The following is a 121,896-nucleotide window of genomic DNA, read 5'->3' as shown; positions in this document are numbered from 1 at the left end:
AGAATGGTCAGCACCTTTCACAACGTGGTTTACTTTGCATCATGCCAGCTCACCAGGAGACTGGACTGGATTTTGCATGAGCATGAAACAGAAGAGAAATGAGTAATAGTAGTATTTTAATTGTGTTTTTGCATGTATAAAATATAATTCCATACACACTATGCTGCTTAGTTTAAGTGGCGTTGTGTAATTACTGATAGCTGTAATAAACAGTTGGACTTCCCAGGTTCCTTCTTCATACTGCAGTGAATTAATATCAGCTGTTATCGCCTCAGTTTCCAACATCACATCACACCGCTTCACACAAAGGGCTTTGTCTTGCACAAACACAAGGTTCCCACAGCCTCAAGAGCAAACAAGAAAAATTAGACTGATAAAGCAAATGTCTCCCCTTCGTCTCCTGATACAAACAGCCAACAAAGTCCCAGCCGGTCTTTTCAGACTCAGGCGCTCAGCAGGAAAGTCGGACAAAGGTTTCTGGACTCCGCATAAAGACAAGTGATGGATGAGGAAGATGAAAATACCAAGCAGGTGCCGAGTCCTGAACCTAAAAAGATCGTCGAAAGACCAGAATGGGACAATAAAGTTCAATATTTGTTAACATGCATTGGTTTTGCTGTTGGACTTGGCAACGTGTGGAGATTTCCATATTTGTGTCAAATCTATGGCGGAGGTAAGAGACTGTCACTTCCACTGCACTTTGCAATGTTGAAACAACAGAAGTCTATGTTCAAATCTCAAAAAATATGTAGATTTAAATGCTCTTAACCGCTGCTATTAAAATGTCTCCTGAACCATGGTTGTTATATTCCATGTGTGTCATGAGACATGGTTTTACTTTTTCTGTTTCACTCTTCAATTATCTTTTATTATATGGCTTTTCAAAATTAAACAATTAACTATCCTGATGAATTCAAACAACACTTTCACATATATTAAAAATAAAATTGACTGCCAACATTTTTAGTGACATACCTTATTTACAAGTTCTTGGTTTTTTTGCTTTTTTTACAAAAAGATGAAACACTTCAGTCTTCATATTTAATAAATTCAGAATTATGTCCAATTGGAAAGAAGCATTTCACCCATTTTTTTGTGGCATGCAATTACTTACATTTTCTTCATAGCTGTCATTGGTTTCCTTAAGATTATTCCAACTTAGATAATTCACTATAGTATATAATGGGCAATTTATTAAACCCTAAAAAACAGGACTGTTTTGTTACTACATACAACGGTGCACAAATTGCCAAGTAGATAATACAATTTACACTCTGTCTGGTGCTTAGATATTTTCTATGATACGTATGATAAGCTCTGCATGTTGTTTATACAATGTCCAAGAAACAGAACGTAGGTGACCTTCAGCCATGATGGGAATTCAACTGAAGTTAAATGCTTGCTAAAAAGAAAGCCAGGTTAATTGTGTGATTCTCTTAATTACAAGTTATCATTTATTATGTCACTTATAAATGTGCTTCATTTCAAGGTGCATTCTTGATTCCTTATGCCATTGCCTTCGTTTTTGAGGGCCTTCCTCTGCTGTACATGGAACTGGCGATCGGACAGCGGCTTCGCACGGGGAGCGTCGGCGTGTGGAATTCTATTTCCCCATATCTGGGAGGTCTAGGTGAGAAAGTCTGGGACCAATGAGGGAGTTTTGCAATTCACTCCGGAGAAAAAGATGCCAAAATTAAATCAGAATCCACATATTAACATATGGCTGCGTAAATGATAATAGATTTCCAATTACAGAATTAAATTCTGAATGACGTGTATACACAGGTGTGGCGTCTATGGCCGTGTCCTTTCTAGTTGGTCTTTTCTACAACATGATCTTGGCATGGATCCTCTGGTACTTCTTCCACTCTTTTCAAAACCCACTTCCCTGGAGGAACTGTCCAGTGAACTTAAACCGTACAGATAACTTGTACGTAATGACATGCAACAACGGTAAAAAAAAAAAAAAGACTAATAACCGAAGCAGAAGAGAGAAGGTCCCATTAATGACTCACAATGTGACCCCTCTCTTTGATGCAGGCTATGTGACTGAATGTGAAAAGAGCTCACCGGTAAACTATTTTTGGTATCGTGAGACGCTCAACATAACGGCAAGCATCGAGACCAGCGGTTCCTTCCAGTGGTGGCTTGTGCTCTGTCTTGCATGTGCCTGGTGCATCGTGTACGTCTGCTTCATACGTGGAATTGAGACGATAGGAAAGGTATGCAAGAGGAGATAGCGATAGTCTTACAGCGTTGGCTATGTGGAGAAGAGAGGGAGAAAAGCATGGTGCTGTACCCCTAAAAACAATGTTTGTCTCCAAACCTTTTCAACAGGCGGTTTATGTCACAGTCATCTTTCCCTACATTGTTTTGACCATTTTCTTGGTCAGAGCTTTGACTCTGTCTGGGGCCACTGATGGGTTAATATATCTCTTCACGCCGAATGTAAGTTTTTCATTTGTTTCTTGATGGAAATGTAATCGTGCAAAATCTGAATCTAACGAAAACATAATTTGATAATCACAGTGGGAAACCTTGAAAAATCCTACAGTCTGGTTGGATGCCTCCACTCAGATCTTTTTCTCTTTGTCTCTGGCCTTTGGGGGACTTATTGCTTTTTCCAGTTACAATGCTCAGAAGTAAGCCGACACCATGTTTTGACCACATTTCCAAGAATTAAGGACTGTAACTTTAGCGTAAAATGTAAACACCGAACTAAAATGAGGCTGAATGTCATCTTTGCAGGAATAACTGTGAGAGAGATGCCCTAATTGTTGGATTTGTGAACAGTCTAACATCACTTTATGCATCAATACCTATATTTGCCATTCTTGGATTTAAAGCGAATGAAGACTACATTGACTGCAAAAACTGGTATGTACATGTGAGGTAACCATGGTGAGTAGTAGTGCAGTATACCATCTAATTATTCAGCGTTAATACTATATGCACAACTGACTATGTTATTGCAAGTTGTTGGAACCGAATGCAATTTCAAACAAGGCAATCAAGTGAGTAAAGTTAAAATGTATATATTGGAAAGAAAATGATATGTGAAAGAGTCTGGTGATTCAGGGAGATGATGATCAACTCTGAGTCCAGACACTGAGTCAAAATCAAGTAATTCCATGAACTAACATCCATCTGATTTCAGGAACATACTCAGATTGACGAATGCATTCAACATTGCGGATGAAAACATCACTCTTGAAAACTACGACAAATGGTTAAATTACCTCAACAGAACAGATCCCTCAGAGGTAGAGAGTCTCAGCTTACACACCTGTGATCTGCAGACCTTTCTGGATCAGGTAGTACGATCACATGTTGGAATTGATGGAATTTTGTAAGGTGGTTGCGTATGTGCTAATGCATCACGTCCTACTTTCAGAGTGCCTCTGGGACAGGACTGGCCTTCATTGTGTTTACTGAGGCGGTGATAAAAATGCCAGGCTCTCAGGTGTGGTCGGTGCTTTTCTTTGTCATGCTCTTCAGTCTGGGCCTCTCCTCCATGTTTGGGACTCTGGAGGGGGTCCTGACTCCTCTTCTGGACATGCACGTGATTCCACACTGGATTCCGAAAGAAATTTTCACGGGTGGGAAAAAAAGATCAATTAGTTTTAATTCCGGAACCTTGAACCTTGTTTCATGTGTAAATGTTCTTACTTTCATTCTTTTCCTATTTATAAAAATGTAATGTTTGCATGTGTCCATTTTAATGTAGGATTCAAATAGTATACAGTCTCTATTACCTAGTTGAGCAATGAATAAGTGAATGTACCATGGAATACACATAATATTACATCTAATTACACATTCCCTATGTTTTTCCTGTCTCTCATAGGATTTATGTGCCTGACCTTCTTTATTGTGGGCCTGATCTTCACTTTGGGCTCTGGAAACTACTGGCTTGGGATTTTCAACAGCTATGTGGGATCCCTCCCTCTGCTCATCATAGCCTTCTTTGAGATCATCAGTGTGGTGTACATCTACGGAATGAACAAGTAATGTCATAATTCAAATCATCACTGCAGTCATGTTTCAGTATGTTTGAACGATTTGACGGCCCTTCCATTTTCCCCCAGGTTTAATGACGACATTGAATGGATGACAGGTCGGCGGCCCAACTTCTACTGGCAGAGCTGTTGGCGCTTCATCAGTCCTCTAATGCTCCTGGTGGTATTTGTAGCATATGTCGTAGTGGAGGCTGAAACGCGACCAACATATCAAACCTGGAACCCAGACTATGTGAGAATATTTTTCTAACTATCTACATCACAGCATAAAATATCTTGAATATGGCAAACAAGAAAAAAAAAAGGTTCTGACTTTACACTCCATTACCCCCGCAGGTGCACTTCCCCCTTGCTGACACCCAGCAGTATCCTGAATGGGTTTTTGCTATCTGTGTGGTCCTATCTCTCATTCCTATTTTCTCTATTCCTATTGTGGCTATTTACAAATTCACGGGCTTCCTGAAGAAGTACATTATGAACAGGCACATCCAAAATCCATATGCAAATGAACTCTAAATGTACATTTGTTATGTTGTTTGCAGTTTTATCTAATCATTCATCACAACTATGAGTAGATTATGTGTTTTGTTTGATGCCTAACCCTTGACCGCTCACTTTTTGTTTTGTTTTTTTAAATCTTGGCTGTGGTAATGCATTTGGCAACAATTTTGGCATGGGTATGTAACCTGGGATCTTAAAATATGTGAATAATTCTATGAATAATAATTCTTCATTGCATGTTAGCAGAAAAAACCAGATAATAAAATCATGCATTTAATATTGTTAGACATTTATTCTGTCAAAATTGCAGATTGGGTTATACAACTATAATTCTTCTCTTCTGTCACATCACATGTTTAAGATAATGCATTTTTCTGCTTCTATTTCAAGCTTGACTGTATGTACAGTTTCAGTCATTGTACAATGTTTCATGCATAGATCCGCAGACACACATGCATGCAGCCTTCAAATAAAAAACCTTCATCATCCTGCCGTGCTCCCAAGATGTATCTCTGGTGAAAACAAAGCTATCGCTGGCTGTGAGATTATGTTGCTGTTGTCACTGCCAAAAAAACGCATGCATACATTTAGCTCGGTAGATGAGCCATATTATACCTAGCACAATGGAGAAAGCATCATTCGTATTGGGCAGCTGGATGACCGACGGTTGACACTTCCTGTGTGCAGCAGAGCAGACAAAGTGTTGGACCTCAGCAGCAGCTGGGAAATGTGGATGCACATTTTCACTTCCAATTTTCCACAGCCAAAATGAAAATATTGCCAACAACTACACCAAGTGTGGCAAGATCTGCATGGAAAACATCTGATCCTCATCTTGTTCTTGTTAAAATATTTTTTTCTTTATTTTTAGACACCCCCTCCCCAGGATTATAATTTACATTTTTTAGACAGAAATATTTAATATTATATTGAAGACTGACACAACAAGTAAACATGCATCAAAATCAATACACTCTGCCTGTAGATAATAGGAGCTAACTATGTTTGGAATTGATTCATAAAAAAATGGCATTACTTAAACATAGTGGCATTTAAAGGGTTAAAATTCTAAATTCATCTGGATTCTTGAAGGTTATTGTCTGATATTCTGAACTGATTTAGGCTCAGCTTAAAGTGGAGAATAAGTTTAAGATATTTTAGGGCACTTTAGAGACGCATTTATGTCCTCTTAAAGCTCAAGGAGTTGTAGGTAATAAGTTTTGACACAAGACCCAATTAACATCGTCTCGCCGTGTGGATTACTTTTGAAAGAAGAACAGTCATCCATAAATATATTGACAGCCGTACTTGTAATTTCAGTGCCTTTTCTAAATGAAACATTTTCCAAGTTGTAGCTTTATATTGGTGAAAAACATTGAAATGCTCTCATCCAGATCACATTTTTACCTAAATGTTTTAACTGGAGACTAACAGGATCAGGATGTGATGGAGAACGTCTCTGATCGGCAAGTAAAAGATATATTATTGATTCTTAAAAAGCAAAATCACAAATATTGCAGGACTGTGCTTGTGTGCATGAGGTTGCATGTCTGTGATCACAGATGTTGTACATGTGTGTGAGAATGTTGTATTTTGAGTCATACGGAGTTACACGGTTGTCTTTTTTGTGGTGTGGGTGGTCACCCTGGACCCTAACGCCCCCCCCCCCCCCCCCAGTGTCACGTGCTTTGGAATATGCTGGCTGCCTTTGTTGACCCTCTGCCTGTTCTGCTTTTCTGGCACTTTCATACAATGGTGCACTTGCACACTGATGTTATTAAGCCTTTCAAACTACTACAGTTTGAATTCCAGCTGTCTGGAAAGGTGAGTATCCCAAATAGGATACATGGAAAAAGATACATCATCGAAGAGCAACGGCAAGCATTGGGTGTGACATCAGAACAAAGGTGATGGACCCTGCATTGACGTATGAATATTTTAAAACTGCATTAATGGATTCATGCTAGGTAATAACTAATGCACAAACTTTTATTACTATTAATAATAATCTTGTTAGTTGACATTCATTGTTCACTTCTCAAATTGGATTTAACTGTCATTATTTAAACTATTTAAAACACAAAAAAGAGATTTAAACATTTGTTAATTACTGTATGACTGATGTGAAGCAAATTAGATATAGTTTTCCTACGAGTCAACTATTTTGCTTATGCAGTTAAAAAAAAACTTGTAAGTAAAGAACAAAACATCTTTAAAGATAAAAAGGATTAAACTGTACTGTCAACAATGGGACAGGGGTGCGACAAGTTCACAAGTTTTTTAACCTATGATCCTGCTCTAGACCATGTCCCAGCGCGCAGATGCCGCCCAGTGTGGCGGAGTTGTCGTCGAGTTTGAGTCAGAAGAAATCAGGGATGCAAGAGCCAAAAAAGCCAAGAGTGTAACAGGTGAACCCCTCTTTTATTCAATTTAGAGTTTGTGTAAAAAGTTTGTTTAAATACCTGATGTGTGCTTCTTTCATTTTCACGCATTTTCTCAAGGTTCAGCTCTCATCTACCTCAAGGGTCCCAAGTTTCTCATCTATGTCAGTGGAGCATTATCAATGTGGGTAAGAATCAGTTCCCGTAGAAAGATTCTCGGAGAAATAAATTGGACCTGGAATCTTAAATGACTGCAAGGTAGCCTACAAACTGTACATGTGTGACAGCAATGAAAACAGCACCCCGCGCAAACGACACGTAAAGATGCTTTGTTTTGAACAGGGTGACCGCATGTGGCACTTTGCAATTTCTGTGTTCCTGATTGAGCTTTATGGTCACAACCTGCTGCTGACTGCGGTTTTTGGATTGGTAGTAGCTGGGTCAGTGCTCCTCCTCGGGGCGTTGATCGGAGACTGGGTCGACCGCAATCCCAGGAACAAAGGTATCTACCACCATTCCACACCCGTTTCAAAATGTTAGCATGCAGTGAGCCACACAGAAGTGATGGAGATCAGTGGGACTCAAGGTTGGGCCCAGGCTTGTTTTCCAGTCCTCAGGTGGTGAAATCCATTCCCCAAATGTCTGAAGCGTAAATCAAGCTCTGAGTGAACAGCTATCAGAAATAGCAAGACGCATCCAATGACTGATGTCAGGTTTCTGTAGAATATACTTGTGATCTGAGAATCTGAAAATATGTTTTTGTTCTTTATTTTAGTTGCACATGGATCTCTTTTCATTCAGAACGTCTCCGTGACAGTATGTAGCTTTGTGCTCATGTTGGTGTTCCTATATAAGCAAAGGATTGAGCAGATCTGGGATGGCTGGCTTACTGTGAGTAGACGCGACATGTTTGTTGACAACTTGGTCTCTTGTTGATGTGCAGACTCAAAAACTCACCATGATTGTTGCACAGAGAAGTTACTTGCTGCTGTTGTCTCCTCTGTGTCGCTGTTATCTCTTCTTCTGAGCTTGTGGTCACTCTGTGCTGTCATAGTAACATGTTGCATCGCAAAACTTACACAAGGTGGTTTGTTATACCGTGGTGATCATCCTGGCAGATGTGGCAAACCTTGCGAGCACAGCGTTGACCATTGCAATTCAGAGGGACTGGATTGTGGTTATCACAGGCTACAACCGAGGTCACTTAGCTGGTGAGGAATTCATCCTCTGCAGAGACTAGCTTGAGTCTGCAAGATACTCATTGGACCCATTTCTGTGACTCCCGAAAGTCCTCTGATGGAACCGCATTAATCTAATGTGTCTCTGACCCTAACTAAAGGGATGAATGCAACCATGAGGCGAATAGATCAGGTGACTAACATCCTGGCACCACTGGCAGTAGGGCAGGTCATGACCCTGGCCTCCAATGTCATTGGCTGTGGTTTCATCCTTGGCTGGAACCTTGTGTCGCTCATCGTGGAGTTCTTCTTCTTGTCTCGGGTGTACCGAATCGTCCCTGCTCTGTCCGCCAAACCATCTGTGGAGGAGGAGGATTTGGTGTATCAGCAGGGAACGGAGAGAGCAAGGTCACAAGGTATGTTCTGATCAATGCTTTGTCTGTCTGACACCCACTGTTTATTTTATTTTTTGTATGTTGAAGGCAGCAGTATAAAAGTGATTTTTAAACCATGCACTACTTAAGACAGACTCTTTAGTTTGTGTACAGGACCTTCAGTCTGTGTTCCACAGGCAGCCCATATAGATTAGTGTGGATGTACTTTGCAGAAGCTGTTGATGTGATTAATGTGACGTGGAGCAGATTGGTAGTTTTGGGTCTTTCAAACTGATGAACAGAAGTAACGAATGCGATTCCTCCTTATATTCAGATGATGATAATGAGGCACAACCCCAGCCCCTGACAGGAAGTAACTGCCACACAAGACTGCACCTAAAAGAAATCACCAGGTTGCCACTGTGCTTCCGGAGGTTTCGCTGGCTGGTGAGCACCTGTAAGGACGGCTGGAGGGCTTACTACCGCCAGCCCATCTTCCTGGCAGGAATGGGTCTGGCTTTCCTCTACACCACGGTCCTGGGCTTTGACTGCATCACCACAGGCTATGCCTATACTCAGGGCATAAGTGGCTCTCTCCTCAGTCTGCTGATGGGCGTGTCAGCTATCACCGGGCTGATGGGCACTGTGATGTTCACCAAACTCAGGAAGTCCTATGGCCTGGTTAACACAGGAATTATCTCAAGCTGCCTTCACCTGGGGTGCTTGCTGCTGTGTGTGTGCTCTGTTTTTGCCCCAGGCAGCCCAATGGATCTGAGCTTGTTGATGCCCTACATCGGCAACTCCTCTGCTGAGCTCGGGGAAATGGCAAGCCAAAGGCAAAAACATAGTTATCCTCTGAGGGGGGGTAGCAATCAGCCACTGCTGCCTGATCGGTCCTCCATCCACTGGACCAACAACACTGTGCTTTTTGAAAACGTGCCCTCTGACACAGCACCAGAATCTTATGCTTCCATAATCCTGCTGTTCTTGGGCGTCATCACAGCGCGCATTGGTGAGTAGATGGACATATAAAGCTGACTGTCTTCAATAAATACAAAAACTGTTTGAATCCATTTATTCACAAGGCATCAATATTAGACAAGTTATTCCATGTTCCCAACTAGGATGGTCAATATATTATAAAAACTTGCAGTACAGTACAGCAATACCAAAGGCATGTAATGATAAGTGTTATCGTTATATATATGATTTGTCCACTAGAGGACGCTGTGCACAAATACTGAAAAGCCCAAGTAAGTGCATAGTATATAATGGTTAATTTTATGTATTTATTTTTGGTTAGTTTGTTTCCATGGAGAGTTTAAAGAGTTTGTGCATTAAGGAAGCTTAAGGAAATGTTCATGCTTTTATCAACAGAACATAAATACGTTGAGCCCCATTTCAATCTTGCTTTAATGTTATACAATATGTAACAATATTGTGTAAAGCGTAGCTGTTACGATAAATGGCTTTAAAGAGCAGGTCAACTTTTAAAATGTAACGGCTTCTCTGTTTTAGGTCTCTGGTCTTTCGACCTGACAGTGACCCAGCTCCTGCAGGAGAACATCTGTGAGTCAGAGAGGGGTGTGGTTAACGGGGTTCAGAGCTCTATGAATTACCTGATGGATCTCCTCCACTTCATCATGGTGATCTCCGCTCCACAGCCACAGCATTTCGGTGTCCTAGTTATCACTTCGGTATTCTTTATCACCACCGGTCACACTATGTATTTCCTGTATGCACACAAAGCCAAGAGAAAATGGCACCTTGACACATAAAGAGGGAGACGTGACGCATACGTCGAAGGTATGAGACGCTTACCGGCACAGATTCCCCTCTGCACCTATGAAATGAATGTCTCCCACTGTTCTCTCAGCAGTTTTATTGCAGCACTTCTCTCCCAGCTTAGCCATTGGTTTCATGACAACAAAGTAAGCGCCTGTCCCCAAATCGGTTACTTTCTTCGAGCAGGGCCATGTGCCATAGCAGCAAACAACAACTCAGGTGAAACAGCGTAGGAGACACGCTCCCTCTGAGGTGGACGCACTAAGTGCAGCAATGGCACCTCCAGGGGGAAATGTCCTTATCCATGTACAACAGGACACAAAGGTAATGGCTAAGGCGGCATGTGTCTTTCCAAAAACCTGGCAGATCACTGCACTTTGGTCTCACAAGCCTGTCAGTTTACAAAGCTTCATTGGATGGGAGGGGTGATGGATGGTGAGATTCCTCTAAGCATCACTCAGTAAACAATGAGTGTTGGGAGGAAAACTTTAAAGTGAAAATTACAAGCAAGATGAGACTCTTCTTCAACAAGTGCCATGAAAGTTGCTGATCCGTCCACTTTGAAATACTCCGGGCGGCCCAAAAAGGAGCACAAAGCGAACTGGGTGTGAGATGATCTGATCAAGAATTCAAAAAGACAGCGCCCATTTCCTTTCCCTGGTTTGTTTCTCTGCGGATGAATCAAGTCCTTCTTTCATGCATGTAAACCTGGCTTATGTTACAACAACTACAACATCACATCACTCCATGTACTTAAGGTACACTTATAATAATACATTTTGATCTAATTGCTTGTGTACTTAATAAATATCATTTTAAAGAGTGAAATGAAATGTTTCAATCCAAAAAGGAACCAGTTTTCATTTTGACATTACATGTTATGCTAATCAGACAGCTATACCTTATGTAAGCCGATGACAATCAGTGCTTTTGGCTTTGTTAGACTTTGTTCCCTTCTTTTGTATTTTTGATGAACTTAGCATCGCCTTACCTCAGCTGAGAACAAGAATACTTTGGGAATATAACTTGGCAATTACTCTCAGCTACTGAATGTTTATATATTTCCTTCAGGTACAATGGAAATAACACAATGTCACACAACCAGCAACACTCAATATATTTGTATTATTTTCCTGTGAAATTGTATGTTGTCCTCATTTTCAGACTGATAATTACAATATTAAAGACAACTGAATATAATCTTTGGTCTCAAGTCTTCTGATTAGAATAATCATCACCAAGTGGCAGTAAAATAAATTGCCACATACATCAGATTAAAGTCTCAAATATCATTTAAATATGATAAATCTGGGTCGGGTCATCGGCAATTCATTTGGCTCAACCTCCCACCTGTAAGCGCCTGTCCCCAAATCGGTTACTTTCTTCGAGCAGGGCCATGTGCCATAGCAGCAAACAACAACTCAGGTGAAACAGCGTAGGAGACACGCTCCCTCTTAATAAGTTGGAATCATTCCAATAAAAAAAGGGCAACTGCATGGTCTGCTGTAGCACTGACTAAACTTTGGTTGTTGGCAGAGGAGGGACAATGTTAGTTTCCTGTGCAATTTGAAATAACGCAGCTAGAAAATGTTTTTCCTCGACTGGGTGAGATGACCTACTGTAACAGGCTCAGAGGAGTTTCGTCACTTCTTCACTCTTCACATCCGCGGGTCTACACTTTATTGCACCTCCCATGTCTGTAGTGGCAGCACTATTAGTGTGAGCTTGCTAACAAGGATGACTTTAGGCTATCTCATTTTCTCGGTTAAATTGCTTGAGAAACTGGGTCAGTGGTGGCACAGAGCTTGAATCTTCCCCCGGGCTTTGTCTCACACAGGAAGATTCACTAGAAGAAGCAGGAAGGTTAGTTTTTTTTATATAGATCGTCACAATTTTCCTTCCTGTTGTGAAATGATTAATAAAAATGCTGAAATGTGGTAACATATCTAAGTGGATATGGTTCATGTGATCATTTAAAAAAAAATGTATTGCTTGTTTAATTAAGCTAATGATAAACATTATGAGACCCAGCTGAAATGAACAAGACCCAAAAAAACCAGGGGAAGAAATGTTCACTTGAATTGTGAAGAAATCGCCTGGCATCCACTTTAAATAATCAGAATCAGAATAAGAATCAAAATACTTTAATAATCCCATAGGGAAATTATATATATATATATATATATCAGCAACAATGCTCCACTCAACACCTGTACTGAATGGGAGGTTGTGTTTCTACTAATAACGTTACTTTAATAAAGGAGTGTTGAAGAACAAAGGGGTTTTAATCTCTACACCAAGAGAAGAGAGCCATTTCTCATTCTGCAGTTTGCTGTCTCAGCAGTTTGACACAGAAACACAATTAAATGACATTGCAAGAACCCAGTCAAGCATTACACTGCTGACAGAGGAGCAAAAGACATAACACTAAAAGATGAAGTGTTCACCGGAGGAACTGACACCTTGGTCGGTAGAGCCTCACATGAGCCCCACTGTACTATAGTGCATTAAACAACTGACAAACGATCGTCAAATAAATTGGTCAGCTTTAATATACATTTTATAGAAACAGGTCAAGGAATAGCATTTGACAATCCATTATTATTTCTTCAACCAAAAGCACGTCAACAAATATCACAACAACCACTTTGTTGCCTTTCTTTGTGGAGAGTGAACAAATACGTACTTAGTTTGTTTAACTATTGGTGAGAGGGATAAGCAGTTTACATCATTTTAGAGATCAAATGAAATGAATGGATTAGTTAATTGCAGATTAATCAATAGATTATACCTATTAATACCATACCACTAGTTAATGCCCTCAGAGTTGCTGTTTCGCCTTGGACCAACAGTCCAAAGTAAATGAAGAGATAAACTAGGCTAAATTAGGATGCGATGAGATTAGATTAGATGAGATTAGATGAGATGGCACATCCAAATCCAAGGCCATGGTTTACATTGGGGAGTCTTTGTGCCAACTGGAGCAGTTCATATATTAACCTGTTATACATAAACACGAGTCATGGCATTATTGAGTGTTGAGTTCACATTGTGTGTTCCCTGTTGTGTTTGTTCTGGCTGAAAACAGTGAAGGATATTTTCAGTGCTTATTCTCAATGAACTTGACTCTCCTCATTCGTGTAAAACATTGCCATCCTAATGAGTGTCGGACCCTTCTGTGCAAAGCCCTGCCCATTCCTGAATCTGGACGCCCTCTTGCTCTTGGGAGGTTTTGAAAGTTTCCTTTTTGGGTCAGTCTGGCTCACCAGATGTTTCCTGAAACCTCAGTGTTCCCAACTCACTCCCCTCCCTGGTGTTGAAAGGCGAGGGAAGGACAGGGAGAGGGAATTTGTGTCTCAATCCCAGTAAAGCCATGCACAGAGAGATACCTGGAGTCCAACCAACGAAGCCTTGTCCTAATGTGCCTCTCTTCTACAAAGCTGGCGTTTACTTCAGGTGGTGGGACTGAAGACTGAATCTGGACTGCATACCCTGAAACATTCTGTGCAAGGTTGTTATTTTGAGTTGCTCACCTCCTCCTCCTCCTTTCTTCAGTAGTGTGAGCTCACAGGCAGGAATCCTGCTGTTTTTCCCGGTAGACAGCCGGTAGTCAGAGATGTCGTGGGGCTGTGGCCTCAGATACATGTTCTCCATGTCCCCTGCGTTGCAGCAGGGGGACATGTGCATACTGCATGACAAGGAAGAGCTGTCCAGACTGGAGATGGTACAGAGACTGGCCAAGGATGGCTGTCGCTTCCTGCAGAACCACAGCAAGGGCCCCGAAAGGACAAGCGAGGTGAGATCCATCAATCGACACCGCTGCTCTCACAGCTGAATTTGTTGTTTTTGTTGTTACCACATTTTAAATTCTGGTTGCTGCCTTGATGTAAAATCCATTATTTCTTGGTGCAATTCCCTGAACAGCTTTCATCAGTCAGATAGTAGTTATGGCACCGTAGCTCCTACTCAATTAGCATATTTCATCAATGAATAATCAGGTTGGAGAACATTAGTGTGTGTTGGTCTTGGCTGCACTGTTGTGTTTTATGCTGTGTTGGGACCATTGTGCCCACGCTTCTCTTCTTGCGCTCCAAGCAGACTTCCATCCATCAGCTGGTAATAATTTGTTGTCTGTTTTTATTGGTCTCCGTACGTTTGGTAACACATCTGCTATTTTCTGAAGATAAATTTTACTGCTTAGATTGTCTGGATAAATAATTCCAAACAGTCTCCAGATAGCTTTAAAGGAGATGGAAGAGTTATATTCAGTTCATTTTGATCATTTGCATTGAATTGTATTATATAGATCCACTGCATTAACCTAACCCATTAAATTCAGAGCTGGAAGGTCAATTTACAGTCGCTTTCTGCAGAATGTGACACACATTTATGGCATAGTTCATCTCTGTCAGTATGGCAGCATCCCCAGGCACAATCCCATCTATATATCATTGTTGAAAACATACCTACATGTCATCTATGTTCAGTTCAATGCCCACTCTTAAAAAAAAACATTACATCACCATCCACTGGATAAAACAGACATCTGATTGGTTGACCTGCTTGTGGGCTCAGCTTCCCTCTTCCTGCCAGGTGGGTCTGTGTGCTGAACTGAATAACAATGGCAGGAAAAGTTGACGCAATCCGCCATGCCAGGACTTTGTGTGACTGGAGGGTGGATCCCACAGCATCAGGTCGCTGACCTTTTGAAATGCAAGGCTGGATTATATTATAGAATGGTTTCAAGTAATCCAATGATGCTACAATGCACATCCGTAATTGCATGTGCCTGACAAATCAGTTAAAATCCCAGATGGATACCAGAATGTAGACAGTCGACTTCATTTTTGAGCAAATGTGAGATATTCCTGTGCAGGAGATGAAGAATGTTCAGTAATCTTCTTCTTCTTAAATATTTCTTTAGATAATTTCGACTAATTTCACTGTAAAAACCTGTTGTTTCTGAATGTAATAGTTAATAATTTTTTCACAATCTCTCTTCCTTTTCTTGCGTCTGCTTTGAATCGTGCAGAGTGTATGAGAGTCTTGTGCTCGACTATTCGCTGTGCATGCCATGCATCTCTGCTAATACAAGACGCATAACAAAACTAACAAAACATAACAGTGCTTATTTCATAAATCTGACATTTTGGTAGGTTACTATTTGGAGTTAATTCAGTGGCTCTAAATCAAACGGCTCCTCACAAGCTCATTTTCTTCCTCTTGTTCCCATTGTTATTGCTTGGGAGCGATTTATTCCATATCTTCACCCTGTCAAGATCGACAACTTTCAGGTTCCTGCGTGCTCCATTCCATGCATGCCAGGCCTGCTGCATAGCACAGAGACATTCAAACAAAGCTTCCCTCCGGACAGTGGAATCCATCTAGTTGCCTGAGAGAGACAGGAAACCATTTGGCGGGACACAACTTTGTGCAGAATCGTAATAGGCAGTGTTTGCTGTACTGATGATGTTGTCCATGTGCCGGCTGAGTTGGGGTCACCTGCAGAGTAAAGGGAGAACTGCTCCGGCACTCAGTCGCATTACAAGCATCATTTAGAGATGAATGATTTCCCGAAAATCAGGAAAATAAAAAATGCCGCTTTCCCCTTCTTTACATGTTCCCAGTCTTTGTTTCTCGTCATGCCTGATGACTCACAGTATGTGGATCATGTGACAGGATAACACATTCTGTTATTACGCAGGACAAAACCTTTGCACAAACAAAATCATCTTTATGGGTGTGTGTGTGTGTTTATATTAATAAAAGAAGAATAAATTTGGATGTTGTCACGTCAGCAGACTTAGACTCAAGAATGGAAACGATGAAGGAACTGCAAGCAAACACTTCCTTTAATGGTCATTATTAAGGGTTGGAAAATGTTTCTACTGTTTATGGACGTGACTGCCAGACTCTGTGATATCAATGCTGAAAATGTGGCCCACAGAGACAGAAGACGTTGTGTGTGTCTTTGTTTTATGCAGCTATGCATGGCTTGTGTATCTGCAGCATGTCTGTTTATGCACATATGTCCACATATCAGAGACAAGTGTGGTCAGGAAGTCAGGCATGACTGAAAGGGTCTGGTTGGATGTTTTTCCTGCAAAAGGCAATTAGGGCAGAAAACTGCCACTGCTTCCAGCCTTGTCTGCCCATCTAATCATATGCACAGAGGCTTTTGTTGCATTGACTGGTGGCTGAGGGTAGAGGTGGAGGCGGGGGGTGGGGGGGTAGCTTATGTGTGTGCGACGCAGTAAACTCCTCATTAAGACCAATATCTCTGATCCAGACACTCCGCTGTCAGGCAGCCACCGGACATATTTATATTTTACAGATGCAGCAATGAGCCATTTTGTTTTGCAAGTAGACTAGAATAATGCAGGTACTTCACACTGAAAATAAGAATGTCCATTCTGACCAGTGATGCATTACATCCAGTAGTATTAGCTAAGCTAGAATCTGAATACTTCTGCAATAAATTTCAGCTTCCTGTAGTTGTCAAAAGAGCATGATTCTCACAGCTGGTTGGATTTAATATTGTGGGGGTTTTTTTTATATATACTGGAACAAACAGATTGGGTTTGAACGTATTTTGGTCTGCAAGTAGTTGCACAAAACAGTAATTTATATTTTTTTATGAAGTAAAACGTTCAAATGCATGCTTGCATTGTGGTTTTTATCTGTGTGTCAAATAATACAAACAATTCACAGTTGGGTTCTGGGCGTTGTTTAACATTTCATGACATTTTGTAGACAATTTAATTGATTACAGGACAAAAACTGAGAAATGTAAATGATGAATAAATCGTGTGTTACAGGCCCATAATAGTTGAATCATAGACCATAAGACAGCTTGACAGTAGATCTGCACACAACACATAATTCAATAGGCTCTAATGACATAATTAACATTTGTGCAAGTCTTTTATGTTAGGCCCTGAATGGGCTCCACCGATAAGGACTGAATAATGATCCATGGAAATTCTCTATCAGCGACTGGGCCGGTGCTGACAGAGTATTATGATGGAAATCAGCAGTGGTTCATGTGAGTGGGAGGAAATTCAGGGGAATCTCCTTGGTGATAACACACTCCCTCCCTTTCTCCCTCACTCCGTCCCTCACTCCGTCCCTCTCGCTCTCCCACCCCAGAGTGACGAGGCAGTCCGTGTCCATGTGAGGGAGAGGGGCCACGATGTGTCTGTTCCACTGAGGGCGTCGTCAGAGCAGCCGGCCCCCTCTGCATCAGCAAGGGGAGGAGGGAGAGAGGAGGCAAGGAGCAGGAGGTAAGCCTCTGCTTCCTAGATTCATTCCTTCCTCCCGCTCTGACTATCTGGTTGTCCCTTCAGCTCGCTCCCTCTCACCACTCTGTCTCCTCTTCTCTCTGGATCCCACTCCCACTCAGGCATGCTTGCATTACGTCAACTCCCTGTTCATTAACGTACGTATAAGTGAGCAGTATCTGCTGGCTGCCTTCCCATTCAAGTCATTCACTAGCTTACCTGGTTTGAGGGAGAGCCAGCAGAGGACTTCAGGCTATAGCAGATGCAGGTGGATGGACGGATGGACTGTACAGGGGGCATACAGCAGTAACCACGGCAACATTGCCGGTGTGAGGGCACAGGGACTCTGCAAGGATGGGATCTCGTCCACGGACACCGAGCCTGCAGGAGGAAGGACGACTGCTGCACGCTGCCTTGGTGGAGCAGGAGGAGGACGAGGACAACGAGGACTTCTCAGACGAGAGCAGCAGTGACAGCACTAGCCGGGCAGAGCCGGTGACAATGCTCACCTTTGATGTCCCCTACTTTCGCTACATAGACGATGAAGGGACAGAGGGAGAGGAGGACTGGAGCAGCAGCCGCTCTCTGTCTTCTATCGAGGAGGACTTGTCCACTGATTCTGTTGTGTCTGACAGGTATATGGTGGTATCAGGAACCCCGGAGAAAATACTGGAGCATTTACTGAATGACCTGATGGTGGATGATGAGCAGGGGATGACACAGGGCAAAGAGTCAGGTCAGAATGCATGCTTTCATTTCCTGAACAAGCTCTCACTGCTGTGCTCAGGCTCTGTGTGAGTAAGCATTTTATTTTAGAGAAAGCGTATAAAATTGGTGGGTTATACCTTGACAACTTTGTGCTAAGAATATTGTTAGGGAGGTGTGCTTACATGTTTGAGTTAAAAGGCAAATGACTCCCTTTACTTTCTGTTTTGCTCCACCCCAAGCCGGGACATTAGCCCCTCACCCCTATGGACATCCCTACCAGGCATCCCTACCAGGCTGTCATTCCCAAAACGATTTGGAGTTTGAATCGATTCATTTAATGGCTTTTCCAAGAGATGCACGGTTCTCCCCTGTTTTTTGCCGGTGACATGTGACATGTGGTACAGCTTCACAGCAACAGCATGTTTTCTGTGATCCCAGCAGGTGCACGATAATGTGACACTGTTGCCAAGGCAGAGGAGACTGCTTGAGCTGCAGATGAAGGCAGTGGCGTAGGCAGGCAGAGGGAGGGTGGAAGAGCGATAAGACAAACATTTTGGGAGTAAAGGGAAGCACGGAGGGAAGAAAAGGAAGTGCAGATTTTTCCTTTGAGGCTGGAGGAGGTGATAGTAAGAGATCAAGACCTCTAATTACGATGAAGGCAGGCTAACCCCTAAGAACATCCCTGAGTTTAACGTTCTCACATTAAACCAGCCCATTCGCAATCTACGGTTTAGGGAGTATCCTGTGGGGTTTACTGCTGATGAATCATTTACCTGCAGTGCCCTGCAGTGAGCGTTCACAGGGGAAGCCTCCAAAGGGAGCTGCGGACCAGAGCGTGATGCTGAGTGATATCCCAGGGTCAAAGAGTCAGAGACCTGAAGAGGATGAGAGGGGCTCTAACGCCTGAACAGTAGATCAGCTGAACTGATGATGTTTAATAGTGTGATTAATGAGGTGCTCTCAGCTCCAGTGCTAGCCTTGGAAGTTCAGCTCCCCACAAGCATGACAATGAACAAGATCCTTAATTTAGCCAAAAGGAGATTTATCTAAACAACCACCATATTGTTGTGTTCAGCCTTTCCCTCGGGGATGGCTCAGACAGCATGAACATGATTGATGACTGCATCACAATATTGATGGGGTGTTTATGACTAACATGCAGCACAGCACATTAGATAGACCAAGACTGTCATTATGGTCGCTACGCTCCATGTGCATTATGGCTGCAGAGGAGTTTTCTGCAAAAGGTGGCACTTTTCTGAAAGCACCACTGGTGTGTTGAGGAAAAGCAACTATGGAGTCTCTATTTGTCTCCATATGGACATTGCATGTGCTAGAATTTCCGTATTTGGGATAGAATCATCGTAATCTTCCTCTGACCAGTCTCTGGTGCGGCCATTCATTCCAGCTCTGGAAAACATGGAACATTTGTATTCAGAATTAGAGGACATTCCAGCTCTTTCACTGATCGTAATAATTTAAGAGTGGATCCTGGTGAGCATTTAACAACAAATAATACATTAACATGCAGGACTTAGACCGGCAGGTGATTGACAAGGTGCATTGATTTCACTTGATTAACAAGCTGCCAAATCAATGAATCAATTTTGAGTTTCTGCTGAAAAGGAAATACGATTTGTTTTGTGCACTAAGCACCATCATAGGAGGTATGTTTATTGATTTTTTTTCTGATACAGGCAAACTGCCATGAATATGTGAAAGGTTTAAATATATAATATCTTAAATAACTGAACTGGACTCTCAGAGAATGCATAAACTCCAACAGATATAAAGTGATATGTAAAGAAAATCCAAAATCCAAAAGCGTCTCCGGCAAATCAGAACCATTTCTCTCCAAACATTATTTGAAATCTGTCAATATTTGCTGCTAACAAACAAACAGACACACAATGTTGAAGCTCTATTCATCTATACATCACATATAAAGTACATGAATATCTAGGGGTCCGTGTCTGCTAAAGTGATTGGAATACATCTAATCTGCGGGACATTCCTTGTCTTTTTAATTTCATGTTTTTGGACGCAATACTAAGGAGTAGTTAAAATTATGACTTGCGGTTATAAGATTAAATATTCATCCTGTATTCCAACTTCAAAAAACTTGCAAAGTGTACAGCCTGGAGGACAGTTTGGAAGCTGTGGCTCATGAGAAAGTGTTTCACTTAAGATAACCTGGAGAACATATAAAGCGGTGGGCTGGAGGCAAACACGGCGGGTGGATGGGTGATCCTCGGTTTTGTTTTCTGGCTTTGGGTTAAGGTGCCTCACTGTATTCTGTGTAAGAGCTACACGTGTACAAAGTCCCATAAGCGTTGAGTGATGCATCCACTGCTGCTCTGCACGGATTAACATAATGATGGCAGGGAGTTCGGTGGACCAGAACGCACACAAAAGCCCTGGGAAGCCAGTGTGAAATTAAAGCAGAGAAATTACCCTTCTGGGTGTGAGGCACACTTAGAGGGGTTGAGAGGAGGCTGGCTCTCACGGGGTGTGGAAAGGGTTTCACTTGTGGCCAAAGTTACTACACTCCTCTATATCTTCATGTCTCAGAGTTTATATGGATGCTTTTATGTCCATTTCTGAAATGATCTCATGTTTACTCTTCATCACAGTCCAGTGTTTCGATGATGAAGAGTACAGGTGCATTTCATACTGTTGGTACTATTTGATCGGCTTCGGTTTAATTAATTTACAGACATATGTACACAGGGTGACCTCACGATAAGTCACTTAGGCATGCAACGGCAGAGAATGCTGTTTGTGAGCCCGTTTGAATGACTTATCACAATGAAACCAGACTTTGCCAGAGGTCAGAGCGACGACCCGACACATCAAGCATTACTGGCTTATCTATGGCGATACAGTCTGCATTGGGGAAAGTGTGAGATTGAAGATAAGGCGATCAACGGCTTGTTTGAACTTGTGGGTGCAAAATGCAACTGAAGACTCCTCAGTGGTCTCAGCACCTGATTACCAGAGACCATGAGGTCCAATTCTTACATTTTGTTCGCCTTTGAAACATCTCTGCTTAGTGCTTGTTCAAAGATATTTTACACTCAAGCACGGGTTCTCCTTCTGGCGTTATTAAAATGCACGGGGGGTGTATGCACCTCAACAAACATTAATCAAAGACTCATTGATGTAACTGATGCACAGCTGTGGAAACGCAATGAAAAGGGATTATATCAACTTCACAGACTGGCATCTGGTTTTAAATAGATGTCGTCTATTCAATTTTAGGAGTCTGGCAGACAACATATAAGCACGTATATTCTTGTGTCCATTGTGAATAACACTCTTTTTGCAGATACACTTCTGGATGACTTCCTGCTGACCTACCCGGTGTTTATGTCCACCAGCGATTTATGCCAAGCTCTTCTGGGACAATATCCTTGACCATAGAAATATTGTTACAAATATCTGCACATTATAACAATAATTTGAGATCAGACATACACAGATGTTTAATTCAAAAAAGGGACCGCTTATTGATGTCTCCATTTGTGCCTCTCTTGCCTCCTGTCCTGGAATCAAAACCAGCAATGCTCACCCACCCACCTCATTTATGCTTCATCTCATACTGCATTTGCGGCTAGCGAATAGATCTCACTCTCCCTCTGTGCTGAAGCCTTAACTGAACCCCACCTATTGCACCAAGCGACACCGCAGGAAAGAGGACAGGAAAGAGGCTCTGGAGAGGAAACGTAAAGTGTTGCACCTGGTGTCACACTGGGTGGCTCTCTGCAAGGATTTCCTGAGGAATGACGACCATGTTAAACTGTTCCTGAAGGTAGGAAATGAAATGCTCCATGCAAATGCTAGAAATTTGTTGTGAGCCAGACTCATTATGGGACCAATGAAAATTGACATTTCCTTCAGTCTTTATATCGTTTCGTTCTGGATGATATTTTTGAGCACCCGGCGCTGGAGGACAATGGGAGGGAGCTGCAAAAGCTGTACCAGCTGCATCGCAGACAGTGAGTAGCCATGAAAGTGTCATTATAAGCTGCGAGACACAAGGTAATTCAATACATACACAGATTTTCAGTATGTTGGCTAACTGTTTTACTTATTGCTATCAAGTCTTGTGCAGGAAGTATGATTGTGACTATCTGAGGTCTGAAAGAAACAGGGTCACCAGCTGGTCTCCGGGCACAAAGAAAGGGCTCCTTCACTGCTTGTTTCTCATCAATGAATCCATTCAGAGTTTGCGGAGCAATCACAGTCTTCTGGGGTTCTTTGCATTGAAATATGAAGGTCATGCAGCTCTTTATCTTGAGTGTCCAACTCTGAGGAAATACTTGGTTTTGAGAATTATCTTTGAACTGGAAGACAAAATTTTTCACTTGCTCTGAGAAAAAGGAAACGTTCAGACACATTTTCAAGCTTCTTCTCTATTAATGGAGTCAAACACATATAATTATATCATCTTGGTGGATGATATAATAATCCTACCAATCAGTCATAACCCTAAAGGTAAAAGCATACAACAGCAATGCATTGATTGATGCAATGTCCATCCATCCATCCATCCATCCATCCATTTTCTTCTGCTTTTCTGTGTTGCGAGTCACGGGAGTTGCTGGAGCCTATCCCAGCTTGCTGTGGGCAAGATACATTATCAGATACATTTATTCAGTTGGAATGGGCCCCTATGATCTCACTTTGTCTTGTTATAAAACACTTCTTATGCAGCAGATCCACATTTTAATTGGGGGGGGGGGGGCTCTGGTGTCAGATAGAAAGCAGAAGCATCATACTTTCGTATTCCTGAAAGAAACCTCTGGGCGCCCCATATTCAAATGATATTCAAATGATGCTACTTTATACAGATCAGCATTTGTAACAAACCAGGTTGACTTACGAGGCTAGTTGAGACTGAAATAATCAATCAGTGTCAGAAATGGTTAGTAACTATGGTGAAAGAGCAACTACCCTTAATAAACCAATTAAAAATTGAGATGAATGAATGGATTAGTACATGTTAGTCATGCATGTACAACATGTATAGACAGAGAAGGCATGCATACATTATAAAAGCAAGTACTGAACTATTTTTCCATAGAAAGGAGGATTTTGTAGGCGCTGTATGCATGGGAGATAAATGTAAATGTTAGTATTAAACATTCCATTACTCACATTTCCTTCACCTTCATCCTATACTAAAATTTAAACAGTTGTTTTTTTCCTAAATTCTTGGTTTATAAAGAATGAGCACCACTTTGCTGTCTCTTCCTCTCCCTCATGCACAGCCTCCAATCAGATCCGCTCCCTCGGGATACTCCAGCCTACCGCCCATTAAAAACCAGTGCAGATAATTCAACCCAATTCTGCTGCTGTTATCTGGGCCTGTTTATTCATGTTTATAGTCGGGGTGGGGGATCCTCACCACCACTCCTTTAAAGCGGGGGACTATGTGTGGGTGTGACTGACTGACACACTCAACTATTTATGAGATATTCATAAGCAATGGTGGGGGGAGGACGAGGCTGGCTGTGAGGAGAACAACTGAAAAGCCTAATTGTTCTGTGGTTGGAACAGCCATTTCCGTCTTTCATATGTGTAAAGGACATATCAGGAGTGTTGGGAATCACACGGCTCCTGATCTCGTGCACGCTCTCATCATGAGACGTTGCGATTTACTTGTTGACGTCGACTGTGACTTTATTTCTGATGAGTAAGAACGTGAACTAGATCACTTGCTCTGTTTTGTCGGGACAGGTGGAATCAGGTTTCTCATTAGCACACGACTTCTGCTGGTCAATGAGCGGAGATCCCCGAGGACAGGCTTTGTGCATGCCAACATGCCTGTTGTGATGTAGAGTCAAGTAAACGCTGAGGGATGATTATGGACATTGGATATCCATCATTCTAGCCAGGCCAAACTGATGTAAATAAGGTGATTAAATTAAAAAAAGTCCACCAAATCGGCACATGGTGGAGTGTTTTGATTTGGTATTATTGCAAGCTAAGGAATACTCACAGGTCATATGTTTTCAGGATGTGTGGGCACAAGATGGTACTTTTTACTCATACATGTTTTCTTCTTTTTCCAGTGCTCTGGAGGAATATTCCCCACATAGAAAGGTGAGTGAATATATCTTTAAGTTCTGACTGAAACTGAAAAGCGTCCATTAAACAGACCTGATATCCGACTATGACGTCTGACCCATTGTCCTCCTCACAATTCATGTAGTTCTACTGTAATGATCTCAGGCAACATGCATGACAGTGTGTTGGAATCCACGTATTTCCTTTCCTTTAGAGCAAAGCACTTTTCCACCAAATGAGCCTGAAAGAGAATGAGCTCCATGTCAGAGGAACACAAAGAGAGACCAAGGAAGGTATGACGTAAAACGTACCACCCTTCACACATTCCTCCTATCGTATGTTGCTTCCAAAGCTGCCGGAACATTGGAACAATGGGAATCTTTCCAGGGAAAGAATGAGAAGTGTTGGACATTCCTGGGTTGTGATGTATGAATTCCCTTTAAGCTGCTGGAATCATGGATTGCTTCTGTTTATGGGAAGGTTCACGATGACGTCCACCTGTCTAGCTCAGTTTATTTTATCTTGCTTTTTTTTTTCTTTGTTGCATCAATATCTTCAGGGAATTGCCCCACTGTCCTTTTACCTCCATCAGGACAACCTGCACCGTTACACTACTAGAGCGATGGAGGATCATGTAGTTTGCTCAAAGTCACCTTGTCACCCTCTGTCCATCCCGCTTTTGAATAAATGGCAGCGGTAATGATGTAATGAATTGGCCATTTTTTCTGGTTCAGTTCTTGCTAAATGATTAGATAAACTATAAAATATCATCTGAGTCTGTAATTATGAAGGAACCCTGAGAGAACTTTGCCTTCTGCAGTCTGCACGGCTTGAGAAATAAGTCCTAACAAAGTATTCTAACCGCTGCTCACAGCAACGGCCCCCCCGGCGTTGCAAAGAACGATGAGGAGGACCAATACATCTATAAAGTCATTCTCCTGCATCAGAATTGGATTTCTTGATCTCTGTTGTCTACAAAATATGATGACATTCAGTAAAATAATACCCCACAGCAAACAGGCCTGCGTCCGCGGGTCATGGGCAGAGCTATGCTTTGTGAAATCACTGTGTATTCTTTAAATTGTACGTCACTGAGACAACGTTGTCTCTGTTACAGTGCTGTGCCATGTTTATGTCACCATGAACTCCTACCTGAGTATGAGGGCCCATGCAGGGGTGGTGGTCGAGGACCTGCTGCAGGCAGTGGCAGATAGGATGGATGTCCCCCGAGGGGAGCTGGAACTAGTCGCCGTCACTTACCCTGGGGGTAAATACCATTGTAACCACCAGCAATGTGTATCACTACATGCATCTACAACATAATGTGCACATGGGCAATGAGGACATTACCATAGAGACATTTACAAATGTGCTAAATGGACTCAAACACCTCATGCTACTATTTTACAATAATTGGTTTTAAAATTAAATACATTTAAAGTACCAAAAATTATTATGGCTATGATCAATTGTGCATGAATAACACAATGTAGAAGCTGATGAATAATTCCTTTCCCCTAATTTTCCCTTTTACGTTGCAAAACAATCAGAGAAATATATGTCAGGATTTTTCCAATTGAAAATAAACAAATATGAAAAATCCAATGGGTAATCAATAATTTAACTAAATGCCAGATCAGTATAGATGACTCTGAGGTCTGAGGTAAATTATAATGTGTGCTGCTGGAGTGGAATGAACATATATATCATTTTAGTTCATGCTTGGAATTATACACTTGAATATTCCACTTATATTAAGTGGTGTTAATACCAGTGGAGATTGTAGACAGTCCAGTGATGTAACGTCCGTCTTTGTTATTAGAAACAGCTGCCATGGTTTCATAGATCTTCTTACGTACAAACTTACACATTCCCAACAGTTTACATAAAAAAAAAGAACAAAGCTGATTGTGACAGGACTGAAACCAGTTCGAACACTGCGCTCTTATGCAGTCATGGACAATGATTTGATTTCAAACATGACTCAGTAATTGCATTCGCCCTCCCCTTGTCTCCTCCTCCTGTATGACATATATATTTAACAATATTCTGATATCTCTGATTTGCAGGTCGACTCCTCCTGCAGCCTCGGGACAGACTCCTCGCTGATTCCTTGCATCCGGTGGGGAGGCTGCACGTCTGCAGGAAGGAGCCGGGGGAGGTCCTGGTGAGAATGTCACTTCAACATGACGTGTCCTTTCAAATGAGACATACTTTAGACAAAGTCCTGTGTCAAGAGTGTCTTCTGTTAGTGTTCAAACATCAGCCCAGGAGCAGCGATGAATGCACAGATGAGCCGGTCATTCGTTCCTTTCTTCTTCAGAAGCCGCTCACAGATAACTCCGAGCTGCAGCACAGGACAGCTCGGATGCTGAATCTGAACACATGGGACGTGGCTGTGGCTCTCACCGACTTTGACTGGACCATCTTTGATTCAATTCATGAGGTAGTTGTTTACGCATGTCTTTTTTTATGTTTTTAAATGTTTGATTAAATCAGTTTTATAATACAACGGGCACGCTTGTTCATGTCAGGACTCATGCCCCTGTTCTTTCCGCAGCAAGAACTTGTCTATTTTACCTTCAGCCGTCACAGCTGCAGCAGCTCCACCGCTGCGTTGGAGCTGCTGCTGCAGCGCTGCAACGACGTCCAGCTGTGGGTGATGACTGAGGTGCTGCTGTGCCCAGCGCTCTGCAAAAGGGTCCAACTCATCAAGAAGTTCATCAAGATCGCTTCCCAGTCAGTAGCTCTATTTTGCATTGTTAAATCGAAGCACGTCCGTGAGATGTTTAGATTTGGATGGGGATGCGCCGCCCTCTAGCGACTAAGCATTGAAATGCATCTAAGCATTGAAATGTCACTGAGCCCCTGGGAGTACAGTAACTGGATTGTTTGTGGATTAATTTTTATAGCTGTAAAGCTCAGAGGAACCTCAGTTGTTTCTTTGCCATTATATTGGGCCTGAACACTGCAGCCGTCAGCCGCCTCAACCAGACCTGGGAGGTAAGGAGGTTTTCTTTTCTTACACACATCAAGGTCATGCTTTCACCAAAATCTGACATGTTTGAAACGACTTTGTATTATATCCACAGAAAATCCCTGGGAAGTTCAAAAAGTTATTTTCAGAGCTAGAGGCAATTACGGTAAGTATAATGCAAGCAATCTGTGTATATAATGCCATATATATATGTATAGTGTGTGTGTGTGTGTGTTTAAATGAAATCTATGGCATCATTGATTTGCTCTAACAGAAAAAGCAAACCTGTGTTTCTGTGTGTGAGGAAGACATTAATATCCAAACAGCAGGAGAAGCATCGGGTGTTTTAGATCATTAGTCTGGAATGCTGCCATAAGTCAGCATTGCGTGTACATGTACATGTATATATGTATATACCGCTCCCCAGAGGATTACTCTCTGATTTATTCTAAAAATATCATGACAGGATCCATCGCTGAACCACAAGGCCTATAGGGACTCCTTCAGGAAGATGAAGGCACCAAAGATCCCCTTTCTTCCTCTGCTACTGAAAGGTGCACTCATTATAATGTCACTTTGGTGTTCCACAAATTAGACTCGGAGCAGAACACAGTGAGGTATTTACATCAGGCAGACAGGACAAGGTGAAAAGGGCACGTTGGTGAATACTAACAGCATGTTTGTGTTGTAGATATGACGTTCATTCATGAGGGAAACAAGACATTTCATGACAACGTGGTCAATTTTGAAAAGCTGGTGAGTTCCCAAAGCCTTTATAGAAAACAGTACAATGCTTAAATTGTAAAGTTCTATTTAAATAAGACTGTTCATCTTTGTCTCTAGCACATGATAGCAGACACGGTGCGTCTCATCCGGCAGTGCCAGACAGATCACATGGGTCAGTACTGAGAGCACTAATTTCTCATTTGAGGATGTGAAGAAAAACAAAGTATTTTGTGTCTTTGGAGGATAAATTATCCAATCTGTCAGCACAATCAGAGATGTTTTGCATTTCAGTTATTTGACTTATTTGAAATGTAAATGTAAATTATTTCAACATCAACAAGAAATTGAGGAACATTCTCCCTTAGTCAGTTGGCCTTGGAGTCAGTGATACAAAGATAAGAAAAGTTAGATATCTTTTTTTCAGAGTTTAACAGAATTGTCCTGGGTGCTACTGTCTTTGTGGGCATGGAGGCAAAACATTTTCTATCCCTCCAGGAAATGGCATCACCCAGAAGAGCAGCTCGGAGGTGCGAGCCTGCATTGATTACCTTCTTATCATCGACAATCAGGAGACTCTGTTTGAACTGTCTCACAGACTAGAGCCTCGGGTTTAAGAGGACATCTCTTAACGCACAGACCTTTGGATTGCCAAGAAGCAATCCATCCATCGATCTATCTCTCAGGACTCATGTGGCAATCAGAGGACACTGCACGATCCTGGATGACCACCAGAGGGAGCTGTTCAATCAGGAAAACACACACTAGGGAATGGGAACAAACAGCAAAAGACCTATCCGAGGACAAACACGGACGATTCAACATCATCCAACACATAAGCTTCAGTTAGAGCAGTTACACTCAATATTATGCAACCTATAGACAAGAACAAACACCAGCAGCAGGTTTCGGCTGAAGATGAGAGGGCCCCAACCTGCTGCTGCTATGTGATGATGATGGCCCGAGGTTGGGAGGTGTAACGCTGATCTGACAATGACCCATCAGCCCACCTGCTGAGGAGAACCAGCCAAATGTCTTTGTTTCTGTTTCCCAATTGGTAATAAAAAACTACAGAACACGACTGCACAAGCAAAAGTAGTGAACTTAGAAGTGTATTCTTGCAAACATTAAGTTGAAAAAAGTGTAACAGAACATGAAGATTAACTACTGATAATTGTAAACACATTTTTGTATCTTCAGATAGTGTAATTTTACTGTATGTGGCAGCAGAACGTAGCTTTCAGATTTAACCAAAAACTGTTTTTTTCAAAGACACTTTACTTGATCTAGATGGAGGACATGCTGTCACCTGTGTGTGTGCGTGTGTGTAGGTGTGTGTGTGTGTGTGAAGACAGGTTTCATAACAATTGTTGTTCAGTATTGGCATTTTGATTTTTACTTTTTACAGTGCAGTATTATTTTACCATGCGGTTTCATTTATCTTTACACTTTCCGCATATTAAATTAGGCTTCAAAGTCAGAAGGAGATAAGAAAAGAAAGCATAGAATACAATTTATGTTTGACGTGTGTGGAAAAGTTGTGCTACGGTGGCGCTTGATTGTGTCAAGTAGGAAAAAATATAACGTGAAATTAATGATAAGTGGTCATTTTTAAAGAACAATTGGTGTGCGGATCTCCAGCTGCAGACAATCAAGTTAAATGAAGTCAACCGCACTGGACCCAGACTGATCCAGCTCTGTGATGGGCTTTAAAGTTGAGGTTAAATCAAAGGGCAGTGTGCTCGTTCTGGAATGAGAGGCTCAGAAAATCAGATCACTTTAGTTGGATTTTCTTGTTTCACGAAGGACGACTAAATCAGATACTCCTAAAATCTATTACTGAGCTAAAACGGAATTTTTCCATCCACAGTACATGTATGGATGGATATTGTACAACTTACAATAGTTAAAGTAACTACTGCAGCACCTTAAAAGTACAGGAAATTAAGAAGCCATTTTCTTATGTACAGTGTAGCAACATTATACAATCATGTATTTGAGTTATATTCCTTGCGTTTAAGTCCACAGTGAACAGGGCGAGCGCGTGCGTTTGCACCATTATTTTGAATTTATTTTGTACTATCAACACTGTTGGGTTGACTTTTTTTTTTATACGTTATGTATTTGTTGAAGTATGGATACAAATATTTTATTTATTTCCAAATAATTTATTTATTCTGTATATATTCATTTTGATTTTATGTTTTCTGTATGTACTCTTTTTGGCTGGTCTGCATGATATGGCAAACCATGGAATGACCACCAGTGTCATCTGTGCATTCAATAAAGTGTTTTCCTCTCATAATAGACATATAATGTATATTTATACACACACACACACATTCATTATAGAGATAGACAGGATTTTGTGCACTGATGAAAAATGAACATCCTCCCGGGTTCTTCGTGGTGGAGGTGTGATCCAGCTGCCCTCGCTGACTTTAACCAGGTGTCCCTCTTGGCTTTTTAACATGACTATCTGTGGCACGACCCCTGCTGCGCCGTGGCCCCCTACCCTGCCATTTCCTCCCACACACCACCAGCACTGTATCATTTCCCTGTCACCAAATGAGAGGCTAGCTGTTGTGGCATGCTAATGAGAGGAAGAGCGGGCAGATGAAGAGAATCTACATGCAGGGAGGCTGGTTCTGCCGTTCCCTCACGTGATGCAATATACAGATTCAATTCTCCACTAACCTGTCAGCAGCCAGTTTAGCTGCAGGGAGAAATTAAAAATAACACAGCCGCTATTAGGGCTGGAAAAAAATTCTCATTGGAGAAGAGCGCTGATTTCAATCTGTGAAATCAGTGTGATTCAGTGGCTGTAATTTGCACAACGTAATGTCACTTGTTTATCTTAGCAGATAATATTGCACCTGTCCCGTTTTCTTCCTGAGTGATCATATCATAAAGCTCCTACCCCGACAGCCAGATAAGCCCGTTTTGAATAATATATCCAGCATGTTATTCATTTAGTAGTTATATCTGCTTCATTTCAAAGCATAAAAAAAATTCCATTTGTGATTATTAAAAAAAAATGTACGATTCCAACCTTCACTCCTGCAGTATTTCAATGCATCTTTGACAAACAACAAACTTAAAAGCACACGCATCATTCCACGCAGGACTAGGCACTGTAGGTGCATAATCAAATTTTAATCTGAACACCTTCCCAGGTTTCAATTAGCCTCGATTAAATCAGTTAGAAAAGATAACATTTCCGATAAAATGGCTGTGATACTTTAGAGTCTTTCAAAGAGTTGATTTGGTTCTTATCAAGTTAATCAGATGCTAACAGAGAGTGCAGACAGATAAAGGATGGCCAATCGAATGTGTTGCTTTCTCATTGAAGCCTATCAGTATCTTTGAATAGGTTTCTCCAACAGGACCAGCTGAATGAATTACACTAGTCTGCTAGTATTCTGCCTCTGCAGTACAAAAGGTCAATGTCAAATGCACCTCATTTAAAAGTCAATAGCGACCGTGCACATCATCTCCTGGGAATTGTGTCCGGGAAACCTCCAGACGGTATTGTGTATCATTCAGTTAGCAGAGGGCAGCCAGAGGGCTTTTTTCATCTTGACCTTCCAATAAAATATGCTCCCTACCCAGAATTACATGGTCTAAAATGGAGACGTTAGCTCCCAACAAATCATGGCCAGGCTGAACCATCTCAAGGGAGAGGATCAACAGTGTTGGACACAGACAACAGGTTCAACATCAGTCAGTCACGCCTCTCCGCCTCTCCACCTCTTTATTTCCACGACTTTAAAATCTAAAGTACTCAAGCATGCGTCCCCTTCAATGACAATGTTGTTCACATACGAAGCGAGTGAACGTGTTTCTGAACAGCAACAAGAAGACATAAAATACACAAAAATGGTCATAAAATGCAGAATACACCATTAAAAACTATCTGCTTGAAACACTATATTTTAACATAATACTGTTAGATGCTGGGCTTTAAATGTGTTTCACACAGACAGCAGGAGAGCCACTCCAGTTATAATCCACTTGGCAGGGGGCTGTTTGGTTCGGAGGTGGAAGGTCCACACGTACGTGGACCCACGGTGTTTTGTGCGGTACACTGGACACTCGTAAGTATTCTTGAGCTCTTGTTCCTCTGCCTGTCCTCTAACATACAGGACAGGCATAGCTGGGGTCAGATCCCTCAAAACTGCCTCAGCGATGACTCCAGCCTGAGTGTCCCAGCGCGCTCCTGAGACGACAAAGGACAAGATGTACTGTGGGTTTGATGGGGCGATGCTTACAATGCTTATATTAGCATGATATTTAGCCTTGGATGGACATTCAAGTCTGACCTTCCATAAAGAGTCCATGGATATATGCCCCCTCCCTTGGCGGATGGCCAAAATCATCTTTTGTCTTCTTTGTTACCTCCACAGTGAGAGTCATTTTGTCCAGGGGCCACTGGTTCTTGCGTGAAATGCTCTGCAGCACAGCTGGGAACAGCAGTCTCCATGTTAATATTTGTGGTATAGATCATTTAAGCCATCTGTTGATGCGGTTGACCTCACCAGTGAGGAAAGACTGAGGGTTGAAGAGCCCCGAAAGCCAGACAACTGCAGGAAGAACCAGGTCTTGGGTCCAGGTGTCTAACTCATGACAGCTACACATTAGATCAGTAAACCTATGAATGAATTAATAAATACATAAATAAATAAACTTTTTCAAGTTTATCAACACACTATTTGGTCAAATAATTAAGTGGGTCACTGTTAAGTATAGGAAACACATAAATAATACATAACGCATCAACACACTAACAAACAAAGAGTTCACTATTATGAGAAAGGAGGAGTTACCACTGGGCCAGAGTTTTACTGGAGGGATAAGCCAGCCTGACCCAGGAATCTGGAACAGAGTCAGAGGACAGAGCTGCCTGCAGAGTCTCCATCCTGGAGGAGAAGGCGAGTTCTCCCTGCAGTCAAAGCAAGCCTCATTAGTGCTATACAGTTTTATTGATGATGAAAGCATTTTTTTGGGTACATAGCACAGCAAACTGTACCTTCAGGCCAAGATCCAGCTCATTAAGGGATTCCCTTATTTCTGCTAACAGAACATTCATGCGCTCACACTCCTGGAAGCAGACTAGAATGTAGGGGCTCCTCTTCGCAGTCTTACTCATTATTTCTGCCATGTTGTATTCCTCAGGAAGCTTGTTGAGGATATCTTCAGTGACAGACTTGACCTAACATACACAATATGTATGATTTGGTCATTTATGTTGGCAGGTCATTTCTTTCTAGAGGCTTTTCCCCATTAATGGCTGCTTCTGACTCTTTACCTTGTCCTCTGTGCTCTGGGATGGCCCCTCTCCCCCTAAGATGTCCTGTGGCTGCAGTTCCAGCAGAGTCCCGAGGAGGTTGTCTGAGGTGACGGTGAGGCATTCCAGCTCAGCATTGGGATGGAGACCGTATAGAGTAGGGTTCTCGGATGGGAGATGTCCGTCAATATAATCGTGGTAACCAATGTAGTCCATGAATGGAGGGGTCAAGAACCCAGGGCAAAGAGCAAGCTCCCCTTCAAACTGTGAATTTAACATTTAAGAATCGAGACAAGTAGATGTTTATGTGGCTGAGGATGAAGAATCGATGAAAAAGAAGAACAAGCATACAGTTCTGCTCATCATCAAAAAATTGTTTGAATTCTTGTTGTAGATTGGATAAAGAGATAACAATGTAATGCTTTTTCACTTCACTAAACAGAACCAGGAAGGCATCGTGATGGTCAAGTTGGAATTTAGATTACAGTTAAATTAATGAATTAGGTCTATACAGAGTTCCAGTAAGGTTCAATCATTTTCATTTGCAGAAAGCAATAAATCTAATTGTGTGTGTTTTTAAATTTTTTTTTTTTTTTTTAATAAATAAAAATACTCAATTAGATATTTTGACAAGACAACATAAACAGTAGCTTACCATTTTTGGGTGCATGAACTCTTGCAGATAGGTCTTGCACAGTCTTCTGTCCCAGGCATCAGTGATGTGTCCTCCATACATGATCTCACCAAAAAGATAACACAAGTCCTCCCAGGGCACCTGCATGGACTACAATGAACAGTGTGATGGCTCATATGGCAATGCAGATGAGAAAAACACAGCAATTTAATAGTTCTAAGCATCTACAAGTATGCATTAAAAAGAATAAATTTCCAGGATAAAATTTACAATTAAGTATCTCTAATAATTCTGTATATTTCAGTGTAAGGGGTGAATTATTACATTTATTTTTAGGAAATACAAGCAGTAACTATTTGATCGCCTCTCAAATGAGCTCTTGCAAACACGATAAAGGAAGCAAAAGCAACAAAATCATGTTTCTTTACACACACAGGTCTAATATGTGTCAGAAGACTCTTTTCCTCGGCGGGAGATTATGATCAGTGAGGGTGAAGGAGGAAGAAAAGAACCTGTGATTCATAACAAATGACAAAAGCTGGAGGTTCACCATCATTTGTACCTGTATTGTTTTTCAAATTGCTTCCTTCATCAACTCTAATTGCAGCGATCACTTATGTAGTGTTGTGAACTGTCACAATGGCTGCATGTAATTACATTTAAGATTACGCTTCATTGCCCTCCTAATGAATTCTGTGTATACGCATACAGGTTACTGTTTGGTTAACATAATGAAGGACATTCGTTTTTGGAGGGCAGCAAAGCTAGGAGACATAATTGGTTGTGACCACAGGAATAGGAGATCCACAAGAGATGCATTTGGAGTTCTGAGAGCTGAGGCACCCATTATATTATTATATTATATGTTGCATGTTCATTGTTACAAAGAAGAAATGGTGAAAATGGATAAGAAAAGAGACAAACAGATACCCTGGGCTGTAATTCAACATCCCTGTCAGAAAATATTTTTTACTGCAGAGACTGACAACGTTATGAATTTATGAGGCTTAAAAATTCAACAGTAAAAAAAAACAAGTTTTATGAACATCAGAAAAAGTAGGATGGAAATATAAATGATAAGCAGTTGAATTATCTTTCAAAAATAGTGGTTAAAAAGTACTTTGGTGTTGGCATCCAAGTAGTTGTACAAGATGCTGGCTGAGATGGTGAGGTCTCCAGTGCTGAAGGGGTATTTGTGGTTCCACCCTTGAGGACCAAATTTACGGCGTTCGGTAACACAGGCATGAAAGAAGCAGAGGGAGAAGAACATGGAGTTGAACTCCTGCTCCCTGGAGCACATATCCAGGGTTTCCTAAAAGGAGAAAGAGAGGTATATATGCAGGTTCTAGAACAAAAAAAGTTATTTTATACTTTCAACATACTTGGCTGAAGTTGTTGAGCGCTGCATGTAGACTTGCATTCATGCCAGTGGGGGGCTCATTGGTGATTTTGATGGCATTCTCCAGTATTCCTCTGGGGATGACATGCTGCTCAGGGCGTTGTGCTGCTTCCCCAGTGATGAACACCTTGTAATGTGGGTGACTGTCCACCGCTGCTGCATCCAGCAGAGCATCCAGAGAGGACAGCCAGGAAGCCACCAGGTGTACATTCTGAACAAACAGCATTTTATGAAGATCACAAAAAACTTTTACAGATTAAGTTTAAATAAATACATGTTTGAGTGTTTGGTCCAATTGTATTAATCTGCTAATCCAGGTTTCTCTTTAAAAGGCATTTGTGGAACTGATCTAGCTCATTGTGATGTTTATTGAACATTATTCAACAACATTGACTAAAATAAGGCGCAATCGAGGCTGGTAGGAGCAGCAAAGTGAAGTTATTAATCTAGACATTGAGTGATCCTTCCTACCTGCAAAATTACCCAGTGCCCCAATTTAGAGGCCTTCATCACAACCTTTTCAGCTACTTCCTCCTGGCCTTGACCAAGGGATATGTTGTGCAATGTGCCCTGGTCAATTGAAAATCCCAGCTCCAATCCTGCACAGAGAGTATTCACAATTTTTTTGAAATATAAAAGTTGTGCAAAAAAAATAAAATAAAAATGAAAAATGGAGAAGTACCTAGCTTCTCTACATCTTTGAGTGGATCCACTCCAGGTGAGAGGATGAAGAACACAGGAGTTGATGGGCCACTGTCCTCATACAATTTGTCAAATTCCAGCCTGGCAGCATCCATATATTTTGTTCCAATGGTTTCCTCCACAAAGTTTCTACCAGGAAACAATCCTGAAATGCTTATACTTATAAATATGAATGTGCATTGGTCATTATCTTACCTTAGTGCATAGGTCATCCTGTCGGGGCGAAGCACCCGAAGGATAATGAGCTTCTGGAGGGAACTTTTATTGTTCCAGTCCTGGGGAAGTCTTTCCTTCTCAGGAAAGCTTGACTCAACAATCTTCCTCCAGCGCTTTGGTGAGCTTTCGATATCTCTGTCAAGTCCACTGAAGTGCTCCATAGCAGAAACTGCCTATATCCAAATAACATATTTTTTCAACTAGCAAAAATGAAAATGCAAACCTTAAACATGACACATCCCACACAGCAACAGTATAGGCTAGTGTACCTTAAGAGCTCCCCAGGCACGTGGAGAGATGAAGGACACAGGACTAATGCTGCAAACCTCCACAGGGAAACACAGTAGGAAGTCAAACTCCTGCCTATCAATCACACCCCGCCTGAGCAGAATCTGGGGGGAAGAACCAGCAGCAGTTTGTAACGATTTATGCCATATTGATCACTTTTCAATCATTTCAACAATAACTGAAAACTCCAAGAAATCTATGGCAATCTCATATTGGCTGAATAAGTGCCTATGAATGTGAAAGAGTCACACGAAGGACAGCCTTCAGCGTGACACAATCTCTAGGAAACAGTTGGCACAATGACAAATAATTTCATTATGCCATCAGAACCAACCCCCTTGTCAGAACCAACTGTCTGAACGGCAGCCATGGGGGAAGGTGTGAGAGGTAATCAATAGCAGCGTATGGTCCTGCTGACTGTTTTTAATTGAAGTTAATGTGGGGGCAGAAAAGTACTTTGATTGATGAGGATGACAGGAGGCCACACCTTTGAGGCGGCCCTGAGTCCCTCACCTGGAAGGCAGTGTGTGACAAGAAGGTTAACTTGTCTCTCTCAAACAGGCCCTGGCTGGTGTACAGGAATACAGAATAGGTGATGGCCTCAGTGAGGGTTTGCACTCGGGTCTTCACATCCTTGTCCCGTGGTGCACGCTCCATTGCTTTGTTAAACACCGAGTTAAATGTCTGAAATACACCCAAAAAAAAGGGGGGGGGGGGGGGGGGAGTGATTTGATTAAAGTTGTTTATGGAAGAACCTAAATCATTGTATCCATCAATGTCTCTCAAGTTTCACCTTGAGAGAAAACTGGTACATGAGGTTAATCTTGCTGAGGTCACTGAGGATGAAGAAGAGGAGCGCCGCTCTCTCAGCTGCAGGACGGTATAGCTCTCGAGCCTCGTTGATCTTTGTCTCATTGTCTCTGGCCTCCATCACCTGTGTTGTACAAAGACTGTGTTATCATGCCCCAAAAACACTCTCATTACACATATTCCAAAAAAAGTGATCCAGAGCTAATGCAATAGAATGAGCTGTTTGCTGTGTGGCATTCAAACACAGTGCAGTTTAAAAACAGAGAGCAGCTTGTTGATGTCAGAATGTCCGCTTGTAGCAGCTTGCATGCTTTTACTGTAATTTTTTTGTGTTTGTTTGTTCTGTGTTGTTGTTTTTATTTTTATTTTATTTTATAATACTTTTATTTAAAAGAGCAACATTTACATCATTATCATTAGTATGCCTCTAATTGATTTGCATGTGTTTTAATATTCTCAAGAAATGTTAGTTGTTGTGGAATGTCCCTGCTAAATGAAACAATAAATACAATGTAAAGTAACAACCTCACCTTGCACTGAATGTAAGTGGCTGTGTTCTTGGTGTTTTCAAGTTGTTCCACCAGAGAAATATCACCCAGAAAGTTACCCTGGGCAGCAGAGAGTTTATTCAGCAGGTCGTCCTCCAACCTCTTGAGCTCAATCTTGAAGTGGTTCTGCTGTGTGGTCAGCTCCATCTAAGAACCACCCAAAAAATCATTGTTTCATTGTTCACTTCATATATAAATGTATATTAAAATGCTTTACTTTAGGTATAATATTTTCTATTTTGCCAAGGATGAAAGATTCACCTTCAGGGCCTCCAGATCGGGCCGTTCCCTGGACACTACCTGTCCCAGCAGCTGTTCCTCCAAGCCCCCAGGGGTCACCGTGAAGTCGATGAGTGTAGTCTGGGCCTGAAGCTCTGGAGGGAAATGGGGATTGGCCAACTTGGTGTGGATAATGAGTTGAAAGTCACTGTTGTATTCACACTCCTTTCCCCCAATCAGAATGTACCTGAATAACAAGAGCGGTTCAGTGTTAATAACAATGACTGTGTTGTTGTATTCCTAAAATAAGAAATGTCATTAACAATAAATAACAACTTGCCAGAGTAAAATATGCAGATTTGAAAAGTGCCATAACTCAGCTCAAGGTTCACCTATGTAGGATATTTCCATCAGGTTATACTGAGTGGAAAAGTCCATGGCATGCACGCTTACACAACACAGGTCGCATAACGCTTAGTACCAAATAAAGCACGACACATATCAGACTGATACACAAAAGGATGAGTCAGAATGAAGGTTAGCCCATCCCAGGAGGAGGGTTTAACCCCCCCACATACACGCACGATAAAGGCCACTGATGTAGAACATCCAGGACTCTTCAGAGTTCCGCTGAAGAGTCCAGCACTGTATTTGCTGAAGACATTCAGTAAACTCTGTTTGTGCTATGACTCATCATTGACTTCACACCTCTCAATCTAGATAAAAGAACCAAAGAGAGATTTTAGCATAAAGAAAATATCCAACACCTACTATCACCTTTTCTTAATCTTCACAAATGAAGTTTGAAAAGTTAGTTGTGATTACTTTTTGATCAACATGTATAAGATGTCCTGAGAAGCACAATGGTGACCAACCTGGCATGTAACTCTACAAACATGCATGAAGAAAGGAAACTAATTTGGAGGAATTTTTTCATTAGATTTGTTTTTTCACAAATCAACACTTTTCTGAAAATGAAATGTAACAAAGACTCCAAAAGCAAAAACGTCAGAGGTTAAAGCACTTGGAGTGAAATTACTTGGCAGTTTTTGCTGGTGATTTTGAAATAATGTAGACAATAAAAACTCATTATGATAACAGTGAGGACATTTGCAGTGTAAGGTTTCTGTATTCAAACTTTCACTCTCACTTCAACTTCAGCAGCGGAAAGAACTTCACTCTTGCTCCAAGTGCCATTTACACTGTAGACAAATAATATTGAAAAGATATGAAAGATTATCACCACAGCAGCCAATATTTATCTGTTCTTGCATTTCAATTAAATTAGCACTGGCTTGACGAACCTGGTCGCTTTTCATTTTTCCATGATCACCCCATGGATGTCAGGCAAGGCCCCAATTTTATGGCACAGGTTCCTCATGGCCTGAGTCTGGTTCAACTCTATATCTCCACAAGCCAGAATTAATGTACTATTGATAGAACCATTACTCCACCAAATTAAAGTCCTTGCTGATGGATTGGCTTGTAGTCTTCCGTCAGCCATGAAAGGAATAATTAGTATTCATTACCTCACACTCTACAACATTCCAATTATTAATGAACTTCAGCTGTGGATCCCTACCAGATCCATCATGGCTGCCCAAGCAGGTTGTATTAATCATCGACAGAAACAAGTGTGTGGGTCATCTGCAAGGGATAAACTTATAATCAGATTTGCGATGATGAATTGTTACATGTGCACGGACAGGAATTTAGAAGAAGTTGAATGAGAAAGATATTCAATATTCATGGTCATGCAAAGAAGAAAATGTTCTGAGGTGGAAGTCAATGCAGAATGTCAATACCGGTATGTGGTACTTTTAATTTATTCCGCTGTTGACTGTTTCATTTAGGAAAATGTTAAGAATTTGCTGTTGAGGGTTATTCTTAACAGAAAAAAGGAAATGATAGTTCAGCGATATTGGTGGTCATGTTTGAAAGTCAAACAAATTTGCGAAATACAATTTTTTAAAAAGTGCCAATTTAGAGGTTATGTAAGAATGACTAATGGATAATTTAAAATAAGTAAAGTTTGTGGTTATGTCTTGATTAAAATGACACAGACAACCTCACGACTTCGCAATTGCCATCATGATTTTTTAAAAATAATAATCCAAATGCAACAATCTTTGTTATCTCAGCTGATTCAGTCATATTGCGTTCATATGCCAGAAAACCACCCATCAGCATTATGGCATGCATGCAGCTGAATTGAATTTGCCATAGCGATGGAGAACCAATGAATGTAGTGTGTTACATTCCATCTTGACAGGAATACTTATACATAACCATGACTGCCCGCAATTCAGCTTTTACACTGAGGCTCAGCTGTTCAATATTCATCACATCCAAAGAATATGAACACGCAAATAAACATCTATCACCCATCTTGAGCGGCCAATCAATATGTAAGCCTCAGGGATTCAGAACATGCTCCACAAATTCATTTATAACCTAAAGAGTGGGCAATAAGAATGCATTTAGTCATGTCTTACTGGTGCTTCAACGCTCACTGAGATTAAACCATCTGGCGAATCTGCGCCTTTTGTCTCATAGCACAGACACGTTAGCTCTGGGCATACTGAGTTTGTGTAGCAACAGGGACACAAAAAACATGTATCAATTTAAAAGGTGCATGCTGTGCATCAGCCACACGCTAAATAGCTTGAACAAAACTAAGAATTAACTATTGATCAAGTAAACATTTTGGTGTAGTTTCCATACTGACCTTCCTTTTTTTATTGTGTTTCTGCCCAGCAGAGGCTCCAGCACCGGGTCAACCTTTTCTGGAAAATTTTCTATCAGAATAGTTTTACCACAGGCAAGGGCTTGTTCAATTACATCTACATATCTGTAAAAAAACAAAAATATATATAAATAATTTTTATATGTACATTGTAAAACATTTTAAAGCAAGACACTGATTACACACAGGAATGAAAGGACCTCTCACCCTTCATGTCCCAGCTGCACCACCCTTAGCTCTGAGCCTAGCAGGTTTCGGATCCACTTAATGCCCTGCTGCTGTGGGTCAACGATGAGTGGCCAACGCTCACTGGTGGTCAGGATGACAGCGTTCTCAATGGACATCCTATCATTTGGCAGGCCCTGGTTATGCCAGGCAGCCACAGTGGCATCATCTGCAAGCATGAGGACTGGATCCAAGCCATCTGTCAGAGGTACAGAGACCTGGAACAGAAACAGAGGAATGATGTCACTCGAGTTGGAGCATTGCTGGATGACAGGATGAGACTTCGATGAACAGAAAGCTATTTGCTTTAACAACCACAGTCTAAGTAAAGCAATGTGGTGGCCTTACCTTCTGAGACTGAAGAAAAGGGATCCACGAGTTGCTGAGGAGCTCCTCACGATACTGCTTGGTAAAATATCCCATATAGGAGACGAACGCTGAGGCTAGGAGAACGTCGCCACACAGGGTTTTATGTCGCCTTTGATAGTGAACGATAGCCTGGGACCAGCGCTCCTTCTCTGACTAAAAGAAACAAAGACAAGGTTTATATATATATATATACACAAAAAAAACAATCAACAAAAAAAATCATATACTATAATCCATTTGAATTTAACTCTAAACAACGGGAAAAGAACAACTTGCGAAACATCCACGAGGAGATAAAAGCAGCAAAGTATAAAAGTGCAATTTCCTTAAAATAGCTTTTGAAGTTTGGCTGCAGATTCACTAACTAATGATTCAGCATTAATTTAAACCTTCAATACTATGACTGTGACAGGAGCACAACAATAAATCATGCCTGGCATTTTCTTACAAGGGGCTGTGGATCTAGAATATGTCACATAATAAATTCTCGGACAGTTAAAAATCACTATAATTTCACTCTAATGTATTATGGATTACTTGTAATATCACTCAGTCCAGGGTGAGACATTGTTAATTTGCAACAGCTGTTGAGGCTTTGAGGTAAGTTAATGATTAAATATAGACGGCCTGATTTATTAGTCTGAACAGTATTGCTTCCAGGTCAATGCCATAAAGACAAAACATTTATCTTGATATGCTTAAAAGCCAAGCTGTTCCATGCAAACCACATCTATTTTGTTGAATAAGAAAGTCGAACTTACAAAATGACCACTGAAATGGTCATATTTTATTTCATATTAGCATGCACAAAGATAATAGATACTGCATACTGAAGAAGGAGAGCACAGGAAGACCAAAGGGATAAATATAATATTCAATAAACGATGCACATGTGCCAGATTCATACATTTATAATACCTAACTTCCTCTTGATACTTTTTAAGCAAACTTTATCTTCACAAATATACAATTCTTTATCTCTCTTTCTTTCACAATTTAAAAACTATTCAGCTGACCAGTTAACCCAGTTCAACCAGTACATTTTCTGTCATCCAGTCCTTTATAGATGACTGAAAATGATGCCAGGAATCTCCTCTACCTCTCATTTACCTGTAAACCCTTGACTAGTCGGTTGGCCAGCTCTATGGTCTGGTTGGTGCGCATCACCTCCTCTTGGCAACTGAGTTTCTCAGATGTAAACTTTTCAAACTGGGTTTTTAGACTCTGGAGGCTGGCGTCCAGATCCTAAAGAAAAAAAAATATTTTTAAAAGATGAAACATGATGAAAAGTCTAGCTTTTAAATTATGTAATAACATCTCGCTCACCTCCAATTTCTTCTGAACTGCTGACAATTTAGCCGTCGCTGTTTCTAGTTCTGCATTAGCTTGCGATAAGGCATGCCTCTTTGGAATAACATCACAATAAATCTGAAAAGACGTACGTGCACTTTAATGGGCGGGGGGCTCCACATTGAACGAAAACTCATTTTAGACAAAAATAGTTTTTAAATACATTCTAGCTAGAGTGCATCTGTAAGCATTGCCTGACCTCATAGTATCTGACAATGTTAATAGTCCAGGCACAGAGACCGGCTGCAGCAGTAGACTTTGTCCGAACTAGATCAGGGTGGAACTCTGGGTTTCTCAGATACTCTTTTTTCACCACAGTCAAGCAGGACTCAGGGATGTGCTCCTTGTCATATGAGACCAGGGTTTGTAGGAACTCATCCACCTGCATGGCAGACATTAATACAAAAACATTGCTGACATTAATATCTGCAAAATAATTTTGACCTCGAAGCAGTCAAAAGCCAGACATTGTAACATTAACTCTCCCCCAGAGTGAGCATATTCATTGAAACGTGCAGCTGAAATTGGAGCGCTGGAGAGAAGCTGAGCAGGACCAGGGTCAAGGCCCACATACAAATTAGATTGGCATTAATCAGGCAGATGTGATTGAGAGACGACGGGTTAACCTTGCCCATGAAGGCCCGTGCCGCCTTCCAGCTCCGATCTTTTGGCACTCGACCACGGGGTGCAAGCAGAACCATGACAGCTGCTGCAACATTGATCACAGCTGCTGAAGGGTTAGGAAAGGCTTTCAGCTCAGTAAGATTCACCTAAAAACAAATCCAGAAATGACATATTATCATTAGAATGACTGAAAACTGTTGGAATTGAATTTGATCAAATGAAGCACCTTGTTGAGGGTGTGCAGTGCTGCTGTTGCAGCTGCCAGCGACGGCTCTGCCTTGGCTAGGTCATATTCACAGTCTTTCTGTTTGACTGAAACTTCTGCTTGGATGGCAGCAACCTGTACCAAATAGATACAAGGCCCCAGATCACACGAGGTTTGCACAGCCAATGCTGTGATATTGTGATATATGTTTAACTGATGTAATATCTGACCTTTTGAGCCTCACAATCCACAGCGTCTCTCTTGCTGCTGACCTTCTCAGCCTGGAATCCAATCTTTGTAATTAAAGCCTCAATGTTCTCTTTTTTAAACATCAGCTCAGCTTCTTGCGATGATAGTTTAGCTTTTAGATTATCAACCTGGAGCAAAAGAAGAATCTTACACAAAGTGTACCATACTAAAAGTGAAACTACGTCTTCCTCTGTTGGCATGGAATTACAACCAACAGAAACACCACCAGTTGAGCTTTACAGCCATGCATGAGCAGATTCTCCCTCCTCACTCTCTCTTTCTCCTCAATCCCATTTGCAGTTAGTAGAAGCTCTTTGTTCATGTTATTTTTCTCAAATAGTAATGGTAAGCTTTTTTTGTACTATTCTGAACAGTACAAACTCATCCTCGTGTTTACAGAATTGTTGTCCTGAAGCGACTTGAACAAGTCTTTAGTAAACAAAACAACGGCGGTGGGAAAGCAGAATAAATTAGTATGAAAGTCTGAAGGTACTAAAGCAAGTTCCATTGCTTTGTTTTCAGACATGTAATAATATTAGCATCTCAGCTGAAGAAAATAAGTTTTAGGGGACTTGCATTGATAATGTGCAACTGCCCCAAACAATAACCTTTGCTGCAATGCTCTCACTACTGCAACAGTTTAAAAAAGTATCTCACTCAATCACAAAACAGGGAGGAAAATATGCTGAATGGTGAAAAACCATAAAGTTGTAATTTAATGCGACAGGAAACCTTGTCAAAAAAAAAAAAATACAATTAAATACGATTTCACAACTCAATTCTAAAATTCAAACCATAACATTTGCTCCCCACATTATATAATGTAACTAAGAATATAAATGTTTACCTGAGTGGCAGTGGTTTGGAGCTTTTGAAGGCCGCTCCCAAGCCGGTTCATCTTCTGTTGGAGCTCAGCCCAGCTCTTCTCCAGGAGGCTTCTGTACAGGGTGATTTGCTGGAGAAAGCTCTTGGGGGTGGTGTAATTGTACCTCTTCTCATTGCGCTGGTATTTTTCACTTGCCTGGCTGACACTGGTGTGAGCGTAGGCCATGAAAAGACTGATGGATTCCTGGATGCCGGGCTGTAAAAATAAGCAGACAAGGGGGGAGGGGAGGGAGAAAGGGGTGAGTTGGATTGAGTAGCGTTTAATATCCACACCCTGATGGGGACTGAAATATTATCTTCATAAATTTTGAATTCATCTGCAACTTTTGCCATCTTACTTGGCTGGCCCTGACTTACTCAATCTGGAATTTGGGTGCAGCTAGCAGGAATGATGATGCTTTGAAACCTCTGTGAAAATAATATGTTTAGACTACTGACATGCAACTTGTAAAACTTGCCCACTGTTTACAATATCTCCGACTTCCACCAACTTGAAGCACATTGTCTACAGTGGCTGTTGTACTACATTCTAACTAGGTATCCATTACATGCTGGATGAAACAGACCCTCCATTAATCACAAAGTTAACAATCAATTAACATAAAAACAAATGAGCAGAGAATACCAAGATCAAATTTAACCATAACTCACAAAAAAAAAATGGTTAATGATCATGGAGCAAGCAGGAGAGAAAAAAAATCATTATTAATGAAGATCTGACATAATGCTTTTTGACAAAGTATTTGCCGCTGCAACTTGAAATAAGTTCTCATTGATTGCCCTTGTGTAGCAAATATTAATGGGTTGTGCAATTCTAGCTTTAAATAAATGATCACTTCATTTCTTGTTTCCTTGCCTCTTAAAGATAATCATCATTAATTACCAAAAATAAACAGCACTGTCTTCTTTTTTTAAAACTTTTCAGGATTATTAATTATTAATACAGAAAGAGTGTTTTCTAATTCCCATCCTGTAGCATCCTCCTCTAACTTTCTATTATTATGACTATACAGACATAACGGCTGATGTTAACAATCATCCTAATGGTCAATTTATCTGCCAATTACTTTTTCAAGAAACTTTCAAATTGAAAATTACACAATTTCCTACAGTTATAAGTCTTGTTGACATGCACATGGTTTTGTGAGAGCAGCAGTCCTAAACCATGTTTATCTGTTTTTATTAACAGCCAAAGAGCTGAGAATGATTGGTTGAATGCTGTTTTATACATACGAACTGCAAATAGTATTTCAATGCCACAAGCTTGTTCAACTAAGACACTTTTTTTTTGCAGCACAAGAACACTCACAGATAAACAGATCAGTACACATACACAAACAGTGGGAAGTAATAGTCTGGCAGATGCTCACGCATGTGATGACACCCCTTGGTTGTGACAGCTGTGCCTCCTTAGAGTGTCGTTATGTGCTTAATCACTCTTCACTCATTAACATAAATGATTCTAGGTTGTGATCGTTCCACCGCTATGATGGAAAACAATGATATGGCTGCACTCACTGCGAGTCTCGAGGCATGTGCTCAGCAATTTGTCAGCACCTCAGCAGAGAACTAATGATGAGGGATCTATGGACACGTTAATCCAGCTGCACTGTGGTTAAGAGATGCTCATTAAAGTCTAATTCAGTGTGCAATAAGGGAGCACATGGCAAACGGTGAAAAGACACTGTAATGTATGCCAGATGCATTTTTGACAGCCAGTACCCTTATTTTCAATATTATATGATTCAGAGAAGGAACCACATGCAAGCATTCTGAATTTGACTTTTAGGACCGGAGATAAAGTACTTTAAAAGCCTAACCTCGATGCTTTCAATCTCTTGGATGAACCTGTAGCTGACCGACTGCAGCGCTTCTGGAGTCCATGGATGGAACCAGTCAATGGTGGTGCATTGGATAAGAGCAGGGAATCGACGGGCCCTCACCCGAAGGGTGCTGCCCACTGGAGACAAACACAGTATCACCTATTAAGAAGAAGCAGATAGAAAAGAGTCACTTGAGCTGTACAAAAACAGACCTGAACAAATTCCCATGCAGCATGACAGCATTCTCATGTGTACATATGAAAATCAGCACGGATCATAGATATGACAGATGCATCCAAAAGGGAAACCATAACTGGCAGCAATCTGTGGGCCCACTTCCATCCACTTGGCTCGTGAACAAGGAGGAAACATTCCCAGTTGGCTGGACCAGACGGTGATGCTATACCAGACGTTCTGGTGCAAAGAGGTTTACTGTTTACTGAGGAAATATTTTTCTACAAGCAATAGGTTTCTCTTATCATGTGAACATTACAGTATTTTTAAAATAGGTGCTCTCATAAAAGTGAAATATTCTGAACAAGAAACATTAAGATGCTGACAAGAAAGCAGCACACATCAAACAGGGATTCCATATAACTGAAGATGCATTTAAAGAGAAATCCACTTGAGAATAGAGCACATTCAAATATGTCAATTAAATTATTTGGATTGCTGATGTTTAAAAAAGCTTTGGGATAATTCATCTGGGAGGAACTTTGAAAAAATAAACCGTGAGCTGATGTCGAACTCGGTGAAGAAAGAATTTCCAGCAGTGCTCCCTGCTGTCCAACAGTCCGATGGCTCGGACCTCAGGCTTCACATTCAGCACAATAGCTTCAATCTCTGCCTCGGTGAAGAGATCAGGAATTTCGCCTGAAGGAACAGGCACAATCACAATCACAGACTGACAAGCCATAGGGAGTACATTCCAAAATGATTGATGCGATTATTTTAAAATAGGCTACACACTACATTAATGAATACAGTTTTACTGCTCTGGAAACCGTAGGTATGTTAACAAACACAGTTGGAACTTTGGTCCTGACCTGATGCTAGTAAGTCATTAATAATGACCAGAAACCGCTCATCAGGTATCTGAGCGTCAGTCAGTAGCAGACACATTCGCTGGTTCTTCACACCAGTCCTGATGAATAAGTCTGCCAGATCCATCTAAACCAAACCATACATACCATAAACAGACACCGACTTTATAATGGCCACACTCATACAGAGTCCATTCATTTATTGCAAATGGTTCAATGATAATCAATGGACGCCACAAGGCTCCATGATAATGCTTTGATTTTTTTTTTAAAGAGGCTATTAAATGATTCAAGTGACAGAAGTGCTTCATCGATGAGATATTGAAACATTTTCCAGTGTTGTTAAATAATATCTGACGAGTAGTTCAGTCGGAAACAGAATGGAATTCCATCAATATCCAGATCTAGATACTCTATATGCAGAAGCCATTATTTGTATTAATGAGTGAAGGGTTTACATAAAGGTTGCACAATTTTTACAAGCACATTTTCTTCGGTTAAACTGGGTATATTTTTCTGTTGCCTGTAACCTATTACGAACATTAGTGGTTACCTTGAAGTCCTGGATGCTATAACCTTTACTCAGAGTCATTTGGAAGACTTCCACAGAAGATATATAGGCAGCAAGGCGAGCCAAGCTCTGCTTCCCACTTCCCCCGACCCCAACCAGTAAGCCATGTGCCCTCGGAGACATCAGGATACGGCAGATGCGACAGCTGGGAGCATAGAAAGTCTTTGTTGTACCATGGCAAATTTTTAACCAGACAAATATAATACATTTAAACCATAATTGATGATCTGCAACTAAACAAAGAAAATACCTATTTACAAATAAATAAAAACAAATAGTATATACCGCTACATCAACAGCTTGAATGCTTATAAATCATAAATTCATGAATTAAAATGCTGCTTTTCAAATTACTAGATGTTATTTAAGTCGATTTAGTGTCTTGGGTTGAATTTGATTTATTTTCACTGTTTTGAAAGTAAATGTTTAAATAGTTTACCAATCATTCCAATTATTATTCATTGTAATTAATATAAGAATCGGCTACACTTACACATGTTGCATTGCATCTTCAAACAGCACCAGATTCATGGTGGCATTAAGCTCATTGTAGCTCTCCAGAGCGTCTGTGAGGATGGACCTGAGCACAGACCAATCTGTAACAGGACTATAGGAGGCTTCATTGCCTATTTGGGTAAAGTGGCAATAGAGGAGGGGCTGCTTCATGACCTTATTGTCCTCTAATGCCTATAAAAGGACAAACACAATAAATCATTTAAATATTGTTGCCTGAAAGAGAGAGCAATTTATTATGTTTGTGCTGTTAATCACAATTTGCATTTTTTACCTCAAAGCATTCATGCACAGTCTCCATCTGGAGCTTATGGAAAAGCTGCAGATCCATGACATCTAGCAGTCTGTCTGAGTAAACTCTGCAGGACTCATGGAGCCACAAGAGAGCCAGGTCGGTGATCCCCTTCACATTCTCAGGCTCAGCAAAGAAGATGCCCTAAGTAAGGCATACAATTATATGAAATTACATTTTCCATTCAAAATCAAATAAAGAATTGCTCATTGCACTACCTGAAAGATGTTAGACAAGTCTCGCAGGTTAAATGCGTAGTGGAATTTTATGGCCGTTGGAAGAAAGCTGTGAACCATCTTGTGATGAAGCGCTATGGCAGCTTGGACCACAGCCACAGCACTCCTCTGAACCACCACACTGAAGAGCTGCTGCTTCAAGTGACCACAAAGAATCTGACCGAAGATTGACATCTGAGCCTCGAGTGATGGAAAATTCACCGCAAATACCGAGAACTGTCTCTGTAGAAATAAAACACAGCAGCGTAAATATTTGAACAACTTCCATCTGAACCCCTAATACAATACAATATAATACCCCTTCAAATACAACTTTGATTTATTTTCCAACATAGAGTATCATAAGATTGTCTTTGACTCTTCCTCGTTTTCATCAGCACAGGTCAGAGTCCTAGAGGGTGCAGCCTCCATTGTTTAAGGTGGCTCCCACATTCAACTTTGGCAATCCAATCCAACGAGCGCGCCAGTGGGAAATATTAAATATAATGCATTTCATGTAAAATGCTTGGTTGAACAGTTTGAAAGATTGCAACACTTAAAGCAAAACAGGTGAGTCAATTGGTAGTGAAAATAGACAGAGGGTACATGCTTCTTTTAATCCAGCCTCGGAAAAGTAAAGTAAGAGGGAAACAAACCTGTAGTCTGGGGTTAATATTAAAGCTCCCAGAAGTTGGATTCATACAGGCAACATACTGGGTATTGTGTATATCTTTTAGGGTCTGTTTCTGTCTGTCATACCTACAGAGTTGGGAAAAGAAAATGGAGTTTATTCTGCAGGACACGTCACAGTTTGGCAAATGTTTCCATGGTTTAAGGGGGTTTTCTCACCAGTGCCCATAATCCAGATGCTGGCGTATAAGTGTGTGGGGTTGCACTGTTCCATAATTGTCAACAGCTGGCATGTTCATGTCATCGATGAAGTAAACCATCCTTCTGTTCCCAACAGGGGAATAACTTCTGCCTGCTCTTTTCTCTAAGGGTTGCTCCAGAATTGCTACAAGAAAAGAAAACTGATTTGCCATCAACATAATTATACGTTTTGATTTTTTTTTTATCCTAAGCATATAAACTTTGGAAATACAAGGATATAATTTGACTATGGCTAAAGTTTGCTGAAACAGGTTTCTCTGCCTTTACTCTTTGTGAATCTGAACATTACCAGCAGATGGTGCTGCAGTTTGCTTGATACTAGTCTGTAGTATCAAAACTAGTCTGTAGTATCAAAACAACCTTAAAAAAAACAACTCACCCTGCAGCATCATAGAGGTGGTGTAGTAGTTGAAGAGTACTCTTTTTGTGATGTAACTCTCTGGCAGACAGTCTAGCATGTTCCTGACAAGTGTACTCTTTCCCACTCCAGCATTCCCAATGAGCATCAGGGGCTGTCTCTTCTCCAGCAACAAGTCCATGAAATAACGAAGACGCACAGTTTCTGACGTGTGTACCAGAACAGCCTGCAATCATAGAAACAGCAGGAAGACAGAAAAGAAACATGCATATTTATTCTGGGTTTTTTTTAAGTGTGATTTATTGACAGACATGTGTTCAGTGAATTGTATGTGATTTATAATTTATTGTATTTCCCCTGTACACCACAACTATTCTGTCATAATAGCATCATTTGCTCAGAACAAAGCGCTACTAATTACAGCTCAGCGAGAGCCTTTGGAGCATTCACAGCTGTACACAGGAGCATAAAGAAAGACAATAGAGCGTGGGTGATAGCTCAAGCGTTGTTGCTCATGCCTTCACCCCCACACAGTCTGGTATGGGGTGCAGTAGGTGGCAATCAGACACAGTGGAAAGCCTATCATCCATTCTAGCACCCCTGCCATAACCTCATGATGTGGCTTCACCCGCTCTTATTATGTTCACTGAAGCAGACATGCATTTTTAATATGGCTGTATTGTTCATTTGTGGTTATTTTTCTTTAAGAAGTTTAATTCTTATTTATCAAAATGCTTTGAAAAGTCTGCTTTTAAAGTTTCATGGAAGGTCCTCCTCTTTTGTTTTTAATAATACTTTATATACCGGTACTATTAACTGTGATTGCGTACAAGTAGATGGTACTCAGACGAAGTGGATTCTAGCACCGCTAAAATAACTTCATGATGTGACTGTATCCTGCCATATTGTGTCTGCTTAGACAATATTAATTTTATTATAGCTGTAATGTTCATCACTGGGCATTTTCTTTAAGGAATTTGCCTCCTTTATATCAAACAACTTTTTAAGGTCTGTTGAATTGTGAAGCTACATTGTGAGGTTACATGACAGGTCCCACTGCTCCATATTTATAGTTGCTTATATGCTCTTACGTGCAATGTTGTACATGTCTCCATTTCAAATGGAGGCACTGTATCACTCCAGGGCAGGAAGCGTTTGGTTTGAGGGTCAAGGTAGTAGTCAAACACAGTTCCTTGTGCTGGTAACTTCACAGTCTTCATTTCTTTGGTCCACCACTGACTGAACTCAACCCGGTAATCATGCAGCTGTGAAAATCATGAAATATAAATCATGCAATAATTCCCAATGTTCAGTAGACAACCCATCATTAGACCAAATGGCTGACAGTTAAACTCATCTTATGCTCAATCATGTGATACTCTTGATATGTCTCTCAACAAAAGACACAAGTTTGGTATCAGTCAAAAATAACTGTTGTGTTTTTAGCACCAAAGAATGAAAGCCTGACTGAAATACCGATACGTAAAATCATCATTGCACCATTCTCCTATCTATCCATTTAATTTTAAAGCAAAGTGAAACCTGATCTTGATGCAGTGCCCCACCAAAGGCCCAGATGCACGCAAAGGTGAAGTAGGTCTCGTAGAGCTCACGGGGAGAGTCCGATGGAATATTTTCTGGTATTAGAAGGCAGTCCAGCAAAGTGCAGAGTGTCTGCACAAACAGAAAATACTTGTTTCATTGTGTTTTACTGCATACAAAAATGGAAATAAATGCACTTTGTGTGCTTGTTTGTTGTTTACCTGAACAAGAGCATTTTCTGGAATAGGAGTGATTGTCTTGAAGCTGTTTCTCATCTGCTCTAGACAACGTGGAACATACTTTTCAAACAGTATGGTGAGGTGGGCCCTCTCTGTCTGGCGAGGTCGTTGGTCGATCCAGCTAGCAACGTACCTGATCAACAGTCCAAGAAATAAATGTATACTGTGATGCACCGTAAAGACTCAAGGCATGTAAAACCGACCTATGCACCACATGGCAGAATGGATAATGTTACGGCACTGCATTAAAAACCTTACAGATACTTGGATATGATGTGAGTACAGAATGCAACTCACGGGTTCCAGCCCACATCCTGGTTGTTAACGTAGAGAATTCCTGCTCTGGACACGGTGGCCGGAGTAGCCGTACTTAAGTGACTGATTTCAAACACCAGTCTCATGGAGGAAGTGAGAGGCACGCGTTCATTACTGGCCAGAGTCAGGACCTGAACGATGGTATGAAGCATCACAAATATCTTGGCATTAGAATGGTCAACATGTCAGACAAGACTCTACCCAAACGATAAGGAAAACACCCTCATATCTCATCTCATATCATTTAGGATATTCCACAGGCACAAGTATACTGTGACATGATTCATCACTCTGGAAAAAGACCTCCATTACCGTACTCACACTGCAGGAAGTGATTGTCAAAGGAGGGGGAGAGAAACATCTTTTTCTATCTATCCCACCTCAGTTGCCATGTGTTGTACAACAGTGTACGAGTGAACAGGAGGGAGGTACCTTGTTGTCATCCATCACTGTGTTGAGTGATTCAATCCACATCGGATCAATGTCTCCGTCCAACACAATCCACTTAGGGCCATTGTGGGAGATGTTAGCTTGCTCTCGCATCAGTGATGAAAACAAACCTGCACACAGAGAATGACGAGCATCAATAACAACTGAGATTACAAGGCACAAGTAGTGATTGCCCCTATTATCAATTATTACTGGTTCATATGTTCTAAATGTTGTTTCTCGGTTTACCATCTTTCCATTCTCGGGTTGCAGGATGGATAAAGCCAAACAGCTCATCTCTGTCTACTGCCTTCGGATTGAGGTCATTCCAGACAGGTTTCCTCTTCAGGTTCACATATGTTTTATGGAGAACCTTCAATATCTATTGAAAAAGAAAAATACCTGTTTTGTACCTTACAAAATCAAACTTATTCATGCTCAATAATTTAAGGTTGTAAAATTAAACCTGGCTTTTCCCAGTCCCAGCATTTCCAAGAACAAAGACAGAATGACGCACTGCCATTAGTTCCTCCAACTGCACCACCTGATAAAAAAAAAGAATTGCTTTTAAAAAAAGATTCTCATTCATTTTCAAGAAGATATGACCCACATCATTTAAAACCTTAAGAATGAATGTCTCCTCAGGCTGCAGTCGGAGCTCCACTGTGGTCTTTCGGACAGCCGTTTCAAATTCAGCGTCTCTCTCTCTCTCAACCTCCAGGCCCGGGAACAGATCTCCCAGCAGTCCCGAGAAGATAGTCACATCATCGGTCACAATCTTAGGCATGTTGAAGTCCCTCAGAGCACGCATTAGCACCTGGGAAGTACAGTGCAGTTACGAATATTCGAGACAGTCCATCCTTCTCTTGTTGTTGTGAATTAAAACCCATACAAAACTCACCTGTTCCTCAGATTTAGTTTTGTCTTTTCTTCTCAGCACCCCTGCCACCACCAGAACAGATTTGATGGCACGCAGCCCCCAATCATAGTGATCCTAAAGGGAAAACAGGAAACAATACATAACTGTGTATGCAAAAAATCCTATCAAACAATAGTACTAAGATTTATTTAATCATGCCATACACCCCCATGCTCCTCAGGTATTGCTGAAAATATGTAATATCATTCAGTCTGTCCTACCTGCTGGGAGAGCTGTTCTTTACAAAGAGAGTAAAGACTCTTGAATTTCTTGGCTAACACCTTGGCACCACGGAAGCCCTCTGTGACCAGCATTATCTCACAAATAAGCTGCGTGTCAGGCACCACCATGGCACAGGGTCTACAGTGGGACATGAGCACAGAGTGAATTTAATGCAGAGAAAAGCTCACCTTTTAAATGTCACTCTGTCTTACCTGAATAGAGCCTTAAGGTTCTCAGGCAGCTCTGTCCTGCCTGTATACCCGGGGTTCATAGTGATGAAGATCCCCACAGAGGACTTCAAGACAATGTCTTTATCCAAGAACAGAAACCTGTGAAGTTGCACAGAGAGTCAACTCATTTATTCTTTCAGCTTAAAATATTCCTTCATGCAGGCTTTATGGCTTACCTCTCCTTTTTACAGCGAATAGCGTCTTGTATAGCTTTGACCTGCATTGCTACAACTGACAGAACATCCACAGCAATGCGATTGAACTCATCAAAGCATCCCCATGCTCCAGTTTGGGCCAGACCCTTGTAGATATTTCCAATAGACTGAACAGAAGACAAAACACATATATATATATTTAGTATTTGAATTTTCATTTTTTACTCAAAAATCCTCTGACCAATGGGAAATAGTAATGAATTGTCAGCAACATTTCACACCTTATAGTCCATCTGTTCAGAACAGTTGAAGATGTATACCATGACACCCAAGGCCATGCCAAGATCCTTCGTTGTCTCAGTCTTCCCTGTTCCAGCAGGCCCTGCTGGGGCTCCACTCATGTTCAAATGGAGTGACTGAGTTAAGGTGATGTAGCACCTAAAAGTGGAAACAGGACATGTTGTTTAGCAGTGCAAACTTTACATGCATAAAATGAAAGCAGCAGGCTTACCTGTCTGTCAGGGGAGTAATAACTAGACGAGGCTTATTCCCAAGATATTCATATGAGTAAAGGAACTGGGCGTCACAGATGTTAACAAAGCAGTGATGCTCCTGCTCGTACCAGCAATGCCGGAGCTGAGAAAGCCATGGGAAGGCCTGTGAGGTGGTGACCTGTGGGTGCAGAGGGCACTGCTTTAAAACTATGTCAAGGATATCATACTGTATGTCACTAAAAATATCGATACCCGTGAGTATCTGTATATTACGCTATGTCATACTAAATGGACAGTATCACAATAGTTATTCATTTCTCCTTGTCAATATGCTACCTTAGGTACAATAGACCAGCAGATAAAATCATGACAATAAATAGTTTAAATTATATTATGTCATCTTGCCTTAAAGTCTGTATTTTAGACACATTAAAAATTACAAATGTTAGAGTGGCAGAAGGTTTATTTCTTCTTGTCAGGTTTGTTTATTCAGATTTTTAGAAAATATATTTTTCTTGTTGCTATTTCTATGTTGTAAAACAAAATTGGAATGTTGCCATTATATTCCGGTTAGAACCACAACTATATGATTAGTCAAAGGTGTTAGTGTCCCAAGATTACCTCAGACAGACATTACCTTTTGGGCAATGAGGTTGGAAACAATGTCTCTAGCATGGACATCAATGGTGCATATTGTCATGATCTTCTGCCTGTCACCTGGGCTCAGTTCCCCCAGTAACATATGAATCAATAAGTTCAGTTGAGATATCTGCAGAAAATTTGAAAAAAAATTATATTTGTACAATTCATACATGAAACTAAACTGGCAGCAATAAAAAAAAAAAACATACAAAATTCCTGTCTCACTAAGTATTCAAGTGAGTAAAACTTCAGTCTTGCAGTCTTGTTTTCTTGTTTTAACTAAAATGTCACTAAATGCCTACATTTGTCACTGCTTCTGCATGACAGCAGATCCAATCAGTGAGATAGCGCGAATAAGGGGAAAGATTATCCAAAGAGCAGCCAAGGACATGCCAACCTCAAATTGTGCTGATGAAACTGACAAGACTGATAATACTCCCGTGAGCACGTCTCCCACAGCGGCACAACAAACTCAGCTCAGGACACTGAGTGATTATGAAAAATGTGTCCATCAACTTAAGCAGTTGTCACTTCACTCAAAGGTTACACACAAATCAATGTCTTGTAATGCTATCCTTACATGAAATATATAGTGTAAAAATGTCGAAATGAACTCAAATTAAAGCAGAAACTTTCCCATAATATGAAATTGTTACCTTGAAAATGCATATTTACTCAGTTTGTACATTAAATGTGGTAATTATATAATGAAATGTTTACGTATACATTATGAAAGTTTTGAGGCCATGGGTTGTCATGGTTGTGTAATAAACCTAATGTTAATCCTTGCAAATATTCTACTTGATCATTCTTATTTTAAAATACTGTGAGCATTTAGATAATATATTCAAAATGCTACACAGCATTTACAGCTAAATATTGCGGAAGCTTTGCTCTTAAAATGAACAAGATGCATAAATATATTGCTCATATTTTACTGATGTTTTTTTATACATATACAGAATAAATCATACAATTATTACAATATACCTGTTTCTTGTTGTAGTCCTTCAGTGCAGACTCAAATCCTTCCTGCAGTCTTCTAAAAACAAGCTCCATATCATTGCTCCACCAGACCTGAGATCCAGTAAGTGCCACCTGGGCAGGGAAATCAAGTATCCACTGCTCTCTGGGCCTGTCCTCGTACACAGACACGGCCTCAGACAGGTGACCCCTGATGCATTCTTTCATTGACCTCTCCAGAAACGCAAGCCATGTTTCCACCTAATTTCAAGTTTTTTTTTTAAAACATTAGGTTATTTCATGCAACTATGATAGCTGATTCAGTTTCATGAGCATCAGTGGAGTCTTACCGGCCCAAGACAGCGACATTCAGTCTGGAATGGGACATATTCCCTCTCCTTGCTGTACATGCCCAGGGCAACTTTAGGATTATCCATTTGATCGTTTTTGGCAAACTCAAGATCTGACATGTTGTCAAATAATTTTGAGAGATGGGCAGTCACCTAAAAAATATAGTTTTTACTACAGAGTACTGAAATGGTGACACGGGGTAAATAATAATAATAATAACAACAATATCATATACCTCCCTTGGATGGCTCCCTTTGGAAAGGATGTCCAACAAATCTGCAGATGAAATAAAGTAGAATCGGGGAAAGGCAAGTCTCTTTGTCTCCAGATATTCAGCAAGAGCTTTTTCACACAGTGTCAGTCTGTTAAAATAGAAGATGGAAATCATGAGCACAAAGCATCAAAAAGGAAACCGTATAATGAAAGTAACAAAAGTAAAGCGAGAGACTATGAACCTTTTTAGTAGATCTTCTAACTTCTCAAATAGAAAAGGCCTGTTTGTGGCTTCAATGACATTTTTTGTCAAAGCAATATCCAACATTAACTCCTAAGGGAATGAAAATCTCCATGGTTACAATTATGATATATATGACTTTATATTACTTCATTAATGACATGGGTGCAAACCTGAAATTCTGCATCTATTGCTTGGAATCTGTACGCATCTGCAGGCAGCTGTTGGGAGATATCATCAAAACCTTTGAAAATGCTTTCCAGGTTGGTCCATGTCCTTTGGACCGCCATCCAGACCATCAGCACAGCGTCAGCCAAAGTCAGCTGCTTCTGAAGTTGCACCACTTGGAACAGGAAGTGATCCACATGTTTGCTCTGAAAGATGCCTTGGAGCTGAACCTTGTGGATAAAAACACGGAGACATGAATTTGGTTGAATGCAAAAATCTAGACCAAACTATCACATAATCTGTGGCAACAGTTAGAATTGGTCATCTTGACTCATTACAAATGTCAGTTTAAGGTTACATATTGAACTGCAACAGCATGCCAGGCCATAATTAAGCCTGGTTACGCAAAAATGGAGGCACTAAAGTGGCAAGACTTCTAATTGCTGCCCCCAGCCTCCCATGCATCTGGTATACATGTACAAAGTCTGGTGCAACACAACAATAGCCTGTGTCCTACAGCAGCTATAAATCTACGGGCTCAATAGGGACCTCTCTATTTTCAGTTGAGCTGTTAGACAGTCAGACGGTGCAGCCCCTTTCTGGATACTCATCTCTATTCACCCTAACAAATCATTACTGCTCCCAGACAACTGATCTTGAGAATTGGCTCTTGTGCTTTAGAACCATTAAACATTTTGCATTGCCAATATAGATCACACACGTAGTCTGAAATAGTATAAATAGCAGTAATTTAGATATTTACCTGGTGATCTTCAAGAATTTCCATCAGTTCGTCGTCACATTCAAGCTGTGGCACAGAGTTTTGGTAACGGCATTCATATGAAAGTTCCAGTGACTCCCATGTTTGACTTATTTGTGTCACAACCTGGTTTAAGAAAATAATGAACAGCATAATGGTAACATTTCTGAATATAAACAGTCTTAACAAATAAACAAATATATGTATATGTTACTGACCAATAAGAAATCATGCACCCACAAATTAGACGAGTTTAGTTTCAAACGTTTTTAGATGGTGTCCCCTTTTGACAAATAGCACTTCTTGGGAAAATTAAACCCAATGTATTATGTGAAAAATGCATCGTCACAAGATTAAAACTTAGAGGTTTGGATGGTATTATCAGGGAAACAACTGAGCCAAACATGAAAAATCCAAACTTGACATCTAAACCTATGAGGATCTGTACCCTATTTATAATATATTACACTGTAAGGACCATCTATATATATATTATTATTAACATTATTCATTGTCCATCAAAATAGAAAGCAAAGACTATTTATTAAAAGTGTGCAAGAAAGTTATAGTTTGTGTCCTGCAACCCTTTAATTAAGCACAGAGAAAAAAGTTAAACCTTTTCCAGAAATGTTGAGTGGTCCAGTATGTGTTTTGTTTTGTATAAATAACTGGATATTTTCATTGAACTAAACAAAACATAAATGCATTGATAACTGAGGAGGGACCTTCTCTATGGCCATTTCTTTGACCGCCTTATCCACTATGTTGCAAACGTCATCTTCCATTAAATAGAGCTTCAGAGACAAGAGGTCTTCCAAGGTGGTGCTGTCAGTCACATTGAAATCCATCTATTTAAAGAAAATACTGTTGTAAAGCAAAGTCTCAGATTTAGATAATGTCAGGAAATGCGTGCTGCTCTATGTATGCACCTGTGTTGCTCTAATTAGCTGCACCCAGTGGCGTTCTCTTATTGCCTCATTCTGTAGCTGACTCACGGCCCGCAGTGACGCCAACAGGTTCTTGACATAAAGGTCTAATCCAAAATACACATCCCAACATCGAGCCTCTTTGTCAAGCTTCCGTATGTCCTGCAGGTAAATAAACATAATTAGATATTTGGGGCATCTGTTACAAAACAGCGATGCTGCATGACAGCGAGACAGCAGGAGAGATGTGCTGGTGTAATGTAGCACCGTTTGCGACCTCACCATAGCAAAACGCCTTAATTCTGCATCCATCTGGCCCACGCTTATCTGCCTCCATTTGGTCATTGTGTAGTTTTCCACACTGCTCTGAATAGATAAAGATGAGTTCTGAGGGGGTCAATGGGCTGAGGAGGCTTAATGGGAGCATTCAGAGGCAACAGGGTCTTCAAAGAATCAATGGCATCCTAGTGAGGTTTATTGAGTTGCTGTGGTTTTGCAGTCGAGCGTTGAAGCATTTAGCTGTACAGTATTTCGATTTAATAATGACATTAAGTACACAAAATACATTTAGCCACTTACCTGCACCACCACCACAATATCCCACAGTTCTTTGAGGGTCGCCATCTCTCGTCTGCAGAGTTTGATTTCTTTGTAGTCTGGAGTAGTAACATCAAAGAGATTTGTGGAAACGTGCAGCGCCGCTAACTCTTTCTCCATGTCTCGGATTGCTTCTTCAAACTAGAAAAAAAGAACAATCGTTATTTAAAGTAAACAGCAGGAGGCTATTTCAATACTGTAATCAACTCCTACTTTGTCCAGACTGATGTAGGGAGGCACTGCACCGTAACTGAAAAGCTCAGATGTTCTGAACATTTCCCGGAATTTAAATTGCTTTGCCTGAAAAATAGATTTGACACTTAAATGGTCCTCACACTGGTGTATACAATATTTCTGATATATAATTTCACTAAAATGAAACACTAAAGTGACTTATCACCTCAAATGTCATGCATTGTTTTCGTAATAGCAGCACTTCTGCATTCTGCACGGTGGCTACATCATGCCTCACTTTTAAGGCCAGTTTTTTGGCCCCACTCCATATCTCAGGAAGTTCCTACAGAGAGAAGTGTTTTCAATTCCCACAGTTAACATGAAGTCATTTCGTCCTCGAAAGGAGAAGACAGCAGGAGCACCAACAAGTTATTTCCCTTACCTCCAGCTGGGAATAGACTTGGTGTGGTATGATCACTCCATATTGTTCTAGGAGGGTTATTGTGTCTCTGAGAGGCGCAAACATTTTGTCAGTGACGTCTTGTCTTTCTCTGACAGCCGACAGGAGTCTCATCACTCCAACCAGCCCACCGTGGTTTTCTTTGACTAGAGGCTGTCCTAGCCCTTCAGCAGTCACTCGGACAAAGTTCTGCAGCTCGTCGAGACTGGAAGAGAATACATGCAGAGTGAGAAATAACATTTCAGTTTGTTCTGCATTGAATGCCCATGCAAAAATCCAATGTACCTGTTAGTTACATATGAGAGGAGATGTTCTTTAAAAAGCCAGCTCCATTTCTTTAATGTGTTTAGGAGGCTCCCTTTAAACAATCGAATGTCCACCCGGAACCAACCATTGAACACTGTGAAGTCCTCAAGTTTGGAGATTTCGGCATGAAGATGCTCATAATTATCTATCTGTAAAATGAAGACCACAGCAAAGATTGCAATTATACCTTCAGAATTATATGGAAAAGTACTATTTCTAACAATCATTCTACCTGTTCTTTGAAGTTATCAATTGTAGGCGGACTATCGGGGCGTGCGCCTGCTCCATATGCCGCCATCTCTTCAGGTGTGAGTATGCATCCGTACCGGAGGAACTGGCTGAGAAGCTCAGCCCTGTTATCTTGCCAGAGATTGGCGTAGCAGTCAAATGCTCTCCGGTAATTTATTGCTTTCTTGAGGACATTCTCCACTCGCTCCATAATGTCATGTCTCAGGTCCAACAAATCTAGCATGTGATCCATTACATCCTGTAGGAGTTATATTACATAACATGTAACATGAGGAAGAGTCCATAGTTGTAAAGGAATACTCTATAACGAGTTTATAAAGATAAGCACAAAAGGGGAAGACATTTTGCATCTCAAATCGACTCTTACTCTTATCTATCCACTATCACATATAGGGCTGTCACACTAATTATGTTATTGACTCATCCAATGATAAATGGATGAGTCAATTTTAAATATTATTGATTGATTGATTGATGTATAATAAAATAAATGAAGCCACAATCTTGATACTTTCTGCTTGTCTTTGTATGTATTTAAAGCAATTTGTTTTTTACAGAATTAGGGAGTCAATTCAATGCTTTGATTTTGTTATGTGGTTCTATGTCATTTCCATCCATCCAATTTCTTGTAGACAAGACGATGGTCTACAATAAAATAAAATAGAATAATTAAACCTCCCATTGACTGAGGAACTGCAATATTTTTTGGGGTTTTAATGCCAAAATCTGCTCCTCTACCTGGTAGCTCTCCATGCCAAGATGAGCAGCAACTCTGTTGACATTCAGTGAAGTTTGGAATACATCTCCAACCAGTCCTTCTATGAGTTCATAGAGGCTGTCCCCTGCATCTTTTTCCAGTAAGGGGAGAAAGACCATTCCTGTGCTGCTTAGCAACAACCGTGCCTCAAACAAAGGTGTTTGGTTTGGCCATGATTCCATGTTCTCTGTAAAGAACTGGAGCGAGTTTCTAATGTAGCTGAAGAGCCCCTCCACAACCATGTCGTCCACAAACTCCAGGTAAGACTGCCACGAGTCTGACGAAGATCCAGAGCGGAAAAGGACCATATTCTCCTGATACAATTAAAAGATAGGAAAATTATGGTGAGCACAAATATTGTCAGCTTTACCTGATCAATTCTTATTTCTAAGGATAGTGCAGAAGAACGTCACAAACTAACAATAGAAAAAGAGCTGAACTGATTAAGTGTACACAAAATAGATTACATTTTAATTTATCTTATCTGCATTATTGTATAAAGGAATAATGAATTCAAAGACACACAAGTGCAAACTGTTAAATTAATTAGACATGGCATACGTTTGAATTTCCTGTGTTCAGAGTTCCTTTACATTTTACAATTGGATGAATATTCATGATGTCTCTATCACAAGGTTTTGGAATAATTCAATATATTCAATAATTCGGTCCATTTCAAGTTGTTTACATACAAAACAATTTTTTTTGAACATATAAAAATGATTCTTGTCAGAAATCCTGCCACATTCACCTGTACCAGCTTGTGGATACGGTCTCCATCCTTCTTTGTGGAGTTGTACGTCTTGTTGACACGGTCGTCCCTGTCCTCTGGCTGTATGAGCATCCCTTTCTTGTGGTCCTTTCTGCAAAACATGGTCTGTTTGCTCCATCCTTTCATAATTAACTGGATGGCTTCACAGTTTTCCTTGGCCCTGCTAACCCGATATGCAAGGTCATGGACCACGCCTTTGGTGGTACTGATGAAGGCCCAGCAGTCTGGATCCTGCCATGTCAGTTCACACTCTGCTCTTGTCAACTGCAGGTCAATGGCATCAAGCTCAGCACTTATAAGGGGGCGTTCCACCGATAGCATGGTCTGTCTTAGCCTGTTGTACCATTGTACCACAAGCTGCAGACTGCTAACATACTGGAAAAATGCAGGAAATAAGAAAATACGTAGTTCAAAGGTAGATTATGTAAAGAAAATTGATGGTAAGTGAACTCATAAAGTAATATGTTAGATTCTTACCTTTGTGAACATGAAACGTTTATCAAAAACAGTCAATGCAGCTGCAGGGATGTTGATCTGACTGAGAGTTTGAATGTACATAACATCTTTCAAGACTTCAGTCAGCTAAGGGGTGAATGGAAATAGTGGTTAACTTGCATTTGTGTCCAAGCTTTTCCAAGTTATCAAAACTGTAAGCTATATTAGAAGATAATATTTAACATCGGTAGAAATGTGACCCATTTATTGCTCTTTAGGTTGCAGGGACACTGTAGTATTTACCTTTGGGTTGAAGTTGACTGAGATCAGGTCAGATGTATTTCTGGATAGAAGGGGCTGATTCAGGTTGATCAGGCACATCTGCTCCAAACCATTACACCAGTCAGAATATATTCCCTCCTCATATTGGTCCAGGCACCTCAACATCTGAGTGTACATGCAGTACTCCTTCTCCAGCTCTATACCTTTTCCAGGGCTATATAAGAAGATCAAATAAATAAATGCATAATTGAGACCTTGCACCTTACTAGCAATCTCTTTTCCTGTCTGTTTATCTTTCTATCTATGTATTGTAACAAATTCATTGATTTGCTTGACACAGTCGCTTGTTTTTACGCACATGTCAAACAGTAATCTGATTTTTTCCCAAGGTGTTTGAATGCGTTCTCTGAGCATTTTTGCCCACTTCAATGCTCCAGATGTGCGAGTCATGTTTTTACTCAGCCCGCTGTCCATCTGCAAAGAGAGTACAGAAAAAGCATTTGCTGAACCAGCAAAATGTGCATTGATTACTTATAATTTATATTTCATGTGTTTTCCAGTACCTGAATGAGCTGGCATTCAAACAAACTTTTACATTTTTCCAGCTCTTCAATGAAATACTGCTGCAGTAGAACGAAGTTAGGACTGAATATCTGTCCAATTTTTCTTCTTTCCAAGAAGGGCCCGACAATGGTAAGTAGCTTAAAGGCAAAACAAAGATGTTGGTGTCCTGCTTGATAGCCTTGTCACTCTCTATCCACTCAACCATCACTCTGTTACCGGTCTTGCGTACCTTAAATGCTGATTCCAGGCCAGAGCAGTCCTTAAAGGCCATGCAGAGGACGTTGGCAAAGCGGCATTCAAAGTCCACAATCCTCACTTTGAAATCCTTGTACTCGCTGTCAAATGCCTTATAAGAAAAAAAATGTTTAAGAGTAGTTAATGATGGACACAAGTATAAAGTGAGCCTGGGCCTGAGATTGCATAATTTATAGTTGATGGAACAAACATCACACATTTGTTTGTGGACTACTGCTTAGAGGCCTTGAGTTTGGCATTATGGTCATCACCATATTGATTTGCCTTTTTCTTTTTTGATTTTGTCTTTTGTCTTGTGAATACAACTGGAGTGAACCACCAACATCTCAAAATGCAAGCCGAGGAAGCTGTTAAAGCCATCCACTGAATTCCATTTCACGGTGTATATCATTTAGTAAATCTGTCATGTCGCTTTTTAGAAATAGTGTTTCAGTCAGGCTCTAGTCTGAAAGTTTATTATGTTGGCAACATTGGGGGGGAGGGAAAGCTATATTAACCACAAAAAATATATATAACACCTCACTTGCTGCAGCTCTCACCATGTGGATAAGAGGAAAATGCAATAAATACAGAACACTTGCAATCCAATGCAATGAATGGGTATAAGAGCATGAAGGATCACACACTTTGATTGTAGCTACCCATAGTAATATTTTCAAAAAATATGTAAATGTGAAAAAACTAAAAACATTTCACCTTGGACTGTAAGTCCAATGGGCTGCTTTCACTGCGCTTCAATGTTTGCCAGTTATTATTGAACTCTCTGAAAATCAGAACAGCATGCTCGCTATAGAGCTTGCCGTTAAGTCCACCAAATTCCAGCTTCTCCATCCTCTGAAAGTCCAGTATAATTTCTGCAAAGTCCTGCAAAGATTGCATACTGTAAAAAGAACCAACGCCACATAATATTGAGACGTAACAAAAACCAATTGCTCTCACCTCCAGCTGTAGCATTCGATTAAGGAACTGGTTGAAATGAGAGAAAATCATGGCTGATGGGAAATCCCAGGGTGCGTGTTTCACATGGTTTGCCAAACGCTTCCTCTGGATCTGGTAGCTGTCTCTGAAACATCCAAAGACCTTTATCACCTTCCTCACCTTTTGCATAATTTCCTCTGTGTCCTCTTTGAGGAGATCCTTGGACAGGTATGTGGAAGCCTAAAATGCAGATATTTTTACCTGTTATTTGGCCACGCAAACAAGAAATGTCTAAAATCAAAATATTTCTAACCAACCTGTTCAATCAGCATGTTGCAAAGTTCTTGCAGTAACACCACAATGTGTGCCGGTCTTTGATAAGATTGGCAATTGGTCCAAATAAGGAACAGAGTGTGGAACAGTGCAGGGATGTATGTCTCAAAGTGGGGAAATCCTATCTCTTCCAGTAGAGACAGTTGTGCATCTAGTGGCTGCAGGTGGAGGTCTATGTCCTGGGCTTCTTGGAGTGCTTTTGGTTGAGAACATTGTTTTAATAAAAAATAAAATCAGTTTAGGCATATCATAAATTTGTGTGCAAAATACAGCATTTCTTCTTTGTTTAATCTTACCATCAGATACCTTTCCAATTAGAGCCTTGATTGCTGGATGATAGCTGCTATCCATCATCTCCAACATTTTTTCCATCTTCTGCACAATTGGACTCTGAAGCTATAAATGAAAACCAAACACTGTAACAGATTGTGGAACAACCGGAGATGAAATATTAATTCCTTATTTTACTAACGATTCAAAGGGAAAGGGTCAGACACCTGATGATAGATGTTCTGCATATTGCTCTTCCTCGAAGTCCAAAACTTCAACTCTGCTTTGGGCCCAGGATTACTGCCTGTCATAATTTGGTCTGATGAATCCTCCTTTAAAATTTTCTGGATCAGACTGGTCCAGTTGATGACAAGGGTCTCCATGACATGGGACAGTGCCCTGTCATGGTTATTGTACCTGCAGTGTGACAAAGTTTTGTCCATACTTTTATCCTGACTTACTACAGATCCACCAAGACTCTTATCAATAATCAAAAGAAAGATGTAGGATATGCATTTTCTTACATTTCACAGGTGTTGTATGCATTTTCTATCCAATCTGTCACAGTTGGGATAGGTAGAACTGTTTTCCCGACAACCTGCCCTCGTACAAATAACATCCTATGACACACGCGCTCAACGTGTTGAACGATGTCTGCAGACATGAGGCGTGGCCACATCAGGTGATTTTTGTTGTTTGACAGCAATGGAACACACACCTTGTAAAGAAGCATAGACTTCATTCACAAAGGACTTAGACTGGCAAGCTAGAAATCTGCATAACAAAAATAATTGACAGCATGCTGATTTTAGGAGACAGGCGTATAATGGAGGATAAAACAATCACCTCCTCGACTGCGCCCGACAGCTGCAGTAACGGTGATGGAGACAGAAGGCCAAAAAGCAGATGTTCCGTGTAGTTTTCAACACTGACTGTAGCAACTGACTTTTTGAGAATATAGATCTGCTTGTCTTGGTCATCAGGTGATGCCTAAAACAAAGATGTGTTACCTCCAAGCAATTACGTTTAGCCAGATGTCCTTGAACGCGTTATGTCATTTTGAAGATGAAGCTACTTTACACTAGCATGCATTGATGGTGACGCAACGGCCATACCTCATAAGAAGCAGTCAAACGACATTTTTTTGATGATGAGAAATATATAACAGACTCCCTGTCAAAGAAGTCTTTCAGGACAGTCTGAAACTCCTCGTCGACGGCAGACTTCTCCCACGCTTGTCCGTCAATTTGCAGCAACTCAACAACCTTTCTCTCGACAAACTTAACTCTGATGTCGTCCAGAAAAGAAGCAACATTTTCGTCGTCGGACATGATGAAATGTACGGCACGGAAATGTAATAGCTCCTCACCCTAGCGCCCCCATTTCAAACCTAAAACTCCAAGTTAAAGTAGTTTGAAGCTACTAGTACTGTCTTCAAAGAAGACTCACATCGAGCTTTACAGTTCTGGGGGCGGGTCAGCATTCGGTTACTTAGCAACAGCCCCCCATCCTTAATCACTGTCGGGAATGTCCTGTGTGTTTGAACGCTAAATCTTAAGCAAATGAACTTTGTTTAAGGGTATTTTTCTCCAGCTTTAAGTACAAGCTCACTAACTGCAATCCCACATGGTTTTTAAGTATTTTAATAATTGTTGTTCATCTCAAAAGGATTGTCTCAATGGGGTGACATGCTGAGGACCCTTATGTAACACATAAGCCCTCTTTGTGGCAGTAAAGTAGAGTGTGTGTAAACCTTGGAGCTCTAGTAAAGTGATGTGTGTGTGTGTGTGTGTTCCTGTCTCTTTTGACCGTTGTCTTAGCAGCGGAGTACTTTTTCCAAATATTTCCATTTACACCACACTTTAGTACCCATCATTTCATGGCATCTTAGGATTCCTGGGACTGCCTTCAAAATTTAAATAAAATAAAATAATCAGGGAAGAAAACAGAGCATAAAACTACTCAGCATTCCCCATCAGGGTGAGACAGTTGGACATATGATGTTTAAGTTGTTGAACAGTATATTAATATTTAAAGTATTAAAGATCCCATATTATACCCTTTTTCCACAAGTTTACGCAGTTCCCAGACACTTGTGAAATATCTATGACAGAATTTTGGTCAAACTGCAGGACAGCATCCATCTTTTCTGTCTCAAACAGCTCTGCCAGAAAAGCCTCTGACAACAAAAATAAAACTAAATGTGCATGTATGTGGACACACATGCTAATCATTATTATAGATGTGAGGAATAGATATACCAAAAAAAAAAAATATTTAAATACCATGCACATCACTTTTTATTTTTTTATTAAATAGTTTAATTCGATCACTTTCACTGCAGAATGTGCCCAGAAAATGCATTCACCTAAATTGTTGTGGAAGGCAAAGGGTATTTTGTTTGGTAAATGTAAAATAAAGTTTATAGTGAAGTCGCACTGAGTTGTGGAATCAGTGGTATTTTAGATGTGCTGTGTGCACCATCGTGAATAATGGCGTCCTGTAGAGGGCACTGGCTTTTCTCTTTTGGAAGACCTGAGAGCGAAAGCAAGGAGAGACAGACAGATAGACAGATTTGATTTCATTCAACCGCTTAATCTGAAATTTGTGTTGCTGGAAATAATTGATCTTAATAAATAAATAGTTCCACGTGATCAGCCATAAGTCGCTGCTCCACTTGTCCCGGTAGACTCCTTCAATTAGTGGTGGAGGTTACCCGCCTATACATGTGGTGATTTCACTCCTACAGTCAATTAATATTTAGTGACTGGTAAAAAAAAAAAAAAAATGGACTCCTGTTAGCACAACCCGACAGTGGGATTCCTGTTGGCAAATTATTCAAAATCCTGCCACATTGTGCTAAAGCTCTTGGGTGTTATGTAAATCCCAGAATGAACAAATTTGTAAACTAACACCCGAGGGCATCTGGTGATGGATATGTTGTCCTGGGGGATTGAGGGATCTGTGGTTCAACTGTCGGCAGCTTATCTTGAAAGGCCTGTTTTAAGTGCTCCTCTGCTGGGAAACAAAGGCTTTAAGGGTGCCTATTACCTTACAATTGTTGTACAATCCCCATTGTTAAAGTAGTTCACACACATACGTATCAGTTGGACTGGGTTCCATTAATGAAATTAATTGCGAATAAACATCCTTGATGTCTTATTAATCAAATAAAAAAAAAACTTGTACTTATTTGTAATTTAGATCTGGTTCTGCTAATGTACATGAAATTAAACATTATAGCAGGAAATGTCATCCATAGACATCCTACCCTTTTTATGTGTGTTTGCCTGGGCACTTGTTGTTGGTATGTGTCTGTGAGTGTGTGTGCGTGTGTGCGTGTGTGTGTGTGTGCGTGTTACAAGGCTGGGTGGGGTGTGTTGTGCGGGAAGCTGGGTTCAGGCCGGTTAGGTAGGACTCCCCTGAGGACGGCCAGGCTGCTTGTGTCTAAAGGGGCTGGTTTATCCCACTTAATCAGCATCCTGAGAGACTGGCACTGCCCCCATGGCCATAATGCCTGGGGTCACTGTAGGTTCCTTGAAATGAAGTGAAGCTCCACCAGACAATGATGCTGTCAATCAGCCTTAACCTGAGCTGGACCCTTTATTCCTCATATAGTGTACTTGTGTAATCATTCACTCCATAAATGCAAATGATCTCATCAATGTTTTGACTAACACGGGGTAAAGGACACATAGCAGAGCATATAGTTTTTTTGTATGTCAAATATCCCAGATTATCTCATTATTTCATCAACAGCAGTCTTTTTTAAGGATTATACAGAAATAAAAATCATGTCAATCAAATCACTGCTGACCACACATGCACCTGGGTTGAGAATATAGTCCTTCGTATCTGACAAGCAAACAAATCCAAAATCCTGTTTGTTAAAAGGTAAATTCTACATATGCCAGTAGGGGAAAAAATACTTTTCTTGATGTGACCATCATAATCAGAAACTGCTAAAATGAATATAGCCACAAGACTAATAAGTTAAAGATAGCATGGGAAAACTTCTTGTAATTTACAGTCACTCCTGTGATTTGTTTGCAACACAATTTGTACTTGTTTGGATGGAACATACCCATGGTTTTGGGTTTGCCATGGTAATGTCCCAGGGGCTCCTGTCAGGCATGTTCCCTTATAAATGACAGAGCTGAGTGGAGTGAGCCTCATTGGCTGTTTCTCAAAATGCAAGCTTCCTTGGGGCCTTGCGTAGCATTTGCAGAGCGTGTGCCCTTTTGATTTCTTAATCCTAGCACGAGCTGTGGAATGCTGGCTCTCCATGAGATATTCCACTCACAAGCTGTGATTTATGTTCCTGTGTTGCAAGGCTCCCTGGTTAGAGGATCGCAGGTGTTGTGGAGCCTCAGTAAAAACTTTTAATATGCACACCTCATGGTCCTGACACAACCTGGTGCAAGGATTACTGCCATTCAGTGGGAGGGGGTGCTGGGTCAATAAATGTTTTAAATTCATCCAAGGCCTTGCAGTCTGATGGCTATTATACAAACATCGATGTTTATATTACTGACATCGTGCATTTTTTCTGTACATTATGACACAGGATCACTAAAGTATGAGAGGTTGTGTATTTCTATATTGTCTGAATGAAACTGGATCGTAATTTGAAACTCTTCTCCCGTTTCTTGTAAGTCGTTTTGAGTGTAATGATGTTATAAAAAGCAGGAAGAAAGTTATTTATTCACGTACATTAAATAAAACAGCAAATAAAGTGGCAAATTAATTCATTGTAATCTATGTTGTTAATCCCACTTTGACGTGGTCAACGTTTCAGCCTCATAATAAAATAAACGTGTTTCCTCCCTGTAGCATGTCTTGAATGAATCAAATTTTATTAGGAAATGTATTATAATTAAGCTTTTTTTTTAAAGCTCCGTACCATTTAAGTGCTGTCCGACTAATGGTTGTGTGTATGGTTATAGACCAATTTGCATTTCCTTCATGCCTGTTTGACATTATTGTGTGGTATGAAAATAAATTCAGCCAACAACGCCAATCTCCACAGCCAATAGATTCATTTTGCGGCACGTAAAATCCAGTTTTTTTCTGAGTAGCATTATATCGCTGACAACAGAAACAGATGTAGTTCACCACTGAATGTGATGACACTAATTATTCCATATGTTTCCATCAAAAACATTTCCATTCAGAGATTTCTTACTGCCAGTGGGACAGAGTTTGTCATGACTTGTCATCGACCAACTTGGTGTTTAATAACAGTGATCTGTCTTAATCACTCAACCTCCCTTTTCCGCTTTTCATACTTTGCCAGAGGGATCCTGCACCAACTTTCCTGACTACAACCGTCCGTATCTATAATGCTGTTACCCCACCCCCCCCACACAACCCCATCAGCCTTCTGGTGCTTATCTTGCAGAGGTCAAGAAGGCATTTCATTTGTGTAGCCGAGAGTGTTCTGGATGTTGAGTGACCTTTTCAACTCTCTTTATTGTGAATAGCTGAAGCTGGTGTTTGACCTGCCTCTCCCTCATGTTTTGGTCTCGTCATACAGTATGTTGGTTAATGTTAACGTTGCATTTCCTATTTAAGCATATCACCAATGACCCAACCAGTGTTACAGACTGGAATTATGTACAGAGTTAATTAATTCAACATCAGCATGCTTGATCTGTTTGACTTGAACATGCGTCAGCGTTAATGGAATAATTAAACTATATTTTGTTGAAGAGTAAATCTGATCTTTGTTTTTATATAGAATAATTTAATACAATTGAAATTATATTGATACTGATATTAAAAACCCTGCAAGTCATAAATCATAATGCTAATCTATTAGTGAATGTAACTAGTTTAAATAGTATAATCTAGCATAATGTGGACAGATTAATGCATATTCAAGTAAAATGTGTTTTTGATGCATTATTTATGTAATTATTTTATTAATAATAAAATTTTAATAAATGACTTAGGTGTTCTAGTTATTTTAGCAAATACAATTCTGACATGGCTTAAGCAGTAAATGTCTCCATTTCTGCAGCAATGGCTTGACAAATTTTACACCAAATAGCATACCTCTTAAAGCGTACATATTTATTCCTCACCGAGTAACCTCCCCAAGCTCTTCTCCTTCCCATACTCCTCCTCCTGCTCTTCTTTTTTTCCCATGTCCATTAGACCTTGCAGACTAATCGAGCAGCACCAATTGCTCCCGTGGTGAGATCATTAAGTAAATTATTTTAAGATCAAACGGTCAGTAGCCACAATGAAGTCCTGTGTAATGGTTAAGGCTTCAGAAGCTGCCACCCATCCCTCTAAAATTAAAGCCCAGTCGGGAGAGCGCTGCACCTCTCAGGTGGATGCCCCCGCCATTAGGCCTTTTAGCTGCAGGCTAAGGTAGGACCTACTAATTGGTCCTTTGAACAAAACTACTCCACTGACAGGATCTAACTTGTACGCAGCTGAAGAGAGCAAAATTGCTCTTGGTCAAAGGCGGCAGTTACAGAAAGTCAGCACCATTATGGCTGATTATGTTTCAGATAGATTTAGAAAGAGTGAGAGAGAGTCTCATTTTCTGATTTATTTATTTCTATATTACACGTAATAGGAAGTGCTGTTGTTAAAACTCAGTGCACACACTGACTGACACGGATTTCTGTCATCATACGTCACTTGAAAATTTGCCTGTAAGCTACATCAAAAATAAAATAGTATTATGGTTGATTACAATTTCTCTGAATTCCTGTGCATGCTCAGGGAAACTAAAACCCTAACAAGTATAGCGGAACAGAGATGAAGCCTCAGGAATGCCTGCGTAAAGTAGGTTAATGCCTATTTAAAATACAGAGTGTTCTCAATATAATGGCCATTAGATAACTAGTATTCACAAAGTGCTGTTCCTTTTTGGTCTCCAGTGGTATTGCTTCTTTAGATTATCTAACGTATATAATGGCAAAATCGCTAGAGACTGGAAACAACAGTGTTCTGCCAGTCATTTTGTTTTTTTCAGCTTGAGATGTGTTGAACTTACAGGAGCTGGTGTGGGGAAAGGAACTGCTGCAGCAAAATGACTGCGAGAGTGATTTATCCTCCTTTGGCATGAAGCGTTGGTGTCATCAATCACATGGTTTTAATTAGTGATGGCTCTCCTTTGTGGCTGAGAAATGTCCATGTAATTCAATTTGGGACTCACCGCTGCCTCAAGAACCACACACAAGGATTTGTCAATCCACAGGAAATTCATGCACACTTAGAATAGTTAATATCGATGACGCTGACCGCAATGTTTACAATGACACACACACACATTTTCTTAATCAGATTTATTTCACCACTGTTCTATCTTGAAATATTCACCGCCAATGGAAAATTTAAATGCAAGCATCTGATTTAATTCCATGAATATGAACTTTTCTACCATTTCACTCTACATTACACAATAAGAATTTTGTCTGAAATAACACTGACACTTTTTGGTTCTCCCTACACATGGTAACATTTCTCTCTTAACCTCTCTTAACCTCTCTTAAAAAAACTAGATGAGTTATAGACTCACGAAGAAATAGCCACCAATCATCACCACAGAAGGGGCACAGGTGGATTTGAACCAATACATTTTTGTATCGGTTCCATAGTGCAAATACAACAGTATGAGGAAGAAAGAAATGACCCAAATCATAAATCAATGAATAATAATATAAGTGTCCAAATGTAAATATCATTTGGACACATAAAAATTGTTGTCTTGCCCACGCAGGTGGTATAGTGTCTTCTTCTGCTCTTGGTATCTTCTGGAGCCATGCACCCAGCTTGGGGGTTACTGCCCCTAGTGCCCCGATCACTACTATCAAATTATAATAACAAAAACATTGGAACTGCGTGTACTTGTCCGGTTTTTTTTCTGTGTTGGTCTTTCAAAGTCTTATTGACTTTGTATGTTTGATGAAGCTTTAAGAGAATGAATTCCCTGACTGCATTCGACCCCGTCAAACATAAATATCAACTTCCAGCAATGTTTCACTTTCATTTAATGACCATACAAAAATGGTGTTGATTCAACAATCTGATTGTGTCTTGTGAAGATGTCAGATTTAAGCTGTTTTTGTCCTTTGGATGTATGAGCTCCCTTAAAATAATCTTCCCCAATCAATTTGTTCGATGCTCAGTTAGAGGTACTGATTACATTCCGCTTTTTCCTTCTCCAGACCCCCCCACCCCTAACTGCACTGAATCAGCATCCCAATGCCACACAAACCTGCTCCTAACAATCAAGCTGCCATTTGGTCTATGAAAATTTGGGTGCACCCTTAGTTGATGTGCTGAGAGGAGAAATTCCAGACCACTGAGATTGTTTTGAAGGAAATGTTGGTCTCACCCCCTGCTGATTGACTATAATCAGCCACACCATGCCAACATCACTCTGTTCTGAAACCAGTATATACACTGGTGCCTGATTAGTTGAAAGGCTCGGGAATCGAAGAATACATAAATATTTAACAAGTGGAGATTCTTTTCTAAACGCAGTACTCTTGTGATGAATATATTGACTGATTTTCATACAGCACTGTTTTGAAAATATATTTGTTTTAATTCAGTTTCCGCTACAATTTCCACTATTCAGTTGATGAAAAGTGTATGAACATTGAAACAGATAGCTGTTTCTAGCAGCTATGACTGTTGCTGTTGTCAAAAAAAAAACTTGTTCTCATAAATATCTCCAGCTGAACACATCACAAGTATTGACTTGTGTTTTCATGTGCTGAAACAAGTTTGTCAAAACCTCATTGACGCCAGGTTGATGCTGTGCTGTCTGGGTGCACAACAGGTTAAAACACCACACTGCCGGGGCCCCAGGCGATTCCCATGCTGCGTGCATATTTTAATCTGTTGCTCATTGTGCAATCAGCCCAGCATGAACTTTCAAAATAGTCGATGGACTGAATGTATAAGTCATCCTGCATAGGCTGAAGGTTCTCGATCACTGAAACCTACACAATGTGTCAAAAAAATGCTAACATTGGGAAGACTTGTGCAGGGAGGGGATGTCCAGGGGCTATGACAGATAGATACTTCCCATATCCTGTGGTTGATAGTGAAAGGCTCACCTGGGCTGTAATCTGGGAGGACTGATCACAAAGAACCTGAGCAAAAACAATTCCAACAGTTCTACTTCAAACAAAGCAGGACGGTAAATCAGGCAGTTAGATGACACCATGTAACGTGTGCATCCCTTGTGTTCACTGCATCTGCTCCGAGGGGCACAGGAAGCAAGTATGCCAGCAATGTCACCTGACAACTACATGGAACCATTTAATAGGACTGCTGGGAAGAGAGATTTGCATTGTTATATGCCTGCCAACAAATACAGCAAAGGTTACTTTCACACGGTGTCAAACATCTTTCATTAGCTAAGCCCTGTAATTTGTATTTAATTTACTGTTCAGTGGTTATATTAGTAAATAAATGGAGTAATTAATGAATGTAATAATTTAATTTGTGTGTGTGTGTGTGTGTTTTTGTCATCATATATTCCAACGTTTATGCTGAGTCAACAAGATGGATTTCTGCTCCAACAAGCGTGTAAGTACCTAAACTCTCTACCAGTCTCTAACACTTATTTCTTCTTCATCATCTTCTTCTAACTCTTATTTAAACAGGGAAATCTCATTGCGATTAAGAATCTCTTTTCCAAGAAAGTCGTGGCAAAGAGTAGCAGGAGAAATATGTAAAAGAAAAAACACATACACACACACAGTGTTCATATTTTACAAATGTAATATCAACGCGCCAGAGCGGCTCGGTGGCGCAGTGGTAAGCACTGTTGCCTCACAGCGAGGTGGTCGCAGGTTCGTCTCCGGCTTGTGGCCGTTCTGTGAGGAGTTTGCATGTTCTCCCCGTGTCTGCGTGGGTTCTCACCGGGTTCTCCGGCTTCCTCCCACCACCAAAAACATGCAGCCTAGGCTGATTGGTGACACTAAATTGCCCGTAGGTGTGAGTGTGTGTGTGGCTGGTTGTATGTCTCCGTGTTGCCCTGCGATGAACTGGCGGCTTGTCCAGGGTGTCCCCTGCCTCTCGCCCATTGACTGCTGGGATTGGCTCCAGCTTGGCCCGCGACCCGATAGCGGAATAAGCGGTTAGAAAATGAAATGAAATGAATATCAACACAATTGTTATATACAGAATTCTGCAAAATAAATTGATTAAATATATGTGAGTCCCCGTTTTCATTACACAAAATGCAATTTACATTACAGTGAACCATCAAAATACGGTATCTCTACACTGTGATACCATATAACTTTACAGTATTTCCTTGCTTGTTAATTAGAATTGAAAATTACTGCAGCGGTAGCAACACAAGTATATCAGTCAGATGTCTGACTATTGAGGAATCCCATCTGAGGATCGGGTGTCAGGGAACAAAATGAATCCGAAAGGACCACCAAGGTCAGTGTGATATTTCAAGGATTCTACTTTACATGGCTGCATAGCAAATACAGGCCTTCAATCAAACGTAGACTAACACAGCACTGAGAGTAATGACAAAGGAATAAATCCATCAAATAAAGGGGAGGGGGGAGCAAAAGAGATTACAGGGTCAACAGAACACTTCTTCTTGATAACAAATATAATTCTCTAAATAAACTAATTGGTACACTTTGTAGAGGCAAGGATTTGTTTCCTCACTTTTCACCTTGGGTAGTGGTTGTGGCTGCATGTGTGTGTGTGTGTATGTGTGTGTGTGTGCGTGTGTGTGTGTGTGTGTGTGTGCTGGTGTATGGGTGTGGCTGAGTGATTTCCAGAGTGATTGCCAGATGAATATCACCTGAACCTGCCGGTGATTCTGTTTGCTTGGTGCAGAGAGAGGGTGAGGTGGGGTGCAGATATTTCTGTTGACCGCAAATGCTACTTTTCATCTTAGTCGAGTCCATTCATGCATAGAATGTATGTTTTTTTTATTGAAAGGGTAAAATAAACACCCACAACTGCAATAACGGTTTTATCTATAGACTCAGCGTGTCAGACGGAGCCCTGCTTTCTCCTCTCAGTGACTAATTTGACTTGATAGTCACACAACACACTTCTCTTTCAATATAGTTACCATTTACAACATCCAAAGACTATATGCAAGCTGAAGCTGTGACACATATGCATCTTTGAATATACACATTTATTCAAATAAAGTGTTGTGTGAGTGTGTCAATGCAAGCTTTCTTGCATAAGCCTCAGGACAAGATGCATGTCTGACTACTTATGCTGTACATTCACACCTTTTGAAAAATATAAAGGCTTTACTAATCACTTACACTGAAGACATTTTACATGTACTTAAACCCCTGATGCTTCATATCTTTACTGCCAAAGTGAAATAAATCCTACATATTAATAATCTCTGGATTGAACTATCTACCAAGAACCATTAATCTAAAGTTTCTGCTATCTAAATATGAGCTAGAAACCCAATACACCAGTGATTTAACAATCAATACATTATCCTATGTGCAAAGTCTAAATGTTCAGATTTTTTCCCCCCATAAGAGTGTGAAACAAATTAAAAGCCCAGACAGTCAGTAAAAGACCAATTCATAAAGGTGAAAAAGTGAAGCGCGGCTGTGACTGGGAGGACCAGTGAAAAATCTCTGCTGACCCTCTCATCCCTCTGCTCATCTATCTCTCACTACTGTCCACTGATAGATTTCCCCTCACTGATTTATGGGAGAAAAAAAATGTCACAGTGGAATGGGCTTTTGATAAAATTGTTCAAGAGATTCTGTGCAATAAATCCTGATCTTTGCATCCAGGTTGCAGGCTACTTTCACATTCTTGTGCCATCAATAAAACCCACCAAAACATGGCATCTAATCAATAACTTTACAATATTCTGGGCAGCATGGGAAAATAGTAACATTTATATTTCACAGAAGAGAGCAACTTACGCTCTGATACTCCACTAACTATGGATAAGAGGAGCTTGACTGTGACTGAAGCAGAAAAAAATAAGCCTCTGTGTCAACCTCCGTCCGTGTTTCTGACTAACCCTGTTCCTTTTCAGCCACAGCCAGAAAAAAATATATAATTCCGCATTCATATTATCAAAATAAGATATCCCCTTAATTAATAAACTTGAAAGATAAAATTATGCTTTGTAAAAAGTAAGTCAGCCCAGTATCAGAGCACGAACAAGTGACATATCTCGAGTCATACATCAGTCACGTTGGAGGGTTTCTGACAGGAAGTCTTCAGTTAGCCGAGTGGCGCCAGGAAGGATGAGTGATTCAGCAAACCTGTCCGGTGCCGTCTCTCAATCTTTACGACGTTGCTAACAGGGAAACAATGTGCCTGTTGCTCAGTGCAGGTGTTTCTCAGAGGAGGTGACTTGTAAAAACAGGTAGATTTCCACCGAGACAAGAATTGACTCACATAAAAAAGCACACCACTGATCTCTGGCTGTCTGCCCACAGATGCTGAAATCATAGTACTATATAATTTCCACAGCTATACTCACATAAGAGAAAATGAAAATTCACTCTGTGGCTGACGGCATTCGGCAATGTTTGTGGTAATGTAATCTATTGTCGAGTGGGAGATTAACATCGGCGCTGTATCCTCAGACTGACAAAGAGACAAACAGGGAGCCACTTAAGAGAACATGTTTTAAATGGCCTTTGCATGGAAATGCTGGAACATGAACTCAAATGGCTCTAACGGCGAGGATGACACACGATGAGAGAGGAGCAAACAAATGGAAAGTGGGGGAGCTATGTGGCTGACTTTGTCTTTCAGATTAAAGCCTCAGCAACGGACGGCAACAAAGACATTTCTGACAGGAAGAGGAAATGAAATGTTTACAGTAGAGGCTGATAAGTCAGCCTTGCATACGTGGCACTCAAACACATTTGTTCGGACTGTCGCTTTCTGCTACAAATGAAGGGTGGGTTATTTTCAAAACAGGTGTCATCACAGAGCATTGAAAAATGGCAAATTGTGCGCTCCCCCATTTAATATACCCCACATGTATGTGAACTTACCTCCTACAAGCTCACCTCTGTGCAGCCTTCAGAACAACAATTTGTTTTGTCTTTACAATGAACAATGATTTTCCCGCAGTGTGCCGGTCATTCTTTTCCCACTACAAAGCATTGAAATAACGTTTGCTTTGCTATAGAAATATTTCATTTGCCTCTTTTTTTTCCAATGCTATAACATTCTATCATGAAAAGAACGCCAACCTGAGAAGCTGTGATTCCTCTGCTCCACGGCTCCCATTATCCTGCTCCTAGGGAGAGAGGAGGCATTTTCCCAGTGAGCGGTCGTCATTCTGACTCCTGCGGTGAGGAAAAACACCATGTCAATTTAATATGTCTTGACCCAACAAGATTCACCAGTACAGAGAAAGATGCTTGTTCTCATCTATGTAATCACAGCAGCGAGAGCAGAGGGCACATGTTCTCTGTTTCTCATTTCAGGGCTAATCTTTCATTCCGTAGCCCATCTCTCCATATCAAACAACACAAATGGCTCAATTTACATGACAGGATTTGTAACATGACGAATCAGGTGTCAGTCTCGATTAAACATTACACCGGTGCACTATCATAATCAGCCACCTAATGAGTGTGGCTTCAGCAAGAAGGGCTTCTCCACGCTGCACAGCAGGGGGGGGGGGGGGGAACTGAGGGATTAAATCAGAGGTGCAGTCCCTCTGGTCCTGGAAGAGGGGCTACTCTGGGTGGCAAGGCTCAGGCTCTGTGATGCTGAAGAGACAAGGCCACACACACACACACACACACACACACACACCAGGACGATTGGAGGGGAGGACTGCTCCTATGGCTGAAAAACAGACAGTTGAGAGACATGTGAGGACTGCCTTTTCCTGTGAATCTTCAGCTTTGAAATGAATATAGGAGCCATTACAGAGTACAAAAGTCCAGGATTATATTAAGTTATTACCAAAATTAGACTAAATGATGATTAGAATCATGTATCCCTGATGTGACAAGGGGTGTCAACAACGCTTTCTGGAGGTGTTTTGTATTCCAGCATACATATAAATATAAATGATCAGGTTTGGTTCCCTAAACATTTTTGGCAGGTGATCCTTTCTACTATTAAAATCTTTTGATCAATAAACACTGTCGTGTTTTTTTAGTTTAGTTTAGTTTATGATGATGATGATGATGACGTAATTGTGTTAATTTGCCTTACTGATTGTGCTCTTTTTCCATATAAAAATTCACTTAGCCTGCAGACACCCCCGCCTCAACCATCTCTCCCTGTCATCTTTACAGTTCTCCCGCCCATGTCCAGCCGTGTTGGTGTTGAATATACACTGATGCTAATTCTACTGTCGGTTTCAGTTCTTGGTCCGTGGTCCACAGAGACTTCCCCATTGCCACCATCCTACCACCCTGAGCAACAACCCCCTCACTCCTTCCCCCACCCGCTGCCCTGCTCCCCATTTGTGGTGACCCGGGTGCTGTTCTGAGGGTTCCTCACACCCCAGAAGCTGTCAGTGGCCCCTTTCCTTCCCATGAGCGGAACACACAATAGAGAAAGGGCTCCGGCTGAGAGGTTCAGTAGCCATTAACCCCTACCAGCTGTTCCTGCCGAGGGTATTCTGTGCCACAATACGTGCCCCCCGAGGGGGCCCTCACGTCCACTAATCTAGCCATTGTTGGCCAGGAATGCTGACAGAAGAAAAGAAATTTTTCTTGTGTCCATGCAAGCGTGTGTATCCATGTGTGAGAGCCGAGAAACGTAGGGCTAATTTCTATAGTTGCCTTCGAAGACGGGAGACCATGAAGAATACCCTATTTAGCTGCTTGACAAAATTCTTTAGCTTAAAAATGGAAAGACAATGGCAATTGTTTTCAAGTGGACTCCTTCACACTGTCTCTGGATTTTACGAAAATATTTCATAATGTCTGTTGGACATGAAGTTATATATTTAGCAAGACAAATCTTTATGCAACTAGAAAGATATTCTGAAATCAACATCCATTCCAAAGCCATTTGGACATGGATTAAATTTAGGGTGGAATTATTCCATTTTGGTGCTTTGCTCTAAGAATATATTAAACATTTGTCCATTTCAATTAACATAGAAATTAAAACTCCATTTTCCAGTCAATTTAACCGTGGTGCAGCCATTACGGGCTTTTGGTGTGCTGAGCTTGTTTGTTACTCAGGTCTATAAATAAGACCTTCCTGCTTCATTTCATGAGGATTACAGTATCTGCACATTTAGTTATTTCATCATTTAAAAATCTGAGAAGAAAATATATCTTAACAAATCTAAACAACAATTTTGACACATCAATTTGTGTGAAAAACTGTGTTTGGCTAATAAAATCTTTGAAGTAATTTTATATATATTTTTTTAAATCCATTTATTAGATAAGGAATCTCTAGTCTTGAGGCGCTTGTGGTGTCTGTTGTTCTCTTCCTGTTGAGTAGTCAATAGATGTGATATCAACAGTGTTGACAGCAACAGGAAGTGTCAACAGGCTGTGGGATGTAACATTTGCATGCAGGAAGTAAACATGACAGCACCTAAAGACAGAGGGAGGGCAGCTCTGATGTAAACTGTTAGGTGAGTTTTGAAGAGGAAAGGTGTTTTTCTGCATCTCCTCTGTGCCACAGCTTGTGCTGTGTTGTGACAGGCAGGGGATCTGCATCAGTCAATTATATGTCCCAACAGACTTTTGTGCTAATGAGCCGGTCCAGCCATCGGCAGACTTCCCCTGTCGTCCAGAAAAGATCACTTTCATTGCTTGCAGAACTAATTCAGAGCACAAAAGTGGGAGCTTCACCATTGCAGCCTCTTTTACTGCTCCTTTTGTGGAAGCTTTAGAAGTGCGCTGAAGAGAGGGCCTAGCGTTCAGGCCTCTTCATCTCCAGTCCATTGGCTGTCATTAACATACATATCCATATGAAAAGTGGGGTAAGGCCGGAACAGCTGTCCAGTTAAGAGGCAGTGATTCCCTCTGCCCCAAATGCTGACAGAAGCCTTTAGCCTTCCTTGGCCAATAATAAACCGAATCATTTAAACAGTCTTTCAGGGAGTGAGAAAGAGATTGGGCCATAATGCTACATTCACAGACATTGGTGGTGCTCATTGTCCTGCAACAGTTTCTAATAGAATAACAAAAGTAAGGAAACAAACTAAGGAAAGAGTCACAAAAATAAAATAATGTGAATTTAAAAAGAAGTTGCTATTCTCCTCATTTTCATGAAAATATGCAGACTTTAATTTCAAAGAATGGTTGAAAATATTAACTTAGCAGTGGAGAAACTTTTACTTTTGTTGTGGTAAAGTATAGGCATAGGAAATAATTTTTGAACAAATTTACAACTGTATTATCTCTCTGTTCACATTAGATGAGAGTTCTCCCAAGGGTCATAAAACACTGGACAATGTGATTAAAAATGCTATATTTGTTTACTGTGAACTCTGTGTCCTGGGGCTTTTCATCCTGAGCAAAATGATCTGCTCTGAGGAGCCTTGGGGAGTGTATGCAGATGGAACTGGGCAATCCTCTTGTTTAAACTTGGGTGGTGGCATGAAGACAGAGGTTAAGTGACTTGCCCCAGGTCATATGGGAAGTCGTTTCCTTAGGGTGGATCTTCTCATCTAAACCCTCTTCCACTCGCACCAAATAGTTTCTATAACAAGATAATTTATTAAATTATTACTTGTGTTCATGTTGAAATTATTTTTTTTAAACTAGTAATATATTTTAGACAATAATGGGGTTGATTCATTCAATCTGCATCAGATTACAAAAACCTTCGGACTTTTATATTTATTTATTTTTTTTGGATTTTTATTTTGACATTTTATTTTGCAATTTACATTTGAATAGTCCTCGTATTAGTAAAGGTCTATGCTATACAAACACACTCCTTAATGGAAAGATAGCGAATAATGAAAGGTAATAATTTTGAAAAAATATAGAATCTAAAGCAAACATTTTCTCCTATGACTCCTTGGATGTCTGCAGTGGTAATGAGTATCTCAGATTATTCATAGAGCATATACAAAGTGGTAACAGAAGAAACAGATTGCCTATGACGTTATCCTAAACCTTGGTGTGGAGGTCGGTTTGAGTTTTCTCTCTCTCCACTGAGTGGATTTCAATGCTTGAAATGCCTCGTTCTCCAGAGAGAAGCCAGAATCCGGATCTAATGAATAAGAAAAGCCTTTGGTTAAAGGGGGACTGGGTTGTCTCTTCATGGGTTGCTTTTTATTCAGCCTTAGAAAGACGGGGAGTCTTGATTGATAAATCCCCTCCCTTGCCCCCCCGACGCCTGTGACCCCAGAGTCATCTAGTACAATGTGCACCACCTTAAGTTTCTAAATCTATAATTGAAAAATAGAAGGAGCGAATTTGTGTCCATTGAAGGAGCTGACATGCTTTAACAGCGTTGATTATTCTGCAGTTGCATGCCCAACAGGCTACCAGCAGCTGGCTGCAGGCAGCCTTTATTCACCACCCCATCCTCCCACCCCTCAAAAAACTACTGTAATGGCACTTGCTGCAACCACTTAAATCTGTCGGAAATGTTTTTACATAGATACCCAGCCAGAACCTTGGGCGCTTACCTGTCACCCACACACACACACACACACACTTTAGTGTATTTATTTTTGATCACAGTTCTGTTGTTGGCTGTCTGTGTAAAGTTTCACAATTCATTAAAAAAAGAAAAGGGTGGGAAGCAGAGGAGAGGGAGGGCTGTTTTGAGGGAGCAGGGGGTAGAGGGGAGGGACTAAGATGACTTCTTGAGCACATTTTCTCCCTTTTTGCTGCGATTAAACAAAGTAGGCCTGTGATTATTGCAGCGCAGGCAGCAGAGAAAAAGACACCCTTGAATCCCAATGGAGGGACCTGACTGAGCATTATTGCCTGACAATGCCTGAGTTTATTGCTGAAACCTGCTTACCCTCCTGCATGGTAAACCATGGGAACTGCAGTCAGGTGGAAACTTTTCTTTTCCCGCTCCTTCTACCCCCCCCCCCCACACACACACACACACACACACCCTAATGACGGGAGCCCTCCAGGAGCTCACAGTCTGGTTGAAGCAACACAACTCTCCTCTGGTAACTGAGATGTTTAGGATAAGCTCTGCCTGGTTTTTGTGCATGAGCTCACACTTGTCTTCTGTTGTTCGAACACAGTTAATGATGAGCTTCCTCTGTTTATTCCACACCCCTTCCCTCCTTCCCTCTCTCCTGTCCTCCTCCTCCACCTCCTCTCTCTGCTCCTTTCTTATTTGAAGCTAAGCGGCTGTTTAAGTGGAGTGCCTCCTCCCTCTGGCTCTTGGGAATGCTCTCAAGGGGCCCTTGCCTGGCACTATGTGCATGACATATAATGAAAACAATTTTACGCTGCAGAGGGAAGTATGAGGCAATTACGGATGTGACAGCCACCTGCAGACTCACCCCCCCCTACAGTCTCCAAACTGCTGCACCATTGCCACAGCTACCACACAGTGTCACCACGCTGATACCCCCCACTACCACCGCCGCCAGCACCACCACCCATTCCTCAAAAACACACACTCCACCAGCACACAGCTTCATGAATATTTGATGGCTTGATGATGTTGTGAATGGCTGGGGCAGGTGAGGGGGGTGGGAGGGCGAGTGTGAGAAATACTGGGGTTGCAATAAGTTGCCCAGCTGGAGATGGTGTTGCGACCCTGTCGCACTGTGGCAGTCCATAGACGCATCCCTCCACAAGCACTGACCCGGGGATCGGCCTCCTAAGGGGAGCCAAGAGATGACGTGACAGGGCCGTGCAAAGCACCCCACCAAATCTCTTGTTGGCCAATTTTACACATGAGGCCTGGCCCAAAAGCCCAAGTGGCAGGCCTAACAGAGCCCTGATTTAATTTGATAACCTGCTTAGTGAATGTGGATTAAATGAGTATTTTACATACAAATTATCTCCTTTCAACGCTATGGCTTAAATAATTATTCTTTTGCTTTGCAGAACACAGACGTCGCAGAATCTCTTTGGTATGTCTGATTTGCTTTGTTTTGTACATCACGATAAATCTGTCTGCTTAGTCTTGGTCCTCTCAAGTGCAGCCCAAGGGAAAAAGAAAACTCAGTGCAACGCCACTGTTTGTCCAGAGGGTCACGCTTATAAACCAAAAACAGTCGACCGCCCCATATATGATGTTGGACGGTTTGGGTCTTCAATCTGTCAGGTCTCTATCCCACAGAACTCGTTCAAAGGTCCCCATCAATACGAGAGACCCCTCTGACCTGAAGATTATTCAGAGTGAGGCCAAAGGGTGTATTTTATACCTGCCAGTCCCCTAAAGATGTCTTCTGATACCTTGATGTGTCCTTAATGGCCCCAATGAACAGCAGCGATGGCGGCATGATGAGTAGACGCTCAGCAACAACTCACACACTATGGACAAGCTGATAGAGGCCACTGTGTAGGTATACACACACATATACGTGCATAATGTATACAGCACAGTCAAACACTACCCCAGACGACAATGTCCTACGTGACACAAAGGATGACGATATAAACAAAGACAGTTGCTCAGGATGTGAGCATGAAGCGCATCATGAGTGCTGATCAAATGAAATGTAGGAAGGATGGGGGCACGTGGTGACAAATGGGCCGCTGGAAGTTGATATTATGCAATGGTTTCTGCAGCCATCAATCTAATAAGGCCATAAGCACTGCATTCGCTCAGTGCCCTGAAGAAGTGCAATATAATAGATGAGAGGATCAAGGTGAAACAGGAATGAATAAGTGAAAACAGCATATCTAAGCATGAAAAATATCACAGAAGGCATTGCCGACAGTAAACTGTGGAGCTAAGAGATGAGAAGAAGTAAATTAATCTTCCTGCAATATCTTGGGGAAGAGAAAAGTGCACCAGTCTTTATTTCTTATAACAACTCAAGACAAATGACTGCAGCCAGTGCATTAGTTCTGATAAGAGACATGCAACAAAGACAATGGCTTTCATTTCCTGATTTAATCAACCCCTGGCATGATTTACCTCTGGAGATAACAAAATAGATTCATCAGAAATCACAACAAGGCGAGGGTGCAAGGGCAAGTGTCTGATTTGTCTGCATGGGTGCAATAAAATATACATAGTGTAATATAGCGCCTGCTGCAGCCAGCCTGCCTGCCACGGCCGTAAGCACCTGTGAGATTGAAGCTATGGACACAGCATCACCAACATACTTCTGACTGCACGGAATACATGAGGCCAAAGCCTCAGGGTGTGCACTTCCAGTCTGATCTGGGGAGTCCTAATTTATCTCGCTTTCCAACTCATCCGTTACAAAAATGACAGTGTCTTCTTATCGATTTTACACTCAGAGATCAATCAGCTTTGCCCTGACTCTGAGAAAATGTATACAGCCCGCACCCCAGCCTCCTTGTTCAGTGAGCACTGGTCTGCTAAAATTGCAGGTCGGGTAATATGGACCCCCACCCCCGGTTCTCACTGACACCCACAAATACACACTAAAGACTAAACCCATGGGTAAAAGCCTGGCTGCAGTTAAAATGAGCTAATCTACAAGAGAGGACAAGACCTCTCCCTTGTTCAGACTGATTTGAGCAAATGTACCACCTTTCTGTTTTAGGTGATAATATCACTGTCCTACGTGTGTTTTAGTCAATTGGAAATGCTATTTTTTGTAACGTGTAAAGGACGTCTGTTTTAGTACACGAAGGGCAAAAATTATTGTTCTTGTTTTCCTGAAGGATACTTTGCCGTGTTTGTCGAGCTTAAAGGCCACTCAAGCAGAGTTCCTTCTGATCCTAGAGGGACAGCATGGCATGGCTGAGTATGATCCCTGGCAGTGACACTTGGATGCCAGCTGCACAGAGATGGCCATGCTGCCGTTCTGCCCCTCAAATGGAGCAAACGTTGCCAGTGAGAGTCGATGGTACCTGGCACAGGGTATGCACAGCCATTTGCCAGGGCCATTACCTTGCACTCGGGCCTGGAGGGTTAATCCCAGGTTAATTTTGCTGGCCTGTCTGGCAGAGATGATGCGAGCAGATTGACAGAACTTGAGTACATTGAATACAGAAATAATAATTCTGTCTGGGGAGGGAAGGAGACACTTTCTCATCATCATAGTTTTGAGACAGTAATGAATGAAAATGCAATTTTGTAGCTGACAACTAGATGGATGAAAGATGTGTTGATTGCAGCAGAATAAAAATGAATGTCTCGGGATTTGGTGGATTATCAAGGTTTAGAGCAGGGCAGTGACTTCTCCTGGAGTGCTGTGTAAATAAAAACTGAAGAGGTAGTAATAATTATGCTGGAAATAAGGGAAAGTATGAGCGTGTGTCTCCAAAGTGTGACTCAAATCTCAGCACCAGCAGCCTTTGGTGAAATTATGTTTAATGTCAAATATCATGGTTAACTCTACTTCCTATCAGTGCTGTCAAAATAGTCACATTCAAAACCATTAAGTCTAAACAGCAGGCAGAAAGTTATGATTGATGTCTCAATCGTGCACGTTGTTATTATGAGCATATTACTGTCACGTGAGCTCAGCATAAACTAAAACATCTTTTTAACTGTGTTTTCTACAATATCAACCCCCCCCCCCCCAAAAAAAAAAAAACATGCTCGACAAAATAATATCAAATAGATTTATTTATCATCTTTTGGGGACCGAAACCAGAAAGTTCATTTACAAAGAACAAGCTGTCGCAATCATGGCTTTAATGCAGTGGTGGGGAGGAGGGGAAAAAAGGGGTAATTGGTTTGGTAAAGATTGTTTTCCATCGCACCATAAAGCACTACACAATAGAAAAGGTCGTCAATTAAGCAATCATGAATACCAAGTGCCATGGCTGATGAAAATAGGCCAGTGGTTTAAATAGATTTGCAAGCAATTTACCTTTTCACAATGTTGGCAATCTGATGCAATTTGCTTGCAATTTCGTCTGCTTTCAGTGGCACTCTGAGCTGACACTACACGGTGCAAATGGCAAAGAGGACCACATAGAAAATGTAAAACTATCTTGGCCACATCAAGGTATCAGAATGGCGCTTCATCAGGAAAATTACAACAATTAGCATAAGTGCTCCAAAATCAACACTTTAAATGTCAGCGCCAAGGGTTGGGCCATAGATGAGCAAGGGTGTCCAGTGTCCTCCAGGATGGACTTGCCATGGAACGTAACGCAATCACCCATCATCTCTTGCCAGTGATGGCCCCACAATTGCTGTGACATTCTCTCAGGCCTGTCATTCTTGGTCACAGACTGTTTTTTCCACTCTGCCTTGATTTGCTCGCAGCAGAATTGTGACAGCCTTGTCTCTACTTCAAAGACTACCCCCCCCTTTAACTTTGGCTGCATCATCTTTCTTCAATTCAGTGGATGATTATTTTGAAGCTCGGGGTCAGATCCGAGTCCAGATAAGTGTCCATTTCAATTTGTATTGATTTTTAACTTAAAGTTATGTGAAACTGGAAGAGCGAAGGGTTATGAGCAAATATCATGGAGCTGATGGTTCCAATATTTCTAACTAAATCTGAAAAATTCTCACAATCAAAACATTCAACATCCAAAAACTTTAAAACTTTTGCATTCAGTTTATTACCAAATAAAAATAAATAAATAAATAAAAACATTAATGCTGGGAAACATATTTTACTGACTAAAATATATTAAAAATGTATAATATACAGAAAACTTTTTACGTTCTAAATGTGTCTACATTCTGTTTCTGTCGCTGTCAGGGTTTTTATCTGTGACACCTGCCTACATCACAACGCAGGAAACAGAAAAAACACGGACGAGATCAGGTTAGTCAATCAACAAATTATCTGAACAGTGACAGGAAGCTGAGAAATAAAACGTGTAGTTTAAGAATGTATCTGATGTTTCTGACACTTGAAAGTGCACCAATTACTAATGCCAACACTAAATGACAAGTCATAGCCATTAGCATTCAAATGAAACATCTGATTTTAAGTCAGCGAGCTCAGGACATGTCACAGTTGTGGTTTGGTGTCTACCGTAACCGCTCAGCATTATCTCTGTCTCATCTGCAGCCTCAGGGCATCGCTCAAGCAGAACTCCCGCCTTTGGCCAGGATCTCCTCCCCTCGTCTCAAAGGTTCTCCAGTTGAACTTCAGAGATTGCCAAAGGGGACAGACAGACAGACAGTCTGACTATTTCATGACAGGGAAATAACCAGACAAAAAGATTTAGTGGTGGAAAGAGGATTTTATAATGTCTTAGCTATTAGATGATGATGATAAAACTAGTGACAAAAATAGAAAAAAAATAACAATAAAAAGTATTATTTTCTGTGATATCATTTATTGTTGACTAAATGTTGGTGTTTATGAATCTTTTCTTCTGGCTGAATGTAGAATCAAAAATATCCCATGTAATCAAAAATAAGTTGTGCTTCAGAATAATTGTCTGCAACAAATGGGGAGTTTATTCGTAAGATACACAGTTATATTTGAATCAGAATTTAACAAAACAATTAATCATTAAAGTTAATCTATTCAAATTGTTTATTACATGTTTATTAAATAAAAAGAAAATGCATTTTGCAAGATGTGCTTCATAAAATAACCTCACCTGGTATATACATTATTGCATTGGAAATGCAGAAACACAAATAATGACATTTGGTTTTTGTTTTTGTAAAAAAGAGCATAAAGCACGACTCCAGTCTCTTGTTGATATATGTGCACACTTAATATATATTAAATCTAGTTATTGCTGAAAAGACAAAATAAAAAAGATGTACAGTATCTACAGAATACCGTATTTAAATCAAATCTCCAAACAAGTTAAAATGCTCCATTGTCATGCAGGCTTGATGTATTAGTTAAGAGAAATATTTTGAGCTATGGCCTAGACAAATAATCTTCCGATAGACAGATACAGATACTTTTTTTTCCATATGCAATTATAGATTAGCTGCTCAAATAAATTACCTGACAGATATTATGTAGTGTTGAAGTTGGCCTTTTGCAATACTATGTTGTATACATAGTTATGAATGCAACTAATACAGTCTTGAATGTCGATGGGAAGATATCGCAGGATAAATCTTTATTATTTTGTTTTTTATTTTAAAACTAAACTTTAAAAAATAAACATTTAAAGACATTTAGGTTGAAGATATTTGAGGTACCGGTAATAAGAAAAAAGGTGCAAAAGTGTGTGAATGGAAACGCCATCAATTGTGAGTGTCTCTTTGAGGCTCCTGTGTTTGTTAATTTGTCCATATAGATTTCAGCTCATTCCATCCCTCTAATGCTGCGTTTTGTCAATAGGAGGTCATCGTGTTGTCTGTTCCTCACTGTGGTGCATTTAATATTTACCAGACTCTGAGCCTTATTAAAGCAAGATGAATTAAGCCGGTTGGGATAGATTTTCTTTCAGCGCAGAGTGAAAGAGAGCAAAGTAGAGAAGAAAGATAATGGCAGGGAGGAGGGAGGAAGAGGAAAAAAGTTTGCGTGATCAGCATGATGGGGCCCCAGCTCGGGAGCGGCCCCCAGCGTTGGAGGAGTTCTGAGCTCGCTGATGATGGGGTTGCACAGATGGGCTTGAGCCTGGCTCCCAGCTCGCTCCTTTGTATGGACCCTGCTCTCTAATTACAGTGTATGTGTGTGTGTGTGTGTGTGTGTAGAGGGGGAAGGAGATGAGAACTAGAGTAGGGGAGGGGGGGACGCGAGCAGGTGACAGTACGAGGAGAGGAACCTGTGGCAGATCCTCGGCACCATCAGGCACAACGTAGCCGAGCCTGACAGCTAATTAGAAACAACACGGATTTCTCCCAATGTAACAGATGTTGCCTAATCAGTCCAGCTCGGGCGAATCCTGCGCCAGCAACATTTCATGCACAATTTAACCATCTAAAAGGGATGAAATACTTAATGCATTGTAAGGCCAGCACAGCTGTTTCTCTCATCAGAAAATTTCCCAGTCAAAAATATGCATGTTTTATGTAACTCTAACCGAGTGTTTATAATGCTATAATAGCTGAGAAGATTTGCTGCCACACATCTGCCAAACATTTTTAGCTCTATCGGTCTATTGGTTACCACATCAAGGGAGCAAAACACCTAATGCATATCTGACTCTTTTCAGGAATGAAAAGGTTGTCTCTCGCTTACACAAAAATCAATGCATTTTTATCCAATTTTAAATGTGTGTGAAAATGTTTGGCTTGATGGAAAAAATATATGAATACATTGTTTTGTATTGGTGAGTATTTAATTTACATAGAATAATAAATAAAAAAAATAATAAAGACATTGTTCCAGATCGCTGTGGAGAGCCAAACCTTCCGGTTTCATTTGTCTTGTTGTGCTCATGGTAACTAATAATTAACACCAAGCCATAAAAGCTCATCCAGGTCGCATGTTTTCCTCCCCTTGAAAATAGCTACATCATATGCATATTTAACATGACTGCCACTTAAACCACATGATATAAATCAGAAATCTGTGTGCCGAGGGGAAACTGTGTCTGATTGTTATGGTAATAATATGTCTTATTTCCCTTCCTATCAGATAAATGTAAATTTGTGTCCTCAGTGTTGCTTTCACATACAACATCCTCCATCCAGATCTGTTTCTTCCTTTCTGCCCCAGTATTGGCTATATCTCTCCAACTCTGCATTTTTATCTGATGCACTGGATGACAGGTAATCTAGCTGAAATTTCCCAAAAATTGCACACAAAGAAAAAAAAAAACAGCCCGGGCTGATGAAATCTGAGCAGTTATCACACGAACCATTACCTGTCAAACCCACTGCTTCAATCTAAGGGTGCATCAATTTTCTGAAGAGGAAATCAAGGGCGAGGAAGAAAAGCAGTCCAGATAAACAGTGACAAAGGCCTCTTTTCTGCTGCTTTTATTTATGATGGGATGTTGCTGTGCAGGGACCAGTGCAAAGGCTTTATCAGTCCAGCTGATACATCTTTGATAGCCAGGGAGTCTTCACCCTTGATGAAGTGTTGCACTTGCCAGAGAGGATTTGAAACTCAAAAGACTTTCTCTTTGAAAAACCTATGGAGATAGGGGAGTCCCTGAACGGCCCACACACGGATTAGTGAAGTGACAGTCTGAACAAACAAAGACACAAGCTTGTGTGTGCGAGTGTGTGAGTGTGTGTCCATTCTTGTCCGTGGATGACATGTAAACTTCCTCTTTTAAATGTTGGAGGAACTGCAAACAATTGTTATAAGAAATGCATGTGATAAGTTATTCTTTTTTTTTTTTTTTTCTATACCTTGTCTGCATTCGTGCTCAACAGTGACAACGTACATAACGTCAGTCACGTGAAAAGTTATTCTATATCATGTTGCCGACTGCCTTCATCTCTTCATACAAGATCAAACATTTTAAAATGTTGTTTTATTTTGGAAATATTTTTGCACGAGAATTACTTTTCTTTTTGTTCGTGGACAAAAATGCACATACGCATCTTGTATATTTTGTTAATTTTTATTTTATTTTATTATTTTGTTTATTAGTTCCTCAATGACTTACTAAATATTAATATGAATCTCACCAACTGATGTTCACACATCAGGATTTGAAAGGACAAATAGTATTTGTGTAAGTATTTGACCGGACAAACAATTCAACAAATTCAGTCCTAAAATGAATGCAGAAAGTAGAAACAAATGACACATCTGTAAAATGGAAGAGAAGAAAAGGATAACTTATTATTTAACTTGTTATTTACTGATAAGTGTTTGACTAATAATTTACAGAGGCCTCAAATCCTCCGTCAAGTGGAGGAGGAAACACATCAGCTAATGTGAACTTTGGTGTGTAACTCCTCCAGACACACGTCCATGCATGGCCATGATTTATCACAGCGGCTTTTGCTGGGTCTTTATCACAGGATGTTAGAGGAGGTGGGACTCTAAGCCAACTGTCCCCTTGTTGTGATAGCTCTGTGTGTGTGTGTGTGTACATGCAACACATGCAGGACACACAGGCTGGGGGCTCCCATGCTGGCAGTTAACTGAGTAGACAAAGAGGAACCATAATTAGATTCATCTACTGGTATTGACAGATGCAACAAGACTCTGGTCTGATCAATACACACACTCACCATATTGTTCCAAATACCAATATCCATGAATATCCATCTCACCTGCATTAGGCACAGTCAAATAATTAAATGTGCCCTTTTAAACATGGATGATTGTATGTGTCATATGTATACAAATGAATAAAGATCCCCGCAAATATATCAATCACATTTTCAATTTTAACTGCAGCATGAAAAATACAACAGCAAATAGATCAATGCAATTTTTCAGGTGAACACCATTTCAATATGTTAAATTAATTAACTTAATGTTAACTGTATTTATAAATGTAATACAATTAAGGCATTTGCTTCATAAATATATTTTTGTTATTCTGTATCACCAAATTTTCTGGACTGAAAAAAAAAAGACAAAACAGCCCCCCATTGTAATGATGTGTTCAGTCTGGTACTTGCTAGAATACATATAGTAAGTAGTGCTCTTGCATGAATGAATTTGGCCCACTAACATCCTGCCCACCAGTAGCATTTTCCATGTGAATATCCCACCTCCAATGTAGGAACCCATTATTGACAATACCAAACACTCTCCTACTCCATGCCATTGACATTTGACCCTCTCAGGATTTTTTTCTCTATTCAGAACTACTGATAGCTTTTTGTTTGCCATAACTGCTCCACTTATACTCCCACAGATGCAGCCCCACATCGACTGACTGCCTGGTCGCCGTGCAGACAGCCTGGTGGTATAGAGCACATAAAAGCCATCATGTTTTAGCCTGTCTGTATGAACACAATGGTGCAGTCTTTGCGGCCTCTGGGGACATTACATGCATATTTTGTGTAAGTCAAGGCAGAATTTAAGTTCACTGTGAGACAATAAAATGTGAAATGTGATAAATGAGACTCAAGATTATCATTGTCCATACAAGACAGGTTGGACATGTCGCAATTTATTCAGTGATTGCTGGACCCGTAACTAATGACTGAGATAGGCACCGTGGTATGAAACAGATAAACCTTCCATTGAGAAAACCCTTCACTCTATTAAGTCCCTCTTATTTCCAGTTCCTAAACAATAAACCATTAGAAGTGCAATGTAAAAAATGCTGCACTTAAACTGTTGTCATAAACGATTTGGTGTATATTAGCTATTGAATAAATGTTGAAAGAACATTGTGAAGAAAATAACTTTGATAATTGTAAAGTTTTGACAGGCCATTACTTACATTAAGGGATGGCTGAGAACAGGAGATGCACTCATATTTGATGAATGATTCACGTGTATTTAAATGTTGTCTATCCTCTGACCTCCAGAGCAGCTAATGTCTTTTGGGTCATTCCCTGCAGACACCGTTCCCCCTCATTCTCTCTGAAACACACACACACGCACGCACACACACACGCTCTGGGAGAGAGGGCTTCAGGAGCCACAGTTAATGGGATTACTCCAATAGTCCTGAGCCATCCCTAACCTCACCTCCAGGTCCCACTGTGGCAATCAGAGGCATCAGCATCACGGAGAGTGCTTGTGATACCACACTGTGGGGACTTCTGCTCTCTAACCTCTTAACACAGCAGCACTCTAACTGAAGTGACCTTTGGCGCTTTACAGAGCTACCCCAGAGGAGACCTCAACGCAGATCTCGTAGGTCACCGTATAAGATGCCATTAACCAGAAACCTCCAGGCTGGACTTGCTGTGTTTAAAAATCTCTCATCTGGCAATCACATCAGAATCAACACCTTGCAGGTTGACCCTGTCACACAGCGGGCCAGATACTGGATCTTTAATGTAAGGGTCACGTCTCTAATGGATCTGTGCTCATGTTGCTGTGAAATGTGTAGCTGCTGATAAACGGACATGCTAATTTTTGACGCTGCTTTGATACTGAAAACACCCGAGCGAGAACGCATTCCTTCCTGTCCACGATCCCAACACGATTACTTAGAAATGAAGCGGAAAATGGAAGCGATTTATTAACGAGACATTAGAGGCACTTTTAATAACCTTCCCATCCTGCTCAGCGGGGAGTTGCGGATTACACCACACAGGTTTCGGTGACACCAGAAAGGAAGTCCCCCGCCGGGTGTGTGAAGAGCGCAGAGGGACACAATGCCCAGCCTGGGGTTCTCACATCCCGCTCTGGGCCCTCACCCCAGGGGGAAGGACAATGGGTTAAAAAGGCATGAATGTCCTGCCTATCCAGGATATAATGTAGGTGGCTGCCACTGGGTCTGAATGGCCTGACAGAGCAGCGAACGGAGAGGCACAAAGAACCCATAATAAAAGAGATTCCTCGGGTCAGTAAAGCATTGCATTCACTTTGGCCTCCACAGCTCACAGCCGCTCCTCTCACATTCACCTTTATTCTAAACTGCCACAACTATAAGAGGCATTCAAGATGGCAAATATTACTGTAAAGTGTGAGTGGTGTTCTATTGTGTATGCATAGCTTTAAAGTAAAATAAGTGAGCATTAAATACTTTTTAAATCTTTTATTTATATATATATATATATTGGACAATAGATCTGTTCAAGCACAGCAAATGTTGATAAATCAAAGTTATTATTTTTGGTTCATGTTATATTCACCAGTGGTAGACCTCGTACCAGTAGGAATTGTACGTGATATATTTTAGAGGAAATATAACACCTTCATTGGACCTTATTTAAGAGCACTTTAGAACAAGGGATCCAGTTTAAAAAGAAAAGTGTCACTCCCGCAAAAAGTAGGGGAAGGATTAGAGAATTCCTCTGTATCAGGTGACACATGTTCGTGCAGAACTGTGAGAAATCGACAGCTTGATTGTGTACTTTTAAACGTTGGTGTACTCACAATTTGTCCAATCCTAACATTGGAAATATATTCAGGTTAATTCAATGCACTTCTTCATATACACATGATCACTTTTTTTAATCTATTTTCATGTCGGAAAAAAATGAAAAAACAACAATATATTCAAGTGTCTCCATTGACTCATCTGACTGAACAATTGGTAAAATGCATAACCATTGTCCAATTCAATGGATGGGACAATCAGATAATGCAAGGAGACGAGGGATGATGCCTCCACAGACACATGCCTTGACTGAAACCTTAATCTAATTAAAGTAAATAAACTTATAACTGATCGACTCTGTGACAAAACACTGCTGAGGAAGCTAATTTGCTTCCTTGTTGTGCCTCCCCAAACAGATAATACTGTTTTATTACACAAAGGTCACCAGGGAAATTAACTTCTAGGCCAGCAAATAAAAGAAAGCCCGGCACTCAGAATAACAAGTACATACTGATTACATTCAATCACGAGAGTCCCAGATGGATAGGACGCTGACCTTTCTGCTGTCTTGTAGGGAATAGGAAATGTAAACACGGGATGAGCCGCATACACGAGAGCATCTCTATGTTGTATTGTACAAACAATCTATCGAGGCAGCCCACCGGGGCAGATTGTGAAAGTTATCAGTTTGAAAGAAGTTTCATTTTAACAGTTGAATAGAGATTCATCGCTTTTTTCAAAAAGTACCAAATTGGATTAAGAGGATGCCGGTGAATTCTCAATGAATGAGAAAAAAAACCTTCCATTCCTTTTTCACCGATTTTTCGGCTGAGAACACAGCATTTTCACTAATAATTAAGACAGTTCAGGTTTTTCTAGTGAGTTACCATAAAAAAAACGAAAAAAACCAATCTATTATTTAAGGGTTATCTTCATTTCTCTTTAGTATTATTTATCATCCAGCAAATGCCGATCTGGATGATTCTTTTATTGTACACTTTCATTTTGCCTTTCCTGCTGGTGCAGTTAGTCACTGTCTCACGCTTTCTCTGTGATTGATGTTTACAGGTCATAGCAATACTCTTAACTCATTACTTAGAAAGGGAAAGATGGAAGCACTTGCTAGAGTGAGATATTGCAGCTCAACAGAGCGAGCTACTCAAACAGGGAGACAGAGAAACTTTGCGTCAGTGTGATAATAGCCCCTGAACTATTGCATGTTTCAATCAATGGAGACAGAAGTAAATAAAAAGCAGAGGGAAAGATTCACCGGCATCGATCCCAGTTCAACACAGACCTTGCTGACAATCTATGGTCTGGGCCAGTAATGCTCCCAGTCATCCCCAAAATCAATGAAACTCATCCTTTCAATGGCATCCAATTATTAGCACAAAGTAAAGGCAGCCTTCTGCAATAAACCAGAAAACTTTATTGAAAAGCAACACAGTCAAGATAAATACTAATTGGAGTGTGAATAATATGTAATACAAAAAACAATTATGTTAAAACAGCAGGCAATCAGACTTTTTTTTCAATTTGGGCTACCCCCTCCGGATCAAATTCCGGATTTTTCCATTTACTTATAATGGAGGCGTTCCCAAAAAATCATATTTTGTAAAATATGCATTCGATTCACTCACCAAAAATCAGTCATAAAGGGGTCTGATATGCACTATCATGCAAAATGTCTTTTGGATCTGATCCAGAATTAGGTCAGGAAAAAATATTAAATTGTAACATTAAAACAAATTCATGGATTCAAACATCTGTTAAAAATACACATAAACTCTGATTCACTTTTGCTTTTCATGGTTGGTTTATAAAGATACCAAGAACAATTTAGAACCTGTTGGTGCTGATCACCATGTGGATGTGTAAATCTAATTTTGAGGGGAATGAGCTGCTCGGCGGAGGTCTGTGCTCTCTGAGTGCTTTTCTAGTTGAAAACGCTTCAGGCTTAATTGCCGTTAAATGTAATGATGTTAGCTCGCCTGCTCGTGTGTTCACCTCCACCCATCAGCAGCTCATTACTTAGACTTGATGAATTTAATCAGATGGATAAGGAAGACTTGTCTGCTAATTATCTGCTCTGTTCCATCATTTAATCTTACTAAAACCACTCCTCACACATGTTGCATCCTAAACATTGAATATGTCATCATGCAGAGCACTGATGGTGACAGACGGAAATAACATTTAATTGTTGGTTTAAATGTTTTATGGTTTTACATAAAGAACCACAAAATATATTTTATAATTCAAGTCGGTGCAATATAAAGTGAAAATAAAGCCTTATGTTAGACAAGCAGTCTGTACTTGCTTTAATTATATCAATATAAAATTGACCATATTTGTGCTCAGACAGTATTATGTCAAATTAACGAGTGTCCAGTCGGATTTTAAGATCAAGTTTATCCCCAGCTTCCTTCCGGTCAGTGCTACTCCTGTCCAGACTCTGTCAGACCTATAAGTCCACAGTTTTATGTTTAGAGCATGCAATATCTATTATTTTACAATTCTTACTGTCAAATTATAGTCACGGATTCTTGCGGTGTCTTGGTTGAGAGACATGTCAGTTGTGAGATTTCACGTTGATCATGATGTCACCAGGAAAGAGGTGCATGAGGCCAAATTCCAGGAACAACAACATAAACAAGCCATTGCTAGATATATCATGCTTGCCAAACTCTTGAAAGTAAAGAAAGGGCAAGAGTAACCTCTGACCTCCATTGCTGACCCAGACATAAAAAAAACAAACTTATCTAAAATTCCAAAATGCCCCGCCATGTTTCAGTGCAGCTGGTGTGCAATGACATGCGAAGGTTTGTGCTATGAATGTGGGAGAACCATGGCTGCTACTGTGCTAACTTATCATCCAGCGCCAAATGCTATAAATCTGTTGTGTTCCACAGCTCATCAACACCCATGCTGTTATAGAGCAGCGCAAGAAAACAACATATCAATCAACTCATCCATGACCACTATTAGTAACAGAATATCTAGGCTATTAGTCCTCGGTCAATAGCATGAGTCTTGTTTGCTAAAATGGGAACTATTAAAGGCTTTACATGAGGGGATAAAATGCATAAAACGGTCAAATATAATCTAAAACTGTTTTAAAATGCATGATTTTTAGTCCAATTAAATCCAAAAACAGAGATACAGATTTCCCACCATTCACAGTCTCCTCAGCGGTTCATATCAGTGGCGGGGGGGTTCTTTCACTGCATTGTTGGATGAGATGCCGCTCCTGGAGCGCTCTTGCTTGTAGTGTAGAGGGGAAGAAAATCTGATTAAACAATTAGTGTCAATTAGCCCCGACCAAATCATTCTACAAACAATTGGTCTCTAGTGCCCAGCTTAATTACAGGCGACTTTCAGCTCCTTATCATGAGCCCTGTCACCCGTGATTCATGTCCAACTCACGCCTGTCCCTCAAGCACCATCAATTATCCAACGGTAAACAAATCCGCCAAGCAAAAAAAAAAAAGAACGCTCCAAGTCCCAAATCAGATTAGCATAGCTTCTATGTAGTCTTCACAGTGGAGACTACAGGTGAAGAATATTTTAAAAAGTCTGATTCATGTTAAAATCATATCTTTGCGCTCCCCTTCAGCCCGATGCTTGACTGGCTAAGAGTACATAATGCCCCCCAAACCATTTGCGTGATTCATTTGATGCTGTGTAGTTTAACTGATAAGAGAGGTTTTAAAGTTTGACTGTGCCAACCGTACAGGCTCAATCATGTCTCCGAATGTGAGGTCACAGCTCTTGACTCCAACAGACAATATACAGCCAGCGTACACGATGTACAAAATGTGTGAAGGGGAGCAACAGCAGCCCTGATGACATGTTAAATTACCCCGGTGATGTATGGCTTAATGAACCCCTTGTGTTGATCACGCTCCACATTAATCAACAGCCATGAACAGATTCCCTTATTTTCTCAATGCTGCCTTGATAAACTGCAATTCCATTTAACCTTGGACAGCAACTTTAATAGCTTCCACAGGACAACTGTCAATACTTCCCTGGGTATACAGTGATTAAATTGCGAGGCGAGAAGTGTGTCCCAGCTTCCTCCGCATGCTCACCCCCCCCTCCCCCCCCCCAACCACCACCACCACACCCCGCCATCTCTTTTGCTTCAAATCACAATTTGTACTTTCACACTTGAACAGCCCAAACTTGAAAACCAAAGTCAGACATTTTTTGGACTCTAAACACCAGTTAATTGTCCATAAATTTATGTACTAAGGACTTTCAACAAAAACAAGCCCGCAACTTTATGTGTTAAATGAATTGCTGTCAGTATGCTGTTTAAACTGTAGCTTATGAGCTCACACCTTCACTTTAAAATATTAATACTCAGCAGTGTCCGGAGGTAATATTTCCATCACATTTGTTTTCCATTTAGGAATTTTATTCTTATCCCCAAGATCAGCAAAGAGGATAAAACAAGATGGTGACAGGCAGTGACCTGGGGCCTGTCTTAATGATTTTCTGTGATATCCTCCACCCTTGTCAATTTAGCATAAATTATCAGCCATGAAAGACCTGCTGGCTGATTAAAACCAATTGTCTGGGTTGGGAAGGACAAGGCAACCTCTTTATTATATGATAAACTTAGTTAATGGAAGAAGACAATCTCCCCTCTGGGAAATCGGACTGACTCTTAATTAAAGCATTGTGTTTTCCCTTATGGATTTAAGGTCCTTTCTATTATTCCATCATGCATTTGAATGAAACTTTATAGATAATTTGATAAGTAAGCCGAGGCAACATGTCAGGAGAAAAGAAATATATAATTATTCTTTATGTGCAAATATTTGACAATACAAAGGATAATGTATCCAGATACTTACAAATGCAATCAGTACCAATCATATCATAGATTACTTTATTTTAAAAACCTCATGCTGTATTCACACTTATTCTCAGAAGCATCGTTGGAGAACATATTTTATTATCACTTCACACAGAGTGGAACATCTTCTGAGTTACGAGACATGTGCTATGCTGAGGGAAATCTAAGTTGTCATCCTCACTCAACAAACAATACAAGTTTGCCTTCCTTTTGTGCTCCCGCAAGGACACAACAGAAAAGCAAACATTTCTCTGTCCTATGCCTCGAGTTGGCTTCCTCCACCCACACTTGAGCGGTGACAGGCGTACACCCGGATTCCATTATTATCCAACACAGCAAGAATGCCTCCAGGAGGATAATTACTGAAACTTGAAGAGCCAGGGCTAATCCTAAGTACTTCACTTTGTATGACTGCCTCGCCCGCCTGTCTCTTAGACTACTGCTCACACTGACAAAGTGCAATGTTGGGCTTGGTGAAAGTCAATAAGAAGACCTCATGCCTCACAGATATAGCGGTCAAGCCAAATGGTATATGAGAATACACTGTTATCTCTGTTTATTATAAGCGGTCTGTGTTTGGAAAAACTGTAATCTATCACCTCGGCCGGGCAAACAAGCGACCTGTAAAATACAGATCATAACAGCCAACAAGGCTCTCCAACAGAATTGAGTCGGTTTTGATAATAGCTGCACAGACTTTTGGAGAGAGATGAGCAAACAAGCCAAATACATTTTAGCCAGAAGGCAGCGCTGGTAGCCGCTGTGACGCTTGAACTCCAGAGTCTCCCGTCGAGTGAATGTCCTTGCGGCCGTTCTTTGACTGACAGCTGCTGAGATGGACCATTATCACCCTGTCTTGATGTATTTGCTTGACAAGACTATAACATTACACCCACAACAATTCTTACATGTTTGCAATTTAACATATAATTATCTTAATATAGGAAGACAAATAATGTCCCTCCAAATCTACTGTGAACAACGAACACCGCGTCCAAAGTTTTTAAATGCGATAAACTTTGGACGAAAGCTTTTAAATAGACTGAGGAGCCTGACAAGCTCATTTCTGATTTTACTGTGTATGTGAAATCTATATTTACAGACCAACAGGTGTTGATGAGCAGCATCTTGTTTAATATCATTTTACTTTTTTTTTTTATCCAGAAAGACAACAACTAAAAAAGCAGCAGATAGTTTTTGGAAAATTCATCCCAGGAGGAACCAGAGGCGCCCGCCCTGCCAGACAAAAGCCATAGGAACAGCTGGTTTGATCAATACCGACAAAGGCTCAGAGGTTAGAGCAGTCAAACGATTGTTAACTAGCCATTTTATTTGCCAGACATTTATATCATTGTTTATGGTTCAGTGCACCCCTTTAGCACAGGCCATGCTGCACACCTGTGCTTGGAACATTTTCAAGGCCTTTTTTAACCCAATTTTCATGACCTCATGGGTAAAGAAAAATAGGGTATACCATTTCCAAGTTAAATGAAAAAAAGTACATAGAAAGCCAGGCAGATAGTGAGATCAGGAAACATAATCATGTGTACGCATTTTATATTCGTCAAGTGCTCATTTTGGAACATAAATAAACAAATAACAATAAAAGATTTGACCTTTTTTTTTCGTTTTACCTCCAGAGGTTGAAGAAAAAGCATTAGCTTGTGTGTTTAACAGAAATACGACATTGGCCATGGAGATGGGAATTGGCCATTATTTTCGCATTCCTGCATATGCATGTGTATTATGTTTATGTAATATTAGTGTCAGAGTGTCACGCACACAGTCGGTAACACATGGTTTGCTGTCACCATTCCAGCCTAGAGAGTGTCCCTTGCATGCTCACCCAGGCGAAGAGGGACTTCCTGTATATCTTTTGTCACACCATTTGGGCCCTTGTGTCTGTGGATGCCCCGCTCCAGACCCACTTGGCAGCCCACAGTACAGACGGACATCTGCTCCTTCCAACCTCCTGGTGAACAGAGAAAAGACCAGCAGACACTGCTCCCTCACACTTTCTCCTCAGTATACTTTACACATATACATCCATCTATCTATCTAGTTCTAAATATCAGTAGTTTTAATGAACTACATATATATATTTCGATTTTTTTTTTTAATAACTATTGAAAAAAATTGTGATGAAAAATCTTTGATTTCAGGTGATCTCTTGCTCTGTAAATCTCTACAATAAAATATATTTCTGCGTTGCCTCTTTTCTCCCGACTCTCCCAGAGCAGTGATTTTGGAGCACGCAATATTGAACCCACTTTGTTCGTGCTCAGCGGCCCAGAATAATTCGGTCATTATGGTGGCGAAAGGGACAGGTTTTGAGTTTGATTTCATGATGGTAATATAGCCCAGAGAGGAAGAAAGCCTTCAATGGGGACATCTGTTCGATGCGGCTTACAGTTACAGCCGTGCTTTAAGAACAACCTGTGCACGCCATATGAACTAGGACCGACCTCATGGATGCGGAACGCAACAGGCAACAAAGGCATTTTTGGAGAGCTAGAATAAATTCAGATTTCGAAGTGCATGTGGATTAAATATCTCTTGTACCTCTGCTCCCTTGACAACGAGGCGTTTATAGGCATTATCATCTGACCTCTGACATCAGCCTTGCTGGTATGATCACTCGATAATTTGTCACCAGAGGCCAACATGCCCCCTGTCGCTGTAACCCCCATCTTGCTTTCCTAACGCGTAAAATACCCATTGCGCGTAAAAAAAATAAAAATATGAATGGCCACCCCCCGTAAGAGGAAAAAGAGAGGCGAAAACCAGACTGATCAGCGGGCTTTTATTCTGTAATACTGAAAGCTTAACATAAATTAAACGTTATCCTTGGAATGACATGCTCATCTTTATATATGCGCATTAGATGAAAGCGCAAACAAGGGTCGCCAGTAATTTATCCAAGTTATTCCTAATTGAATTAGCAGAATAACATTTGTCTGGCATGGTCGGCAGCAGGAGACGGCTTTAACTCTGCTGCGAGCAAACGTCGAGGGTCAATCAATGCGCTGCAGAGCGGAGGAGCACGGTATGTTGGTTTTATTCTCCTCGTTACTTTGTCACATTTTCTTCGCCTTTGAACAGCGTAACACAATCTTCACATTTTGCTGTGATTTTTCGATAGTTCCTGTGATTTGTTGGCTTGATGGAAATAATAAAATGGGTAAATTCCATTCTTATCTCCATCCATACACATGCGTATCATGTCCCGCCTTATCAGAAATCAGTTTTTGCTTTGATTAAAACAAATAATAATGTTATCTTAATTCTTAATTGTTCTCCTTTTCTTTAGAACAATTAAATCAACATTTTAAGATTTGTGTTTTATAACGAGCGCAGCTACACACATTCAAAAAAAAAAAGAATGTCGAATTACCCGTTGAGAAAATGTGATGACATTGTGTCTGAATATTGATTAATATTGGAAGATGAACAATATGTGTCTTATATAAATAACGTGCGCCGCCTTATTTCAAATGGGACATTTTTAAGGATGGACTCTTATAAATTATTTTTGTCTGTTTTACATTATTTTATTTTTTTGCGCTCCCTAATGTTTTTGCACCCCAAAATTAAAGCAGTGTAAATTAATCCAAAAGCCTCTTGTCCAATCCTTAGAAACACAATAAGTAATCACATAGCCCATCTATCACGCGGTGTAATAAAGGAAGCGACATGGGTTAGGCAGATGATGTGATGAATAATCCCTGGTTGTTTTAATTAACTTTTCCCTGTCCTGTAATGACCAAGCTGGTCAACAGACCCGGTCAATAAGCATGTTAATATCAAACAAATAAAACTGCGGATGATTAAAAACCTCCTGGGTTATTAAATTTGAAATTCAAATGAAATGCATGCTCCCATCCACACTGCATGCTAATAGCGACGAGAGATTCCCGCAGGGTTCAACTCACGTTTAGCCTTCAAGTTCTTATTATGTAACAGGCGCGTCCTCTACAGATTAACAAAACGTCAGTTAGAAAAGTGATGAGCCTATTCAGTATAACCATGCATCCCATAATTTTATTTTCAGTCTGAGTCACCATGCAATCACTTTCCTTAATAAATAATCTGGGTTAACCTGCGGCACCGACAGTGCGTGGCCCATCTGGCGAAATTTCACCTTCACGAATTCTGTTTTTGAGGCTGAATTATTTTCAGAGTCAACTACATCGACCCCTCATCATCATCATCATCATCATCAAAAAAAAAAAAAAAGCACAATCACCGGAATGCCTCATCGACCAGTTTTAATCAAAACCGATAAGATAATTGGACACAATTACAGTAATGTGAAAGTTTGTAATATAGGGCCACGGCCAGAACAATGCAGTCTTTGTAGCTTGTGTAATAGTTTGTCTATATTAACTCTTAATAAGTTAAAACAGTCCAAATAATGCAGGACAATTCATGTCAGAGTCAGAACAAGTTAAAAAATATGAGGAAGAGGCGCAAACATGGAAGATTATATTATTTTAATAGCAGATAAAGTTCCCTGAAATATAACATAAAAAAGACACAGTTTAGGACGAAGTGAACTTGATTAGACTTACAGCCACTTTTATATTTGGAGAATGGTTACAGCTCATGTCAAAGGAATGAGAATTTATTTAATTTGAAAATGGGTCGAGGACTTAAAAACATATTATATTGTTTTCTTATTTCTTTATGTTGTCGGACTGTTTCTTGCTTTTTGGCGCTGCCGCGGTCTTGATCTAAGTTACCACCTGTTATTTACAGCTGCGTCACGCGTCATCCCGCTTTCTTCAACTTTATGGAAAGTGATGTTCTGTAAAAATTTCAATAAGTGTCCCCTTAATTCCTCCTTCCTAATTCACTCTCATTTAACTTTACCTTCCTTCCGCTGTCTTTTATTATAGAAGGGGCGGTTGGGGGGGGGGCGGTGGAGCGCTGTCTGAGGCGCTCTATTGATGACCTCATGGTAGTATGAGGCAGTGCGACGGGACGGAGCCGCTGATTGGTCGCCCGTGTCACAGCGGCACTTCAAAGCCGGATCGGAGCCTACAATTGTGGAAGAATGGGCGGAACACGTCATTGTATTGCACACCTCTAAAAAAAAAAAAAAAAAAAAAAAACACTGCTCTGATTCATAAATATAAAAAGATCCTCCGAGGAGGGCAGTGTTTCTGTGTGATGGCAACTTCACTTCTCGGGGTGAGTCCAAAGGACGTTTCTTACTGGTTTAATTAGTTCTTGTCATTTTCCGGTGCATGGAGGGGGATTACATTTACAGCAGACGCAAAGCAGGAGTAGTGCGCCGGTTAAATGTTCACGAGAGGGTCATGCGAGAAAGCTCTAGGACGTGCATGTTGTCTTTGGTGTCCTGTTTAGCGTGTGTTCGTGAGCGCGCTGCTGCATTTTAATTGTCCACTTTCCGCTCGTCCAGGTAGGAGGTGATCGTGAATTCCATCCTAAATGCTTTCATAAATAACGCATCGCACTAAACATTGAAAACTATTTACGCACCTCGCCTTGTTTTTTGTTTTTCGTTTTGTTTTTACTGTGTAGAAATGTGAGTGAAACTTGTAGAACTTGTTTGACTTCAGGGACTTACAGCGTTTATTTTCCTTTCAGGAGGAGCCGAGGTTAGGATCGACTCCTTTAGCCATGTTAGCTGCAACATGCAACAAAATAGGGAGTCCGAACCCTTCACCCTCCACAATTTCGGATAATTCCCCGTCATTTGGAAAAGGCTTCCATCCCTGGAAAAGAGCGACTGCGAGCAGCTGCAGCCTCGGATCCGGCCTGTCCGGCTTCGGGGTGTCCCGCAACGGATCCGGCATTTCGGACTCTTTCGGCACCAACAGCTCCTCCGGATCCAGCGCGTTTTCCCTCACTTCTGGTAGCGCATCCAGTTCACACTTCGGAAACGATTATTCTGTTTTCCAAGCTTCGGTTTCGAGCAACTCTCAAGAGTCCAGCCACCAGCCGGTTTTCATTTCCAAAGTGCACGCCTCGGTGGACAGTTTGCAGGGCATATATCCAAGGATGAGCGTTGCGCATCCCTACGAGTCCTGGTTCAAATCGTCTCACCCCGGTATCCCCGCAGGGGAGGTCGGAACCACCGGAGCCTCTGCGTGGTGGGATGTAGGAGCAGGATGGATTGATGTTCAGAACTCTAATGGCGCAGCGCTCCAGACGTCCTTACATTCCGGTGGACTCCAGACCTCCTTGCACTCTCCTCTGGGCGGATATAATTCTGACTACTCGAGTTTGAGTCACTCTGCTTTCAGCACAAGCCCATCTCCTCACCTGCTGACAACCGGCCAGCACCTGATGGACGGTTTCAAGCCGGTGCTGTCCTCTTATCCGGACTCAAGTCCTTCTCCGTTAGGAGGGGCAGGGGGGACGATGCTATCTGGGGGTCCACCTCCATCTTTAGCGGGGTCCCCCAGGTCATCTGCCCGGCGCTACTCGGGCAGAGCTACCTGCGACTGTCCAAACTGCCAGGAGGCGGAGAGACTGGGACCAGCGGGCGCCAGCCTCCGGAGGAAAGGTCTCCACAGCTGCCACATCCCCGGCTGTGGGAAAGTTTACGGGAAAACGTCGCACCTAAAGGCGCATTTGCGGTGGCACACCGGGGAGAGACCGTTTGTGTGTAACTGGCTCTTTTGCGGGAAGAGGTTCACGCGCTCCGACGAGCTCCAGCGACACTTACGCACGCACACCGGGGAGAAGAGATTCGCCTGTCCGGTGTGCAACAAGAGATTTATGCGTAGCGATCACCTGAGTAAACACGTAAAAACTCACAGCGCCGGAGGATCCGCCGGCTCCGGCTCCGGGGGGAGCGGAGGGAAGAGGGGAAGCGACACCGACAGCGAGCACAGCGCGCCGGGAAGCCCACCGTGCCACTCCCCCGACCTGTTGCACCAACCTGACGCATCCCAAGGAGTGGGCATAAGCGGCCTCTAAAGCTCCCCTCCGTGGACTGTAGAACAACAAAGAGTTGTGATTGACTCGTCCGAGAGGATATGAACGTGGACATGCTTCGATGTATGCGAAATGCTTCTTTTGTGAGTGTCGCCATTTATTCAGAAAAATAGGCCTATGCGTTTCTTTGACATCCAAACAAATGCGTAATTTCATAGTTGCGTGCCATCACAGACTCCCCCTTAATATCTGCGGTTTGAAATTGAAGCTAAATTATTATTGGGGGGGGGGGGGGGGCACGTTGGGAAATTGGCAGCATTCTCCTGCAGAGTCTGTGAAGCGATAGAAAAGAGTTTGCGAGGGAAAAAAAGATTAGGCCCTCGAAGTTGTGCTACTTTAATTACTGCTGTCCTACTTGTTGTTCAGAACCAAACTGTGGCACTTTATTATCGAGCAGGTGATGTTGTTCTTTTTTTTTTTGTCCCTGTGGACCTGACTGCTCGCTATAGGAACAAATACCTGTAGAGCATGCGAACACGGGACGGGACAGTTTCTCCACATCTGTCCGGTCCCATCATCCAGTTGTAGGTCTCCACCGTGCATTGCAATTCACTCCACAGTATCTGCGCTATAAGTTTGTAAACCGGCTTTCCTGAGGCTGCTTACACTTCGCTGCAGAATATGTTGTATATAAAGAAAATGTAGAGTAGAATAATTAAAGCCCAGTGTAAAGGTGAGTCATGTATTTGCCTTGGAGACGATTTTGTATAAGTATTTCTAGCTGTATATGGACTCTAGTAAATATTTGAGAATATACGGAAATGTTCTTTGACTATTTTTCCCCCCCTTTGACATCATATGAAATGTATTGTGGGGAGTTATATTTAACCACGAGTTTTCTTGTATTTAGGGGGCTATCATTAGGCGCACTTTGAATTTATTTGTAAAACTTTTAAATCATTTACTGTTTACCCATTCATTTAATTTAAGTAAGCATGGTGTAAAGTGATGTTAATTTCACAATTATATTTTTTTCCTCTCCGAGAATGGCTTTTTATGTGAGCCACTCAATAAAGTCGGTATGAATTCAGAAGCAGTTGATTGATCCGTTTGTTTGGTTCTTGATTGGATGGAATGCTTTTTTTTTTTTTTTTTTTTGAACGGCAGGGAGATTATTCGTATTTATTAAACTATTTAACGTTTAGAGTTTTAATGAAGCATGTTCATCTCATGACCTTCGTGTAAGGCCAGTGTGAGGAAAGGGCCTGCAGCAAGAGGATTTCATCTCTGGGTGAGGCCTTGCCAACTTCCTGGCGTAGGAATGTCTTTTACGCACGGGTTCGTAGTGCCCCCTAGCGGCAGTTTTAAGGTTAACGTCGACCCAGTCTTGTCTTGAAAAACAATCTTAGGAATCTGTTATTTCAAGAAGCGGACAATTCATTCTTTGTTTTTTAAAATAAGTTGCAATTTGGTCATTTTCTTTTAAACTGATTTTCCATTTTCAAGTGTTTGCGAAATTCTCTTAAAGTTCAACAATCTCACGCATCTCATCTCAGATGCAAGCCTGGGGCGATCCACGATGCCCATGTCGATGAGGAGACATGGTTTCATGACATAGGATGATCACAGAACATGCTGTTCACCTACTGCAGGTCTGACGGAGACGAATGTCAACCGGGTCTGACGCGCCTCCTGCAGATCGCTCGTTACAACTAACGATGCTTTCATTACAGCGGGTTAGCGTCTCTTCTACAAGACACAAAGTTTGACAAATTAAATAACATTGTTACAGAAAACTCACAAGGAAATGTGTAACATAAAATACATTTGACACAGGTTACACCACAGATATGAATGGGCAGCCTTGAATTTTTAAGTTAATTTAGATCTAATATAATTGTTTGTCAAAAACAATATTCAATAAATTTTTTAGGTATCAAAAGATAATTTAGATTAAATGAACAACTAAAAAAATTGAACAAATAAGAGTCATTTTGGTCTCATGTCTTAGAATGTGTTGTCATGTCATTAACACCCTCCCTGAATGCTGCAGCGTTCCCCGGTCCTCAAAGGAATTCCCTGTTGTTCCTTGAATGATGCCGGCCTCACAGAAGAAGAGCAAATATGCCAAGATGAGGAAGGTGAGCTGCCAACTGAGGATGACGGTCAGAATGCCTTTGCTGCCAAACCAGGCAAAAATATTATCCTACAGAGAATAACAGAAAATTAATAAAGTTCACGTTAGATCCAATGTTGTTTGAGCATCCATGGAAACGCCAACTGTGATTTATTGTGTTTTCTAAGTCTATACCAGCAAATCATAGTTAGTAGAATCTCTCACCAATGATGATTCTTTACTTCTTTTGTGGGCAGAAACACCAACTGCTCTGCCATTGTCATCAAACCAGCCATCCTCCTGGGAAAAGCAATTTGATGGGATTAAGATGTTGGTCAAAATAATTAACAGTAATTGCTGCAACACGGCCTGAGGCGCCGTTACACACTGCTTTCAGTATAGGCTCAATCCTGTCACCTGTTGATCACTGTGTAGAAATCCCACGGGCTAAACCTCACTCAGAGAAGCTCTGCTTGTGTACAAACCAAATGACTTAATATCTATTGAGTCATAAAGTCAGTCCACTCCTGGATCTGCATAAAGACAATGGAGATGATCACTGTCAAAGAAGCAAAAATTATGATCACTTGAAGTCCCTGAAACTTGTGAGACTCAAACTTATAATAAACAATATAATAAAATAATCACAATTTCAAATAAAGCCACAGTTCTCCATGAAACACCCCCCCCCCCCCCCCCCAATGATTTAAATATAATAGACAATAATATCTATCTATCCATCTATCTATCTATATCTATCTGATATGACATCAATTGAACCAGCATGAAATCTGATAATTGATTATTTTCTTCTTCATTACAAACAAATCTAAATAAGTGAAGGTAATTTCAATAATGAAAAAGTATTTAACTCTTTATTACCAAACGTATAATATGTTATATGGCCTTTCAGGACTTTGAGACTTCTACTATTATGTTTTTGGGGACTAATTTGTCAGAAGGTTCCATGAAGACCTTATTTTCCAAAATGTGTTTCCAAAAGACTGTTCTGACGATTACTTCATGGTGCGGGCTTTAAAGGGTTAACTGCAACCTCAATTGTTATGGCATGATTTCAATATGAATGTGATTTCCGCTTTGAAATGAATGGATAAATGGCTCCTCCAGGTGGTAAAAACATGCAAGTTTCAAACACTATTTTTGTTTGGGGTTTTTTCAGTAACATTTTTTATTCTTACTTTTACAAGTTAACTTTTAATTCCAACTAAATAATCTTAGATTAATTTCCAGATATATTTAGGTGGATTGCTTTTCTGAAGATTAATCATTAATAAAATAAAATAAAAATCCAGGATTGTGAAATAGAAAAGCTGTCAATTTATTTATGGTATACACTTATTCATTCATTCATTCACTCACTCATGTATCTCTGCTATAATTCATTTCCCCAGATTATAAACACTTAACTCGTTTGATAACCCTCTCTTGCAACCCTTTCATCGCATGCTTGTCGACAAGCTCCAGCCGAAACTACAGGTGGTTTATCGTCCGGTTTCTGGTGTCCCGTGTAAACCGCGCGGAGGCCTGTGGGTAATGTAGTTGCTAATTCTATGACGCCGCTCCGCCGCCAGGATTCCTGTATTCCTGGAAACTTCCAGTCCCAAAAAGCCCCGTGTCTGAGCGCAAACAGAGCGCAGGGCGTGCGCCTTTCACTAGAGCGGTGCGTGAAAGTGGATTACCTCCTGCTGACTGGCTGAAACGAAATAAAAACTGGCTTCGATGGTGAGATCAAAACTTTGTTGTTGTTTTTTACACGTTGTCAGTTCGCATTTTCACAATGAGAAACAGCCTGTGTTAGTAATGAGGAACCACCTGCTCGGACTCATTTTTATTGCGTGTCAAAAATCTGTGCTGCTGTTTGTCCTTCTGTTATTATTATTAGTGAATGTTATATTTGTCTGAGCTGATTTAATGAGAGAGAGAAACATGCAGCAGGTCATTTCTGTAGGCTTTAACAAGTGCGCAATAACGCACGAACCAGTCCATCCATAATTTCTCAGACATGTCAACTGAGAGTTGCGCACTGCTGTTGGGCTTGCAGTAAGACAACCGGCTACAGTGTCATAGGCTTAAACAAGACCAACCTGTTTGCGTGCACTGGTGTCAGAAGCCACATTATTTATGACTGACTCACTTTGACAAGTCATGAATGGGTCGTTTTCCTTTTGCGCAAACAAGTGACAGACCGAAGAGGTCGGGGCTTTATTCCATTTTTTGGAACAGAATGTGGTAAACAATTGGGCCCTGCTGAAACTCGGGGCTCACCGTCTTCAGGGAGACAAAGCTGAGAAGCAGCAAGTTGTCTTTGTGTGCAGTCGGCATTGGTTGTTGTCAAGGTGTATGCCTTCTTCTTATCATTCTTCTTATCAAGTATAATTCATTCATTCATCTTCCTATAACTGCTTTGTCCTTTACCGGGTCCGTGGGTCGTGCTGGAGCCTAAAAACTATAATTATTTATGTTGTTAATTTACATGTGGAATATTTACTAAATAGTAATTTGTTCTACTTCAGGACCCCTAGTTGTATCACTTAGCAAATAATACAGTAAGGAATAGAGTTTTTAAGTAGGTAAATTCTGCAGATAAAAGAACTATGCAATCTAAAATGATAAATAGCTTTTGTGATTGTAGATGAAAATATGGCAGCGACAAAAGTAAAGTCCATTCATCATGCCGGGAGTCTGATGCGCAGTAAATCTGAGGGTAACCTTATTGATTTGGATGACTCCTTTTCAGCCAGCCTCAACCTGAAAGGTAAAGTTCTCTTTCTGAAGCATAAAACCAAATCAAAAATAAACTTTTGATAATATTTTCACAAGTATTGACACTGATATTTTTACAGGTGGGGCACAGATAGCACAACAAGAAGCTGCTGTTTCAGCTAAGGCAAAAAATCCATTTTGGAATGCACTCTCCGCATCAAATCCTTTCTTGCTGGACATAGTGGACAACAGCCCACGTGAACCTATTTCCAACATATCAAATACAGAACCGGACAAAGGGAAGCTTTTGGACACAAATAATGAGGATGTCATCAGCACATCGTCCGACGAAGGCAATATCAGCAATCTTTTGGAAAAGCAGAATCCCACCAACAGCCCTGGGAGATGGAAAAGCGCTTCAGACATTTTGGATGATTACACGGTAAAAGCACCAAAAAAGGAGGAGAGTTTAAGATCGCCCGGACAAATACTTAACCCAGATTTTGAGTGGCTGAAGAATGACAGAGATGCCTATAAAATGGCATGGCTGAGCCACAGGCAGCTAACACGCTCCTGCCTGGACTTAAATCTGATGAGCCAGAGTCCAGGATGGGCTCAGACTCAGGCCACCGGCTTTCAGGTTATCAGAAAGATCGGGCCCCTTGGAGGCTCAGTAAAGTTGCCAGATTCAGAAATTAGCATCAGTATCCCACAGGGTCATGTTCCTCCCGGAGAAATCCAAGAAGTTACACTGAAGGCAATGCTAGACCCGCCTCCTGGACTCAATAACAACTATGTAACAACGATGAGTCCACTTCTGGAAGTGGTTTTAAGCAACATCAACACAAAGGAGTTCATCTCTCTGGCCATTAAACTGTCTGGGAAGGTGAAGAGAGACCCCTCCGGTCTGGTGGCGACTAATGTGGTCGGGCTGGTGTCCAATAAAAGAGAAGGCCCTTACCTTCAAGTGGACAACTGTCACATTTCCAAGAACATAATGCAGATGAAGCTCAAGGATCTGAAGACCCATTTTTATGTGATTGCAGTTGCAGAGGCCTCTGAGATCAAGCCGCCTGCTACATCAGTGTGGGATTACCTCGAGCGCCAAATCACAGTAGCAGTTTATGGCCCCAGGTACATCCATCCATCATTCAAGGTTGTTCTAGTGGTTTGCTGTCACGAGGATGTTCCTATTAAGCTCCCGTTTTCAGCTGTGTCCAGAGGAAGCAAAAACCTGCCTCCGCTGGTGCTGCAGCTTTGGGGCAAACATGGGTTTAAACCACACAAAGTGAATGACCTGCATTTTGGAATTAGCATCACAGAGTCGGTGTTTAAAATCAGACCCGAGGACAAAGTGAAAGAGGCGAGACAGAGTCATCTGAAAATCAGGACAGTTTTGCATCTACCTGTTACATTATCCTGTGCCAATAATGCAGAAATGGCTTCTTTTCAGTTAGACGTCCAAGTGAAGGAATCCAATGCTGCAACTGTGGCACATTTCCGCGTGTCCTCACCTACTGCGGCACCCATCAGATCAGAAAAACGAGTACTTGGGCAGTCGGAAAAGTGCAATGAAGTGACAGTAGCCGCACCTATTCCCGAGGAAACGATTCCGGTTTCCTCCAAATTCAAAGACAGACCCGTGCATGTACAGTGGTACGGTGTAGCTCTGAAAACAGTTCTCCGTCAGCCGCATGTAGAGTACCTTCTGGAATATTTCAAGGGTGACACTATGTCTTTTCTCTCCAAAGACACTGTCAAGTCGGTGGGTAACTCGAAAGTAAAGGAATGGTATATTGGATTTCTCCGAGGCAGAACCGGTTTGGTTCACTGTAGAAATGTCAAGCTCATAACCAGAGACCAAGTGATTGACTTCACTGGAATTCAAATCACCACAGAGACCCTCTTAGACAACATGACGCTACCCTTCAACAGGCTTACTTACATGTACTCTGCCATCCAGACACTGGTCACTGAACACATAGCCGACTGGAGAGCCTTTGCTGATGCTTTAGGCTACAGCAACTTGTCGCTGGACACCATCATACGGAGGCCCGCTGAAACGGAGGCTGACAAAGTTGCCTGCGTGCTGGAAAAGCTGAAGGAAGACTGCCACACCGAGAAAAGCAGAAGAAAGTTTCTGCATGAGCTCATAGCAGTAAGTCCTACAAGTGTGCCCTGATTTCCTGCTCGTCGTTGTCTTCGTGATCTCTTGTGATGTTGTCGCCTTCAGGGTCTGCTGAAGATGGACGCCATGAATCTCGTGGCGCAGCTGATTCAGAACACTGTCATTCTCTCCACCGCCGTGGAGCTGGGAGTTCGATGGAAGGAGCTCGCGGAGAAGACGGGAAAACTCTCGAGCTCTCAGATATCGGGCTATGAGGCACCGCACAGAGGGAGGAATGGAGAAGTTGCTCCCCAGGTCAGTTTGTACATTTATGGGCAAGCGTATTGGGTGTCAAGGAGTTTCTGAAGATCGAATATTTAGCGGTACTCTAAATTCCTCTGTTTCCTGTTCCTCTCAGTCACTGTGGAAGCCCGCCTATGATTTCCTCCATTTCTGGAGCTTACGTTACGGGGACAGCTACAGATTCATGATCCAGGATCTGCACCTGAACCTGGACAAAATGAAAAACCCTGCCACCAGACAGTGGAGGCAGCTGACCGGTGCCCTCATCACAGTGAACTGTCTGGATATATTTTGTGCCTCTGCATATCCAAATTCCTAAACTTTATTCAAACCGCCTGATGACAGTGGCCGCCATGCACACAAAGAAAAAAGAAAAACAAACGTGTTTTTGTTACACAGCTGCAACTTATTGATACATTTATTGGCTCTTTTTATTGTGTTATTGTTTTATTTCATATTCAGTTTTACACATTTTTCTTTTTTTTAATTAGGGCCTTGCAATATATGTTGGCTCTATTTGGATGAGTAGAAAAATGTCCTTCTGATTTTTGAGCCTTGAAACAACATTACAGCATTTTTTTTTATCTGTATGTTGATGGAAATGTGGCTGGATCTTAAATTCAAAATGATGGTTTGGTGGGCGACTTTCTGTTCAGTCATCCTGGGCATTAATACGCTGAGACACGCACTACATTCACTGTTTCGGCCCATCTACATGACCGAATAATCAGGTTTCTTCATTGTTAAGGTTTTATTTGATTAGGATTTGCATTAGTAGTCGATTGATTCATCAGAAACACTGATGATGAATGTGAGTGCCGTGGTTAAATTACTCTCTCGCGGGTCAGATTTCACAGTGCTATGTACATGTTACATGATAATTGTGTTGCTGTGTCACAATTTTGTTTCCAAATGTAAGGTGCACGTTTTTTACCAGTGTTGTCACAATACAATATTCACTGCCTCAAGTCGCTGAAATGTTTTGTTAATTATTAATACCCTGGGTACCAAAATGGAGATATGTTTCATAAGGCATGAATACATATTATCAGCAGAAACTGTTTGATATGTTCACTAATAAACAGCCTAGTGTTTTGCCACTTGATAGGAAAATATTTTCACAGCAGCTATGTTTTCCTGATTTATTTTTCCCTACTGTTTGTTTAAGGTCCTTTCAGCTGGCAGCATTGTGTGCTGGTTCTCTATCACACAGAGAGCTCAGGCTGTTTAACTGACTTTTCCTACGCTCATTGAACGCAACCTTAAGGAAACGTAAATCAAACAAAGAAAATGTTATCAGGCGCTGGAGTGCTGTTTGCATTCTCAAGTTGGGAGTGGTTGAATAAGAGTTTAACTTGGAATCTCTGCCTACAAGATTATGATACCAGCAGGTGAATATTTATGCGTGTTTGAAGGAGTCTGGATCATTAGTTTAGAGCGATACCAAATGCCTTTAGACATCACGCCAGAAATTCTCTTGTTAAGATGATTTTTATAGACATGTATCAAAGGAACCAAATATTTCCCTTCATTATCATAAATTCTTGCTTTACTTGCTGGTCATCTGGAATGGTGTCATTCATCTGACAACAAGGAAAGAATCAGGTAGCTACGCTTCATAATTCAGGCCACAGATGAATTCTTCGATAAACATAGCTAAAAGCACTTCAAAATGATCTCTACACTGGCTGTTGCAGACCTGCTGTGAAAAGCATTAGTAATCAGCATTCATTCAATGAGTTTCAAAATAAAGGTATCAATATACCAACCGCGGACATTCTTTGGTTGCCCAGCGCTGTCCTCACTGCAAGCTTTGTTAGGAAACACACAGAGGACAAAGGCTCATTGTCTCCACATGGGTTGACCATGAATGAGGGTCAGTTCAGAAGAAGCGTTCCCTGTTAGCTTATCTACCGGTACTTAATGTTTACTCAAAATTAATTAAGTTGTACCTGGGCGCAGTGGTAAGCGCTGTTGCCTCACGGCGAGATGGTCGCAGGTTCGTCTCCGACTTGTGGACATTCTGTGAGGAGTTTGCATGTTCTCCCCGTGTCTGCGTGGGTTCTCTCCGGGTTCTCCGGCTTCCTCCCACCACCACAAACATGCAGCCTAGGCTGATTGGTGACACTAAATTGCCCGTAGGTGTGTGTGTGTGTGGCTGATTGTCTGTCTCTGTGTTGCCCTGCGATGGACTGGCGGCTTGTCCAGGGTGTACCCCGCCTCTCGCCCATTGACTGCTGGGATTGGCTCCAGCTTGGCCTGCGACCCGATGACGGAATAGGTGGTTGGAAAATGAAAAAGTTGTACCTGTATATGTTTTGTGATTGAAAATGTAATTTCTATATACAACACGTGTGAAGATGTAGTATAATGTAGTCGACTATCATAGCTACCCAGAGTTACGCGCCTATTTTCAACCCAAGCACAAAGTTACTACATTTATTTTGTTAGTATGCATGTTTTCATTTGAAGTAATGGAAATAAATGAAACACTTCCGAGGCATCCACATTGTCTGTCAGAAGCAGCGAAGCCTTAAAACTTGTGAATAGTGAAACGTGACCACTTTTTTTGTGAGCCTTACAGAGCAGCAGTGTGAGAGTACAGTTAATCTGTGTTTTTTTTAAGTTGGACTTTTTTTTTAAGAGATATTAAATATTTCATATCTTGACATTGATATAATCTGGGGGCACTGCAAGCAGAGTGCATGGCTGTGTAGAACGGGGGCATGTTCTGTGTTGATTTAAGCCTCAAAGGACAAATAAATCTGTTCAATATGTTTCAGAATTTTAAAACCTTCACATGTCATGGTTGGTTCTGCAAGGTTGCCTCAATAGAGGAGGCGGTTTACCATCAATCTGGTTAAGATGTGCTCAAGCCGCTGCTCTGCAGCAGAGTGTCTGTAGTACCTCAGCACAAAAATGAGTGGAAGCGACCTGTATCATTTTCAGGGCAGTTTCTGTATTGTCTTGTTTGACAGATAAAATGCAATTATCAACTTAAATGTTTCAAAGGGGAAACAATAATGCTTCTTCAATTCAGCATGGTTTATGAATGAATGAATGCAGTCGGATCTTTTTAGGGCTTATTGGGTTTTTAATTATGTGAATAATTCTGGAGTGATTAGCATTTATGGCCTGTAGTTTCTCTTTTATACCTTTTTGTACACTCTTAATTCCTAATGATAATTTTGTTTGTGAAGCTTTCATCAAGAACATGATATGTGATTTTAATTACCTTCCTCTCAATAAAAAATAACTGTTCCCAAAAAAATAGACCCTCATGCATGCATCCATCTTAAGTGTTTGCCCAGAGCTTTGTCACACAGCTGTTGTGTTTCATTCAAATCTCCTTTTTTATTTTATTTTTATACCCCATAATACACTAACCATGCTATCACTCTAAAACGAACCTGCATTCAAATTTCATCCTTTCATTAAACCTGTTCTGCTGTGTCTCTTGTTTGTTTAGCACACTTCATTTGCATACCTTTTTAGGTTGGCTTCCTAATTCAAGTCAAATACATGCAAGCGCTTGGATTTCAACATCTGTCCTACACTTGAATAGAATTATTCGTCAGGACAATGGACAGGGTGAACAAACAAAACCCACCTCTGCCACTTGATCTGCTCTGGTGGGATTAAGGAGATGGGATTTTAGTTTCTCAATATGAAAAATAAATGTTGAAATGATGAAAAACTGAGTGGGACTTTTAATGTGCTGGTGATCTTTTCTCCTACAGTCGTTTGATTTCGCAGTATCAGACATGAACTTGACATGATTGTAATTTCTACAATCAGCAGCAAAATTAGCCTCATTTCATCTTGCTATCTTCTTTGCTTTCATGGAAGAACATGTGGCATTTTAACAGAACAGAACATGAAGGCATCAGTCCAGTGGGAGGCGCCATTGCATTGGTATTGAATGAAGGTCCACACCTGTTCATTAGTCTTATTGCATTTTATGTTTTATTGCCAACCAAAACCTATTAATTCAGTAGATGAATTACACTTTAATCAGATAAAGCAAAGAAAGGACAGAAATCATCAAGGCAATAAGACTCATCTGGAGTCATCCTCAACACGGTTTGTCACAATAATATAAAATAATGACACATATTTGATAATAATTGCATATATTTTAAAGACATTGATGTAAAAAAACGCAAGTAGAATTTTGTAGGAATTAGAATTTTTTTAAAGATTATTGGAAAAATATTGGTATAAATAATATAATTTATGATTTACCAAAAAAAATCATTCCTAACTTCTTCATTTCAACATTTGTATATGCAGTTGATATATGTAACCGTGCTGCTCGCTGGAATCCAAACATTTTGACTCTGATTGCAGAAGCCAACATCTCGGGGAGTCATCCACAAATCACTGTTATGAACAGAAGCATTCCTCTGTCCTCCAGGGTATATAAGGCTTCAATTGGTTTGCCTCCATGATATATGTAGAGGGCAAGAAGTCATTTAGCTCTCAATTTATTAGCCTGGTGATTTATGCATGTTGAAAAGGTGGTGGTGGTGTCTCTGAGACCACCACCTTTACCTCATCCCCTCCTCCTTTTCTGGCTTGGTTATAATAATTGCATAATGGATGATGTGAAAGCAGAGAAAATTCAGCAATTAGAAAACTCAGAATAAACGAGGCTGATGTAAAGTTTGCATTGCCAGACTTGATTTGTCTCTGGTGTTTCAGGATTAAATGGTGAGACTACATCAACTTGTGGGGTGTTTGGAGTCCATGTGCGTTCAGCAAAGTAAGAACCACCACGAAAGAAATTTGACCGCAAGAACATTTAAAACGTAATGACTTGATTTGGGTTAGTTTACATTCTTCACTGAAGCAGCTTGCACATATGGTACAACTGCATAGAATCCTTGAAGCGAAAGAAGAAGAAAAAATCACAAAAACACAGCTGCTGCTGCAAGTACAATAAACCTGTAATGGTTTTAAAGTTTCCAGTTTTAGCTGAAAATGTTGGCGTGTGTTGCAAGGTGTCGATTGTTGCCCACAGATCAATGCCTTTTTGGTGACTAACAGCCTGTTTGGAGCCTCATCGTATGACCACTGCTGTGAGGGAGGAAGCTTTGTTACCAGATGACTCACAGGAAAAGAGAAAACAACCTGGAGAGTTTGGCAGTGTTCCCAACAGCTTTGTGAGTAATCACCATCCACATCCTTGGACACCTCACTTTGCACATCTCACTTTTTCCAGCAGCAAACCTCACAGAGTTTCGTAATGGCAGAGCATCGCAACAAAGATTAGAGAAAATCAGAAAACACAAATATCCTTGATAAACATCCGAGAAGTCAGCCGCATCTCCGACCACAGCAAAGATCACCATCAGCTGTGATTACTTTGCTGCCACTGGAATGATGGCGAAGAATTTCTCCCATTAGTAGAATGGTTTATTTTTGTTGATGTGATCACATCCTATGTGGAAGTAAGAGGTTTTGTCAGGTGTGGGGGGGGAGCTGCAGAGAGTGTGTCCACTGACAGGTCCGATGGACCAACACTCCCAGTTTGCCAGTGATGTAAAAACCACATGGAGGACAGCTGGGAATGAGAATAAATGAGGATGCAGCACAACATTTTAATAATAACCACTTCACCACTGGGCCTGTAGGGATTGTTATTTTCTTATGCTTTATTATTATTATTAATTAATTGTTAATTATTACTCTGAACACTTTTAAGCTACCGGTGGCAGATCCTTTACCTGAATAAACCTACTAATACAACAGTGCAAAATATAAGCTCTATAAATAGACATTAGTCTTATATTCACTACCGAAGGCACAGATGTGTCACCCAGGAGAGCGTACCTGAAGTAATAAAAGTAAAAGTAATGCTTATTAGGAAAACGGCCTGGGTGAGTCACTGTTATAGTTGCCTCCATTATTGGATCACATCCATGTGTCGGCAGAATTTTACAGTTGCAGCTGGATCACACGTAGTCAAAGAGTAAGATGTAGTTTATGTGCAATTAAGTATAAAGTACAGCATGCAATGGAAATTCGAATCTAAAGTGCAGGTACATCAAGACTGTATGCGAAAAACTACAACCAATGCAGTTTATTTTTGTAATGCAGAAACATTCCTGCTACCTGCCCTTGCTGCACCAGATGGTGGGACCTGCCGTGAGCTGCAGGTGTCGACACTTAATAACAGCAAGTAATGCATTTAACAGGTCTGAGTTCTCAGTGTGTGAATAAAGCGCCAAAAATCCCCTTTGACTCTGTCATGAAAGCGCTGCAGCTCATCCTGATGAAGATATCTAATCAGCTCATTTTGATTAATATAAGCCTTCTAAATACTGAAGGTGTTATTCAAGCCGAGTTATGACAAGACCCCCAGCTGGGTAGCTGTGACCGTACAGCTTCCACAGTGATGAGTAAAAGTACACAACAGCCTGGGAGAAAGAGAAAAGGTCTAACAGCAACTACAGTCAGCCGAGAGCGGAGAGATAAATCTTTCAAAGAAGAGTGTCTTCTTGGCTAATTTCTGTCAACCAAGAGGGAAAACAAGCGGGGCTGAAGGGCTCCCATTCCAAAAACAACATAGCTGGAGAGGTAGCCTTTTGTGTCCTGACAGATTGCTCTGACTGAGGGAGGAGGAGGAGGAGGAGGAGGTCGCCTCTGACTGACACACAGGGAGGAGCAGAGGTGAAGAGTAATCTGGGGGAGATTGGAACACAGCTGCAGTTCAGAAGAGATTCCTGCCTATCTATCTATCTACCGATCTATCTATCTATCTATCTATCTATCTATCTATCTATCTATCTATCTATCTATCTATCCCCCATCATCCCCCTGTACTTTCTTCGTCGTCGTGTGCAGCTGGAGCCCTCTGGTTGACCTCCCCTCTCATCACAGACTTTACGGTTTAGTTACCGTGGTCGGACCGTATGTGATGAATATTATTATTTATTTATTTATCGCACAAATACACTATTATTCATTGCTATTTTGCCTTCATCTGATAGGAATTAGAACTCTAGAAAGTCTCCACACTTTAAAATAAACATGGTGGACAAATATATGTGAAACATCTCAATAGTAGCTGGAATAATTGGAGGATTGTTGAGTTTCATGCCCTGAATCAAGCAGGAGCTACTCATTGAACCATTGTGGACTTTTCTCACACCTGTAAGATAGAACAGTTCCAATCTCTCATATGAGCTTCACTATCTCTAAACCTGCCGAGCTCCCAATGCGTGCCTAGACAATAGTAAAGTTACCGTAATGCACTGGCGTGTGTGTGTGTGTGTGTGTGTGGTGCAGTGGGTGGCAGCAGAAGGCATGGCCCAGAAGTGTCACGGTTTGAGTTTTAACCATGACTTGAACACAATAAATATCAGCTGATGATCGTCATCATCATCTTTATTAACA

The 121,896-nt window shown here is 40.9% G+C and overlaps 6 protein-coding genes across 6 annotated transcripts; 5 read left to right on the top strand and 1 right to left on the bottom strand.

Annotated features, from left to right (window-relative positions):
* The first annotated feature begins 501 nt into the window (after positions 1-501).
* On the top strand, positions 502-4,535 carry LOC137910610 (sodium-dependent neutral amino acid transporter B(0)AT3-like). Its single transcript, XM_068754988.1, has 12 exons — positions 502-673; positions 1,490-1,630; positions 1,786-1,920; positions 2,038-2,222; positions 2,338-2,448; positions 2,530-2,642; positions 2,749-2,877; positions 3,158-3,314; positions 3,395-3,599; positions 3,848-4,007; positions 4,089-4,251; positions 4,356-4,535. Exons 1-12 carry the CDS (start codon positions 502-504, stop codon positions 4,533-4,535), a joined length of 1,851 nt encoding a protein of 616 aa, XP_068611089.1.
* A 2,290-nt stretch (positions 4,536-6,825) lies between these two features.
* On the top strand, positions 6,826-10,231 carry si:ch211-254p10.2 (ferroportin). The gene is made up of 8 exons (XM_068759042.1): positions 6,826-6,928; positions 7,022-7,089; positions 7,244-7,403; positions 7,677-7,792; positions 7,986-8,112; positions 8,241-8,495; positions 8,788-9,465; positions 9,972-10,231. The coding sequence occupies exons 1-8, from the start codon at positions 6,826-6,828 to the stop codon at positions 10,229-10,231; spliced, it is 1,767 nt and encodes a 588-aa protein (XP_068615143.1).
* A 3,623-nt stretch (positions 10,232-13,854) lies between these two features.
* Positions 13,855-28,764, top strand: LOC137912824 (rap guanine nucleotide exchange factor 5-like). Its single transcript, XM_068756960.1, has 18 exons — positions 13,855-14,034; positions 17,388-17,521; positions 18,154-18,254; positions 21,555-21,633; positions 21,893-22,037; positions 22,127-22,224; positions 24,304-24,334; positions 24,513-24,591; positions 25,416-25,565; positions 26,368-26,465; positions 26,622-26,744; positions 26,859-27,037; positions 27,211-27,301; positions 27,391-27,441; positions 27,742-27,829; positions 27,967-28,031; positions 28,119-28,173; positions 28,497-28,764. The coding sequence occupies exons 1-18, from the start codon at positions 13,855-13,857 to the stop codon at positions 28,613-28,615; spliced, it is 1,866 nt and encodes a 621-aa protein (XP_068613061.1). The 3' UTR covers positions 28,616-28,764.
* A 3,149-nt stretch (positions 28,765-31,913) lies between these two features.
* Positions 31,914-66,972, bottom strand: si:dkey-233k19.3 (dynein axonemal heavy chain 11). Its single transcript, XM_068756955.1, has 82 exons — positions 66,744-66,972; positions 66,488-66,612; positions 66,166-66,359; positions 65,869-66,058; positions 65,668-65,767; positions 65,356-65,567; positions 65,060-65,278; positions 64,817-64,984; positions 64,095-64,211; positions 63,865-64,002; positions 63,660-63,775; positions 63,323-63,515; positions 63,062-63,166; positions 62,564-62,959; positions 61,794-62,126; positions 61,039-61,293; positions 60,786-60,955; positions 60,483-60,705; positions 60,267-60,383; positions 60,080-60,166; positions 59,849-60,007; positions 59,552-59,635; positions 59,273-59,431; positions 59,069-59,191; positions 58,347-58,469; positions 57,589-57,813; positions 57,417-57,508; positions 57,197-57,323; positions 56,961-57,113; positions 56,638-56,871; positions 55,643-55,774; positions 55,023-55,183; positions 54,793-54,949; positions 54,533-54,678; positions 54,339-54,455; positions 54,126-54,264; positions 53,887-53,979; positions 53,608-53,802; positions 53,452-53,529; positions 53,235-53,367; positions 52,989-53,116; positions 52,539-52,687; positions 52,224-52,374; positions 52,003-52,134; positions 51,552-51,725; positions 50,482-50,686; positions 50,061-50,226; positions 49,868-49,970; positions 49,215-49,454; positions 48,979-49,140; positions 48,685-48,878; positions 48,174-48,336; positions 47,624-47,747; positions 47,308-47,450; positions 46,575-46,736; positions 44,717-44,950; positions 43,851-43,997; positions 43,642-43,755; positions 43,418-43,561; positions 42,991-43,173; positions 42,768-42,869; positions 42,552-42,686; positions 41,421-41,594; positions 41,055-41,290; positions 40,830-40,952; positions 38,144-38,348; positions 37,865-38,029; positions 37,318-37,458; positions 37,038-37,208; positions 36,506-36,628; positions 36,216-36,409; positions 36,001-36,149; positions 35,790-35,917; positions 35,302-35,529; positions 35,040-35,231; positions 33,941-34,069; positions 33,307-33,549; positions 33,028-33,210; positions 32,825-32,940; positions 32,537-32,649; positions 32,321-32,461; positions 31,914-32,217 (listed from the first exon to the last, which is right to left on the bottom strand). The coding sequence occupies exons 1-82, from the start codon at positions 66,970-66,972 to the stop codon at positions 31,973-31,975; spliced, it is 13,371 nt and encodes a 4,456-aa protein (XP_068613056.1). The 3' UTR covers positions 31,914-31,972.
* A 38,536-nt stretch (positions 66,973-105,508) lies between these two features.
* sp8b (sp8 transcription factor b) lies at positions 105,509-107,435 on the top strand. The gene is made up of 2 exons (XM_068759528.1): positions 105,509-105,529; positions 105,950-107,435. The coding sequence occupies exons 1-2, from the start codon at positions 105,509-105,511 to the stop codon at positions 107,285-107,287; spliced, it is 1,359 nt and encodes a 452-aa protein (XP_068615629.1). The 3' UTR covers positions 107,288-107,435.
* A 3,567-nt stretch (positions 107,436-111,002) lies between these two features.
* macc1 (MET transcriptional regulator MACC1) lies at positions 111,003-115,597 on the top strand. The gene is made up of 5 exons (XM_068760364.1): positions 111,003-111,104; positions 112,000-112,137; positions 112,226-114,243; positions 114,319-114,507; positions 114,611-115,597. Exons 2-5 carry the CDS (start codon positions 112,023-112,025, stop codon positions 114,812-114,814), a joined length of 2,526 nt encoding a protein of 841 aa, XP_068616465.1. The 5' UTR covers positions 111,003-111,104; positions 112,000-112,022; the 3' UTR covers positions 114,815-115,597.
* Positions 115,598-121,896: the final 6,299 nt, after the last annotated feature.

This window comes from Brachionichthys hirsutus, chromosome 3 (assembly GCF_040956055.1).
Source record: "Brachionichthys hirsutus isolate HB-005 chromosome 3, CSIRO-AGI_Bhir_v1, whole genome shotgun sequence".
Classification (NCBI taxonomy): domain Eukaryota; kingdom Metazoa; phylum Chordata; class Actinopteri; order Lophiiformes; family Brachionichthyidae; genus Brachionichthys; species Brachionichthys hirsutus.
The sequence above is the reverse complement of the archived record's forward strand: the minus strand, read 5'-3'. Positions and strand labels throughout refer to the sequence as shown.

Coding starts and splice junctions, on each gene's coding strand:
- LOC137910610 (XM_068754988.1), top strand. CDS start 502: ATGGATGAGGAAGATGAAAATACCAAGCAGGTGCCGAGTCCTGAACCT. Junction 2,223..2,337: donor GAATTGAGACGATAGGAAAG/GTATGCAAGAGG, acceptor CCTTTTCAACAG/GCGGTTTATGTCACAGTCAT. Junction 4,008..4,088: donor TACATCTACGGAATGAACAA/GTAATGTCATAA, acceptor ATTTTCCCCCAG/GTTTAATGACGACATTGAAT.
- si:ch211-254p10.2 (XM_068759042.1), top strand. CDS start 6,826: ATGTCCCAGCGCGCAGATGCCGCCCAGTGTGGCGGAGTTGTCGTCGAG. Junction 6,929..7,021: donor AAAAGCCAAGAGTGTAACAG/GTGAACCCCTCT, acceptor CATTTTCTCAAG/GTTCAGCTCTCATCTACCTC. Junction 8,113..8,240: donor CAACCGAGGTCACTTAGCTG/GTGAGGAATTCA, acceptor CCCTAACTAAAG/GGATGAATGCAACCATGAGG.
- LOC137912824 (XM_068756960.1), top strand. CDS start 13,855: ATGTCGTGGGGCTGTGGCCTCAGATACATGTTCTCCATGTCCCCTGCG. Junction 24,592..25,415: donor ACAAAGAGAGACCAAGGAAG/GTATGACGTAAA, acceptor TCTCTGTTACAG/TGCTGTGCCATGTTTATGTC. Junction 27,830..27,966: donor TCTTCCTCTGCTACTGAAAG/GTGCACTCATTA, acceptor TTTGTGTTGTAG/ATATGACGTTCATTCATGAG.
- si:dkey-233k19.3 (XM_068756955.1), bottom strand. CDS start 66,972: ATGTCCGACGACGAAAATGTTGCTTCTTTTCTGGACGACATCAGAGTT. Junction 64,003..64,094: donor GCCTGGAATCAGCATTTAAG/GTACGCAAGACC, acceptor TTTGCCTTTAAG/CTACTTACCATTGTCGGGCC. Junction 32,650..32,824: donor AGTAAAACTCTGGCCCAGTG/GTAACTCCTCCT, acceptor ATTCATTCATAG/GTTTACTGATCTAATGTGTA.
- sp8b (XM_068759528.1), top strand. CDS start 105,509: ATGGCAACTTCACTTCTCGGG. Junction 105,530..105,949: donor TGGCAACTTCACTTCTCGGG/GTGAGTCCAAAG, acceptor TTTTCCTTTCAG/GAGGAGCCGAGGTTAGGATC.
- macc1 (XM_068760364.1), top strand. CDS start 112,023: ATGGCAGCGACAAAAGTAAAGTCCATTCATCATGCCGGGAGTCTGATG. Junction 114,244..114,318: donor TTCTGCATGAGCTCATAGCA/GTAAGTCCTACA, acceptor TGTCGCCTTCAG/GGTCTGCTGAAGATGGACGC. Junction 114,508..114,610: donor ATGGAGAAGTTGCTCCCCAG/GTCAGTTTGTAC, acceptor TGTTCCTCTCAG/TCACTGTGGAAGCCCGCCTA.